We start from the raw sequence: 143082 nt of genomic DNA on the forward strand, positions 1-143082 counted from the left end.
GGACATGGATGTGTCATTTCGTTCAGCAATCGTCAATGGAGATACTCTCAAGATGTTTGTTGGGCAAAGAGTGCGCACAGTACTTAAGGTCCAACACACTCAAGGTGGAATTCTTGTTGGGCAGTCGACTGATGGACATCAGTTGACCATCAGAGGTGCTTCGGAAGGCCGTGAATCACATTATCTAGAGGTTGTTGGGATTGCTGACAACGACCAGTCCATCAGTGCTGAGAGTTGCAAAGATTTTGGTGACGACTTTGGTGAGATTTGATGCACCTATATTGGTTTTATTTGCCTCTTCAAGGTTGTATTATACTTGCTGCTGCGGGGTTCAACATTGAAGTTTGTTATGTTTTACATAATTCCATAGACATCAGAGGAGCTTTTCCTTTTTCTTAATTATTATTTTCCATTACCACCTTCAATCAGTAACGAGCAGCTGAACTTTTTCTTTTTCTTTTCAAATGTTGGCAGTGGTTAGTGCTATGAGATCCCCTCACGCACTTGTTAGCTTGTTCTTTGGCTTTGCCATTCTTGATTATATAAGCAAATATTTGTATTTCTCATCCATACTCACGTTATTGTAGAACATCAGCACAACACAGGTGATTGCTTGTGTTGGGATGCAAAATTCTAGAATTTGGAAATTATATTCTTTTGTTCTCTTAAGACTATTGTCCGATACTTATAAGAATCTAAAGCCAGAACTGACTTGGGTCGTTATGCAAAATGACTCGCATCTTTAGTTTCATCCTCTAAATGGGGTAATTCAGAAGTGCACCCCGGAACACTATTTTCTGAATGTAAAAAATAGTGTTTAAATTTTATTCAAGTACTCCCTCCGTTCTCAAATATAAGATGTCTTAGCTTTTTTCTGAATCAGATGCACGTTTTAGTGTGTGTGTTCACTCATTTCAATCCGTATGTAGTCCGTATTGAAATATCCAAAACGTCTTATATTTGTGAACGAAGGGAGTAAATGCTTCAGTCCTTTATATGCTTGTAAATTTTCATGCCATGTGTATTAGTGCTTTTAAAAATTGAATTCTTGGGAGTTCTTCGTCAATGTGCAAAGGTGAAATTTTTTTCCGTGAAAATTTACACGATGGTAATGGGCTCGAACATTTACTAATTGTGTATCTTTTCTGGATTTTTTGTCATATAAATAATTTTTCCAATTTAAGTGTTCATTATCTTACAATAGATCTCAGGTTAACATATTATTTATATTTTGGTAGGAAAATTTTAGGTTCTATAGCTCATAAGCTGCCCCACATAGCCCAACATTTCAGCATTCTTATCGCAGCTAATTGCAAATAAGTCTTCATTTTGGGGAATCTTTCTCGTGGCTTCAAGTTTTATGTATATCTTTGTTATGTTCTTACAGGCAAAACAGGAGTAATTATATTTTTTTACATTGTACCAGCTTTCCTTTAGGCCAGCACTGTTGTTCCCCCTTGTAACAACATTAAACCATGTTATCATGTTTATGTTGCAGATGCTGATGCGTTCAATGGGCTGTGCAAGCTTGTGGTGAACGTCAAGGTGAAGGAAGTTTTCCTGTAGAGGAAGTCATTTGGGAGATCAAGCTTACTATGAAGACAGTTTGTGTTGTGTGTGTCTCCCGGAGTCGATGAGCTTATTACTGCCTTCGCTTGTAGTAACTAGTACTAGTAAGCAATGCATAGCAAACCTTAGGTTTATATTATCGTTGCTTAGATTTAAATCCTGGAACTGGAAGGTTGCATTTTGCGTGATGCCTGAGCTCTTTCTCCCATTCACCTTGATGAGGAGCTGAGCTGATATTTGTGCTGGGCATTGCGAAGTACTCCAAAGTCCAAACTGATGGCAAACTGAATGTCCAGACCAGACATGGAGAGTGTGCCCCTTCCTAGTTTGATTGCTTGCACACTTAATTAGGGTCTCTTTGATTCAAAGGATTTTCATAGGATCTTTGAATCCTTAGGAATTTTTCCTAAGTTGGTCGTTTGATTCATAGGATCTGTTGGAACCGCCAGTCCCTCGCCGCGCTCCTCGCCCTCTCGCTCTGCTCACTCTCCCTCGCCGTCGCTCTGCTCTCTGGAGAAGAGGAAGAAGTTCAGAAAAGTTCAGAGAACACGGTGGACACAGGTGGTTTTCCGGCGCACGAACGCTCCCTCCCTTTTCTTCCTCGAGCACGAACTCGACTGTGTCACATTGTTACAATGCCATCAGGTGGCTTTATACCCCGAGCCGGCGCACCGGGCACGCACCCATGCCTCCACTCCCTGATCTTCCCCGCGCAGTGACCGCGCCCACGCTGCGCTCGACGCCCGCGTCACACGGCCAGCCCCAACGGCCCGCGCCTGACCAGGCCACCCTGGCTTGCCAACAAACGCACACACACACACCCTGGTGCATGGACACACCCGTGCACCCAACGCACGCACACACGCACGCCCTAGTCCTTGGACCCGACGCGCCCAGGCAGTCCAGCGCGCGCCCATACCCGCGCTCGACGCGCCCGGCTTCGTCGCCGTGGCTTATTCGCCCATCATTCACGCCCTAAGCCGCGGCTCAGAGCAGCCCGGCGTCTTCGACGCCGTCGTCCACCAGCAGCGCACGCCCGGCGACCGGTTCCTTCCGCAGCAGGGGGCACTCCCGCTTGAAGTGCCCTCTGACACCGCACTTGTAGCACTTGCCGCGGCGATTGTCCCCGCCGCCTGATGCTGAGCTCCCCGCGCCGTCGTCGTCGTCCTCTCCGCGTGCACCGCCCCGACGCCGCTCGCGCGCACGCCACTGCACCGCGCTGTACATGAGCTGCTCGCTGTCCACCCGCTCGCCGCCTGCCTGCCGGCGTCGCCGGAGCCGCTCGTCGAACGCCTTCAGGCGCCCCAGAGCGTCGTTGAACAGCAGCTCCTCCAGATTGCAGAACTGCTCCATGCCAGCGACCGCCGCGTACAGGCGATCGGGCACGCAGTCCAGCAGCTTCTTCACCATAGCTGCGTCCTCCAGTGTCGCTCCGAGCCCTGCAAAACGCGTCGCCATCCCGCCGATCTTCCCCGCGAACGCGTCCAGAGACTCGTCGCTCGCCATGCGCAGGAGCTCCCACTCCCCCCGGAGCGTGCCGAGCCGCGCCGCGCGCACACGGTCCGCGCCGATGAAGCGCGCCTTGAGACTGGCCCATATCTCCGTCGCCGTCTTCTTCGCAGCCACCTGCAGCAGGAGATCGTCGGCGAGCGCCCGGAGCAGGTAAGCCCTCGCCAGCTTATCCTTCTTTGCGATCACCGCCGACGCCGCGTCCTCCGGCGGCACCACCGCCTCCCACAGCCCGGCTGCGTCCAGGTCGGCCTCCACCTTGATGGCCCAGGTGGTGTAGTTCTCCCCCGTCAGCACCGGCGCTGGATGCGACACCGAAGTGCTCGCGCCGCCACCGTACGGAACGATCAACATCGCCGGCGAACTCCCTCCCCCACGTGGCTCTGATGCCGAATGTTGGAACCGCCAGTCCCTCGCCGCGCTCCTCCTCGCCCTCTCGCTCTGCTCACTCTCCCTCGCCGTCGCTCTGCTCTCTGGAGAAGAGGAAGAAGTTCAGAAAAGTTCAGAGAACATGGTGGACACAGGTGGTTTTCCGGCGCACGAACGCCCCCTTTTCTTCCTCGAGCACGAACTCGACTGTGTCACATTGTTACAATGCCATCAGGTGGCTTTATACCCCGAGCCGGCGCACCGGGCACGCACCCACGCCTCCACTCGCCCCTGATCTTCCCCGCGCACTGACCGCGCCCACGCTGCGCTCGACGCCCGCGTCACACGGCCAGCCCCAACGGCCCGCGCCTGACCAGGCCACCCTGGCTTGCCAACAAACGCACACACACACACACCCTGGTGCACGGACACGCCCGTGCACCCAACGCACGCACACACGCACGCCCTAATCCTCGGACCCGACGCGCCCAGGCAGTCCAGCGCGCGCCCATACCCGCGCTCGACGCGCCCGACTTCGTCGCCGTGGCTTATTCGCCCATCAGGATCGAATCCCGTATGATTTTTTCCTAAGGATTCATTTGTACTACATTTCACAGGAATTCTAACCTCCACTCCAACCTCTTGGAAAAAATCCTTTGTTTTTCCCGTGACACAATCAAACAAACTCAAATCCTATAGGGATCCAATGGACATGCCATCCCAGTCCTACGTGTAAGGAAAGAGAGAGAGAGGGTTTGCGCTGCACACTTTGTTCATTGACATTGCCACAATTTATACAAGTACAGTGAGAGGGATCAGCTAACAGAATGGCTAACAACCTGAGCTATACGAGGAGTAGTGGGTTAGTAGATAAGCTGATCCGTTGGATGCGCTAACAGAACGGCTGCCACGACAGAGATAATGCGTGCCGTGACAACGGTCAGAGGACTGTTTCAACACCCCCGCAGTCGAAGCTTCGCCGTCGGTGATGCAGAGGCTGGACCAGAACTCCGTGAAGACCGTGGTAGACAGCCCCTTCGTCATGATGTCGGCAAGTTGTTGCGTGGTGGGGACATGAAGAACTCGGACCTGTCCGAGCGCAACTTTCTCCCGTACAAAATGAATGTCAAGTTCTATGTGCTTTGTCCGCCGATGATGCACCGGATTGGCAGACAAATAGACTGCGACAATGCCAGAGTGGCACGATGAACGCTGCAGTGGAGCTCCTCGAGTAGCTGACGCAGCCACGCGCACTCGGCGACGGCGTTGGCCACAACGCGGTACTCGGCTTCCGCGCTGGAGCGGGAGACCGTCGGCTAGCGTTTGGAGGACCAGGAGACGAGCGAAGGGCCGAGGAAGACGCAGTAGCCGGACGTAGATCGTCGGGTGTCGGGGCAGCCCGCCCAGTCCGCGTCAGAGTAGGCGACGATGTCGAGCGAGGTCGAGCGATGCAGGGTGAGCCCGAGCGACGGTGTGCCACGGATGTACCGTAGAATCCGTTTCACAAGACTCCAGTGGACGTCGCGCGGCGCGTGCATATGCAGGCACACCTGTTGGACGGCGTATGTCAAGTCCGGGCGGGTAAGGGTCAGGTACTGGAGTGCGCCTACGATGCTCCAGTAGAAGGCGCCGTCAGGAGCCAAAACGTCGTCCGCCGCGGAGACCTTGGCCTTGGTGTCGACGGGGGTGGAGGCGACCTTGCAGTTCGCCATGCCCGCACGCTCCAGGATCTCCAGCGCGTACTTCTTCTGACACAAGAAGAAGCCATCAGGGCGCCGGGAGACCTCCACGCCCAGGAAGTAGCTCAGCGGCCCCAAGTCTTTGAGCGCGAACTCGGCGTGCAGACGACCAATGAGTCGGCGAAGAAGATCACCACTGGACGCCGTAAGGACGATATCGTCGATGTACAAGAGCAGGTACGCCATGTCGCTGGCATGCCTGTACACAAAAAGAGACGCGTCGGACCGCGTGGAGACGAAGCCGAGCTCGACGAGGTAGCCGGTGATCCGTTGATACCACGCACGCGGCGCCTGTTTGAGGCCGTAGAGCGAACATGACAGGAGACAGACGTCGTCGGGGCGGGCAGCGTCGACAAAACCCGCCGACTGTTGGCAGTACACGCGCTCGGCAAGATGCCCATGCAGGAACGCGTTGGAGACGTCAAGCTGGTGTACATCCCACTGGCGCGAGACGGTGAGCTGCAGGACGCATGGATCGTGCCGGGCTTGACGACGGGCGCGAACATGTCGGTGAAGTCGACGCCAGCGCGTTGGCGGAAGCCCCGGACGACCTATCTGACCTTGTACCGCTCGAGGGTGCCATCGGAGCGAAGCTTGCGGCGGAACACCCACCGGCCGCTGATCACGTTGGCGCTCGGGGGGCGGGGCACCAACTGCCAAGTATGGTTGCGCTGGAGTGCCTCGAATTCTTCATGCATGGCCGCGACCCAGAGTGGATCGCGAAGAGCCACATGAACTGACGACGGGAGAGCGGTCGAGGACGACGAGGTGGACGCCGCGCAGACGTACTGGTCCGACGGGTACCGGCTGCTGGGCCGATGGACTCCAGCACGGGCTCGAGTGACGACGGGTGACACGCCTGGAGCGGCAGCCGGGGCGCCCAGGCCAGCGGAGCCACCTGGAGGGGCGGCGGCCGCTGCAGCGGAGCTGGCCGTGGGCGACACCATAGCAGGTGCAGCAGCTGCCAGGCCCGTGGAAGAGGCAGCGGGAGATGCAGCAGAGCTGGCCGAGGCTGATGTAGAGCCAGCTTCAGCTGCTGCAGCAGTAGAAGCGCCCGACACAGGCGGGCCAGCAGGTGGGCGCGACGAAGCCGGAGAGCGCCGGGGAGCCGGCGGCTGGCGGTGAAGACGCGCCAAGCGGGGCCGGCGAGGCTCGTGAGTGTCCAGAGGGACCACGACACGGGCCGGCGACGAGACCGGCGGGGAAGACGGCGGAGCGGCAACCTGCTTAAACGGGAACACGAGCTCGTCAAAGTAAACATGCCGGGATATGATCACGCGGTTGGACTCCGGATCGTAACAGCGGTACCCTTTTGTGTTTGCCGGATATCCGAGGAAGATACATGGAAGAGACCGCGGGGCGAGCTTGTGAGGAGCGGTGGCCAGGACGTTGGGGTAGCAGCTACATCCGAAGACGCGGAGATCGGCAAAGGAGGGTGGATGGCCGAAAAGAAGATGGTAGGGGAAAAAATTACCACGGGGATGACAGGGCGCATGTTGAGAAGGCGCGTGGACGTGGCGAGGGCCTCGGCCCAGAACCGTGGAAGGGCGCCGGCATGGAGAAGCAGAGTGCGGACGCCGTCGTTGATTGTGCGGAGCACGCACTCGGCGCGCCCGTTCTGCTGCGACGTGTACGGGCAAGTGAGGCGTAGGATGGAGCCGTGCGCGGCGAGCAGCGTGTGGACGCCCTGGTTGTCAAATTCCCTGCTGTTATCTGTTTGAAGCCCGAGGATGGAGTGACGAAACTGAGTATGCACAAAGGCAAAAAACGAGGTGAGTACGGTGATCACGTCAGATTTACGGCGGAGAGGGAAAGTCCAGACGAAGTGAGAAAAATCATCAAGCAACACCAAGTAATACTCAAAACCAGAATTGCTCTTTATTGGAGATGTCCAGACGTCACAATGGAGTAGTTCAAAAGGGAAACTAGAAACTGAAAAAGATTCAGAGAACGGGAGGCGCGTGTGCTTGCCAAGCCTACAGGAGGAACATGAGTGTTTCTCTGTTTTATTACAACTGAAAGGGAAACTGGGAAGAAGCTGCTGCATAGCTGAAACGCCGGGGTGCCCAAGGCGTGCATGCCACAGGTCGAGACCGACGGAGAGCGCAACCGGAGTGGGGGCAGCAGGCGACGCCCGGAGCGGGTACAGGTCGTCCGGGCTATTACATCGGAGCAGCACCGTCTTGGTCTAGAGGTCCTTGACAGAGAAACCAAAGGCGTCAAATTCAACTGTAACCGGGTTCTGGCGAGTGAGAGCACGAACAGAAACTAAATTGGTAATGAGATGCGGTGAGACAAGAACATCATATAAGCGAACAGGAGCACCAGAGGAAGGGAGGGAGAGGCCACCGCGGTGGGTGATGGGGAGAGAAGAGCCGTCACCGAAGATGATGCGGGTGGAGGTGGGAAAGGGACGGGAGTGGGAGAGGATACTAGGGTGCGACGCCATATGAGAGGAGGCCCCGGTGTCCATGAACCAGTCGCCGTTCCCGGGGTAGGCGCTCGGCGGCGGGGCCTGCTGAAGTGCAGAAAGGAGGGCGGGGTCGTAGGTGGACGAAGAAGCACCCGTCCAGGAGGAGGCAGGCGCCGGCGGCCACGAAGAGGGCGGCGGAGGAGGGACCCCGTCGGGCTGGGGCGCGGCGAGCAGCGCCTGATGACCCGCGGGCCGCGGGCCGAGGATGCCGGGATGCGGCGCGCGCGTCGGGGGCATGGCCCAGGCATGCACCACGCCCGTCCAGGGGTTGACCCCGCCGAACCACGGCGCCGGTGCAGCCGGCGGAGCTGGTGGACGAGGCCCGGCCGAAGTCTGGCCGGAGGAGCGGGGACGCCCGTCGTTCCCGCGTTTCTTCTTGCGGGTGTTGCCGGGTGGAGAGGCGGCCGCCGGAGGGGCCGCGGGCGCGGGGACGGGGTTGGGCGCGGCCGGAGCGCGCGTGGTGCCGACGGCCAGGGCTGTCTGGGCGCGCTGCAGCGAAGCGTGCCGCATGCGCCGTTCCTCGAGGCGTAGGTAGTTGACGGCACGCGCGAACGTTGGCTCCGTCAGCAGGTTGAGGTTGGAGGCGGCGTTGGCGTAGTCGGGACCCAGCCCACGAATGAGATTCGTGAGCATGGTGGCGTCGGAGACGGCCGCACCCACATCACGCAGCTCGTCGGCGAGGACCTTGAGGCGCAAGCAGTAGTCGAACAGCCCCATCCCATCCTGCGTCAGGCTGTAGAACTCGGTGGTTAACAGTACCTGGCGCTGGAGACGATTGTCGAGGAAGAGCTGGCAGATGGAGGCCCAGGCGCCCAGCGCGGTGTCGTTGTCGCGGATGATGTGCGAGAGAATCTCGCGAGACACCGTGCGATAGAGCCACTTGACGATGGTGGCATCCACAGCTAGCCAGTGGACATCATGCTGCATGGCCATGGCATCCACCGATCCGTCGACGTGGTCGCGGATGCCGAACTCGCGGAACGTCAAAGAGAAATACGTACGCCAGGTGGAGAAGGAGGGAGTGTGTAGGTCGAGGGTGATGAGGATGTGGTCATGAATTGGGACATGGCGGAGGGCTGCGGCGGTGGATGGCTCAAGGACGGCGAACGGGTTGAGGTCGCCAGAAGCTGAGGACGCCAGGGAAGCCATGAGCAGGGAGAACGAGCGGAAGCGGGGACGATCAGTACTGAACGTCTGATACCATGTAAGGAACGAGAGAGAGAGGGTTTGCGCTGCACACTTTGTTCATTGACATTGCCACAATTTATACAAGTACAGTGAGAGGGATCAGCTAACAGAATGGCTAACAACCTGAGCTATACGAGGAGTAGTGGGTTAGTGGATAAGCTGATTCGTTGGATGCGCTAACAGAACGGCTGCCACGACAGAGATAATGCGTGCCGTGACAACGGTCAGAGGACTGTTTCAACACTACGTTTTCCTATTCTTGTGTTTTTGCAATCTTATGAATCAAAGAGGCCAATCTTGGAGAGGGTTGGAGCGAGTAGCTTCTGACCGATCTTGCTTGCGATCTAACCAAGTAGTTCATCCATCAATGTTACTGCGAATTTGCATTGGCATGTTTGTGTTTATTTCGGACGCATCTTTGTGTTTGTGCGCGCGCGCGCACGAATGAAGTGCCTTAAATTAATTAAGGAACAGGATGCTTACAATCATCTAAAATAAGCTAAAAAAAATAACAGGTGGTGCATCGAGCACGGAAATGAGACTGCTTATTCTCGTTTTCTCATCATTATCACTGGATCACAAATGATCCTATTATTTCACGAAAACTTGCAAATACGTTTGTGGAAATTGTAGAGAGCGGCTTCTCATATACTACCATATTCCAAAAGAAAAAGTTGGCTCTACTTGTGCAAAATTCAAAAAAAATAATCTAAAATGCTTAACGTCGTATTCAACGCCATCTGTTTGCTGCTCAGTCCGGCCCATGCCATTGCGAGCATTGGCCGAGCAGTCGTCTTCAGCATAGTTGTTTCAGCCAGATTTTGCTTGAGAAAAATTCACTATAGGTCATTAAACTTGAGCTGGTTGATAGTTTAGTATCACTACTTCAAAATACCTGAACTACGGTTCATGTATTTGCGCACGAGGTTCACTTTGGTCCATTTATACGATTTTGTCTACGTATTTGCTGACTTGTCCAGTCAGCGGCCGCCGGCTCGCTTTGACCGCCACCTTGTCATGTCTAGGGTGAATACTAGTCCATCCCCGGGGGTGTGTGTGTGTGTTTGTAAAAACGCCAGCGCGTCGGGTTCCTCCGCTCCCTCGGCCGCCTACCCGTTCGACCTCGGCTGCAGCGTCCGCAAGAACATGGTCCCCGTCCTCGACTACATCGGCAAGATCGGCGTCCGCCGCGGCCGGAGCACCTGGCGGCGCACGCGCGACTGGTCAAGTCGGCCGACGCGGACCCGTTCGTCGTCAGCGCCGTCATGAGCGCCTACCTCCGCGCCTCGCTCCCGCTGCAGGCCCTGCTCGTCCTCCGCGGGCTCCTCCCGCGCGCGCCCCGCCTCCTCGCCAACTCCTTCTCCCTCTCCCTCGCCCTCCGCCGCGCTCGCCTCGTCCTCCGCCGCGACCCGGCCTCTCGGCGCCTCGCTCCACGCGCGCGCGGTCAGGTCCGGCTTCGCCGCCGCCGACCTCTTCGTGCCCACCGCGCTCGTCGAGATGTACGCCAAGCCGGGCCGCGCGGAGCTCGCGCACGCCGCGTTCGACGAGGCACCCCGCCGGGACGTGTTCCTCTGCAACGTAATGCTCGCGTCCTACGTCGCGCGCGGCGAGGTGCCGGAGGCGAGGAGTGTGTTGGACGGAATGCGGGACAGGGACCTGGTGTCCTGGAACACGATGATCCACGGGTACGCCGTGAGAGGGGACGTCGGCATGGCGAGGGAGATATTCGACGCGACAAGCGACAGGGACGCCTGTTGGAATAATTATGCATCTATGAGATGCCATTAGCAGAATCTAATTGCACCTAGATCACCTCACAACATGAACAGAGAAGGGTTTAGGGTTTCTTTACATGTCACGGGAGTGGACATGATCGCCTGCTCGGTGCAGGCGTGATGCAGGGGTGATGTAGTCGAAGTAGATGTTCTCCTCGACGTCCTGATTCCTTCAGGACGCCACCGGCACTGCCCAGGGACAGCGGCGGCGGCTGGCTTAGGTCTTCCCGTCGCTGCAGCACTCCCCCTAATCGGATGGGGTGAGAGAATATCGGGAGAAGAGTAAACCTTACGTGAATTGTGATCTCGCAGGTGCCCAGCTCTCTCCCGTATCCCTTTTAATATGGCGCTGGCGACAGGGGACCCAAAACCTGAGTTGGTTTTTGGGCGCCCCCGATCAGGGCGCGTTAGTTCTGATCGAGGCTCACGTACGTTGGTACGTGGACCCCTTCACTTATCGTTATCCCTTCATCCTTTTTTCTTCTTCTTCTGTTAGACTAATAGATCTAACGGGTCTGTTTAAGCCGTCAGATCAAAACCAACATTCTCCCCCTTGATCGTTAGGCTTAACTTCATTCGCCCATTCTACATAGGAATGATGTACCAAAGTGAGGTGTTACTACAGCTCGAAACGCCATGGAACCTCAACACTTATAGCACACCCGCCTATTTCGAAATGGAAAAACATTTTGCTAATTGGGGAGTGGTTCATTTTAATGGTCCTCTTATTCCAGAATCATAAGGCTTCCAGTAGTCCCATGCCGGCAACATGCTCACGAAAAATACTAGGTGGTAAGCCTTTTGTTAGCGGATCCGCAAGCATATGCTTTGTTCTTATGTGTTTAACATCAACTGTTTGATCCTGGATTCTATCTTTCACAACACGATACTTTATGTCAATGTGTCTGGCAGCATCACTTGACCTGTTGTTACTCGTATAGAAAACTGTGGGTTCATTATCGCAGTATAATAAAATTGGTTTAGATATGCTGTCAACCACTTTAAGTCCGGGTATAAAATTCTTTAGCCATACAGCCTGCCCGGTGGCCTCATAACATGCTACAAATTCTGCTTGCATCGTAGATCCAGCAGTTAACGTTTGTTTGGAGCTTTTCCACGATATAGCTCCTCCCGCGAGTGTGAATATATAACCTGACGTGGATCTCATACTATCCACACACCCGGCAAAATCAGAGTCTGAATAACCAACAATTTCTAGGTTATCAGTTCTTTTATATGTAAGCATGAAATCCTTAGTTCCTTGCATATAACGCAAGACTTTCTTTGCGGCCTTCCAGTGGTCCGGTCCTGGATTTGATTGGTATCTGCCAAGCACCCCGGTTACAAAACATAAGTCTGGGCATGTACATACTTGAGCATACATGATGCTTCCAACAGCTGAAGCATAAGGAACCGACTTCATCTGATCAGTTTCACATTGGTTCCTCGGACATTGAAATGTCCCAAACTTATCGCCCTTAACTATAGGAGCAGGTGAGGGTGAGCACTTATGCATATTGAATTTTTTCAGTACTCTCTCAAAGTATGCCTTTTGAGATAGTCCTAACGTTCCTCTGGACCTATCTCGATGAATCTCGATGCCGAGGACATACGGGGCTTCACCAAGATCTTTCATATCAAAACTGGATGACAGAAAATTCTTGGTCTCATGCAGCATATCCTTATCGCTACATGCCAACAATATGTCATCAACGTATAGGACTAAAAATGTGAACCTACTGCCTTTAAACTTAACGTATATGCAGTTGTCCACAATATTTTCGGTGAAACCAAAAGTTTTGATAATTTTATCAAACTTGAGGTACCACTCTCTTGAAGCTTGCTTCAAGCCATAAATTAATTTCTTTAGACGACATGCTAAATGTTCCTTTCCTTCCACAACAAAGCCTTCTGGTTGAGCCATGTAGACATCTTCTTTTAAGTCACCATTTAGAAATGCCGTTTTAACATCCATTTGGTGTAGTTCCAGGTCGTAATGAGCTACTAATGCCATTATGATTCTGAAAGAATCCTTGGTTGACACAGGGGAGAAGGTTTGCTTATAATCAATGCCTTCTCTCTGTGTATACCCTTTTGCCACTAGCCTTGCCTTGAACCGTTCGACATTCCCTTTGGAATCATACTTGGTTTTGTAGACCCACTTGCAGCCTACTTTCTTAGCTCCATCGGAAACTTCTACTAAGTCCCATACATCGTTTGAGCCCATAGATTTCAACTCGTCTTCCATGGCAACCAACCATTTGGACGAATTTTCGCTTTTAATGGCTTCCTTATATGAGGTTGGATCCTCCACCTTTCCCATATCATTCATGTCCTCCATCAAAAAAGTGATATAATCATCTGATATGGCTTTCTTCCTCTCACGCCGTGGTCTACCCATGGGCGGAGGTGGTGGTGGAACATCATCATTTTCATTATTTTCTCGGAGATCCTCATTTGTGTTTGGATTCTCATTATTAGTTTCTGGATCACCATTCGACTGAGAGACTGAACCGTGAGATTCAGGATCATCATATGTCACATTTCTTCGTATTGGAAAAACAATCTCTTGGATAGTCGGGGATGGTACACAAACCCGCTTCTCCTCAAGATTGATCTCCCTTAAATTTGTGACCTCATTATCCTCAAAAAATACCGCTTGTCTAGTCTCCACAAACTTGGTGGTGTGTCTTGGACAATAAAAACGATATCCCTTTCCCCTATGAGGGTATCCAACGAAGAAACATCTAACTGTTTTTGGATCCAGTTTCTTAAGTTGTGGATTGAAAACTTTAGCTTCAGCAGGGCAACCCCACACCCGTAAGTAATTCAAGCTCGGTTTCTTTCCCGCCCACATCTCGTAAGGTGTGTTAGGTGCTGACTTAGTTGGAGCAAGGTTTAGTATGTGTGCAGCTGTCTTTAATGCCTCTATCCAAAGGCTTACTGGTAAACTCGAGTGACTAAGCATGCTTCACACCATATCCATAAGGGTGCGGTTGCGGCGCTCGGCCACACCATTTTGTTGTGGTTCACCAGGCATTGAGTACTGAGCAATGATTCCATTTTCAGATAAGAACTTGGCAAAAGGTCCAGGAATCTGCCCATAAGGAGCATGCCTACCATAATACTCTCCCCCGCGATCAGACCGTACAACTTTGATTTTTGCGTTCAGTTGATTTTCAACCTCCGCTTTATAGACTTTGAATTTCTCCAAAGCTTCCGATCGGTCACGTATGGGATAAATATACCCATAGCGGGAAAAGTCATCTGTGAATGTAATGAACGAATCAAAACCATCTACAGACTTAACATTAAGGGGTACACATATGTCGGTGTGAATTAATTCTAAAACCCTTGTGGCTCTAACTGCTCCTTTCTTAATTGTTTTTGCAAATTTTCCTTTAATGCAGTCGACACATTTGTCTGCATCTGAGAAGTCTAATGGGAGGAGTATTTCATTTTTAACTAAGCGTTCCATTCTCCCCCTCGAAATGTGGCCCAAACGACAATGCCACAATTTCGAAGAATTACTTACTCCTTTCCATTTCTTCTCAACATTAATTTCATCACTCACATGCATAAATGAATCATTGTGAAGAGATAACATGTATAGTTGGCCTCGTCTAACACCGATGCCTACATTCTTATTACATTTGATCAAAGCAAATTGTTTCTTGCCAAAATGGCACTCATACATATCATCATCTAAACGAGAAACTGAAATCAAATTCCTACTTAAGGTAGGCACATAAATAACATTATTCAATCTAAGAGTGTGGCCAGTGTGTAGCTCCAACGTGAGAGATCCCACAGCTTCAACATCGGCCTCAACTCCGTTCGCAACCTTAAGCTTTCTTGTTCCTCCTCTTATGGTTTGGATCGTATCGAATCCCTGCATAGAGTTAGCAACGTGAGTGGTTGCCCCTGAATCAATCCACCATGACTTTATTGAAAAATCAACATAAAGTGATTCATCTACAAAAGTAATTTCATCAATACCTCTTTTGTTCATCCATTTTAAAAAGCCTGGGCAGTCCCTTTGATAGTGTCCCTCTTCTTTGCAGAAGTTACAAGCATTTTCTCCAGCAGTGGAGCTGCTAGGAGCAGAAGAAGAACCACCGGCTTCTTTACCCTTGAATGCCTTAGGGTTGAATGGCTTAGTGCCTTCTTTCTTGACTTGCCTTTTCTGAGGCTTAGGGAAACCTTGTCCGTCATGCTTTCTCTTGTTAGAGCCAACATGAAAGACATGGTCTTTCTTCTGCCTCATGATCCTTTCTTCCTCCTGGACGATCCTTGCGGTCATCTCAGAGAGTGGCCATTTTTCCTTTAGAGAGTTATAGTTGACCTTAAATTGTTCAAACTCTTCAGGAAGAGACTCAAGAATAATTATGACAAGAAGGGCTTCACTTAAAGAACACTCCAAAGCCTTAAGCTTGGTGAAAGCATTTACCACCCTCAATATGTGCTGCCTAACATTTCCGTCAATAGTGTATTTCTGAAGAAGTTTAGCAAAAAGCTCATGAGCATACACTTTGTCGGAGCCTTTAAATTGCTCCTCCATTTCAGTGAGGAAATCTTTAGCAGTATCTTTCTTAGGGAGTGCTTCAGAAATGTCCGGCGATATTGTCGCTTTCATGATGAGAAGCGCAATATGGTTGGACTTATTCCACTTTTCCATCTTAACATCATACTCCTTCTTGAGTTCTGCATACCCTGTGACACCTGCCATAGGTGCCACAGGTTTTTCTTCCCTCAAGGCATAGTCAAATTCATTACAACCCAAACATAATTCGACTTGGGACTTCCAACGAGGGAAGTTACTCCCCGTAAGTGGTTCGATCGTGTCGGACCGGAATGGAGTGGAAGCTAAAATCATCATAAAAGTTCATAAATAAACTTGCATGATTATAAATTTACGTTGGTAAATAAACAAACATGCCAAGTATTTAATTTCAACTCCATGTCAAAACACCGTTGGGCAGAAAAAAACATGGAATTAAAATATCATAGGGGATGACTCATAATAATAAAACAACGTTGGTCCGAATTAAAATTAGAGTCATTTCATTCTCAATTTAAACATCAACATAAAAAAAATATTATCATTATTTGATGTCTAAAAAAAAAGTTCATCATCCAAAAACACATAATAAATCCTGAATAAAATATCTCGTTGGTTCAATTTTACCCAGAATAATAATGTGTTCATTATATTTTTATGCATTTTCTGTTTTAAACGGTGAAAAAACATAATAACTATTGACTTCAACGCACCGGAAAAACAGAAAATGGCGACACTGATTTTGGCCCAAGAACCCCACGGCTGTCCGAAATGCAGCTCAGTCCAGTAGCTTTTTTTTTTGCTGGACTGAAACAACCTGGGCTGAAGCCCGTGGCCGGATATGGCCCGTTAAAACCCCCGACGGCCCGGCTGGGAGCCGCGCGTCGCTTACAGCCATTCGATTGAATCGGACGGTTCGTATCGCTCCCGATCGGAACAAAACAGCCGCCCGATCCAGAACCCTAGCTCAGTTCCCCCGACCCCCCCGCATCTCAAGCTCGCGAAGAGAGCGGCGGCACTACGGCGGCTCGAGGCGCGCCGGCCATGGCGGCGCGGCGGCTGCGCTCGCCGGAGGAGCGTGCAGCAGGATGAATCCCGCGCGCTCCCCCGTCGAACGTTGCCCCGGCGTCCGTGCAGATGACACATCAAGGAGGGAGGAGGGACGCCGGCCACCGCGGCATGAGGAGCAACGGCGACTTGCTCAGCGTCGGCCAAGACAAGGGCGCGTCCATTCGGGCGGAGGCGGCGGCGGCTCAACTGCGTTCCGCGCGTTGTCCCGAGGACGGCGGCGTCGCGGCGTCTTCGCCCTCGCGCAACGGTGGGCGCTGCGCGGGCCCTGAAGGGAACAGGCGAGTACGCGGCACATTAGGTGAGGATTCTCCTCATTCTCCTCCAATTCATGTGCATTAGTACTTGATTTGGGGGGAAAGTAGTCCTAATTGCAGAATTAGGGTTCTTGCGAATTGGGGATAAATTCTAGGGTTCTTAAACATGAGGGGTTGCTACTGTTGACTTGGGTGTATCCCTCTGCCCAATATTTTGCTAATGCATATGGAAACAGTACTTAAGCATGATCAATTTTAATCAACTTAACATGAAGGTGAGCATAAGATCTTAACTTAGATTAATTAAAATTGATGAACATAGGTGGCAGTACTGATCCGTAGCAAATTAGTTTAAAACATGATGATCTACAGAGGGCAACAAGGCAGTAGCATGCATATTTGGGCTAACCAAGGGCTAAAACTTTCAATCTAGATCATGAACCCTAGACCTGACATTGATCTAAACATGATAGTGATCTACTGATCAACAATAAATGGATCTATTGCAATCAAGATTGGCGACTGATACCATTGTTGGAATAATTATGCATCTATGAAATGCCATTAGCAGAATCTAATTGCATCTAGATCACCTCACAACATGAACAGAGAAGGGTTTAGGGTTTCTTTACATGTCACGGGAGTGGACATGATCGCCTGCTCGATGCAGGCGTGATGCAGGGGTGATGTAGTCGAAGTAGATGTTCTCCTCGACGTCCTGATTCCTTCAGGACGCCACCGGCACTGCCCAGGGACAGCGGCGGCGGCTGGCTTAGGTCTTCCCGTCGCTGCAGCACTCCCCCTGATCGGATGGGGTGAGAGAATATCGGGAGGAGAGTAAACCTTACGTGAATTGTGATCTCGCAGGTGCCCAGCTCTCTCCCGTATCCCTTTTAATATGGCGCTGGCGACAGGGGACCCAAAACCTGAGTTGGTTTTTGGGCGCCCCCGATCAGGGCGCGTTAGTTCTGATCGAGACTCACGTACGTTGGTACGTGGACCCCTTCACTTATCGTTATCCCTTTATCCTTTTTTTTCTTCTTCTGTTAGACTAATAGATCTAACGGGTCTGTTTAAGCCGTCAGATCAAAACCAACAACGCCTTCTCGTGGATCTCGATGATCTCCGTGTATGCCAAGGGCCGTCGGTCCAAGGATGCGAGCGGCGCGCGTCGCTCCAGACTGCATCACCATGGTCAGCGTGCTCTCGACGTGCAGCGACATGGGGGCGCTGACCATTGGCGCAGAGGTACACCAGTTTGTCGAGAGCCACAGGGTTGAGGTAGACATGAAGCTCGGTACTGCTCTGGTCGACATGTATGCCAAGTGCGGTGACATTGAGAATTCTTTAAAGGTGTTCCGCGCTATGCCTGTGATGGACGTGCTTACTTGGAAATAGTAAAAGCCAGGGCGGCAACGTGGAACTCGCCAACCAACAAAACCAATCGGATGGAAGGAAAATTGCGCAAGGAACGCTCGAGAACAACTGAAAACTTCTCCACCAATCAATTGATTCATTAACTAATTAATCAAAGTTCAAAGTACATGGACGACGAAAATGCGCGGAGGAACAACACAACTGAATGGATACACTACACTGGAGAAGGGAAGGTGACAGGAGAGGAGGCTAATCATCAAGCACGGACAACAACACAGATGTACAACAGCATCAAAACACACGTAGGCAGCACCATGAACCGTGGCTCGCGTCTCAGACAAACGGCTTGTACTAGACACAGAACAAGTTCGCCATGGTTCACGTGGCACAAAGAAGAAGCAGAGCAAGCAGAGGTCAGTTCAGGATTTTCCTCGCAGTTTTCTGAACCAAAAAAAGATGGTTCCTCTGTTTTTGGAACAGAGATGGGAGTAACAAGAGGCTGCCAGGGCGCTTCTCTTTTGGTTTTGCAAAATTCTTTTGCTTGGAAGATGCATCATTTGTTGTGTGGTTCACACGACGGACTATATCTGTTTAGGTTTTTATACAGAAAAAATTGTCTTTGTAAATTCTGTAGAGGACTCTACAGAACAGAAAATACCCGGGAAACATAACAAGTTCCCCCGAGGTTAGGCATGCATACCTAGAGGCAGGCAGAGGTGAGGAGCCCCTCCGATGATGACCCAGACGGCGTAGACGATGTCGGGGAGGTAGCCGAAGAAGGTGAGCAGCAAGCAGATCCAGAACTCGATCTGCAAAACCACGTTCAGCAGCACGAGCAGTCAATTAGCCCAACTCTCGACGAAATTACGAGCCCACTGCGAAGTTAAACGTGCAGCTAGGGCGGGGCAGGGACAGAGCTGGGTCGGGCGCTCACCCCGCAGGCGAACTTGAAGAAGACGCCGAGCGGCGGCAGGATGACGGCGAGGATGATGTCGATGCAGTTGGCCGTCCCCTCGTCCGCCATCTTCCTTCTTCCTTCTCTCTCTCGAAGCGCCGAAGGGAAAGCCAAGGGAGATGGTGTGAACAAGGAGCGCGAGACATGTAAGTGGAGTAGAGTGATGTGGCGGTGGTGTGTGATGCCCAGACGAGCCCGGGATTATAAAGACGGCGAGGCAACGGGGAGAGGGCGACCGTTGGCGAGGTTACGTTACGTGCCCGGCTCGTGCGGCGGTGCGGGCGGGCGGCCGCGGGATGATGCTCCCATCCCATGAGCCGAGCCGGCAGGCGGGGTTGGATCATGTGGGAAGAATCGGATGCTACGGCGGTGCCCTCGTGCGGTCGTGCGCCCGCTTCGCTGTTGGTTCGGCTCCAACGGCCGGCGCCGACCCCCTTCACGACCAGAAATCGCTACCCAGATGACGCCGCCGATCTGCCGCCTGGCGACGCCGATGCCGACGAGGTAGGCGACGGAGGTGCTCATGGTGCCCTCGAGCACGCGCGGCACGTCGCCTGGCTTGACGTCCATCCCCTGGAGGTACTCGACGACACTCGACGACAGGCGCGAGGTCGACGACGATGCTGGCGTGGAGCACCTGCGGGTAGCGGCGGAGCAGGTGCGGGAGCTCGCCGCGGCGGACGCCGATCTTGCCGAGGTAGTCGAGGACGGGGACCATGTTCTTGCGAACGCTGCAGCCGAGGGTGAGCGGGTAGGCGGCGAGGTCGTCGGGGCCGGGGCCGAGGCCGAGGGAGCGGAGGAACCTGACGCGCTGGCGTTTTTACAAAAAAAAGCCCCGAATGGACTAGTATTCACCCTAGGCACGACCAGGTGGCGGTCAAAGCAAGCTGGCGGCCGCTGACTTGGACAAGTCAGCAAATACGTAGATGAAATCGTATAAATAGATTAAAGTGAACCCGTGCGCAAGTACATGGACTGTAGTTCGGGTATTTTGAAGTAGGGTACTAAACTGTCAACCAACTCAAGTTTAGTGAGCGAATTTTTCCCATTTTGCTTTGCTTCAGCTACGGGCGTTGAACGGTTGGATTTACACTCGCCACTCCACTCTCGGTTCCCCCGCCGCGGAGAAGACAGATAGCAGCGCCGCCGACCTCGCTCTCTTCCCCGCCCCGCCCCGCCGTTGGAGAAACTGGCTGGGGCAGCCACCTCTACCGGCTACCGCGGCACCTCCAGGGCTTTCGCTCGCTCCAATCTGGAGTGGAGAGGGCTGGAGGGGATACATTCAGCTTCAGCCTGTTCCTCATCTCTTCCCCTTGCATTATTGGTACGGAAAATGCCCTAACCCGCCTTGCTTGGATAATGGATAGCACCCAGATGCCAGCGGATTTGCTTGGGTTGTTCTCCTGTAGTAGAAGCCTGTTTCCCCCAAAAAGATTGGGGTTTAGCCGCCGCGCCACCATGTCCATTCCTTGCCCCCCCGCAGAGAGTAGTATCAGGGGAACTTATATGTTGCCTGCCCAAATCCCTTTGCCTTTGTTGCGACTCTACGTCTGGTTAAATATAATTCTAGTTACTGACATGCCATAAAAATATTGACAGTGCCTTGCCATACATCATTTTCTGACAGAGCAGTGCTGCTGTTGAGACCTGAATAAGCATGTTGATCAAACGGAGCATCTTCGCTTCCTGCCACCTTGACGCTTTTCGCCCGTTCATCATAGGTAATTTTCTTAGCCTTGTGCTTCTAGAAGCACTGACAAGTAAGTTACTCCCCTGGCCTCTGTGTGTTTTGATCATCAGAATACAATCTTTAGGACTTTATTGAGACAATTTCATAGTTATACTAGATAAGCGGCACTACTTTGATTTGGCGTAAAGTGTGAGGTCAGTTGGCGGCCAAACAAATATTGACGGATATTCACACCTTTTGTCATCTTGTGCATCTGGGAAAAAAAACCCCCAGTATTTCTTGAGTTAATACATTGCATCTGCTGTTCCGAGCAACTACTATGCAATGAAAAGCTTTCTTGGATCACTTGTCCACCCATTTAGTGATGAACAAACTTACCAAGTTGCACATTGCTATTATTTCTTATAGTAGGTTCTGTTACTTTATCATTTGTCAATTCTTATTTGATAATTTATAGCAGTGTATGTTAGTTTGATACTGTAATTGTTAACTGCCAGGATCCTCTCTGCTCTCTTCTTTCCACATTCATACTGCCACAAAAATATGGTTCTTAGTTATACTACACCCGTGTATTCAGTATCATAAATCAACACAGTTATGCTTTTAAATTCATTTTAATTTCCATACTAGGTATCCCCTATTAAGCATGTCCTTAAAATTTCCATTACTCTCTGCAGTGCTGTTGGCGGCTGCGTACATGTATGTGCCAGCTACTGCTATTGTTGCTGTTCCAAGTTCTCATTGTTATACCTTCGACAGTGATAGCCACCTTGTTGACTTCGTATCCTTATAATCCCACTACTCATTACGCCTACTTAGAAACCACAGCAGGTTCTTTCATATCATTATCTCCTCAACTGTTGCTAGACACACCTGGCTGGGAAGAATTTTGAATACAATGAGGAGGTATCATACGTTCATTACAAGTTATTCTGAAAAACCATATAGTCTACTTGCATGTATCCCGTTTCACCGGAAGTGTATCCAGTTACACTAACAATGCGTTGTCATTATCAGGGCTCAGTAACTTCTGACTTGGTTGTCCAGTTGTGCAAAGATGTGCAGAGAAGGTCTCAGGCGGTATGTATTATGTCATTTTTTGTATCAATGATCTATAGTGTTTCCTTCATCTTGTTTAAAGTTCGCCATGGTCAAATATTCCACTTTTTAATTAAAAGGTGATGGAGTAGCATGACATCCTGCTTCCATGCTCGTTTCATTGCACAACCTCTCTGTATCAACATACATTGCCATTAATGAAATTGAAAATATTCTGAGATGGAAAATATTCAAATGGGGTGGGGATGGGGAGTTCCCTACGAAACTGCCTTATTCATTTCAACGACTCCATCTAAACACACGATAAATCTGGCAATCACTTACTAGCACAAAATGCTACAAACTGCCCAGTGATGTTTCAGTGTGTCAGAAGTCTTCGCACTTACATAGGCAAGGTATAAAATCATTCCCACCATCGTTGTGATTCTATTAACATTGTTGTACCTATGTTCTAAGGTGCCAACAACATAGTATGCGTTTCTAGGGTGTAGAGAAGATACACTGCAGTATGTTGGCCATGTGAGCCATTGAAATTTCCGAATAGGTGCTTCATTTAGTACGTTTTAACAATTATTTATAGTGAACCACACTTTCATAGAGAAAGAAATTAGGTTCATATAATTGTATTTGTATATACCCACATGTATGCAAAAGTAGAGAAATATAATACAGGTAGAAGCATAAGCTTATGTAGGTGAGCAGCAGTTCAATACGTACCCTCTTATTTCCAACATCTTCATTTTCAGGTTCAACTATGTCAGTCATCATTTATCTGCTTATCTGTGCTTTCTCGTTTAGCATGCTTATTATATGTGAAAATTCTTGTTCAAATTCAATGTAGACAGTTTGATTTTTATATTTGATTATATTAACATATACCATGTTGCGATAAAGATAAATTTTATTAAATGAGGCAAATAGGCCAATATATATATCGACATACAGGTGGCAGATATGCAGGAAACCCCCTATGCAACGGGGTATTGCACAAATAGTATATACATATCTAACAATTATCTAATGCCTTTGTCTTGGTCAATCTCAATAATTCTTCTCTCCCAGGGTGGTTTCATTGACTTTGGCCGCTTTACCAATCATCGCTCTTTTGAGACCGGTTCAAAGCCGATTGACTACATCCAGGTAACACTTCCAGAATTATATTAACTTTGTATGCGATAAAACAGTGCCTTTGATGTGTCATTGCCACATAGTTCAAGACGGGGTTACATCTTCAAAGTTCTGTGATTTTCCTAGAGTGAGCAGGATTAGATGGGAGGTATTGGCCACTAGCCGGTGATGTCTAACTTCAAATGGTATCTCGTGTAACATATCTGCTGCATATCGTACTACAGATAATAAACTAATAACGTTCTAATATACTAATAGTTCATCCCACACGGTTAGAAGCCTCTTACGTAGGTTGCATTGTCCACTTCTCTATTGTCACGCTAACATATGGATAGAAGGAAAGGGTGCATGGAAGTTATGCATCAGAGTACACCTGCAAACTTAATAAGAACATTTAAGTAGTGTATTGAGTTAAGGGGAAGAAAGCACAAAAACAGTAATGTATTAAAACTATGTCTACTAGGCGGTGTAACAGTACTAGGTACTCTCCTAGGTTACTGGGAAAACCGAGTATAAGGTCGATTACATTGTATAATTACTATAATGCGAGCAAGGTACTGGTTACCTGGTTTCAGTATCTTGAATGGAACTTAAAAGGTCATAAAGAGTGATGATTTACAGTCTCAAGTTTTCCACCAGTTAGGTGTGTTCCTTTCTGTTAAGTGTATATGTGGATTGCCCAGCCCTTTCCATCAGTTCAGACTTTTGGTTGTGTTGGCTAGTGCATGAAGCTTAACATGGTATCAGGGTCTAAGGTCATGAGTTCAAGTCCTCGCTTTCGCAATCTTTATCCAAAAATTGTTGTTTCCCCCTGTGTGTCCACGTATAGGCCTCTCGTCACACATGAGAGGGGGTGTTGAAGTGTATATGTGGATTGCCTAGCCCTTTCCAACAGTTCGTACTTTTGGTTGTGTTGGCTAGTGCATGAAGCTTAACACTTTCTATATTGAAGGGAACAAATTTAAAGGTGTACACTAGAGTCTAGGCCAAAAATACCACTCCACATATAAGATTTGTCAATTCATTGTGAGGTTTATCAATGCAAACATTTCCAGCAGAGTACTTCCTGTTAGAGTTATAATATAAGTCATGTACCCCTATGTGTTTATCCCATTGTATAAGGGGTTTCCTGCATATGTTCCACACCTGTACATGTATATATATCGGCCTATGGCCTAATGGGAATACAAGTTGCTTATTCCTAACATGGTATTAGAGCTAGGTCAATTTTTTGCACGCTGCAACTCGTGCTATTGATCTGTCTCTCCTCTCCGATCGAAGGCGCCGGCCTCGATCTCCCGGAGTCTCCCGATCTGTTCGATCGAGTCCGGCTCGTCTTACTCTCTTCTGGAGTCTCGCGCAAGCCCCGATCTCCCGCTCGAAGCTGCTCCTGCTCTTCTGGAGTCCCGATCTGCTCCCGCTCGAAGCTGCTCCCGCTCGAAGCCAGCACCCGATCCGGTCCGGTCGCTCGTTTCGCCAGTGCCCGCCCGTTCCGGTCGCTCGATCCAGTCGAAGCTGCTCCCGCTCGAAGCCAGCGCCCGATCCGTTCCGGTCGCTCGTTCCGCCAGCGCCCGCCTGATCCAGTCGCCCGTTCCTGCCCTGAAGTCGCTACTCCCTGCTCGCGCCTGATTCCGCTGCTGGTAGTCTGCTGTCGCTGGTGCTCTCGTCGGATCTAAAAAAAAATGTCTGCTGCATCGGGCTATGTTGCTGTCCCTCGCTGCCCGGTGATCTTTGATGGTACTAACTACACCGAGTTCACTGGCTTCATGCGCATTCACATGCGTGGCATCCGTCTCTGGGGTGTTCTTTCTGGCGAGGTCTGCTGTCCGCCACGTCCGGTTCCTCCGGTGGCCCCCACTCCGTCGACTCCATCGGTTCTTCCTACGGATGCTAATCAGGCCGCCAAGGATGCGGCTAAGCTTGCTGATGAGGCTGCTGATCGTGCTTATGATGAGAGGGTTTTGGCTTATGAGGAGGCTCTTCAGACGTATCATGGTGCTCTGTCTGTTTACACCCAGTGGCTTGATGATGATGCTCGTGCTGCAGCTGTTCTCACTGCTAGTGTTCTGCCTCAGTTTGCTTTTGAGTTTCTGGGTCTTCCTACTGTCTTTGAGATGTGGACCCGTCTTCGTCAGCGCTATCAGCCCTTTGGTGATGCCTTGTACCTTTTTGTGGTCCGTCAGGAGCATGCTCTTCAGCAGGGTGACTCTACTGTTGATGACTTCTATGCACAGAGTTCTGCTGTCTGGCGCCAGCTTGATTCTCTCCGCAGTGCTGGTTGTCGTACTTGCCCCTGTTGCCAGGCTGTCCAGGCCAATTTGGAGTTTCATCGCGTCTACGAGTTCCTATCTCGGCTCCGTAAGGAGTTTGAGCCCCGGCGTGCTCAGTTGTTTGCTCGTGGCCGTATTTCTCTCATGGAGGCACTTTCTGAGATTCGTGCTGAGGAGACTCGCTTACGTGGTGCTGGTTTGCTGGAGGTTCCCTCTGTGCTCGCTACTCGGTCTTCTTCCACGCCACCTGCTGCACCGACCCCTTCTCGCTCGAGTGCTCCGCCGCTCTTGCCCACTCCTTCTGGAGGCTCCGGTCGCACCCGTCCACATTGCGATTACTGCAACAATGATGGTCATATTGAGTCCCAGTGCTACACGAAGAGGAAACACCTGCACAAGGCGCGATCATCATCTTCAGGGACTTCGTCATCTACCTCGACAGCTTCAGCCATTGCCTTGACTGAGCAGGATATTCTGAGACTTAAGCGTCTGCTCGCGGCTTCAGGTTCTTCCTCGACGGGTACTGCTGGTTCTGTGACTGATGCTTCCCGCACTGAGCAACCGCCCTCTACACAGTCAGGTACATCCCCATGGGTTCTGGACTCTGGAGCTTCTTTTCATATGTCTTCTCATTCTTCCACCTTGTCCTCTCTTCGATCGCTGGATTCTCCTGTTCATGTCTTCACTGCTGATGGTACTCCACTTTCTGTTGCTAGTAGAGGCAATCTTACCACTCCTTATTGTGTTCCTGATGTTGCTCATGTTCCTCGACTTACCATGAATCTGTTTTCTGCTGGTCAACTTACTGATTCTGGTTGTCGCGTCATCCTTGACGTTGACTCTTGTTCTGTCCAGGACCGTCGCACGCACACTCTGGTTGGGGCTGGCCCTCGCCGCCGTGATTCTCAGGGTCTTTGGGAGTTGGACTGGCTTCATGTTCCTTCCGCTGCCACCACCATCGCCAGTTCCTCCTCTTCAGTCGCCTCTGTTACTGGTTCCTTCAAGCAGTGGCATCATCGACTTGGTCATCTATGTGGTTCTCGGTTGTCGTCTTTAGTTCGTCGAGGTCTTCTGGGGTCTGTCTCAGGAGATGTCTCTTTAGAGTGTCAGGGTTGTCGTCTTGGCAAGCAGATTCAGTTACCATATTCACATAGTGAGTCAGTGTCTAAGCGTCCTTTCGATTTAGTCCATTCTGATGTATGGGGTTCGGCTCCTTTCGCTTCGAAAGGTGGTCATAAATACTATATTATTTTCATAGATGATTTCTCTCGTTACACATGGCTTTATTTCATGACTTCTCGTAGTGAGGTGTTGTCTATTTATAAGCGTTTTGCTGCCATGGTTCATACTCAGTTCTCTTCACCCATTCGTGTTTTTCGTGCTGACTCCGCTGGCGAGTATATCTCTAAGATGTTGCGTGGTGTTCTTGCTGAGCAAGGAACTCTCTCTCAATTCTCTTGTCCTGGTGCTCATGCTCAGAATGGTGTGGCTGAGCGAAAGCATCGACATCTTCTGGAGACGGCTCGTGCATTGATGATTGCTGCCTCTCTCCCGCCTCATTTTTGGGCTGAGGCTGTCTCCACCTCCACCTATCTTATCAATACACAGCCTTCCGCTGCTCTACAGGGTGGTGTTCCTTTCGAGCGTCTTTTTGATTGTTCTCCCGATTATTCCATGCTTCGCTTGTTTGGTTGTGTTTGCTATGTTCTTCTTGCCCCTCGCGAACGCACCAAACTGACCGCTTAGTCTGTTGAGTGTGTCTTCTTAGGCTACAGTGATGAGCATAAGGGCTATCGTTGTTGGGATCCTATCGGTCGTCGGATGCGTATCTCTCGAGACGTGACTTTTGATGAGTCTCGTCCCTTCTACCCACGCCCATCTTCCTCGATTTTTTCAGTGGAGGATATCTCTTTCCTCACTTTTCCTGACTCACCTATCACCCCCGTCGCGCCTGTGCCTATTCGTTCCACTCCCTCTGCTTCTCCACCTCTAGTTGATTTGCAGCCACCATCTTCTCCGGTCTCCTCGCCTAGCATGTCACCAGATTCTACACCTTCATCTCCGGTGACTTCTTCGTCGCCACCCCACGATTCTACCTTGGCGATTCCTCCTTCTATTGTTCCATCTTTTCTCAGCATTACACTCGTCGTTCACGACCTGTGGATGCCTCATTGGGTGAGTCATCATCTTCCTCTCAGCCTACTTATGGCTTGCGTTCTCGTCCTCTTCCGCCTGTTGATCGCTATGGATTTCCCACCGCTGGTGCTGCTGTCCTTGAGCCGACTTCTTATCGTCAGGCTGTTGTTCATCCTGAATGGCAGTTTGCGATGGCAGAGGAGATTGCTGCTCTTGAACGCACCGGTACCTGGGATCTTGTTTCTCTTCCTCCCGGAGTCCGTCCCATCACTTGTAAGTGGGTCTACAAGGTTAAGACTCGCTCCGATGGTTCTCTTGAGCGTCACAAAGCTCGTCTTGTGGCTCGTGGTTTTCAGCAGGAGCATGGTCGTGATTATGACGAGACTTTTGCTCCTGTGGCCCATATGACCACTGTTCGTACACTTCTTGCCGTTGCCTCTGCACGCCACTGGTCTATATCTCAGCTTGATGTTAAGAATGCTTTTCTTAATGGTGAGCTGCGTGAGGAGGTGTACATGCAGCCACCACCTGGGTATTTTGTTCCTGATGGCATGGTATGTCGTCTTCGTCGCTCTCTCTATGGCCTTAAGCAAGCCCCCCGCGCTTGATTTGAGCGTTTTGCCTCTGTGGTCACTACTGCTGGTTTTTCAGCAAGTGCTCATGATCCAGCATTGTTTATTCACCTTTCTCCTCGTGGTCGGACTCTTCTTCTTCTCTATGTTGATGACATGATCATCACTGGGGATGACCCCGAGTATATTGCCTTTGTAAAGGCCCGTCTTAGTGAGCAGTTTCTTATGTCTGATCTTGGACCTCTTCGCTACTTTCTTGGGATTGAAGTCTCTTCTACCTCTGATGGCTTTTTTATATCCCAGGAGAAGTATATCCAGGATCTTCTTGCTCGTGCTGCTCTTACTGACGAGCGCATTGTTGAGACTCCTATGGAGCTCAATGTTCACCTCCGTGCTACTGATAGTGATCCTCTCCCTGACCCGACGCGTTATCGTCATCTCGTTGGCAGTCTTGTTTATCTAGCTGTCACTCGTCCGGACATCTCTTATCCGGTTCATATTCTGAGTCAGTTTGTCTCTGCTCCCACATCGGTTCACTATAGTCATCTCCTTCGTGTTCTTCGATATCTTTGGGGCACGATCTCTCACCGTCTATTCTTTCCCAGCTCCAGTTCTTTACAGCTTCAGGCCTATTCGGATGCTACGTGGGCTAGTGATCCTTCCGGTCGCCGTTCACTTTCTGCTTACTGTGTTTTTCTTGGCGGTTCTCTCATTGCCTGGAAGACGAAGAAACAGATTGCAGTTTCCCGTTCGAGTGCTGAGGCTGAGTTGCGAGCCATGGCTCTTTTGACGGCAGAGGTGACTTGGTTACGGTGGTTACTTCAGGATTTTGGTGTTTCTGTCACTACACCGACTCTGCTCTTATCTGACAGTACAGGTGCTATTAGCATTGCGCACGATCCTGTAAAGCATGAGCTCACCAAGCATATTGGTGTTGGTGCTTTCTATGTGCGCGCTGGTGTGCAGGATCAGGTTATTGCTCTTCAGTATGTGCCTTCCGAGTTACAGTTGGCAGATTTCCTAACGAAGGCCCAGACTAGAGCACAACATGGCTTTTATCTCTCCAAACTCAGTGTTGTTCATCCACCATGAGTTTGAGGGGGGGTGTTAGAGTTATAATATAAGTCATGTACCCCTATGTGTTTATCCCATTGTATAAGGGGTTTCCTGCATATGTTCCACACCTGTACATGTATATATATCGGCCTATGGCTTCATGGGAATACAAGTTGCTTATTCCTAACACTTCCAAGCTTTCTTAATAAGCAATAACTAAAAAAAGGGCAGCCCGGTGCAAGTAGCTCCCGCTTGCGCAGGGTCCGGGGAAGGGTCTTAATGAGCAATCACTAAACAGAATATTGATTAAAGCATCTTCGTTCTTTGCATAATTGCTCTGACATCTTTTCTCATAGTAGGTTTTCAGCCTTCATCATTCCTTAACCTGTCACATTATTTCAGAGATTTCACAATGGTGATTTAGCGAAATGTGAAACTACGTTTGAAGAGATGGGCCGTACTGCACAGGTTTGCTCTAACTTCGATGAGATACTTTGCTGTTTTCACTAATATTTAGAATTTCCTATTTTCTTGTGTAGTTTCATTTTAGATATCTGGACTAACATCAATTGAGCATATTTGATATTTCAGGTCAACATTATGTGTGGACGATGCTCAAATAAAGTATGCAAAGGTCAGCTGTCTTTTCTGTTTACATTTTTTTGTTAATACTCTTCCACCAAATATGTTGCAACCTGACTAAAGTAAAATTAGCATTCGGTTTGTTGTTAAAGCTCCATGGTTACACATTTTTTTATCTGATTATATGTGCGCTTAGGGATGTCTTATGGCATAAATCACTATTCTTGGTCATGTTATGCTAACTGAATCTGAGTTTCCGCGAACTTGTGCCAAGTTGTGTTTAACACTTACCTCATTTACGGACACAAACATTTTATGTTTAGGAAACCTTGGTGGCGAATAGTCAGTCCCTTCCATCTCGACGGAAGCATTGCTTTAGACTTTGATTCAGTCTCCAATATGTAGTTATATGCAATCATAATAAAGTTATGGAGAACTGAGCACCGGACGAAACAACTTTTCCCTCCTCCCCCCGCGTCACCCCCGCGGGCGACCGGGGGCAATCCCTAGCGGCAGCCGCCTTCGTCCCCACTCCCGGCGTTCCTCCCCCGCCGCCGCTGCCACAAGGCGCCGTCGGACAAAGCCCCGCAGGCGTAGGCGGCGACGGGGCCTTGGCTCCTTTCTGCTACGTGTGCAGCCGACGCCGGACGGTGACACGGGCAGGGGCGGAGACTGACGCGGGGCCCTTCGGCGCGACGGCGGCGGGGCAGGGCGGCGGCGCTCTGTGGTTTGCCTGTAGCGCGGCGGCTGCGAGGAGCTCTCCTCGGGTGGGTGCGTGCGTGTGGCGTCCTGGTCAGATCCGGCCGGACCTGACTCCGGGCTGCTCCGGCGCGGCGCGGGAGGTCTGAACTGATTCCCAATCAAAGGTCTGAACTGGATGGTCTTGGGGTGAGAAGCACCTGACAAAGCTTGGACAGAAATTGTTGCACATTCCACTTGCTGTTCCTCTAACAGCGCATCCAAAAGTGCATCAGAAATGATATCATGCGGGTTCACACATTCAGCTACTTTCAGTTGTGCATTGGTACCACCTGCAGTGGAGCACACATGTCCTGGAGTGAACTTATCTCCACAACTGTAGCACAATCCATTTGCCCTCCTGTACTCTTTCAGCTGTCTTGCTTTCCAGAGTTCTCCTCGAGCCACTTTAACCAACGTTTTGTATATCATATAAAGTTACTAAAGTCGTTTTGATTATCAAAACTTTCATGTAACCAGTCTGATGCTCAATTTTTTTTTTATGTTAGCACATGTTTTTAGCCATTTTGCTTGTCTGTCTGACAATTACTACCTTGCTTAAATGTTTATTGCCAGAATCATCAACAATGATTGGTTGACCAATGTTTGGATTCTTTTTGGCTGCATCCCTTTTTGCGAAAGAAAAAATTAACATTGATAATTTTGCAGATGAACATGGATGCATTTGCAGCGTATCCTATGATGAAAGGATGTGCAGGTAACCATGACGACTTTTATTTGTGGTATTTTTTAAAAGAATTAGTTAATTGATTTCTTTCTATTGATGTCAAAAAGCGAAGAAGCTGCAACTTCTTTCCTAATTTCTGCGTGTTTGCTACAAAACAGAGCTGGTCACTTGTAGTTAAATGTTTTACTATGAAGTCTAGTTTTTCATCCATGTTAGTATGTAGATCAGCTGACCACAGTCAACATGCTCACGATAATTTCTTGCATCTTGTACAAATGGGAGGAATAAATTTGAGTTGAACATAGCAAATCATTTCAGGGGACAGATGAATGGGTATATTTTCTTAGTATGCACACTGGTAAATATTCTGAAAGTAAGAAGACAACAATTTTGGTGCAGAAAATATATAAAAATGCAGAACCCACCAGTTCATTACCTATTTTGAATGTAAAATGTTTTGGCTTTCAAATAGCCAATCACGGTCTTTTAAAATTATGGCGCCTCATAGTAACAGGTACTATCACTGTTGTTATGTAGCATCATAGCGAGGTTAGACATATACATTAACCTTCCTGCACGACGATGACTATCAGCACTTGACACGGAAATTTGCGGCACATGCAGCACCTTTTTTTTCTTTTTCGAGAAAATGCATAGGCTTTGCGTCTCAATGCATTTTTTCTGATCGAAAAACTGTGAGGGAGTCCCCGACAGTAAATATTACTCCCTCTGTTCACATATATAAGATGTTCTAACTTTTTTCTAAATCGGATGTATATAGACACGTTTTAGTGTGTTTCTTCACTCATTTCAGTCAGTATGTAGTCCATATTGAAATATCCAAAACATCTTATATTTGTGAACGAAGGGAGTATTAAGTAAGAAAACATATTTACAAGACGGAGGGACTATATAAAGAGAATGGGAGAGTATACATAGGGAGGACAGGGGAGAAAAGGGGACCGAGGGGCTGCCAGTTTTTCTATCCATGAAGTCCATACTCCCTTGTGTTGAACCTATCTTTGACCATGAGCCAGGCAAAGCCTTTTAACTCGAAGTACGATTGGACTTCCAAATACACTTGATAACCGCTGGACACTGCTCCTGCTCTAGCCCATAACCATGCCTCCGCCTCTCTCAACGTCAGGGCCGGCCCTGAGGGGGGGCAGGGGGGCGGCCGCCCCGGGCCCCCAGGTCCAGGGTGAAGCAGCATAAAGGTTGTGGAGGAGCAACTCCACCTTGCTGCTACAATGTGTACAGCACAAGTTTTGAAGGAACAGCTTCAACGTGCTGCGCTAGATATCGCTCTAGAGGCGAATGTAGGCTGATAGGGCAGCAAGAGTTCAATCCAGAACTCCTAGGGCACAAGATGTACTCCAAGATCTTAGATAAGAACAACAAGTTCTATTATAGGTAGGGGTACATAGTCTGGGTACAAAGTAGAGGTGAGGACCTCTATTTATAGGGCTTTGGGAAGCCTTCACATACTTCTACTTATAGCTGGAATACTCTAGAAACATTATTTAAGGTTCACCATTCTACTCATAGCTACTCACAAATAGAAGACTCTAGAAAACAGTAGGTAGGATAAAGAAAAGAAAAGAAATACTAGACCACAACAGAAGTATCTAGAAGTAGCCAAACAGATTTGACATATGATTATATTTTCATGTTCCTCGTCTACTGTTCCTCATCATTCTCCCCTGGTTGTTTGGAACTCGCCCTCGAGTTATCTTTATAGAGCGCTTCTTCTGGATGGTAGAGAGTCAAGTCCGCAACATTAAAAGTGTTGGAGATACCCATATCGCTTGGAAGATCTATCACATAAGCATTATCATTTATCTTCCTCACGATAGAGAAGGGCCCATACCTTCGCTGCCTAAGTTTCCCTTTAACACCTAAAGGCAGCCTCTCTTTTCGAAGGTAGACCATCACCTTATCACCGCCTTGGAATGATTTTAGCCTCCTTTTGCAATCAGCAAGTTGTTTATATTTCTGATTTTGTGCTTCTAAAGCACCGCGAATCTCTTCAAATAACTCAGTGTAATTATCAGCAAAGGACAATGCTGATTTTGAGTTTCCCCTTGATGGTAGCTTCACCAGGTCCACCACATGTGATGGAACTTTAGTGTAGACAATGGAAAAAGGGCTCCTTCCTGTGGATCTATGCTTGGAGTTATTGTAGGAGAATTCTGCAAGAGATAAAGCCAAATCCCATTGTCCCTTTCTTTCTCCACAAATGCAACGGATCAGATTACCCAAAAACTTGTTCACCACTTCCGTTTGTCCATCTGTTTGTGGATGAGCAGTGCTAGAAAATTTCAATTCAGTGTTGAGTTGCTTCCACAAAGTGAGCCAAAATGCAGCAAGAAACTTGCTATCACGGTCTGAGACGATGGACCTTGGTACTCCATAAAGTCTGACCACTTCTCGAAAGAATAGGTTTGCCACATGATGAGCATCCGTTGTTTTGCGGCATGGGATGAAATGAGCCATCTTAGAGAATCTATCCACGACCACAAATACAGCATCACTTCCTCGTCTTGTTCTTGGCAAGCCCAAGACGAAGTCCATAGAAATGTCCTCCCATGGAGCGACAGGAACAGGCAAAGGCATGTATAACCCTGTGTTCTGGACTTGGCCTTTGCAGGTCTGACATATGGGGCACCGTTGAACGAACTTTCCAGCATCTCTCTTTAGTTGTGGCCAAAAGTAGCGAGCTTCCAGGTTAGCGATAGTCTTGTCCCGTCCAACATGGCCACTAAGATCACTTGAATGGAGCTCTCTAACCAGCTTGTCACGTAGAGAACTTCTTGGAATGCACAAACAATCATTTTTGAAGAGATATCCATCTTGCATCAAATAGTCATCACCTAATGGTTGGCCCCTTGCGTGCTTTACCCAAACATGGCCAAAGTCTTCGTCAGCCTCATACAACTCCTTTATTTGATCCATGCCCGGAAGTTCAGCTTCAAAAGAAGTCAAGAGGCATGCACGACGACTCAAAGCATCGGCCACTCTGTTAGTTATTCCAGATTTATGCATGATGAGATAGTTAAATCTCTCCAGATATGCTGCCCATCTTGCTAGCATGCGGTCAACATGCCTTTGATTTCTAAAATGCTTCAAGGATTGATGGTCGCTATAAACAATGAACTCTTTAGGCAGCAAATAGACTTCCCAAGTTTTCAACGCTTTGAAAACGACGTATAATTCTTGCTGATAGGTACCCCATTTCTGTCTAGCTTCACTTAACTTCTCACTAAAGAAAGCAATGGGCTTCCTTTCTTGAGATAGGACAGCTCCAATGCCTACTCCACTTGCATCACACTCCAACTCAAAAGTCTTGTTGAAATCAGGTAGTACCAAGACAGGAGCTTGTGATAGCTTTTGTTTAATCTCATTGAAGCTAGCTTCAGCTGCTTCTGCCCATTGGAACTTTCCTTTCTTCAAACACTCGGTAATTGGTGCCATGATAGTGCTGAAATTCTTAACAAATCGCCTATAGAAAGTTGCAAGGCCATGAAAGCTTCTTACCTCAGAAATGGTCTTAGGAGTTGGCCATTCTCGGATTGCTTCAACCTTAGAATCATCAACACGAATGCCGTCACATGTTATGACGAATCCTAGGAAAAGAAGTTGTGTTTGCAGGAAAACACATTTCTTCAAGTTGACGTAGAGCTCATTTTTCCTTAGTACTTCTAGCACCTTCCGAATGTGATCAAGTGTTCATCCTCATCCTTGCTATAGATCAAGATGTCATCGAAATAGACCACAACAAAGTGGGATAAGAAGGGTCTAAGGACTTGATTCATTAAGTGCATAAAGGTACTTGGTGCATTTGAGAGTCCAAATGGCATGACTAGCCATTCAAACAACCCTTTGTCTTGAAGGCGGTCTTCCATTCATCCCCGGGTCTTATACGGATTTGATGATATCCACTTCTTAAATCTAGCTTTGTGAACACTCTTGCTCCACTAAGCTGATCCAACATATCATCCAGACGGGGAATAGGGAATCTATACCTTACGGTGATCTTGTTAACGGCTCTACTGTCCGTACACATGCGCCAAGATCCATCTTTCTTTGGCGCGAGTAAGGCTGGTACAACACATGGGCTAATACTTTCTCGAATGTGCCCCTTTTGCAACAATTCCTCCACTTTCTCCTTCAATATATCATGCTCCTTTGGGCTCATTCGATAGTGTGGAAGATTAGGAAGACTTGCTCCCGGAATTAAGTCAATTCTATGTTGAATTCCTCTCATCGGTGGCAAGCCATGTGGCTCCCCAAGTATGTTCTGAAATTCTGCCAATAAACCACGTACCTTTGCTGAAATTTCAACAGTCAGGTGCTCTTCTCCCTTTACAACAAGTGCAACACACAAATCTGCCTCCTTCAAGTCTTCCATAAACTCATGAGAGGTATGGGAGATAGTTAACATAGTTTTCCCCTCCTCCTTAGAGGTATTACCTTCGGTTTTGTTTGGTAAGATAATGATCCTTCTCTTGTTCCAAAGGAAAGAGTAAGAATTTTCCTTGCCCTTGTGTGTAGTATCCACATCAAATTGCCAAGGCCTCCCAAGAAGAACATGGCTGGCATCCATGTCAACCACATCACACAACACATTTGAGCGATAATGCTTACCCAAAGAAAGTGGCAGGTTGCATTGTTTGGTGATCCTCATATTCACTCCTTTCTTGATCCATCCAATAGTGTAGGGATTTGGATGATCATGGGTTTCAAGCTTTAAATGGTCCACCAACTTCTGGGAGATAAGATTCTCGCAGCTGCAACTATCAATCACTAGTTTGCATACCTTGCCATTCACCGTGCATTTGCTCTCAAATATTTTCTTCCGTTGTGTGTCATCGAGTTGTGGTGTGGAACATAGGACACGCTGGATCACACATACCACCTCTTCACTTTCTTCTTGACAAACCTCTTGTCCGTCTACATCTTCAGATTCGTATTCTTCCTCATCGCTTTCACCATCATGGATAGTCGTGTTAACAAATTTCCTTAGTGGGCAACCGCTGGATATGTGTCCCTCTTTACCACATTTATAGTACTTTGGGCCTTCATTTGCCTTACCCTTGCCTCTAGTTTGCTTCGGGATGGGCTGTTTTGTCTTTGGTGGAGTGGTCTTTTCTTCCACTCTATTAGGTTGGCTCCTAGATGAGCCTTCGGTATGAGGATATGGAGCCTTAGTTGTCTTTCTCATCCTCGCAAACCTCTCGGCCTTTAAGGCTAGAGCTTGTGCTTGATCAACGGACCAGATTTGTTGCATCATCAATCGATCTTGAATAGCATCATTGAGACCATTGATGTACCTTGCAACTTGTTGCTCTTCAGTTTCAGCAAGGTTGCACCTCACTTGTAGCCTTAGAAACTCCTCTGTGTAATCTGAAACAGTCCTATTTCCTTGAGCACAATTTTGAAATTGGATAAACAGGATCTGGTCATAATCAGTGGGCAAAATCTCCCTTTCAAGAGGCCTTTCATTTGTCGCCAAGTTCTAACACGAGGTTCTCCTCCCAGCCTGCGCTCCTCTTGAACGCGATGCCACCATGCACCGGCTCCTCCTTTCAGCTTGTATGCGACCAAAGGAACTCTACGATCTTCCGGAACCTCCATGACCTCAAAGAAAGTCTCCACTTCATATAACCAATCCAGGCACCCTTCAATGTCAACATTTCCATTAAAACTTGGGATCTCAGCTTTCACCTTGTATGTATCTCTTGCATATGTAGGGTTGGGTGCTCTCCGATATGCGTAGAGATTTGGTTCTTCAAGGGCATCATCATATTCTTCACCTTCAGAAGCCTCAACATAAATTGGCCTTCTTGAAGCACGTTGAACAACATGTTGTCGTGACGGTCTTGCTCCAAGATTACCTCTCCTTCTTCCTTGATGAACATCTTCCTCTTCTTTAGATGAATCTCCTTCATTGGTAGCAGGGGGGACACCCTTTCTTATCATCTCAACCAGCTGGTCAAATCTCCTATTTAGATCTTCACGCAGCTCTTTGATTTGTTGTTCAGCAGCATCCACCCTCTTCTCCAATTGCTCCATTGCTTGCTGCAACTTGCTCTCGAAGAGGACAGCAAGAACGATTATGGGTCAATGAGGCTCTGATACCACCTGAAGCAGCACAAAGGTTGTGGAGGAGCAACTCCACCTTGCTGCTACAATGTGTACAGCACAAGTGTTGAAGGAACAGCTTCAACGTGCTGCGCTAGATATCGCTCTAGAGGCGAATGTAGGCTGATAGGGCAGCAAGAGTTCAATCCAGAACTCCTAGGGCACAAGATCTACTCCAAGATCTTAGATAAGAACAACAAGTTCTATTATAGGTAGGGGTACATAGTCTGGGTACAAAGTAGAGGTGAGGACCTCTATTTATAGGGCTTTGGAAGCCTTCACATACTTCTACTTATAGCTGGAGTACTCTAGAAACATTATTTAAGGTTCACCATTCTACTCATAGCTACTCACAACTAGAAGACTCTAGAAAACAGTAGGTAGGATAAAGAAAAGAAAAGAAATACTAGACCACAACAGAAGTATCTAGAAGTAGCCAAACAGATTTGACATATGATCATATTTTCATGTTCCTCATCACAGGGGGCCCCCACGTCGCACATAGCCCATGGGCCTGTGAAACTGGGACGCTAAACACTCGTATTAGACCCGATCGAGATAGTACGCAGCCGCAAAGGGCATAGCAGCCAGATGCAGCAAGTCCACGATGATGGCGAGAAATTTGCTGTAATTGCCAGTTTCCTTACGAGGCTGAGCCGTAACGATCCCGATCCGATCCAGGCTCCAGGTCGCGAGACTAGTTGCTGGCGCAGGATGAGCCGCCACTAGGGTTCAGTAGTCCAGCGAATTCCGCTCCGCTCAATGGTTTCTAGGCGCTGGACAAGCACGCATGTTGCCGATCGCCTCCGGCCGAAGCTAGAAGCGAATTCAGATCGTGTTAGCATTGAGACGAGAACTTACCGATCCAAGGTACTCCTATATTATATCTTTAATTTATCACTTCCTATGTTCTATCCGCATACATGCATATAGCTTGGATAGTTCTAGTTTTGAGGCAATTTTTTTAGGGCTTTGTGTTATCATGACGATTAAAAAGTATACGTGGAGATTCCGGCAGTGAAACACTATTTGTAATTTTTCTCTCCCTCTTAATATAGAGATTGCTCAGCTGCCATTCCCTAAAAAAGTGTATTGAAAAGAAGTTTTACCATAAATTAGACCAGCCAAATGTGTATTCTATGTAATAAAAAACAAACCGTTGTATTCATATTGAGAAGAAGTTTTTGATGATAAAAAATTTCAGTGATAAAAGTTCATTGCAATGGAGGGAGTATATTTGAAAGGGTCCTGAGATAAAAAAAATTCATTGCTAAAAATTCATTGAAATGGAGGGAGTATATGAAAGGGCCCTGAGTTTTAGGTTCGCCCCGGGCCCCCAAAATCTCAGGACCGGCCCTGCTCAGCGTTGGGCTGCTTCTATATCCACCACGCTGGAGCATTATCAATGAGGATAAGCCTGTCCTGAGTGACGGCAGGGGTGGAATCCATGCAGCACTCTTCCATTCATGCTGCCTCATCCCCGTTTCAAGTTTCGTCCATGGGAGCTTTACATATGCTACAGTTCTCATTGCCTGAATCACCTTCAAATTTATGCGTGGCCGTCTAGGCCACCGCTCAGGCCGTCACCTGTTTGGTTTTTAATTTCTGTTTTTACTACTTATTTTAATAAATCTCAAAAACAAATACTACTTACTGTAATTTTTGAAATGGGAAAAGGTATTTTTCCTAAATTTTAAAAATATTCATGTGTTTCAAAAAAATTGTCACATTTTTAAAATAAATAAATAAAAGTAAATAAATATTCACGTAATTTTTTTTGCATCATTCAGAAACATGTTCATCCATTTCAAAAATATGTTTGTCACATTTTTTTTATAGAATGTAAAAAAAGTCCGTGTAACTTTAAAAATGTTTCTTACCGTTCAAAAATGTTCAATGTGTATTTAGAAATATTTAACATGTATTCTAAAAATGTTCAAACATGTATTTGAGAATTGTTTATCGCATATTTGAAAAGTATTCAACGTGTAATATTATTTTTCCACGTGTACACAAAAAATGTACAAGGCGTGTTAAAAAAAGTCGTCATGTATTTGATAAAAAGAAAAAAAGGAAAGGAAAATATATAACCCCCAAAAAACCATGAAAACGCGTAGAAAAAAAACCCGCACAGAAGCTTTTAAAACCGATATAAACACCGATATAAACGGGTCCATAGAAGCTTCCTAGAGCTGCTTCTGAAAGCTATCATCTCGCTGCAGTCAAGATATAGCTCCCATGTCTAAAATTGCCAACTGAGTACTCCTGTAGGCAGGCGTGGCGGAGCGCGCCATGCCCATCTAGTTCTCTTTATGTTTGGTACAAGGAAAAGAGAAATGAAAATGTTTGATCGATAAAAATATGGCTCTAAATTCTCTAAAACCGAAAGAACTGCAGTAGCCAGAACTTTGAGCATCATATACTTTTAAATGTACCTGTACTGCTTATTTTCGCTGATCTGTTGCCTGCTTTCGTGTGCTTACGGCATTATTTTTCTTGTGTACGTTGCAGCTAAATATGTTCCCTTTTTGTCCAGGACGGTTGTTGAGCTAGCCATTCCTTGTCCTAAAAGAGGTCCAAGAGTTTTTAAGGGTTTCACTGTGGGCTTCCACCCCCGGTCAGCAGAAGTGGTAAAGCTAGTTCTTTCTTTGGGTATTAATCAGTGATTAAGTTGATGTTACATCTTAGCTTGGTTCCTCTAGGTTTACAATGGATTGACTCAACTGGGATTCGAACAACTTCATCATGGGTTTAGGTAAGAGATCATATCAAAATATCCTTCCAATTTAATGAGATTATGGGATTTTTCGGGCCTAGTTGAAGTTTCAGTTTATCCAAGCCTTATTAAATGCCAACTAGGAAGTTTAACTGCTTTCATGTGAACACATAAGTCATGCTAATTGTATACAAGGTTCAGTTGGCTAGGTTCACTTGGTTCTACCGGGTTTATGTAATATGTACTTTCTTAAAGACTATATTTGTACAGAATAGGTTATCCTCAAACAAACTTCGAATTCTTGCTTGGAAACCGGTATCCGTCTACTGCCTGATGGAAGAACCACAAGGTTCAAACAGATCCTAAGTCAGTTAAGCGCTACTGAATTGCAGTATGCCACATGTTATTTATACATAGCTCACCTTTCAAGAATCCTTTGTGTCTTTTTTTTGTTGATCTCTTTGGTTACTTTTATCATAGTGAATAAGGATTCTGAAGCCACACTTGTACTGTCAACTTGAGTACATACGGTAAGACATGTCACCACATGTCAACTGCCTAAAGCCGAAATATTTACTAGACGTGGTCAAGACTTGATGGTGTATGAATAGCACTGAAGCCTGAAATATATTAAATATGGATTGAGTAGCGTCTAGCAATCAGAGCTATCTCTGATCCACATTATCTAAGAATTCTAAGAATTTTGATATGGTCTGATTCAAAAGCTTTCTGTGCAGTTCTGATCCACATTATCTAAGAACTTTTGCATGGATACATATAAATCATTGCAGTTCTGTTTTCTGTGCAGCTTTCCAAGTGAGCAGATTCACGTGTCTTTATATCTTAGCGCCATGTCTTCTCTCGCAGACCTAGTTGGAAAACCTACCTTCAGGGTAAGGAAAAAGACTTGGGACTGTAAAAACTACACATTCTATGCCCTTATGGTTTTCTTTATGTTACCTCATTTTATTTTGGTTTTGCACATATAGTTAGTTTTTCTTTGGGCTAAGTGGTGTCCCTTAACTTTGTTATCGGTGTTGGTCAATGGATGTACAATTGTTGTTAAAACCAGATGATGAGAATATCAGATAACACCAGTAAACTACCCCGCAGTCATTAGTGCTAACCAAACAAATGAGTGCACTGTTGTTGAAACCAGTAGCTATACCAGGCGAGTCTTTTGAGGGACTGCTGCCACCGTTGGTGCTAACCATATGCCTGTTGCATACCTTATGTTTTTTTTTCGAGAAAACGCAAAGGACCTTTGCGCTTCATTGCATTGGAAAGATAGGGTACAGGTACTCCTAGGAGGTGAGGTTTAAAAAGCTAACAGTATGATCAGTGTACATCCCGTGATGGTGGCAGAACGACCCTGAGCCCTTGAGCCCCGACCTTTGCCCAGCATCTGGCCTCGTCCTTGATCTTGTCTACAATGTGTTGAACTCTGCATATAATTTTCTTTTGTTTTTCCTCCACTACACAGGTTAATCCGATGAAAGGGCTTGATGTTATGCTTACAGGATCAGGGGCCAATGGTGCCGTGCCTACTGCCCTGTCTCCAACAGTTCTGAATGTGAATTGGATATGTTAGTGATTTTTTGTCTCCACATACTGATGCCATTTTGTACCTACTATTAACAAATGAGTTCGTACATTTTGTAGGCGAAATCATTCGAAGCAATCCATATGTGGTGAATGTTTCAATCCCAGTGGTGGGCTATGATCCAATTGAATTCACGCTTACCAAAGAATGTGGTTGGTTCTATTCAGAAGATCAGCAGCTGTGCATATAGATTTTCCTGTATTGGAAATTGTTACATGAGCTTCACTAGATCTTGATTGATGTTCTAGAAATATTGCAGAAGATGGGTCTTATGCAAATCTCAGTTGAGATTGTCAAGGAGTATTAGTATTGGCCTATATTTCCTTCCTTGCACCCCAAGTCTTGCGTAATATATGCCCCCTGGGCTATGCCGTAGAGATAAAGTGCATCCATAATAGAGATAACTTCACACTTTCAAAGATTCAATAGGTTTAATTTTAGATACTGTGGGAAATAATTCAAAAGATATATATCATAAGCATTTTCTAAAGATTTAACTTGTGGAATAGATAAACATGTTGCAATCTCGACTCAGAGGTTGAAAAGTGTTGTATGTCTAATGTATTTTGTTTGTGACAAAAAGTTGCTGTGTTTTCGTTAATTTACCTGTAAAATGGCAACATTGTAAATTGGGATTATAATAGAACAGAACGACATGTTAATGATACGTGTGGTAATTTGCATTATTGGGAACATATGAATAGCTACTGCAAGTAGTCTTATATAAGGAAAAATATTCATATGTCACAGCAGTTTTACTGTTTTAATAATTTATTATTCTTCTGCTTTTGTACATGTGATGTATAATATTTTAGGTTAGTTTTTGTGATCCTGTAAATTTCAGACTAAGTTTTTTTTGTAATATCCATTGTCTGTGTAGGTTACACACAAGAAAGAGAGAGTGATTCTATGAGAGGGTGGGCAACATTTGGAATTATTTCTTGCATGTACGTGTTTCTTAAACTTTAGAAGTTTATTTATGGTAACGTCAACTCTATCATGATTTTCTCTTATATTATTGCCATCATTGCTGTGTTGTTGCTACTTGTCCATGTGTTGCTCCTCATTGTGTGTTTACAGTTCTGACTTGTGTGCTCTTTGTGTGCAGATTCATTGTCTTTTCGAGCCTACTTTGTTGTGGGGGATTCATCTACAAAAGCCGTGTGGAGCATCAGGTTTTATTTTCGAACTTCATTAAACTTTTTGTTTGGCTATTGACATTGCCATATTGGAAGCTCGCTTGAAAACATGGCACATCTGAACCAATTTCAGGATGGCTTACATGCACTGCCTGGGATGACTACCGTGTCTGCCTTTCTTGATGTTGTAAGTACTTCAATTTGAATTCTGAGCCATGTTATTTCCTGACCAAATCATTGACGATCGTGCTAGTTTATGCTTAACTACTACTCCCTCCGTTCACAAATATAAGATGTTTCGGATATTTCAATGTGGACTACATACAGACTGAAAATGAGTGAACTAACACACTAATACGTGTCTATATACATCCGATTCACAGAAAAGTTAGACCATCTTATATATTTGTGAACAAAGGGAGTACTTCATAACCTAATAATCATTCATCAGGTTGGAAGACCAAGAGGCTACTTGAGAGCAGGTGATCCTAGTGGAAATCATTCAAGCCAAGCATCGTGGGAGAACACTTCTGTTACCACACCAGCAGCACAGAGAACAAATGATGGAAGATATGGGACAATATGAGCCATACTTAGTCTTGTGGAATTTGTCTTGTAGGTTTGCACTTTGTACTCATTCTACTTGGTCTTTATTTAATATCTTTTTCTCGTATATACGTAACTGCATCTGAAATCAGCTCTCTGAGTTTTCTTCTTTGCATCTTCCATTGAAAGAAACCAAATGTTTCAGAGCAAAAGAAGATGAGATATCTTTCATTGAAAGGAATAAAATTACATTTCTGAATGAAAAATCAATCTGAGGCCACATTTCAAACTATGTCAGTCACCGAACATTAGCAGGATGACATTTAAATGACAAACCGTGGAAATCACAAGCAAATGAACCCATCGAACTTATTGACTAGCGGACATGATTGACCCTGCGGCAGTTCATACGGATTTCTCCGTCAGAACCCAAGAGGGGATTTGTGTTCCCCATCTTGATTATCGAGTTCACGTAGTGTTCAAAGAACAAGGACTCATTTTCTGCGTAACTTTTGACCAGGTGTGCTATTTCTGGGTCCTTTCCGGTCCACAAAACCTGATCTGAATTAAGAAGACCTCTTCCCTCCACTATCAACTTGTAATAGCTGTTGTCAAATTTCGGAGGGCTGGCAAAGTCTAGTGGGCTGATGTTGTTATCACCTCCAGTGCGTGGGCAGATTGATGCCAGTTTGTGATAGAACCTTTTCTCCAATGTCATGTCCGGTTTGTTATCTCGATGCTGATTGTAGAGCCGTTGTTTGAAACTAACACATCTGGCCATTCCGATGGTGTGGCTACCTGTGGGAATGCAAGTAAGGTAGAATGTGTAATTGATAGGAGAATATGCTGACCCAGTACTTGGCCAGTGGTAACAACTACATTCGTGGTATTAAATATGAAATTGCGCTGCTGGTTTCAAGGCCTATAACGATGATCTAACTGGAACACGTAATATGATTATGATCTAAAACCTTTTATTACTGTTATGTTGTTCCAGTCATCTCTTTCCAGCAGATACATTACTTACAACTTCATGCACTTTTGTTTATCCACTACATGTTTTTTTCTTCTTACTGTTATTTCAAGCTTAAGTTTATGACAGGACGTCAGTGTACAACCGTGCCATTTCTAGGCTATTTGACTCCCCTAACAAACCTTTTTGTTTTACGACTTTACGTCAAATGTGTACTTCGAACATTGAAAAGGTGATATACCTGATAGTGCTACAAGGTCCGTTTTATCCAGTCCTTGCCTTCCGAAGAATTTTACAAGACGATGCAGTGTTGCATTGGGTGGAGGCAGGTTCTTATTTGCTAGCTTCATATATGCTGTCTTTGAATCCCTCCTTCCCAGCGGGAGTTCCCAGTATGGCCCACCACTCTGTCATATCAAATATGTGTAACAACATCACAACCACATATTTAATCGAGGACATCAGTAGTTTTCAGTCTTCTATTCCTCTTAAATACGATAACCTAAAGTAGTTCCTTTGAGAAATTCTCTGTTCCCCCCCACTATACATCATTAGTTTTCGGTCTTCTGTTCCTCTTAAATACGATAACATAAAGTAGTTCCTTTGAGAAATTCTCTATTTCCCCTCACTACAGAAGCAATCTAGCAAAGGTTTATATTATTTCTTTAGAAAATGAGCACAGGTTTATATAATATGGAAAAAGCAGATACTTACCAATACTGTTGAACCTCTGGCAGCTAGGGCAATAGTGTCAGCACAAGAGACTGTGTGTGGGCATGCTTCTTCCAGTGCAGCTTTAATCTCATCTATGACTTCAAATCCTCTAATAGACTTCTTGTTGGGAAGAGCGTTCTTCTCGCTTGCAACTGCCTTGCTGTCATCCAGCAGAACGGACGCATCGCACCCCTGAAATTCGACGAAAATGTTTTCTTCTTATCTATAGTAGTTGAACCAGTTATGACTGGTTGTAGTAGCTGAAATCATGGTGTTCCGGGTTATTAAGGAAATGCACAATTCAAACTTATGGTGAATTTTGTGGTTGTAGGATTGTTGTTTACTAGTTGATGTGCATTTGAGCTGAGCTTAATAATAATAATAATAATAATAATAATAATAATAATCACCTGAACAAAGCAGTCATGGAAAAGGAGCCTGAGAAGGGACGCGGCGATGCGCGGTTCCTTGGCAATCGCCTTCTTCAGGACGGAGACCACAATCTCATCAGCTTGCGGGCATGTGGATCTGTAGAAATGTGGAGAAAGACCCGGCTTTGGACCGTGCTCAACTGGATGGGCACTCTCACCCTCATGGTGAGCAGGGAAGAAGGCAAGGGAGGTTGAGAAGTAGAAAGATGCAACGAGGATCGCGCCGAGGCATCTCTTGGATGATGAACCCATGAGCTTTGATGCAATGCTTCTGTGATTTGGTTCTTGCACACTGCTTCCATTTTATAGAACTAGCTAGTACGTAGTAATGTGATTCAAGTTGGACCGCATGCATCGTTCCATCCACTCCACTACCTGCATGTGGTAAGATTAGGAACCATGTATGTGCTTCAGGTGTACCTGATCTAGAGATAGCTTTTGTTTTAGTTCCTTGATCATTTTCCACTATCTCATGCTCTAAACCATTGCCTACTTTCTCCTATGATTGGTCTGGTTCCAAATGGAGACCGACGGCAATTGTTTCGTTAGTATTATATGGATATGGTTTGTGCATGGGCAGCATAATGGTGTTGTAAAGCCCTGTTAGTGTACTCTCTTTAAGGGTGAGGTTTTGCTTAGTTGGGAACACAAAGTGTTAACGCATCTGCTCCACCTAGTCTAGCCAATTTAATCATGCCAGTTGATAATATAAGTGCAAAATGATGGTATCGGCTGCACCTACTCCAAAGCCCAAATGATCCTTGCAGCACTGTCGACGGGACAAGTGGAAGGAAAAGCGCATCAAGTAATTTTGAGGAGACATTGAATTGCATGGCAATATATGCCAAAGGAGCACGTAGTAGTAGTAAATTGTTAATGTTATCATGTGCGTGCATGTCACCTCAGCCAGGACGAGGCTAGGAATTGAGGTTAGGTCGGGCCTGGACTTTGCATTGACGCGATGCTACGACGACATGGGTGGGGTAGAAGAAACAAGCCGTGTCCGACATTAAAGGGCGCGCCGGAAATTCTAGTTATACTGGCTGCCTGCCTGCTTCCGACGGCGCGGCTTCTTGGGAGAGTTAAGAGCAAGAATTCGCAAGGGTAATGGGCCAACATATCACTCTTGCAAAGATACTTTTTTGGCCGAGCTCATCTCTCACAAGCCTCCCAACGGGATTGCTTGGTTGGCCCTTGGGGATTTCAACCAAATTGACCGCGCACGAGACAAAAACAAGAGAAATTTTAACCGGAGCAGGATCACTAGCTTCCGAGCTGCACTACAAGCCTGTGAGCTCAAGGAAATTCACCTACAGCATAGGCGCTTCACTTGGAGTAATGAGCGGGACAACCCAACTCTTTGCAAGCTCGACTCCTCCTTCTGTAATGCAGAGTGGGATATGGCCTTCAATACCCATGTGCTTCATACTTTGTCATCTTCCCTCTCCGATCATTGCCCCCTCCTGCTTGCGGATGACAAAAGGCCTAGAAGGCCAAGATCTTTCAAGTTCGAAAACTTCTGGGCTTCTTTGCCTGGCTTCTCTGAGGTGGTGCAAAAGGCATGGGATGAGCATGTCGGGCACTCAGAGCTGTACCAAGTCCTATACCACAAGCTCAAAAAAACCGCGACCCGGCTTACTGAGTGGAGCAAGAAACTGTTCTCCAAGGTGAAGGTCCAACTCCATGCGGCCCTACCTGTGATTCTTCACCTCGACATTGTGCAGGAGGCGAGGGTCCTCTCTCCGGAGGAACGTGACATACGCTCGAGGCTCAAGCAGAGGGTGATCAGTTTGGCGGTGCTTGAGAGGACTAGGAAGAGCCAATGTGCTCAGTTGGCAAACTTGAGGCATGGGGATGCAAACACAAAATTCTTCCACCGCTGCATCAATGCCAGAAGAAGGAAGAATCACATTCACCGGATTAAACACACGCATGGGTGGGTGACTGAGCACAAGGAAAAAGAGAAGATCATCCATGACCATTTCTCCGAGGTTATGAGTAGGGGGGGTAGTAGCAACAAAGGCTTCAACTGGCATGAGCTTGGGGTGGAGACCCACGACTTGCGCGACCTGGGTAACACCATCACGGAGGATGAGGTTTGGGCGTCCATAAAAGAGATGCCTAGTGATAAGGCGCCCGGTCCAGATGGCTTCACGGGTATCTTCTTCAAGAAGTGTTGGGGAATCATCAAGCATACGGTCATGAGGGTCATCCAGCGTTTCGACTCCCTTCAAACCTCCAACCTTCATTGGGTGAATTCCGCCAATGTTGTTCTATTGCCCAAAAAGGAGGGTGCGGAAGGCATCTCTGATTATAGACCTATCAGTCTCATTCATGCCCTAGCCAAAATTATTACCAAGGTCTTGTCGCTTCGGCTTGCTCCTCTCATGGATGACCTTGTCTCCAACGCACAGAGTGCCTTCATCAAGAGGCGTAGTATCCATGATAACTTCATGTGCGTTTGGAATTTTGCTAGGCGGTTACACAAGTGCAAGACCCCTGCTTTGCTCTTCAAGCTGGACATAACAAAGGCCTTTGACTCTATTAAGTGGGAATACATCTTGGATCTCCTCCAGCGTATGGGATTCCCGGACAAGTTCCGGGCTTGGATTGTCGCACTGCTTTCCTCGTCTTCGTCTCGCATTCTCTTGAATGGGATCCCCGGCCGCCCCATTATTCATGGTAGTGGTTTCCGGCAGGGTGACCCCATTTCCCCCTCCTTTTTGTCATCGCGATTGATCCGCTCCATAAGATTCTTGATTTGGCAACCCGGAAAGGCCTTCTTCACAAGATTCGTGGGCGAGGCCCCATGGTGAGAACCTCCCTATATGCGGATGCTGCTGCTGTTTTTTGTGCTCCTATCAAAACAGATATCGACAACCTTGCGTCCATCTTGAGAGGTTTTGGGGACGTGACTGGCCTTAACACCAACTTTCAGAAAAGCTCCATCGTGCCAATTCGATGCAATCATCTCATTCTTCAGAGCATGCCGGCATCTTGTGCTACTTTCCCGATGAAGTATCTAGGTCTGCCACTCTCAGTGTGGCAACTTAGGAAGGTGGACTTCCAATACCTTGAGGACAAGGCGGCTGGCAAGTTGGTCACATGGGACGGCCAAAACATCACTACTATCGTTCGCACGACACTTGTCAAGTCGGTCATTTCCTCCCAAGCAATCTACTCAATCATGCCTCTCATCGTGCCGCCAAGCACGCTTAACAGCCTCAATAAATTGGAGAGGGTGTTCCTATGGTCCGGCACGGACAAGTCAACAGGAGCCAAATGCAAAGTGAATTGGAAAATGGTTTGCAGACCCAAGGAGTATGGGGGTCTTGGGGTACTCAACACCGACAAGTTTGTGCGTGCCTTACGACTCTGGTGGCTGTGGTACGAATGGAAGGTGCCCCACAAGCTTTGGGTGGGTTTTGGTAACCCTTGCACTGACGACGACCTGGAGTTTTTCTACGCCTCTACAACTATCACTGTTGGTGATGGCGCTAAGACGCCGTTCTGGGACTCTCCTTGGCTGCTTGGGCGGAAGCCCAAGGATATTGCACCGTTAATCTTCGAGGCCTCAAGGAGAAAAAATTGGAAGGTGCGGGAGGCTCTTAAAGGAAATGCTTGGATTCTCAAAATCAATCCCAGCACCGTTGTCACCGTTGGTCACATTCGCGAATTCTTCACTCTTTGGATGCTTGTTCATGATTTCCACCTTGATGGGCAAGCCGAAGATGATATCATTTGGAAGCACGCGAATGATGGGATCTACTCGGTGGCCACCGCGTATAAGGCTCAGTTCCTTGGTTTGACTCTGTCGCCCATGGGCTGCATGGTTTGGAAGGCTTGGGCCCCCCCAAAGGTTAAGTTCTTCGCTTGGTTAGCTCTACAAGACCGTATTTGGACCGCCGATCGGTTGGAGAGGCGCGGTTGGGCTAACTGTGGCATTTGCCAACTATGCAAGAGAGAACAAGAAACGGGGCCTCACCTCTTCTTCAAGTGTCGGTACACGCTTAGGCTATGGAGATCTATCATCGAGAAACTTGGGCTAGCTCACATCAACACCTCTGGGTGGCATATTGATGAATCCGTCAACGAGTGGTGGGGCAAACGAACCAATAACAGACAGCCAAACTGGCATGCCATGACCTCCCTCACCATGCTCATCTCGTGGACCGTTTGGAACGAGCGGAATGCTAGCGTGTTTCATCAAAAATTTGCTCCACCACCTATTCTTCTTAGATCCATTCTTGAAGAAGCAAAGTTGGGTTTCTGCCGGCGCAAAGAAACTTGGGACTGTAATTTTGAGCGAGTAATTTTCATGCCGCTTGTGTGTAGGGGGTTATGTAAAACTCTAAACTCTATTCTCTCCTTATTTAATAGATGAGGCAAATCTTTTGCCTCAAAAGAAGTAGCTAACTTTGTTATCGTCACCGGACAAACTGGCCAGGCTACCTCTCTGCTCTCTAGGTCAATGATCACTCTACAGTAGGAAGAGAAATAACTTTTTTTTGACATGATAGAGAGGAGTCTCTGCTTCCCTGGCCACGACCACTGCACCATGAACACCCAAAGGGTATATCATAGTAGCAATTATCAATAACACGCACTCACTGTGATGCAAACATCTTTTTTTTAGATAAAAGGCGATAGCCCGACTTTATAAATAAAGCCACCAGGCAGAGTCACAACCAACCAAGGAACACAGGAGTTTAATAGAACCGAATAAGAAGTGCAGGTACAAGGCATCCGGCCTAACATGGCACGCAGGCCTCCAAACCAACAACCAAACCACTAAGGAAGAGTCTTCCTAGAATGCCGCAGCAGGGTAGAAGCCGTAGATTTCATTTTGGATAGCATATCGTCGAAAGCCTCTAGATCCCCATCCTTAATCAATGATCTCCACTGCTGCAAAAAGACATTGGTTTTAAATAAGCAACTGACTGGGTTAGTTGGGAAAATGTGTTCAATAGTGAACTTGTTCCTAGTAGTCCAGAGCGCCCAACAAATCGCAGCCCAACCCACCAAGAAAACCCTCTTAGAACGACCTACTAGGGAATTGATGCACTGCCTCAAATCTCCAAAGGAGGAGGGGTTCCAATTAACCCCAAGCCAAAGTCTAATGCAACTCCAAATAAATTTAGCCAAAGAGCACTGGAAAAAGATATGCTCAGTATTCTCAAGGGTACCGCAGAGCTGGCAGGAGTCTGAGCCCGTACCATTCCTCTTCTTAATTTGGTCAGCCGCTGGAAGTTTGCGACGGTGAGCTTGCCAGAGGAAGATCTTGATCTTGGGAGGGATGCGGGCAGACCAAATGTACTTAAACTTTTCCGTGCGGGTACCAGCGATAAGTTTCGAATACGCCGACTTAACCGAAAAACGCCCCGAAGAGGAGTGGGGCCAAACCACGGAGTCCTCTTCCTCCGAGAGCAGGGGGAAGCAGGCAATAAGTCGATGCCAATCTTCCAACTCTACTGGGGAAAGAGAGCGTCGGAAATCTAGAACCCAGCCCTGAGCCGAGAGCTCAAAGATAGAGATCTCGGGATCAGCACAAAACGAGAACAGAGTCGGGTGGGCCACCGCCAACGTGGTGTCCCCAACCCACCAGTCTAACCAAAAACGCGTGGACTTACCGTTACGGACAACGAACTTCACAAGGGACTGGAAAGCCGGCCTGATGCTAACCAGCTGGCGCCAAAATTGAGAGCCACCACAGGCGGTAGCAAACATAGGGCTGGAGGAAGGGAAATATTTCGCTTTTAGGAGATTAAGCCAAGCGGGACGGTCGTCGAGGGACATAATCTTCCACCACCATTTTAGCAAAAGGCATTTATTCATGATTCTGGTGTTTATGATACCAAGACCCCCCATGCTCTTGGGGCTACAAATGATATCCCACTTTACCATCCTATATTTGCGTTTATTATCGGAGGAATTCCAGAAGAAGGCACCCCTGTGCTTATCGAAGCCCGAATGCGTCCCTTCGGACAGCAGATAGAATCCCATAAGAAACATTGGGAGTGAGGAAAGGCAGGAATTGGTGAGGGCAACCTTGCCCGCCTGGGAATTGTACCGACCTCGCCATGGCAGAACTCTATTGCCAACTTTAGTCACAGCCGGGGCAAAATCCTTAGCCAACAGTTTAAGAGGGAAAATGGGAAGGCCCAAATATTTAAGAGGGAAAGACCCGAGAGAGCAATTCAGAAGGTGGGCCACCCGCTGCGCCTCCACAGCAGATACCCCAGTCACAATAGCCTCGCTCTTAGAGAAGTTGATTTTAAGGCCCGACAAAGCTTCAAAGCATAGAAGAAGAAATTTCAGATTTGTGATGGAATAATCATTAAGCTCAACCAAAATGATGGTGTCGTCCGCATATTGTAAGTGAGAGATGCCATTAGGAATGAGATGAGAACTAACAGGCGAGATGTGTCCAGCAGCCGCAGCACGAGACAGAATGTGGGAGAGAGCATCAGCCACAAAGTTGAAAAGCAGGGGGGATGCCGGATCCCCTTGTCTCAAACCCCTACCATTCGCGAAGAAATTACTGGTCTGACCGTTGACAGCCACCGCTGTATGACCCCCAGTGATAAGTTGCATCAGGCGGTGGACCACCGCGCCATCAAAACCCTTGGCCAACAAAACTTGGCGAAGAAAGCTCCAGCTCACCGAATCATAAGCCTTTTCAAAATCGAGCTTGAGAACCAGAGCCTTGGTGTTCTTGCTGCGAAGGTCATGGATAATTTCGTGGAGGCAAAGCACCCCGTCCAGGATGTATCTCCCCTTAATGAACGCAGATTGGAAAGGGCTAATGACCCGATGAGCGATCGGGGACACTTTAACAGCCATACCCTTGGCAGGGATCTTAGCAAAGTTGTTAATGAGAGCAATATGCCTAAATTGGGAGATTAAGTCAGCGCCTTTGACTTTAGGGATGAGGGTAAGCACTGCATAGTTAAGTCTCGAGATGTCTACAGTCCCCAGCCAAAAACCTTGAGTAATAGCCAAGATTAGGCCTTTTAGTTGAGGCCAAAATTGCCGGAAAAAAGGAATGGAGAAGCCGTCAGTCCTGACGCTGCATAATAATTGGCAGAACGAATCGTCTCGAAAATTTCCTCCTCCGAAGGGGGAATTAGAAGGCTTTCATTATCAGCGCTCGAAAGTTGATCACGCGGGGACCAGAAGGACGCAACCAACTTAAAGCCTAGCTCAGGTTTAGCCGCTAGAAGGTTCGAGAAGAAAGAGACCACATGCTGCATAATCACCGGGGGGTCAGAAGTCCTGACACCGTCAATAATAAGGCTATCCATAAAGCACCTCCGCCGTCTACCATTAGCAATAGCAAAGAAATACGCCGTGGGCAAGTCCCCCTTGAGGGTCCAGTTGATAGTACCGCGTTGTTTCCAGTAAATTTCCTCCTGCCTATGAATGGCTAACAACGCCTCTTTTAAACCATATCGGGATTGCCATTCATCCGAGGACAACCCAGCTAAATCCGCACGTTCGTCCAGAACGCCAATCTGAGCCACCAGCCTTGCTTTGTCACGCCTTGACTCAGCAAAATGATTTTTGGACCAACCTCTAAGGAATCTACGCAGAAAATAAGAGCATTGATGCCAGTCGTCCATCGGGCCAAAAGACCGACGAGTCAAAGAAAGGAAGGACAAAATTTTTTGAGCCACCAAGTCATTGAAGCCCCCGACTTGAAGCCAGGAAGCATCAAACTGAAACCTCGGGACACCCATAGGGCGTGATCCATCATCTAGAATCAGGGGTGTGTGATCGGAGCCAACACAGGCAAGGGCCTTAATACTAGCATGAGGGAATAGAGGGTCCCATCTAGGGCAAACAAAAACTCTGTCAAGGACTGAGCGGATGGGGGGGGGGGTTTGATGGTTAGATCACGTGTACCGGCCAAGGACTAGCATCAAACTGAAGTCCCTAGGTATCTCACGAATAGCCATATCCCTAATGAAGGCATTGAACGCATCAGCCAAGGGCCACGAGAAGTTAGGAGAACTCTTGTCGGAGGAAAATCGAAGCAAATTAAAATCACCCCCGATCAACAGAGGGAGCTGGCAAGATTCAATCTTAATACTAAGCTCATCCAAAAAAGCATAAGACATCGCATGGTCAGCCGGACCATAAACCACCAAGATTTCCACCAGGGAGTTGAGAGAACGAATAGAGACCACCGTGCTAGCCGAAAAATTGCCATGGTCAAAAGCCACGAAATCAAAAGTATCTTTTTTGGAACCAAGTAAAAATCCGCCCGAGTGACCAGTCGAGGCCACAAAATTCTAATGGAATCTATCTATCCCAGCAATAGCCGATAATTCGCTAGCAGAAAAGGAAGATTTGAAGGTCTCGACAAGGCCAATAAAATCAACATTCTCAGATCGAACTAGGTCCTTAAGTTGGTCTCTGCGCCCCCTAGCACAGAAACCTCTAATGTTCCAGAAAAATGCCTTCATTTATACGACAAGTTTTTGATACGGAGACTCGACCTGCTCGGGGTGACGCAGGGTTTTGAGCGTTTCCCTACCCCGCGTTTAGAGGCCATAGAGGGAGCATGACTCCTGTCATCTCCCCCTCGTCCCCACCGGCCACCACCAGTGGGGCACCCAAGCCCACCCTAGCCTCCTTGGCTTTCGCAATATCCGCCTGGGCGATTTCATTCGCCCTAATGATACCAAGAATAGACGAAGGAGATCCCAAACTAGAATCTAAACAAATACCCACGTCGTTTAAAATATTTAGCAAGTGATCATCAGATTGAGAAGGGAGAACTAAACGAATAGGAGAGGAAATCGGGGGGGGGGGGAGGGAGGAGAGGACGAACCTGCAGGGGGCAGATCCCGAGCCGCAGCACACCGAGCAGCCCGATCGACCACCCGCTCTCCACTGTTGGAGACACGGCCACTTTTGCGAGCCGTGAACTCAGGCGAACGCACAGGAACAGGGCGTGCAGGCGAACGCACAGGAACAGGGCACGCACGACTGGGAGAAGCCGCAGCAGAGGACGGACCCGAGGCCATACCCAAGTCAGCCTCCAGCCGGCGGCAGAGCCCAGCCGTGGACTGCCTAGAATCACCAGACGCACGACTCTTGGCGGAGTACTTCTTGACTGAGGATTTCTTCTTCTTTTTGAGCGCCGCAGGGCCCGCCGGGGGAAGATCTTCAATGCCAGACAGGGAGGGAGAAGCGGGACGAGCAGGGAGGTTGGAGCACACCGCCGAGAAAGGCGTGCCCTTGGCCCCACCAGCAGCCGCCTCCCCCCCCCACCCAGATCAGGCGCCGAGCCCTGGACCCCCTTGCCAGCCGGCGCGTTCTCCTTGCAAACATCTTTTTGCTATTTTTTGAGGGATTTTTTTGTTGCTATTTGCAATTTCTCCCATGCCGAGCAATATTGATTTTTTCTAGGCCATTGGATTTGACTTATATATTGTTTAAAACTGAAGAAAAATAAATATAAGACGCACATGCTGTCGAATAAGGGTTCACAACCATCTCTACTAACCACCATCCACATCAATGCTGTGCATCTTGAAGAGCTTGTGTGTTGCTATTTGGACCGTTAATGGGGAGCTATAATATTATTCTCATTGTTTATCACTAGGAAAAGTGCCCGTGCGTTGCAACGGGAGAAATCCTTGAACGCTCCTAGCTACCCATTTAATGATGCTCATACTGTCCATCTATTCACGACGAACCTGATCAATCCCACGACGATGTGCTTTTCATCATAAGCACAACGCAGGTGCGTCGCTACAGAGTAAACGGTGAAGAGTGAGTCATCTTCCTCGTGTGTTGGTGACGGGTGCGAGCGGTTTTAGCGCGGCGGGTTTGCGTCATGCGGCATGTGGTGGAAATCGTGAGGTCTTCCTTGTTGATTTGGAGTATATAGTAAAAAGACGGTCATATTGAGCTTGCCATGATCATACTGGGCACTATCAAACTGTAGTCACATTGGCATTAGAAACATATAGATGACTGGATGCAAAGGTAACAGAAAATACACCGATCAAAATAGCTACTTTTTTTATGTTAATGAGTTGCTGCAGTTCAATGATAGCGTAGCAGATCTTGTTAATATGAGAATTTTACTTGACTAACCGCTTCCTTGCCCTGCTGCTTTAGTAAAGCATGTTGATGGATCGCACCTCAGAGCCCTTGACGACCGACCATGTTCCTACATCCTGTGCAATTTTGACCAGTCGAAAAGTGGAAAAAAGACATAGTAGTCTAATAGATTGGTCCACCGTCATCTTAATCTGCATGCATGTAAGGTCAACCAATTAATGCAAGGATGTTGTTCATGTACATTTTACATGAGTCCATGGTATATAAGAATCTTGCCGACATCGGGCTCCTTCTAGACGAAGACGGAGTCGGGCAGCGCTACAACGACAGACGGACATTAGACTGACTCGGACTCGGTGGCAGGAGATGCCATGGCTGCCTCTTGAGGCCTGAGACGCGTATGGAGGAGTTGCTGGCTGCCCTGACCTGTGAAGGCGGTGGTCCGGAGACGATCGGTGCGCCGACTCAATTGGGACAATGGCCTACAAAAGATGAACCCCGACCGCATCAAATAGGACGGGCGATAGGCGACTACAGCCTCAATGGGCGATAAGGATTGGATGGATGTGTTGTAGCCCATGAAATAGCCGGCCAATACACGGAGTAGATAAAAACAGAGGAAGTATAAGATAATGTTACACGTTCATTTTCGTGCAGTACATAGAAACTATTTTTTAATTGGCCTCATGGCTACCGCGCTTAGAGCAAGAGAAGTGTAGATTCGACACCAGCAAGCTGTTTCCTTTAATTAGCTCCTCACCAAATATTTTTTTGAACACAATATAGACGAAAGCGCTCATATATACGCGCATACACTTTTCTATGAACGCACACACGCACATCCTATCCTATGAGCACCAAATATTGAGACATATAATTAGCATCCATTCTCTCTCTTTCCTTTGTCCTTCCTTCTCTGTTTTTCATGCAATTAGCATCTATTTCCTTTCTCCTTGTTGCCTTCTTTGTTTTTCATGCAATCTTTCCCTCGCATGGGAAGGGTGGCGACCAAGGAACAAACCGGGACTCTTTGGCATCGCCCTCGCGTAGCCTCTGAGTACCCGGGGCTGTGCTCGTCGTCGACGCTGGCGGACAGCGACGGAGGTGGTTCCATGTGAAAGATGACCATGGCACCGACAACGACGGGGCGAGCTCCGCCGTGGGATAAGCATAGACGTTGAGCAAAGCCGACATGTGCAAGCGGGGCAGCGGGTGTCGCGCTGGCGGGGTGCGGGGAGGGGTCGAAGACTATGATGGAGGACCAGCGGCCGGGAGGCGGCGAGCCTGTTGGTGTTGCAGGAATGCGGAATCGCTAGAGAATGGGAGAAGGTATTGCGTGGTGTGGTAGTAGACATGGAGGATGGAAGGCGCTGTAAAGTCTGGCGGGGAATGCGTGCGACGGTCCTTTTATGATGTCGCATCGTGTGCAATCAAATCAGACCACGTCCTAATTTGATTAAAAAAAGAGAGATCACGTCCTATTTGTCTAGCATATTTTCCATACAAAAACACAGTAAGTTGAATGGCGATTTTCTGGGATGGATAGGAACAAACTCAAATCATCAGCACGGACTCTCCTTTAATAGTAACGATTTAATTGTTAAGAAAGTACGGATCATTGTGTTAGGAAAGTTGAGATTTGGAACTAATTAGCAGAAAACTGGATTTTATTGTTTGGTAATGTGCCATTGGTTCCTTCCGGTTTGTAACGTGGCTAGTTAGGAAAGTTGAAAAGATTATGAAAGTTTTTATTGGAAGGGTACAAAACCAATATGAAGGGGCGGTGGCGGAGGTGGGTCGAAAAAAATAGGACGAGATAAAAGCGGACAAAACAATAGTGGACGCAATCCTACCAACTGATAAAACAACATTAAGCAATAAATTAATCCATTAGGAGTAGATTTTCAATATTTCATTCACTCTTAATTATTACATTTGATAATGTAAAAATAACATCAAGTAATAAAATAATCGGTGTTCATCCGAATTTTTTTAATCAACGCTAGGACGCATATAGCCATCCAACAGCACTCGGTGCAATTTTTCTAGTGTTTGGTTTGTGCGACGCTGGATCGTGACGGCGCTCTCGACTCGCACACGCGTCAACTGGCTGCCACGTGCTTTCGTGGGACCCGCCCACCGCCCCCGGCGCATCCGCTTTTCCTTGCCGGTCGAGTCGTTCGACCCCATTTTCCTCATCGCAGCTGGTCCTCCTCATTTTCCCCATTTTCCTCATCGCAGCTGGTCCTCCTCCTCTCCTCTCCCCCATCCACCTCACATCACCACGCAGCTCTGCTCTTCCTATCCATCCAGCAAACGCACACAAATGGCTTGGCGTTGCCCCCCGCCACCCCCCAACCTGGAGTGCGCGCGGCCGTCAAGACCAGAGGACGCCATGGGCGCCTGCCTTGGAGCTCCCCTGCCATGGACCTGATCTGGCCGTCAACTCGCCACCCCATGCGTGCTCCGGATCCGGCCGATCCCGCGCCGCTCATGCCCTGGTGGCCCTGCCGACATCGTCGCCTAGGTGAGCAGCAGCTGCACTGCGACGTTGCCCGCCTCCTGTCTCCCTCTCTATCTCTCCCCTATCTCTCTCTGAACCCTCTCTATTTTCTTCAACAGGAAGACCACCATGCCCGCTGCAGGAGCTTCGAGCCGGATCTGGCCCCTCTCCGACCTCCCTCGCCGTCCTTCATCCGTTCCCGATATCCTCCCGGCGCCAGGAGCTCAGGCGAGCGCCGCCACAAGACCCTGCCTCCTCTGCCCCGTAGCCCGCCATGGAGGTCGCCGCCTCTCCCGTCTCGATCCGTCTGCGGCCGGATCCACGGCGGAGCAGCCGAGATCCGCCGCCCGTTCCGCGACGCCTCGGCCCGCCAAGGCCAGCGCCGAGGCCGACAAGGCGCGCAGGAAGGCCAAGGCCCTCACCAAGCAGCGGGAGGACTTGCGGGCTAGGCTTGCCTACCGCAAGCACGCCCGCGAGCTCACCTCCATGCCGGCCAAGGCCACCGCTGCGACGCCAGTTTTTTTTTTTTTACGAATAGTTTCCCAGATCCACTTAATAGGGACTGCGGGTTGATTTCGCGGAAACAGAGGGACTTTTTTGTAAAATAGGCGACGACGTACGACCAGAAACCCTACATGCTTTATTATTAGGTAGAGATAGAGAGGTAGAGAGGTAGAGATTTCTTATCCAACAATGTTCAAAGCAAGCTTTTTTTTCCTAGGGAAATGTTCAAAGCAAGTTTGTTACGAGGAGTCGAGGATTACCTTCCGCAGTTTTGAGTATCTTACACGCAGCTTGTAACGAAGAAAATGATATGTGTGGACCCACATTAGAAAGTAAATTATTTTGCCGAAGTTTCTAGTATACAGCAGAAAAGAAGCTAGCATGTAAACTTTTACAAATTTGTTTTGATTCTAGCTAGATGTTTGTGTATACCAACCGCTACCATCGATAGATCTTTTGATGAATTGTTTGGTAAAAGAAAGTCAAAATAAACGAAATGTGGTCATACTTGAATGATTGTTGGCAGGTTACATTTCCTCAGTGATAATTTTTGTATCTCACTTCCAAAGCCCTTGAGAATCATAAGGTTATGCTGTAACTTTTGTGGATTATTATGTACTAGCCTATATACATTCTTAAATATTATACCCCCTCCGTCCCAAAATAAGTGTCTCAACTTTATACTAGCTCTAGTACAAATTTGTACTAAGCTCAAGGCACTTATTTTAGGACGGAGGGAGTAGTAGGATTTATTTTTCGAAAAGGATCAAATACTTTAAGATGTTGTTAGAAAACCATTTGTTCTTTCATCATTGCTACCACATACTTTTCTCTTTCTCTTGCATATCATCCCTTACAGAAATCTTTAGTTCGTCACAAAACACGATCTGGGGATTCCAGATTACAACCACGGACCTGCTTATTAAACCAGAACATGACACCAACTCCACTCCACGTACAATTAAACATCCAAATACTCAGTGGAAGTTGTTGAGCCTCCTGCAGTTCTTCCTGATCTCCCCCTTGGACCCTGTGAGCGGCGAGATGTTGCCCATGTTCACCATGGACTGCGCGAAGTGCTGGAAGAAGAGATGCACGTCGTTGGCGTACGCCTTGACGAGCGCAGCCGTCTCGGCGCTCTTGGTGAGCAGCACCTCGTCGGAGCTGAGGAGGCCCCTGCCGGCGAGGATGTTCTTGAAGTAGAAGTTGTCAAACTTGGTAGAGCTGACGGCGTCGAGCGGGAAGAGGTTGTTGTCGCCGCCGGAGCGGGGGCAGCCCTGCCTCAGCTGCGCCGCGAAGGACACGTCCAGCGTGCTGTCGGCGAGGCCATTGCCCGACTGGTTGTACAGCCTCTGCCGGAAGCTGGTGCAGCGGGAGAGGCCGATGGTGTGGCCGCCTGAGAGCGCGACGACGTCCACGACGTTGAGGCCGAGGCGCTTGAACTTGGTGATGATGGTGGGGAGGGTGTTGTTGGGTGCCGGGATGTCGTTGTTGGAGCCCTGGATGCTCGCGCCCAGAGAGTCCCTCCGCCCCAGGGGCACCTCCCAGTACGGGCCACCGACCTGCATGTTAATTAGGGTCACACGTGCTGGCTTGATTGATCGGCTTGCGAGAGGAGAGGAAAGGTGGTGAACATACGAGGATGGTGGAGTCGCGGGCGGCGAGGGCGAGGATGTCGGCGCAGGAGACGGTGCCGGGGCAGGCGGTCTCGAGGGCCACCTTGATCTCGTCGACGACCTCGAAGCCCCTGATGGAGTTTCTGTTGGGGTTGGACCCCTTCTCGCTGACGATGTTGGTGCTGTTGTCCAGCAGCACGGACGCGTCGCACCCCTAGAAAACGGGAAAATATTGTCGGAAGAGACATATTTGTCACAAGAACATTCCACAGAGGCAGCATTATTGTACTTGCATTGGATTAATCAATCACTCTCCCAGTGGAAAGAAGAACGGAGCAATCATTGTATCGATGATTATTGCTACGTTGGTAGGATATAGCTTAATCACCGTTTAACAGTTAGCCTAAAACCTAGAGTACAGATTCTTCCATGCAGCTGTGCTGAGGATAGCTTTTCCAATTCTAACAGGTGGAAATTTGCACGTTGAGCTATGTGTTGGAATAGCTAATTAAAGTTAGCAAATAAAATGCGCATCTTATTCTTATGGTGCTCAAAGTATGGAGATACCTTGACAAAGCAGTCATGGAAATGCAGCCTGACGAGGGAGGCGGCCATCCTGGTCTCCCTGGCCACGGCCTGCGCCACCATGGAGTGCACGATCTCCTTGGCCTTGGGGCACGAGTGGTCGTAGAACTGCGGGAACAGGCCCCCGTAACCCGGGTTGCCGACCACGGCGCCGGCGAGGAGCAGCGGGGACACGAGGCAGAGCGCAACCAGGCAAACCATGGAGGTCGCCATTGATGGATGGATGTGAGGAAACTACGTTGCTTTGCACTAGGTTGAGAAGAGACCTGCTAGGTGCTAGCTGCTGCTTCTCTTGTTGTGGGTGGGTGGTGAGATGAAGTGAAGATGGAGTGGGTTTATATAGCAGGCAGGAGGATGGAAGGAAGGGAAGAGAGGAGTGGTTTGCAGCAGAGGAGACGCCGACACGGTGAGGTGCAGGTGCAGCAGCCAGCAGGGTTGTTAGGCATATCGAGTAGAGTAGCTGAGCTTAGCTAGGCACCGTTGTCAACTGCTTCAGCAATAATTCTGCCATCAAGCAACTCCCAAGTCTTTAAAACTCGCTCCCAAGCCAAGGCTTAAGACTGCATGCTGTTAGTCTTACTTTTAGCGTCTCCAAGATGAACCTTCCGTAAGCTTAGGTTGGAGCATGCAATAGACCAGGGGAGTCGTCAGAGGTCTCACTTTAACTCCAACCATATTTAACTAGCAACGAGCAGAACGTGGGAATACAAGGTAATTAATCATCATATGTGAAATCATTGCCAACAAAGTAGGCGCGTATAGGCAAAAGTAAAGGTTTTTGCTTCCAAACTAATGCTGCTACTTTTTTGTTATAAGCAAATATGGTTACTTACTGGTTGGACGCGCGGTCCGCAATATTGATTAGTGCAGCTCCGTGTAGTGCATGCATGACTGTGTTGGCATGGCGGGTTTTCTTATTTTTTGCTTGGGCGATCGGTCGATCATTCAACCTACACTACTTGTCTGGACTCGCGTACCGAATCCGGTCGGTCAAAGTGGATGACGTACCAACTCTGGATGACACGGGACACGTACGCTTGGCCTACGTACATGTCGCCAGGAGCAGGTTAATTCCAGGAAGGACTTGTGTTCCAACTCTTCTTCAAGGAAACAGCGTGCATGCCTACATGCTGTTACCTGCTACTGTAAGCCCATCGTATCTGGTGGGACAATATTTTTCTTTTCGAAACGGAGGCAAAAGATTTGCCTCATTCATTAAATAAGAGAGAAGTGTTTTAGAGTGTTACAAATGACCCATATGCCCAGCATGGCAACTACTCGCGCACAAGAATACACCCGAGTTTTTTAGCTCCCGCGGGAACCCAAAGCTTGACGTCGTTGATGATAGCACGGAGAAGGACCGGAGGCGGTGCGCTCTTGTGTCGGAAGACCCGAGCATTACGCTCGTTCCAGATCGTCCAAGAGACTAGCATTGTAAGTGAGGCCAAGGCTCGTCGGTTTGGGTTTTGCAAGCAGGTTCGCTTTTCCCACCATTCCAAAACGGATCCATCCAAATGCCAAGAGGAGGTGTCCATGTGCGCTAGACCAAATTCAAGGATGACCGAGTTCCATAGCCTTATGGTGTAGCGGCATTTGTAGAAGAGGTGTGCACCCGTCTCGCCAACACGTTTGCAAAGCGGGCAAAGTCCACAGTTTTGCCAACCGCGCCGCTCCAATCTGTCGGCTGTCCAAATCCGGTCTTGGATAGCCAACCAAGCAAAAAACTTGATCTTAGGAGGGGCCCAAGCCTTCCAGATCATAAAGTCCATGGGCGAAAGTGTCAGTCCAAGAAACTGAGCCTTGTAGGCGGTGGCCGCGGAGTAGGACCCGTCGTTGGCGTGTTTCCAAATAATGTCATCGTCAGTATGTTGATCCAAGTGTAGGTCATGCACAAGCATCCATAACGTGAAGAATTGGAGGATGTGGGCACCGGAGACGATGGTGTTGCGACCGATCTTAAGAATCCAAGCATCTCCATGGAGGGCCTCACGCACCTTCCAGTTCTTGCGCGTGGAGGCCTCATAAATCAAAGGGGCAATGTCCTTCGGTTTCCGCCCAAGAAGCCATGGGGAATCCCAAAAAGGTGTTTTGGCACCGTTGCCCAAAATGATGGTCGTTGAGGCATAGAAGAAGTCCATGTCCTCCTCCGTGCAAGGGTTCCCAAGCCCCACCCAAAGCTTGTTTGGCTCCTTCCATTCATACCATAGCCACCTAAGACGTAAGGCCCGAGCAAACTTGTCAGTGTCTAGAACCCCAAGGCCTCCATACTCCTTGGGGCGGCAAACCACCTTCCAATTCACTTTACATTTGACACCGGTTGTCTTATCCGATCCAGACCAAAGGAAAGCCCTCTCCAATTTGTTGATGTTGTGAAGAGAGCGTGGTGGCACGATGAGAGGTGTGATGGCATACACTGCTTGGGAGGCAATAACCGATCTGACAAGTGTCGTGCGCCCGATGGTGGTGATGTTTTGGCCGTCCCAGGAGGCAAGCTTGCTGGCCGCCTTGCCAGGGGACAATATTTTTGATATTTTGCAAAAGAGACCCCAAGATTTTTGCAATTGGGTCGCTGCCCTCCTCTTGACCGCCACTTCTAAGGATGTTTGTCAATGAAATTTCCGGTGCCCGGATCAAACATGGGAGGGGGCTGCGGCAAGGTGACCCGCTTCCTCTTCTCTTTGTCATAGTCCTTAGAGCATCTCTAGCAGACTACTTATTTCGCGGGCCTTTAAAACCTTGATTAGGGTCGTAAAAACATGTTTTAAGGGTAGATTTTACCTCCCGCAGAACAGATCCTGCAAACGGCACTGTAAAAATGAATATTCCTCTCAGAGATGCTCACCGCCGTCCTCCTCTGCCTCCCCTCCCCATTCCCCGCCGTCCCCCGAACGCCCCCAACGGCAGCCGATCACATCCTCGAGGTGGCGCTCATCCCGGCCGCCTCGCCCCGCCCTTCTCCGGCCCCAAATCGAACCGGCGGCGGCCAATTCCGGTGAGGTATGCGGTGGAATTGCGGCGGCGCGTCCTTTAAGAGAAAGGCTTCAGGAAAGAGTCCAATGCTGGGGCAAACAGCACAAGCATGCCAAAAAAACAAAAGAGAAAGAAGAGAGAAAATAAAGTTAATAGCATCGAATCGACGAAAACGACGATAACCCAAAACCGTTGCGCCCGATACAACAAAGAGTCCAATGCTAGGGCAAACAACACAAGCATGCCAAAAAAACAAAAGAGAAAGAAGAGAGAAAATAAAGTTAATAGCATCGGATCGACAAAAACGACGATAACCCAAAACCGTTGCGCCCACCGGAGATGTACCACCTCGCTCCAGACACCTCGAACCTCCGCATACCAAGCAACACCTTCAGGAAGGAACACGACAACGACGACGCTGCTGCCCGGACAGGTCCTAGGGTTTCCCCCGGTACACGGAGGGGCGTGGGGAAGGGGAAGATCCGACGCCCTTCAGGAAGGAACAATGGCGCCCACGGGCGTCACCGCGTCGGTGCCGGCAAGCCGGCCCGGATTTCTCCCATCCGCCAAACACCCACAACCCCGAACGGTCCGACGCGCTCCACCAGACAAGCCACCCACGAACGTGTGCCACCACGATCTTGCCATCATCACCGCCGCCTCACCGTGGTCATCGAAGCGAGACCGACGAGAACGAGAGGGAGCAGCCGGGAACAAGGAACGATAGCGAGAGCAACCACGCCGGAGGAGAGAACCTCCACTGCCATCGGCGGTCACCGACCGGACGCGGCAAGGGGAGCGTACCAGGACGCGGCGGCGCGTCCTTCCCGACGAGGTTTGACCGGTATAAGGGCCACCCTCAGTTTGGCCTTCGAGCCTTCAAATATATGGATCTCGGGTGTGGGTTCTCGGTGCCCTTTAAAATATTTAGGGGTCGGACCACTTTTACTGGATCTGTTATATGGACACTTTTTTCGATCAAAACCTTAAAACCTGAAATTTTTAAGGGTTTGACAGCTTTTAAGGAGTCTGCTAGAGATGCCCTTACACAAACTCCAAAGAGCATACATAACATGACGACCTTGCTTAATTTTTTCTCCTTTGCAAATCAAGGCTGGCGATGTTCAGGTTCCACCATTCCTCGTGGGAGGAGAAATTCGGAGCAAAATTGTGAGTAATAAATAGCCAAACGACAATGATGCCCTAAACTCCGTAATAGATATGCAAACAAATATAAATTAGACTTTCAGTTCAAAAGATATAATGAAATTCAAACTTGTCATTCTTTATGCTCAAACAATGACATGTTCGAACCATTGTCTGTAGCATCCTGGATTAGACCAAACATCATTTTTGGAAATCTTGGGTCGGTCACTTACAAGGGGTACGAAAGATTTTCAGCAAGAGCTCACAAGGCAGCATCTAAGGCTCCCTTGCTTATTAAAAATAAATGCACAAACTCCACATACAGTTCAACACAGAAATCAAGCATCATTCTTTTAGCAACTCATTGGAAATTGTTGAGCCTCCTGCAGTTCTTCCTGATCTCCCCTTGTGACCCAGTGAGTGGCGAGATGTTGCCCATGTTCACCATTGACTGGGCAAAGTGCTGGAAGAAGAGATGCACATCATTTGCATATGCCTTCACAAGCGCCGCCGTCTCGGCACTCTTGGTGAGCAGGACCTCGTCGGAGCTGAGAAGACCCCTGCCGGCCAGGATGTTCTTGAAGTAGAAGTTGTCGAACTTGGTCGAGGTGACCACGTCCAGCGGGAAGAGGTTGTCATCGCCACCAGAGCGCGGGCACCCCTGCCTCAGCTGAGCCGCGTAGGACACATCCAGCGTGTTGTCGGCCATGCCGTTACCTGACTGGTTGTACAACCTCTGCCTGAAGCTGGTGCAGCGGGACAAGCCGATGGTGTGGCCGCCTGAGAGGGCGACAACGTCGACGATGTTGAGGCCGAGGCGCTTGAACTTAGTGATGATGGTGGGAAGGGTGTTGTTTGGTGCAGGGATGTCATTGTTGGAGCCCTGGATGCTTGCGCCTAGAGAGTCCCTCCGCCCGAGTGGCACTTCCCAGTAAGGGCCACCGACCTGCAGTTTTGTTTGGACCCAAAAGAGTCACGCACATGGTTTTTTGTTGTTGTTCGTTTTCACTCGGGATCCTTTGTTGTTTCATGTTTCTAAGCAGAATCACTAGTAGTGTTACTTACGAGGATGGTGGAGTCGCGTGCGGCGAGGGCGAGGATGTCGGCGCAGGAGACGGTGCCGGGGCAGGCGGTCTCAAGGGCGACCTTGATCTCATCGACGACCTCGAATCCCCTGATGGAGTTCTTGTTGGGGTTGGACCCCTTCTCACTCACGATGTTTGTGCTGTTGTCCAGCAGTACAGAAGCGTCGCAACCCTACACCCAAAGCAAAGAAAAATATTGTCGGAAGATGTTCTTTTAATGAGGCAAAAGGCTCATTATTTTCATTGGTTAGCGAGAAGCTTTTAGAACATAAAACTCGTGTAAAGCCACCGGATGACGAGAGATATATATTGTGGGAAAATGTTGGTGAAATAAGATAAAGTCCAAATATAGCAAGGAAAATTGTAGGTTAAAGCTCTTCATGTTGAGCAATGAGTTGGAACAATTAAATGCAGTAACAACTAGAAATAAATAAGATAAGATGCTTTAACCTACAAATCGTCGTAGCTTTGTTGAAGCATGAAGTGTAAAGAACACTGCTACACATGTAAAAAAAATGAACACTGCTACTACAGCCTAGAGGAATTGAGTAGAGCAGATATTATACCTTGACAAAGCAGTCATGGAAATGCAGCCTGACGAGGGACGCCGCCATCCTGGTCTCCCTGGCGACGGCCTGCGCCACAATGGAATGCACGATCTCCTTTGCCTTGGGGCACGAGTGATCGTAGAAGTGTGGGAACAAACCGCCGTAGCCCGGATTGCCGAGGACAGCGCCGGCGAGGAGCAACGGTGACATGAGGCAGAGCACAGCCAGGCAAACCATGGAGGTCGCCATGGATTATGGATGCAGGCAAAACTAATTTGCCCTGCACTATACTACGTTGCAAGTGACGAGATAAGAGAGCTGCTAGCTTGCTGGCTTCTGCTTCTCTTGTTGTGGGTGGTGAGATGAGGCGGGCATGGCCTTGTTTATATAGTCGTGGGATATGGAAAGGAAAGTGGTGTGGACTGTGGAGTGGTTCGGGACGGTGTGCGCCAGCTGAGTTGTTCAAAAATAATCGACCGTAGCTAGTCACTGGCCTATGGCCGTATGCATCATTCTGATGCAGAGGCCGGGGAATTCCCTCTTTTCGAAAAAAAAGCTACTCACTGGCCTTGGCAATAATTCCTTCATCCAAAAGGCTTCAAGCTTGGTCCGCCCCAAGCCAACGCCTAGTGTTAACGTCTTTGTTTGATTTCGGAAACCAGCATCAGCTCTATATACCTACACACTACGTGCAACGTAATTTCTTGCAAACACCTCTATTTACACAACATGCGGACTACTTAAAAGAGCAACACTATCTAATTGGCCACGGTGATGAAAACAGAAATCCACAAAACTAACCAAGATATGGCAGTTGACATAATAAATTCCATGCTGACAGCCCAAAGCGATGTTTTTTTGAACCCAACACCGTAGAACTGTATTAAAATGGTACAAACCCGAGAGGGGCCAAAGTTTGGCTTAAGGCTCAGCCAATGCCTGCTCTAGGAAAAGAAATCATGCTATTCCAAGTTATTGTTTAACCACAGAATGGAGCTTGATTCAAACTTATTCTTGATTCTATGTCGAAGGAGTCTCAAATCCTGTTTAAGATGAAATCTCCACGATTGAATGGTGTGAGGGAGAGACCTGAATATTTTCCCATTTCTTTGAATCCAGATGTTCCAACATCCCAAAATAACTATTTCAGCAGCAAAAGGTTTTGGTAAGCATCTCATTGCAAGAATGATGTCCTCATATACTGATGTTCCTCTCTGTCTGTCAGGGATTAGAGAATTCCAGCATTCCTGGGAAAAATTGCAGTCCCAAAGCAGATGCATGGTTGTCTCCTCTGCCTGTTGGTTGCAATTTGGGCAAAAAGGGTCATCTAGGTGCATTACTTTTCTACCAAGAAGTGCTCTAGTGTTGATTCTACAATGTGCCACCAGCCAGAAGAAAATTTTGTGCTTTAGCCTGCTAGAATTGCTCCAGATGATATGAAAAATTGGGTGCTCTTCTTTATGCTCCAGCATTTGGTTGTAGATATGAATAGCAGAAGTTTTTCCAACAGATCCCTTGATGGTCCAACTATCATTTCTATGGAGATGCAACTGTGGAACCAGTTCTGCCAGTTGATTAAATTGATCAAAAGCTTCTACTGACAAAAGGAGGTGGAAATGATCTGTCCAATCTTGGTTTTCCAAAAAGTGATGAACAGTTTGATCCTCATTGATAGCAAAGGAAGATAGATGTGGTAGAGCTTGTTGCAAAGTTGGATCTTGCCATTTTTCTTTCCAGAACGGAACAGAATGCCCTGATCCAATGGTGCAGCTGCTCAAAAGCTTAAATCTCTCCATGAGTGAGATGTGAGTATTCCACCAGAAGGAGCCCTCTGCCTTACCCCTTGGTGCCTCTGATTGATAATATTTCTCCCAAATGAGATTCACACAAGGGATATCTTCCTTGTTGAAGAACTTGAGAAGATTTTTCATGAGCAAAGCTTTATTGTGAAGAGCAATATCCAAAATGCCCAAGCCTCCATGTTTTTTTTGGCTGGCAGACTTTGGACCAGGCAATCAGGGGTGTATCTTGTTTGGGGGTTCCATTTTTCAAACATATAAGTTAATGCAAGGTGTATGTTGATTCGTTAAGACAATATGAAAATATCGGGTTCTTTTTAGAAGGGAGTGTACCCCCCATTCGACCTCTGCATCAACTATTCCACACAATCATTTCAACAAAAATATTGGTAAAATGTGATATAAAATTATTGAAATGGTTGTATGCATTAAAAGATGAATTATTATTTTTGGAAAAAGAAAATGAAACTCCATGGGCACTAGCACCCACGGTTTATTGATATAGAAGAAGCATCCCTCATGAGAATTCCAGAAATTCGTCCCCGACGTGGATCGAACTCTGGTCGTTGGGTTTACAATCATGCGCCCCCAACCACTGGGCTATGCCCACGTCCTCTATTTTTGGAAAAAGGGAGTAATAAAGAAAAAGAAGTACTATTTCTATTGTCTAAAAGGTTGAAATTCTTCGGTACATTTACACAGGCAGATTGACCAGCCATAAATCTCTCACTTTTGTTGTTGTGGAAAGTAGTATACCTCACTGTAAACCACTGGCCGAGCTACCTTAGGGCAAAACCAGGCCATGGCCCGCCCAAGTTAGGAGCATTTCTTCCTACTGTTCACCTAGATCAGGATGTGAAACACCAGCCGAGAGACAATTTGCTTCAGCTTAGCCTGCCCAGCCCGCCCTGCTTTTTGTTTCAAGCTCCGCCACTGCTGTAAACCCAACCATATTTAAGGAATTTAGCACCCCCAACACGTGCCCATATTTGAAACCAAGGTGACAAAAGTTATTTAAATCAATAAGTAAATAAAGCGCTCGTTGCCAAAAGGAAAGGCCCATTTGCTTTCGAACTAATCATTACTTTGGTTACACACGCAACACATGGTTACCGGCGGGACGCGGTAATGATTAATGCAAATGCAGGACCGTGTGGGCATTGTGGGGTTTTGTTATGTTGATTTGGTGATCATGCAACACTGCTGGGATTCAGGCATATATAATATCCTATTACAATCATAACAAATCTAGGCTACGTGATGTACCAACTCTGTGGGACACGGCCGGGATGCGCGATGATCCATGTCGACAGCTGCAGGTTCGCGGAAGGACTTGCTTTAATTATCGTATTACTCACTATTATGTCTTGTGGCATAGTTGCAAGCTGATGTGTCAAAACCCGCAAGCTTTTCACTCATACCAATAAAATGATAAACCCTTTGGTATTGAAAACTCATATTGTATTTCTTAAGAGCAAAGAAGAACATATATTGTATTTCTTACATTAAGAAATACAATATATGTTCTTCTTTGCTATTAAACTAGGAGTAAAGAAGAATAGCTCAATCATCTCGATCTATTAAGCAACTAGCCACCTTATATATTCACTTCATCTACTTTCTCGACTAATACTGAGAAGTCGAGAAAGAGAAAAGGTCAGTCGTCCTGTCATTGCTAGTATAAAGTAGGCAACTTCCGGATCACGATTGCACATAATTGAAAAAGATCCTCAAGAAGGCAAAACACTCCAGTTTAATCATGTAATACAAAAAAAAACATGCCACCACAGAAAAAAGAGAAAAAAAAACCCTACTACGACTCTACGAGTGCACCACAACGTTGAAGAAAATACAGCTAACCAGGAAAAGAAGGATTAATGTTTTTTTAGGGAAAAAAGGATTAGTGGTGAACGAATTAGAGATTAGAGAGGACCCACCCAACTCTGTCGAAGCCGTTGTATTTGTCTGCTTCTTCCAGCCAGGCCTTTTCACCTGCCCACGCCGGCCCGCCGGCAACTGCTCATGGAATCTGGAGAACGGCTTGACTTTGCGATTCAAATATCTTCATGATGTTCATCTAGTGTACGCTTTCCTAAAGAATTTGTTTAAATTCTCTATATATTTCTTTAGGTCAAGACCCATAATCTTCGACAACATATATTGTATTTCTTCTCATTTGACAACTGTGGTGTCGTCGCTTGCGTTAAGAGATGATTTAGTCACTGACCATCTCCTATTTTTAGGAGCATTATTGACCCCCCCCCCCCCCCCCCCTTTTTTTTTTAGAAAAAAGGAGCATTATTGACCTAGTACGGTGGAGCAGCTTAGCTACATTTGTGCTACTACGAAGATAACGAATGGACAGCAATTAATGCTCTCTAGCAAACCCTTTTGGTTTGACAGCGATATATTATATGCATGGTCAATTGTTCGTTTCCATGATTCACCGAAAACACACTCCTGAGTGCTTTACTACCTAGATCAGCTATACCAAAATATGGCGTGTGGGTAGGTATTTCACAGGGTGTATCCGCACGCTATAATTAAAAACAGAAATATTTATAGAGGTGTTGAAGCAGTACTAACTATGGTGACCTGTGAACCAACAACTTCTATGCCAAATATTTCTATTTAATTTTGGGTTCTTAAGAAAGAGAGGCTCACATTTAGTGTACTTTAGTTTATGTACTCAGGTGATCATGCACGAATTATGGTGATTTGGGGAACACAGATTTTTGGCTCTTGGTGCCCATGAACCCTATATGAATAATAAAATTTAAAAATTACCAGGAAAATAAATCAAAATATTCTGAAAATTTAGGGTATCAAATCTGGTCGATCATTCTACTCATGTTTGAAGTTTCGTGGAGAAATGTCATCCATGGTATTCTCAGCGGATAAGTCAAAAATTCGATTGTATAGAAAAAAAATGTGTGAATGCATCGTGGGTTGGATTGTATTTTTTTCGCTAAGAATATCACGGTTGTCATTTCTTCACGAAACTTTACACATGATTAGCATGATCAGCCATGTCTGATACCCCAAAATTTCAGCTTTTCTATTTTCCTGATTAATTTTTTGATTTTACTAATCTGATGAGATAGGGTAGTACGTTCTACCTCCATCCCTATTATTTGGGCCCCCTCATATTTTGGGTTAGACTTTTACCGTCTATATATGACTATTAAAATATAAAGTATATGCTACAAAAAATACATTGTTGAATTTGTATTCGAAAGAGTTTTTAATGGTAATTTTTATGAGATATAGTTTATATTTTATTAGTTCAATTTATAGGCCACGGAAATACCCATTGGTTCCTGGTTGTAGATATACCCTATATGGGTAAAAATTAATAATTATAAAAAAGTCTAATAAGTTTATAATTCTTTTGGAATAAACGTGACTTGCTTTTGCACTAGTATATAAATTTTTACGAATAAAAACCTAGCGTTGACTTCAGGGCAAAATTATAGGCACTATTCACACTATTTTTGCTGAATTTTTCGTCCTTTTGAAGAAGTCAACGGGGTTTTATTTTTGTGGATATTTTATACAAGTACAATGGAAGATTAATTTTATTTCATAAATATGTTTAGAATGTTTTGACTTTTTATTTAAATACTATTTTTCCATATAGGATGTATATATACATTCATAGACCAAACATCCGCGTCCGGGCCTGCCAAACCTACTGCTACCTAAAATAGGCGTGTCGCCATTATAGACGTTAATTAGCCTTAGGAACAGTTGAACACCACGCCGGCGCGGGGCTGCTTAGATTGATCGGCCACGAATAGAGCTACCACTCAGTGCAAGGTAGCAACTTCACCTGTAGGGACGAAATCACTATTCTGACCCTTTGAACGAGCTTTGTCACAAAATGAACTCGACGTGAAAGTATTTCACGATCTGATCCTTTTAGCAACGCCATAGCCCGCGGCGTTTCTGCTCAAAGAAGAAACACCGAGGTAGCTAGCGTTTCTGATCAAAGAAGAAACGCCGAGGTAGCTAGCGTTGCGGACCAGGTAAGAAACACCGAAGGCGCTGGCGTTTCTGGCCATCATAGAAACGCCAAGGAACCATGGCGTTGCTGCCCTCTTTGATCATAATTAATTAGTCTTATTAATTAGTTTATTCATCCACGTTCCACATGCACATGAAAAAGGGCAGCAACGCCATGGTCATTGGCGTTTCTATGATGGGCTGCAACGCCAGCGCCTTCGGCGTTTCTTATCTGGTCCGCAACGCTAGCTACCTCGGCGTTTCTTCTTTGGTTAGAAACGCTAGCTACCTCGGCGTTTCTATGTTGGACAGAAACGCCGCGGGCTGTGGCGTTGCTAAAAGGGTCAAATCGTGAAATACTTTCACATTGAGTTCATTTTGTGACAAAGTTCGTTCAAAGGGTCAGAATAGTGATTTCGTCCCACCTGTAGTGGACCAGTTGACGCGACAGCACACAACAGTGTCAAAGTCGGTGTAGCAACAGTCGCGTCCGGCATTAAGGCCCAGTTCTTTTGCAGGATTCTCCCAGAATCTGCCCCTCCCTAGCTTCTCTCAGAATCTTTAACCCTCATTTGTTTTATAATCCTAACTAATTAGACCTTAACTAGATAGGATTGTAAAACAAATGGGGCTCAAAGATTCTGGGAGAAGCTGGGTAGGGGTCAGATTCTGGGAGAATCTGGCAAAAGAACTGGGCCTAAGGCCGCCGGGAAATCTAGGTGACCGGCCGGCTGCACCGGTCGGCTCCTTTTTGAGGACTCGTTTGTTAGAGCACCTCTAGCAGACCATGTAAAAGGCAACGACACGCAAAATAACTGTTGAAATACAGGTCGGCGCGGAAAATTATGTCCGAGTAAACCATGCAAATGCGTCCGACTCGTAAATTTTTTTGCGGGGCGCGGTAAAAGCTCGCCCTTAACCTTTAGATTCACGGGGTGGGAGGCTGACCCGAGCTCGCCCCCTATCCGCAGTGAGATTTGGCGCGAGGAAAATTTCCGTGCGACCGTTCCCGCTCCACCCCCTCCTCGACAGCCATTGCCCCGCCACTGCGCGCTCTGGTCCATCTTCCCCGCCATTCTTCGCCGCCATGAAAGCCTCCCAGCCGTCCCCCGTCACAGTGGAGGTCGCGCACGCGCAATCCCCTCCGGCGAATCTCGTCGCCGGCGGAGAAGGTGAGCAAAGTTTCGGGCGTGAAGCAGAAGAAGGTTCCTACGAAAAGGTCGGCGCCTTCGTCCACTCCCTCCGCCCCGGCGAGATGTTCCCCGACGATGCTGTTCAACGACGGTGCTTCCACCGCAAGCGAGGTGTTCGATGAAATGGCCGCAAGGTATGCATCTTCTTGTTCTTGCTTCGCTTTTCGGCATTGTGATTGTTCTTGACTTGATGTCGCTCAATGTAGCGGTGGTTCGAACAATGCCACTGCCGAGTTCGTGAACTTGTTGGACGCCAACGCCGTCGACATCGATAGGGCCCCGTTTGCTGATTTCGATTACAATGAAATGGAGGGTGGCGTGGATGATCACGACGGTGAAGATGAAGTGAAGGAGGTAGATGAGGGGGCGTATGAGGAAGCGCAAGCAAAAAAAAGGATGAGATCGAAGAACTACACGATCTTGGAAGATCAAATCTTGATCAAGGCTTGGAGTGTGGTGTCTCTTGATGCTTGCATGGGTACATCTCGCCGATGCATTCAGTGCGCCCGCCGGTGATTTCGGTGCCGGAGTGGGAACAAGTACCGGCAATGGATTCGAGGGCGGCGATGACCTCGATGGAGGTGGTGAGGAGTGAAGAGCGACTAAGATGATGAAGGACGTGGTCGTCGTTTTTGCAATTCCTTTTGCGTTTGTCCTACAAAACTATGCTTTTATTTGCGCGCGAACTATGTTTGAGCGTTTGAATTTGAACTCATTTGTGAAAATCGCTGTCAAAATCACTTATTGGGGTTTTCGGTTTGCGTGTCGACGCGTCGGTGCCTGAGCAGACCCGGGGTAGCCGACCCGTAAAAAAACATCTTCTGTGAATACCCTTTTATACGGGTCCGTTTGCGAGGTCTAAATCTGCGACTGCCCGCACCGGCCCGCAAAGATGTGTTTTCGCGAATTGCAAACGCATTTTGCAGATCGGTGTTATACGGGATATGCTATGCTAGGGATGCTCTTAATTATGCAGGCATCTGGCTGGCTATTTCCATCTCTCCTAGCTAGGTCAGTGAGAGTGAACGGATCGACCATGCAACATGCATGCATGTATCACGTACGTAGCACATCGACTTGTCGCTGTCAAATGCATCCAGCGGCTAAATTTTGTGTTTTGACATTTTTTCGAGAGTTAATTGAAATCTGACCCCTACTACTGTTAGGGTTCATGGCGGTAGGGTGCAACAACCTACCGCAAGGAACCTTTGCGGTAGGAGACAACCCTACCGTCAAGGTGCACGGTGGTAGGTGCGCGCATGCATTGTGTTTCATACTTAGAAAATTTTTCCGGTAGGGTGTGCAACCCTACCATCAAGAACCTTGACGGTAGGCTGTTATACCCTACCGCCATGGACCCCGACGGTAAGAAAAGGGTTAGATCCCAAAATTTTTGCAAGGCAGGGTCAGATCTCGATCAAGTTTCAGAAAAGGGTCAAAACACAAAATTTAGCCGCATCCAGCTGCTGGAGTATGCTAGTTTGTTGTTGTCGTCATCACGGAAAGTTTGCCAGGCCAGCTCTCTGTTTTTCAGTGTCGGTCTAAGAATCTATGCAGGTCAATGTTGTTCAGCCATGTAGGACAAAGATACCCGAAAAAGATACGAGAAAAGATATGGATAAACATTGGGTCTTTGATTGTCAAATTATTTGCAGAAATTCAAATCTTCGACGCAGAGGTGGGTAAAACCTAGCTACTACTCCCTCCGTTCCCAAATAATTATCTTTCTAGCCATCTCAAATGGACTACAACATACGGATGTATGTAGACATGTTTTAGAGTGTAGATTCACTCATTTTGCTCCGTATGTAGTCACTTGTTGAAATCTTTAGAAAGACAATTATTTAGGAACGGAGGGAGTACATCGAGATATGTGCATGTTGCGATTGGCATGTTTCCAACTTCTCCAAACACTTGCATAATTTGCGCTGTACATTCTCTCTCTCTTTTTCTTCTTCTTTTTTGAGGATCGCGCTGTACATTCTCTAAAAAAAAGCTATAGTCGTGTTACGGCCCATGCACCGAAGCGATGCCAAGCAAACAGAAAATGAGCAACGTGCGTGCTTGTTAGGCGACCTACGTTCACTACGCAGGCCCGCTTAAAGACCAAGAATTCAAATGTGAAGCACATACTCCCTCCGTAAACTAATATAAGAGCGTTTAGAATACTACTTTAGTATTCTAAACGCTCTTATATTAGTTTACGGAGGGAGTACTAGTCTGTTACGTACTACTCCTAGATTAGATATGAACCAACAGCTAGCTGCAGGCGAAAACGGACGGACGAGGGATTATGAGCTTTGACCTAAAAAAGGGGAAGCAGAACAGGAACCGACCAACATATAAGTTGAGAAGAACACATCAAACTCAAAGTCAAGACTCGGTCGCTCAAGTACGTTATCTTGTTAGTACCAAGATTCCATTCTCGGTGCAGTTTAGTTGCCAGTCGGCCGGGGCAGGTACGTGAAAAAAGCCCAAGGTGGAAGCAGACAAGTCCATCGGGGTTGGTTGAGGCTGGGTGGGGCGGGGCCCGGGCCGTGTAGTTGGCGCACTAGCTATAATGTTGTTACCTCAAAAAAAAAAAAAACCTATAATGTTGTTTCTCCCTTGTACACTACTACTCCGCTCCGATTTAAATCGCCTACTTGTATCGCTAGATTGCTAGTTTAACCATTATACTGAAAATTGCATATATCAGAAGAAAACAATATCATTACAAACTTGATATAACTTGTGTTATAACTCTCCTTACGTTGGTTAAAGCATTGATCTAAAGATATTGTGTGGGCCTTCTAAACTGGAAAGAAGGGAGTAGTATACCGGAAATCCAATTCGGCTCCCTGGAGCACATGCTCCTACCTGTGGAAAACGAATTGTGAAATCTCAAAAAAAAATCCCAACAAATTTTTTGTGTGTCCTTTGTCACATCCAAATGCTTCTTGAAATTTTTTAGGCAAAAAGGTTAAGCATTTTGGCCTGCAAAAAAAATTGAACATCAATTGTTACCCCAAAATGTCACACCTAAATTTGTTTTTTCACCGACGAAACACTACTGTTATGCTTCGCATGAAGATTGTCAAGCATGCTTGCGACGCTAACACGAACATCTAAAAAAATTCAGATTTTTTTACAATTTTTACTATTTTACTATTCATCCGGGTGCAAATGCACCTGGGAGCCAAAACGTCTCCCCCGTCTGTGTAGTTCTAGTGCCAATTACAATATACCAAAAGAAGTGAGTAGTGTACAAGTAGTACTAGCTTTAATGGCTTGCTTGAGTATGTATATATGTAGGATCGAAAGTAGGTCTAGAGGGGAGGGTGATTAGATTACTCGACCAAATAAAAATCTAGCCTTTTCTCAATTTTAAGTTTTGGCAGATTTTAGCAACTTAGCACAAGTCAACCAATCAACCTACACATGCAATTCTAAGGGTGTAGCAGCGGAAAGTAAAACATTGCATATGAAGGTAAAGGGAGAGTTTGGAGAAGGCAAAGGCAATGTAGACACGGAGATTTTTGACGTGGTTCCAATAGGTGGTGCTATCGTACGTCCATGTTGATGGAGACTTCAACCCACGAAGGGTAACGGTTGCGCGAGTCCACGGAGGGCTCCAACCACGAAGGGTCCACGAAGAACCAACCTTGTCTATCCCATCATGGCCATCGCCCACGAAGGACTTGCCTCATTCGGGTAGATCTTCGCGAAGTAGGCGATCTCCTTGCGCTTACAAACTCCTTGGTTCAACTCCACAATCTTGTCGGAGGCTCCCAAGTGACACCTAACCAATCTAGGAGACACCACTCTTCAAAAGGTAATAGATGGTGTGTTGATGATGAACTCCTTGCTCTTGTGCTTCAAACGATAGTCTCCCCACCACTCAACCATCTCTCACAGATTTGGCTATGGTGAAAAGATGATTTGAGTGGAAAGCAACTTGGGGAAGGCTGGAGATCAAGATTCTTGTGGTTGGATTGGAATGTCTTGGTCTCAACACATGAGTAGGTGGTTCTCTATCATAAAATGAGTAGTGGAAGTGTAGGCACGTTCTGATGGATCTCTGTTGAATAGAGAAGGGGGGGGGTGGGGTATTTATAGCCTCCACACAAAATCCAACTGTTACACATATTTGACCCAACTTGGTCAGACTGAATAGGAGAATCGGTGAGACAGATTCAGTTCAAAATGTGAACGTTAGGAATCTCGGTGGGACCGACATGTTCAACTCGATGGGACCGATGTGCCAGGGTTAGGGCAAAACCTCATCTCAGTGTGACCGATTGCATGAACTCGGTGAGACCGATCGCTCCTTTTGGTAAGACCGAAACGTTACGAAGGGAAACAGAAAGTTTGCAACGCCATCTCGGTGAGACTAAGATACCTATCGGTGAGACCGAATTGTCTAGGGTTTCTGGCTGTGGCTATGTCAAAAGAACTCGGTGGCGCCAGATAGATCAAATCGGTGGGGCCGAGTTTGACTTTAGGTTTTGGACATATTTGGAAGTGAGAAAGTGGTTGAGGGTTTTGGAGCATATCACTAATCATTTTGAGCAAGTAGACCATTAAGCAACACCTCATCCCCTTTTAATAGTATTGGCTTTTCCTATGGACTCAATGTGATCTTGGATCACTAAAATAAAAATGAAGAGTCTTGAGCTTTTGCCAATCTTTGTCCTTAGCATTTTGAGGGGTCCACATCTCTAGTCCATGCCATGCCAATCATTGAACTGTCTGAAACATTTAACTTGAATGGATATTAGTTCAATGAGCTATATGTTGTTATGAATTACCAAAACCACCCGGGGATTAGTTGCACTTTCAGTCTCCCCCTTTTTGGTAATTGATGTTAACATATAGATCAAAGCTTCGACAAATGATTATATGAATGAAATACATCGTCGCTTTGAGAAGTATGTGATAAGCAAGAGCTCCCCCTAAATTTGTGCATTACTTAAAATTTTCTTTTGAATGCAAATGCACAATCGATTAGGATCATGGGTCACTCTTCCATGTCACATACATCTTGGTGGAGCGCTCAAAATGATAAGATGTAAATAGCATGCACTCATCACCAAGGAAAACATGATTAATCATACACGGATAATGGAGATAATCATTCAAGCACACATTAAATATTGTAGCATAAATAGTATCTCACACGCAAGCACAAATGTTGTAGCATAGGAATCAAACAAGCAAACAAACAAGGTAGCAAGTAGCAAGAGAGGCCACAAAAGGCAAAACACTCTCCCTCTCGAAGCCTAATGATCTATACACTTTCCCCCCTTTGGCAACAAGTTACCAAAAAGATCAAAAATGCATAGTGCTATGCGACACTCTAGGCACGATCTCCAGTGTGCGTAGATGGCGTGGAGAGGAGTCCGTCTGCAAAAGCTTCCGATGATGTCTCAGGAGCTGGAGTAGTTGCAACTAGAGGTGCATCAGTGGCAGAGGTGCTGAAAGTGTAGTCCTCGTGTCACTGACTACTGGCACTGCTAAAGACCTTTGTGCCCTTGGCACACGCTGAAAAGTGTTGGTGGTAGGTCTGTCTGCCCTGTCTTCAATCTCTTCCTGTAACTTCTCAACAATGGCTGGATCTCGGTAACTTTCACATCTAGATCATGAAGTTTAGTCTCAGAGATCCTCTCAAGACTCTCTTGATTTTGATTCAGGGTGGCTAGTCAGTTCTCAATTCTCACTCTGGCCTCAAGCAGATAACTAAGTTGATCTTGCTTGGTCTTGAGATTGACAACTGAAGCATCTGGAATGCTAGCTCCCCTTGCTGCTTTAGCAGCCTCTGCTCTCTCTCTCTCTCTCTCTTCCCCTGGGCTTCTACTGAAGTAGGATGTGATGCATCCATGACAACCTCGTTGTCCTCAAATTCTGGCCTCAGGGGAAGATGCTCTTTGTCAAGAAGATATGTCCCTGTCCCCATCTTGGAGTTGATTAGCATCTGAATGTGAGGGGCATATCCACATGATCTTTTCTGATCAGCTGCAGTTCTCTTCACAGTTTCAACAATCAAACTCATCACCTTGAACTTCTCTGACACATCAAACATATGAAGCAGGTTGATTGAGTAACCACAGATCATCCTATGATCTCCTGACTTGGGCAACAAAGTGTGCCTCAATATAGTGTTCATCGTGGTTAGACCTGACAGCAGATAATAGATGGATCCAAGCTTGTGAGTTTCCAAAGCATCATCAGGAATTTGCTTGTACATGTGTGCCATAGAGTTGTGATCCTTCCTGGGCTTGGCATACACATCTGTGTCATCTTCAGCTTCTTCAGGGGCATTGATCAACTTGGCCCATTCAGTAATTGACGATTGATACCTTGTGCCTTCAGTCATCCAGACTATCCAGCCATCTGGATAGAAATGAGCAGTCGAATAGAATTGCATAATCATTTCATCGTTCCATTTTGTCAACTTTTGACCAACAAAAGTGTCAACACCGTTCATTCTGAAACTCTCATGAACTCCTTGGAAGTAATTCTCATTGTCATCAATGTATGTCCAATCAACCCATCTCATGTCACTGACAATGGGCTTCTTCCCCAACAGGACTGTCTCATAGAAGTCTTGTTGTTCCTTGGTGTGAAAGTGATAATCAATAGCAGTTCTTCTCCTTATGGCATATGGATCAATCTGTCTCCACAATCTGAGACTTGCATCTTTTCTCAACTTCATATTTTCAGCAAGTGGATGATTGTCATCATGATCTGGAATCTTGGGTTTCAATTTTTTGAGCACTTGCTGCTCCTCATCTTCTTGAGCTTCAGGCACTGGGGCCTTGTTCTTCTCAACAGCAGGGATGTTCCTGGTGGATCTCTTGGGTGAGTAGACTTGGAGGCATGAGCTTGAGTTCGAGGCTTGGAAGCTGTCTTGGGATTAGATGGAGCAGCCTCAGACTTGATAGCATCCCCCATGAGCTTCTGTGACTTTGGAGGTGGTGCAGCTGGCTCTTCCTCCTCCACTTCTTCATCATCACTTCTCCTCATAGATGGTGTTCCAAGCACCTTTGCAGTGGTAGTTCTTGCTCTCCTTTTCTTTTTGCCATCCTTTGCAGCCTCATCATCATCTGATTGCTCTATAGTGAACTGCATAGTTTCTTTGGTAGGAACTTTCCTGGGTTTTGACATTAGAGCTCTCCTAGGTGGAGCTTTCTTAGAAGCAGGTTTAGTGGCAGCAGCAGCCGCATGTTCTTTCTTTAGAACTTTCCTCTTTGACGTTACTTCTTCAGCAACAAAGTCCTCATCTTCAGATTTTGAGGTTTTCTTCTTCCTTTGCCTAGTAGCAGCCTTAGGCAAATTGCTTGGTGTGCTTCTGCTTCCATCATCATAGCTGCTTGAGGGACTAGTGCCCTCACCGAGATTCACCTACTCCTCTGACCTGTTCTGACTGTCACTTCCTTCTGACATCTCTAAAACTCTCCCTGTGACAATGAGAATTACTTCCAAGGAGTTCATGAGAGTTTCAGAATGAACGGTGGATGAGCATCACAAAGCACAACTGTTTTTGCAAAAGTTGAGTCAAAAACTTAATTTTAGTTTTCTACAGAAAGCATTTTGGAGCTATCGATATGACAAACTCGGTGACACTGAAGCACAATCAAAGTCTAAACATGCAGTTTTGGTCAGAACGAAATGTAGTTCGATGACTCCGAGATGCTAGGGTTTCACAAAGAAAGTGAACTCCGTCACACCGATTTGTACACTTCGGTCAGACCGAGTAGTACATGTGCAATGGCCTGAGCCAAATCGGTGAGACCGAAATCTTCAGATCGGTCGGTCTGAGATGAGTTCGGCAGAAACCTAACCCTATGTTTTTGCATAAAACCTATTCTAGAGGAAGTTTTCGGTGGATATATTGATCTCAATCGTGGCAAGAAACTAGGCATTGGTCTTTGTGCAAGAATTGGAGTTAAAGAAAGCATAAAGAGATCAAGTCCGTACCCTAACTCGGCAACGAACTTGCTACGGCAACAACAGTGGCGGAGATTCCCATTGACGGTGGTGGAGACCAGCGGCAGGAGGACGCTGGCGACGACGGAGACGGTCCGAAGACCAGGAGGGGGCAGAGCTAGGTAGGTGCGGTTGGATGTTTCAAGAAATTTCCAAATTTCAACCCGCGGAGTATATATACCCAGTCACTATCAGTGTGACCGAGTGGAACGACTCGGTGGCACCGAGATGCAGAATCGCTAGCGGTTTCTGCAACTCGGTGAGACCAAACTGTTCTAATCAGTTGCACCGAGGGGAAAACCTAGATCAACTCAATAATTTTGGTGGGATCGAAGGGAAAGAATCGGTCAGACCGAAAGCCATTAAGAGGTTTTGGAAGTTTAAGCCCTTGACAGATCGGTGACTCCGAGTGCTCCTCACCCGGAGGGTCCGAATTCGACTTTTTCAAACTTTGTGATGTAGCATGAATAGAGTTTGAGACAAGAAAAGCATAGATAGCTAGAGGGAGTTCTTAGGCATTCTTGTCCATCTATTTGGCAAAAAGAAAGACAAAACAATCAAAGCAACAAATGGATGTCCTCGAATGGAGAAAATTATGCAACTAACATGCTCACACAATAAGATAGCAAATGAAATATGGGGCAAAACATGCACAAACACTCTAGCATCTGTCAAGCAATTGGCGATGACTAGGTCATCTATATATCAGTATATTGACTGAGGAGTCAAATGAGAACATTTGATCGCCGGTCATACTCATCGTTTAGGCACAAGTAGGGTTACCACTTTTACATAAAGCATTGTTGTGTTCACACCATTAGAGTTGCTTTAGCTCAATTCTTAGAGCAAAGCTCCCCTGATGTGATATCCCCCCTAAGAGGGATGAACTAACCTTGGGTATTGTTGATGATGACTTCATGTAGATGTTGAAGATGTGGATGCTCAATGTTGATGTAGATCATGTAGATGACTGCATAGTTTCTTTGGTAGGAACTTTCCTGGGTTTTGACATTGGAGCTCTACTAGGTGGAGCTTTCTTAGAACCAGGTTTAGTGGTAGCAACAGCCGCATATTCTTTCTTCAGAACTTTCCTCTTTGACGTTACTTCTTCAGCAACAAAGTCCTCATCTTCAGATTCTGAGGTTTTCTTCTTCCTTTGCCTAGTAGCAACCTTAGGCAAATTGCTTGGTGTGCTTATGCTTCCATCATCATAGTTGCTTGAGGGACTAGTGCCCTCACCAGTAGTCACCTGCTCCTCTGACCTATTCTGACTGTCACTTCCTTCTGATATCTATGAAACTGTCCCTGTGAATAGATAGGTATAGGTGGAGTGGATGAGCATCACAAAGCACAACTATTTTTTTTGCAAAAGTTGAGTCAAAAACTTAATTTTAGTTTTCTACGGAGCTATCGATGTGACAAACTTGGTGACACTGAAGCACAATCAGAGTCTAAACATGTAGTTTCGGTGACACCTCATCCCCTTTTAATAGTGTTGGCTTTTCCTAAGGACTCAGTGTGACCTTGGATCACTAAAATAGAAATGAAGAGTCTTGAGCTTTTCCCAATCTTTGTCCTTCGCATTTTGAGGGGTCCACATCTCTAGTCCATGCCATGCCAATCATTGAACTGTCTGAAACATTTAACTTGAATGTATATTAGTTCAATGAGCTATATGTTGTTATGAATTACCAAAACCACCCTGGATTAGTTGCACTTTCAATATATATATATATATATATATATATATATATATATGGTTATGGGTTAACTTATTTATTATAATTATATAAATTGATTAGATAGATAGTATCTAGATATGTTGTTACTTAATTAGTTGATACTAGATGATCCACACAGCCGCACGTGCTTCCATGTTGTGTATTTAATAAATAAACATAAAAGATAGCAAACAAATATCGTATAAATATATGTCTTATGTCATATCTAATATTTAAAATATTTATGCACTACATTATGGAGCGAGTGAGTACTTAGGAGGTATGAGGGGGCATCAAACAGAAAAATAAATAAGTGAGTTCTCCAAAAGGATCAACAGAACCTGTCCATTCAGTAATCTTGATAGTAACACCTTCAACAGGAAAATAAATAAGATCATCCACTTTTTTCCAAGGAGGGAATCTCATAAGAAAGGACTTGTTGTTTAGCTCTCTGGTCTACCATGGCCACTATCTTTGTTTGAAAAAAATATTGTTCTGTTGCACTAAAAGGTGAGAAGCAGAAACCTCCCCTTTGACCACATTCAGGATAGCGGAGTTCTTGAAGTTCATCCAATTAGATTTTGTTTGCATAGGTATATAAATATGGTAGAATCCTAGTCCAGCTGCTGCACTACCAAAATAAGTGGTTGTGGGGTGCAGACACGACCAAGCAGCACAATTGTTAACGTTGTTATTCCCAGAACAGATGAAGCACTTCTTCGGTTCAATATAGTTGCCCACATAGTGACCCGACACACCATAGTTAAAGAAGATCATATCTTTATACTGAGGATCTAGAACTTGTTCAACTGGAGTAGGAGGGACAAAGTGAGTCGGAGGAGTAGGAGCTGGAGCGGGCGCCCCAGTGGGAACGGGGGGCTCAGGCGCAGCCGCAGGAGGTGGATCTGCTAGAAATATGGCCTAGAGGCAATAATAAAGTGGTTATTATTATATTTCCTTAATCATGATAAATTTTTATTATTCATGCTATAATTGTATTCATCGAAAACTTAAATACATGTGTGGATACGTAAAAAAATACAAAGTCCCTAGTAAGCCTCTACTAGACTAGCTCGTTGATCAAAAGATGGTTAAGGTTTCCTGACCATAGACATGAGTTGTCATTTGATAACGGGATCACGTCATTAGGAGAATGATGTGATGGACAAGACCCATCCGTTAGCATAGCATATGATCCTTCAGTTTATTGCTAATGCTTTCTTAATGTCCAATACATGTTCCTTCGACCATGAGATCATGCAACTCCCGGATACCAGAGGAATACCTTGTGTGCTATCTAACATCACTTCGTAACCGGGTGACCATAAAGGTTCCCTACAGGTATCTCCGAAGATGTCTATTGAGTTGGTGTGAATCGAGATTGGGATTTTTCACTACGTATGACGGAAAGGTATCAATGGGCCCTCTCGGTAATACAGCATCACAAGAAGCTTGCAAGCAAGGTGACTAAGGAGTTAGTTACAAGATAATATATTATGGAATGAGTAAAGAGACTTGCCGAGAACGAGATTGAACTAGGTATGGAGATACCGACGATTGAATCCCGGGCAAGTGACATACCGACAGACAAAGGGAACTACGTATGTTGTCATAAAGGTTTGGTCAATAAAGATCTTCATAGAATATATAGGAACCAATATGGGCATCCAGGTCCCGCTATTGGTTATTGACCGGAAAAGCATCTCGGTCATGTCTACATCATTCTCGAACCCATAGGGTCCGCATGCTTAATGTTCATTGACGATATAGTATTATATGAGTTATGTATGTTGGTGACCGAATGTTGTTCGGAGTCCCGGATAAGATCAGGACATGACAAGGATCTCCAGAATGGTCTGGAGGTAAAGATTGATATATAGGATGATATGATTGATCCAAGGGGTAAAACCCACGAGGTTTTAGGTCGGTGCACAAAGGAGTTGTATGTAAGGCAAGGGCTAGACGACAGGGTGAAGGAAATATGCCCTAGAGGCAATAATAAAGTTATTATTTATTTCCTTATATCATGATAAATGTTTATTATTCATGCTAGAATTGTATTAACTGCAAACAAAATACATGTGTGAATACATAGACAAACATAGTGTCACTAGTATGCCTCTACTTGACTAGCTCGTTGAATCAAAAGATGGTTAAGTTTCCTAGCCATAGACATGAGTTGTCATTTGATTAACGGGATCACATCATTAGGAGAATGATGTGATTGACTTGACCCATTCCGTTAGCTTAGCACTTGATCGTTTAGTATGTTGCTATTGCTTTCTTCATGACTTATACATGTTCCTATGACTATGAGATTATGCAACTCCCGTTTACCGGAGGAACACTTTGTGTGCTACCAAACGTCACAACGTAACTGAGTGATTATAAAGGAGCTCTACAGGTGTCTTCAAAGGTACATGTTGGGTTGGCGTATTTCGAGATTAGGATTTGTCACTCTGATTGTCGGAGAGGTATCTCTAGGCCCTCTCGGTAATGCACATCACTATAAGCCTCGCAAGCAATGTAGCTAATGAGTTAGTTACGAAATGATGCATTACGTAACGAGTAAAGAGACTTGCCGGTAACGAGATTGAACTAGGTATTGGATACCGACGATCGAATCTCGGGTAAGTAACATACCGATGACAAAGGGAACAACGTATGTTGTTATGCGGTTTGACCGATAAAGATCTTTGTAGAATATGTGGGAGCCAATATGGGCATCCAGGTCCCGCTATTGGTTATTGACCGGAAACATGTCTCGGTCATGTCTACATAGTTCTCGAACCCGTAGGGTCCGCACGCTTAACGTTTCGTTGATGATATAGTATTATATGAGTTATGCATGTTGGTAACCGAATGTTGTTCGGAGTCCCGGATGAGATCATGGACATGACGAGGAACTCCGGAATGGTCCGGAGATAAAGTTTGATATATGGGATAATAGTGTTTGATCTCCGGAAGGGTTCCGGAATTCACCGGAAGGGGTTCCGGATGTTTCCCGAAATGTTTGGGTACGAGAACACGTTATTTGGGCCAAAGGGGAAAGCCCACAAGGTTTTTGGAAAGCGCAAAAGGAAGTTTTGCGGAGTCCAGGGGCCAGACGCCAGGGTCCCTGGCGTCTGGGTCCAGACGCCGGGAACCCTGGCGTCTGGCCCTGGAGTCCAAGAAGGACTCTTGCCTTTCGGGTGAAACCGACTTTGTGGAGGCTTTTACTCCAAGTTTCGACCCCAAGGCTCAACATATAAATAGAGGGGCAGGGCTAGCACCAAAGACACATCAAGAAACACCAAGCCGTGTGCCGGCAACCCCGTCCCCTCTAGTTTATCCTCCGTCATAGTTTCCGTCGTGCTTAGGCGAAGCCCTGCGGAGATTGTTCTTCACCAACACCGTCACCACATTGTCGTGTTGCCAGAACTCATCTACTACTTCGCCCGTCTTGCTGGATCGAGAAGGCGAGGACAACATCGAGCTGAACGTGTGCAGAACTCGGAGGTGCCGTGCGTTCGGTACTTGGATCGGTAGGATCGTGAAGACGTACGACTACATCAACTGCGTTGATAAACGCTTCCGCTTAGCGATCTTCAAGGGTATGAAGATACACTCCCCTTCTCGTTGCTATACATCACCATGATCTTGCGTGTGCGTAGGAATTTTTTTGAAATTACTACGTTCCCCATTAGTGGCATCAGAGCCAGGTTTTATGCGTAGATGTCATATGCACGAGTAGAACACAAGTGAGTTGTGGGCGATACAAGTCATACTGCTTACCAGCATGTCATACTTTGGTTCAGCGGTATTGTGAGATGAAGCGGCTCGGACCGACATTACGCGTACGCTTACGCGAGACTGGTTTCACCGTTACGAGCACTCATGCTTAAAGGTGACTGGCGGGTGTCTCTCTCTCTCACTTTAGTTGAACCGAGTATGGCTACGCCCGGTCCTTGCGAAGGTTAAAACAGCACTAACTTGACGAACTATCGTTGTGGTTTTGATGCGTAGGTAAGAACGGTTCTTGCTCAGCCCGTAGCAGCCACATAAAATTTGCAACAACAAAGTAGAGGACGTCTAACTTGTTTTTGCAGGGCATGTTGTGATCTGATATGGTCAAGACGTGATGCTATATTTTATTGTATGATATGATCATGTTTTGTAACCGAGTTATCGGCAACTGGCAGGAGCCATATGGTTGTCGCTTTATTGTATGCAATGCAATCGCCCTGTAATTTCTTTACTTTATCACTAAGCGGTAGTGATAGTCGTAGAAGCAATAGTTGGCAAGACGACAACGATGCTACGATGGAGATCAAGGTGTCGCGCCAGTGACGATGGTGATCATGACGGTGCTTCGATGATGGTGATCACAAGCACAAGATGATGATGGCCATATCATATCACTTATATTGATTGCATGTGATGTTTATCCTTTATGCATCTTATCTTGCTTTGATTGACGGTAGCATTTTAAGATGATCTCTCACTAAAATTATCAAGAAGTGTTCTCCCTGGGTATGCACTGTTGCGAAAGTTCTTTGTGCTGAGACACCACGTGATGATCGGGTGTGATAGGCTCTATGTTCAAATACAACGGGTGCAAAACGGTTGCACACGCGGAATACTCAGGTTAAACTTGACGAGCCTAGCATATAACATATATGGCCTCAGAACACGGAGACCGAAAGGTCGAGCGTGAATCATATAGTAGATATGATCAACATAGTGATGTTCACCATTGAAAACTACTCCATCTCACGTGATGATCGGACATGGTTTAGTTGATTTGGATCACGTGATCACTTAGATGACTAGAGAGATGTCTGTCTAAGTGGGAGTTCTTAAGTAATATGATTAATTGAACTTTAAATTTATCATGAACTTAGTCCTGGTAGTATTTTGCAAATTATGTTATAGATCAATAGCTCGCGTTGTTGCTTTCATATGTTTATTTTGATATGTTCCTAGAGAAAACTATGTTGAAAAATGTTAGTAGCAATGATGCGGATTGGATCCGTGATCTGAGGTTTATCCTCATTGCTGCACAGAAGAATTATGTCCTTGATGCACCGCTAGGTGACAAACCTATTGCAGGAGCAGATGCAGACGTTATGAACGTTTGGCTAGCTCAATATGATGACTACTTGATAGTTTAGTGCACCATGCTTAACGGCTTAGAATCGGGACTTCAAAGATGTTTTGAACGTCATGGACCATATGAGATGTTCCAGGAGTTGAAGTTAATATTTCAAGCAAATACCCGAGTTGAGAGATATGAAGTCTCCAACAAGTTCTATAGCTAAAAGATGGAGGAGAATCGCTCAACTAGTGAGCATGTGCTCAGATTGTCTGGGTACTTCAATCTCTTGAATCAAGTGGGAGTTAATCTTCCAGATAAGATAGTGATTGACAGAATTCTCTAGTCACCATCACTAAGTTACTAGAACTTCGTGATGAACTATAGTATGCAAGGGATGACGAAAATGATTCCCGAGCTCTTCGTGATGTTGAAATCGACGAAGGTAGAAATCAAGAAAGAGCATCAAGTGTTGATGATTGACAAGACCACTAGTTTCAAGAAAAGGGCAAATGGAAAGAAAGGGAAACTTCAAGTAGAATGGCAAACAAGTTGTCACTCCCGTGAAGAAGACCAAAGCTGGACCAAAGCCTGAAACTGAGTGCTTACACTGCAAAGGAAATGGTCACTGGAAGCGGAAATGCCCTAAATATTTGGTGGATAAGAAGGATGGCAAAGTGAACAAGGTATATTTGATATACAAGTGTTTGATGTGTGCCTTACTAGTGTTTATAGTAGCCCCTGAGTATTTGATACTTGTTCGGTTGCTAAGATTAGTAACTTGAAACAGGAGTTACATAATAAATAGAGACTAGTTGAGGGGAAGTGATGATGAGTGTTGGAAATAGTTCCAAGATTGATATGATCATCATCACGCACTCCCTATATTTTCGAGATTAGTGTTAAACCTAAATAAATGTTATTTAGCGTTTGCGTTGAGCATGAATATGATTTGATCATGTTTATTGCAATACGGTTATTCATTTAAAGTCAGAGAATAATTGTTGCTCTATTTACATGAATAAAACCTTCAATGGTCAAACACCCAATGAAAATAGTTTGTTGGATCTCGATCGTAGTGGTACACATATTCATAATATTGATGCCAAAAGATGCAAAGTTAATAATGATAGTGCAACTTATTTGTGGCACTACCGTTTGGGTCATATCGGTGTAAAGCGCATGAAGAAACTCCATAAAGATGGATTTTCGGAATCACTTGGTTATGAATCATTTGATGCTTGAGAACCGTGCCTTTTGGGCAAGATGACTAAAACTCCGTTCTCCGAAACAATGGAACGAACTACTGACTTATTGGAAATAATACATACCGATGTATGCGATCCAATGAGTGTTGATGCTCGTGGCAAGTATCGTTATTTTCTGACCTTCACAAGATGATTTGAGCAGATATGGGTAGATCTACTTGATGAAACATAAGTCTGAAATGGTTGAAAGGTTCAAAGAATTTCAGAGTGAAGTGGAGAATCATCGTAATAAGAAAATAAAGTTTCTATGATTTGATCGTGGAGGTGAATATTTGAGTTACGAGTTTGGCCTTCATTTTAAACAATGTGGAATAGTTTCATAGTTCACGCCACATGGAACACCACAGTGTAATGGTGTGTCCGAACGTCGTAACCGCATTTTATTGAATATGGTGCGATCTATAATGTATCTTACCGATTTACCACTATCGTTTTGGGGTTATGCATTAAAGACAGCTGCATTCAGTTTAAATAGCCATCTAAATCCGTTGAGACGACACCGTATGAACTATGGTTTAGCAGTAAACCTAAGCTGTCATTTCTTAAAGTTTGGAGTTGCGATGCTTATGTGAAAAAGGTTTCAACCTGATAAGCTCGAACCCAAATCGGAGAAGTGCGTCTTCATAGAATACCCAAAGGAAACTGTTGGGTACACCTTCTATCACAGATTCGAAGGCAAAACATTCGTTGCTAAGAATGGATCCTTTCTAGAGAAGAAGCTTCTCTCAAAAGAAGTGAGTGGGAGGAAAGTAGAGCTTGATAAGGTAATTTGTACCTTCTCCCGAATTGGAAACTAGTTCATCACTGAAATCAGTTCCAGTGATGCCTACACCAATTAGTGAGGAAGCTAATGATGATGATCATGAAACTTCAGATCAAGTTACTACAAAACCTCGTAGGTCTTCCAAAGTACAGTCCGCACCAGAGTGGTACGGTAATCCTGTTCTGGAAGTCATGTTACTAGACCATGATGAAACCTACGAACTATGAGGAAGCGATGATGAGCCCAGATTCCGCGAAATGGCTGGAGTCCATGAAATCTAAGATAGGATCCATGTATGAGAACAAAGTGTGGACTTTGGTGGAGTTGCCCGATGATCGGCAAGCCATATTGTATAAATCGATCTTCAAGAGGAAGACAGATGCTGATAGTAGTGTCACTATCTACAAAGCTCGACTTGTCGCAAAAAGGTTTTCGACAAGTTCAAGGTGTTGACTACAGTGAGATTTTCTCATCTGTAGCGATGCTTAAGTCTGTCCGAATGATGTTAGCAATTGCCACATTTTATGAAATATGGCAAATGGATGTCAAAACTGCATTCCTTAATGGTTTTCTTAAAGAAGAGTTGTATATGATGCAACCAGAAGGTTTTGTCAATCCTAAAGGTGCTGACAAAATGTGCAAGCTCCAGCAATCCATCTATGGACTGGTGCAAGCATCTCGGAGTTGGAATATACGCTTTGATAAGTTGATCAAAGCATATAGTTTTTATACAGACTTGCGGTGAAGCCTGTATTTACAAGAAAGTGAGTGGGAGCACTACAGCATTTCTGATAAGTATATGTGAATGACATATTGTTGATCAGAAATAATGTAGAATTATTCTGCAAAGCATAAAGGAGTGTTCGAAAGGAGTTTTTGTAAAAAGAAAGAGCTCAGTAAAGCTACTTGCATATTGAGCATCAAGATCTATTGAGATAGATCAAGATGCTTGATAAGTTTTTCAATAAGTACATACCTTGTCAAGATTTTGAAATAGTTCAAAATGGAACAGTCAAAGAAAAAGTTCTTGCCTGTGTTGCAAAGGTGTGAAATTGAGTAAGACTCAAATCCCAACCACGGCAGACAATAGAAAAGAGAATGAAAGTCATTTCCTATGCCTCATTCATAGGTTCTATAAAATATGCTATCCTGTGTACTAGACCTATTGTATACCTTGCTCTGAATTTGACAAGGGAGTACAATAGTGATCTAGGAGTAGATCACCGGACATTGGTCAAGAATATCCTTAGTGAGGGCTAAGGAAATATTTCTCGATTATGGAGGTGATAAAAAGAGCCCATCGTAACGAGTTACATCGGTGCAAGCTTTTACACCGATCCAGATGGCTCTAAGTCTCAATTTGGATACATATTGAAAGTGGGAGCAATTAGCTAGAGTAGCTCCGTGCAGAACATTGTCGACATAGAATATTTGCAAAATACAGACGGCTCTGAATATGAAAGACCCGTTGACTAAGCTTCTCTCACGAGCAAAACATGATCACACCTTGGTACTCTTTGGGTGTTAATCACATAGCGATGTGAACTAGATTATTGACTCTAGTAAACCCTTTGGGTGTTGGTCACATGACGATGTGAACTATGGGTGTTAATCATATACAGATATGAATATTGGTGTTAAATCACATGGCGATGTGAACTAGATTATTGACTCTAGTGCAAGTGGGATACTGAAGGAAATATGCCCTAGAGGCAATAATAAAGTTATTATTTATTTCTTTATATCATGATAAATGTTTATTATTCATGCTAGAATTGTATTAACCGGAAACAAAATACATGTGTGAATACATAGACAAACATAGTGTCACTAGTATGCCTCTACTTGACTAGCTCGTTGAATCAAAAGATGGTTAAGTTTCCTAGCCATAGACATGAGTTGTCATTTGATTAACGGGATCACATCATTAGGAGAATGATGTGATTGACTTGACCCATTCCGTTAGCTTAGCACTTGATCGTTTAGTATGTTGCTATTGCTTTCTTCATGACTTATACATGTTCCTATGACTATGAGATTATGCAACTCCCGTTTACCGGAGGAACACTTTGTGTGCTACCAAACGTCACAACGTAACTGGGTGATTATAAAGGAGCTATACAGGTGTCTCCAAAGGTACATGTTGGGTTGGCGTATTTCGAGATTAGGATTTGTCACTCCGATTGTCGGAGAGGTATCTCTGGGCCCTCTCGGTAATGCACATCACTATAAGCCTTGCAAGCAATGTAGCTAATGAGTTAGTTATGGAATGATGCATTACGTCACAACTAAAGAGACTTGCCGGTAACGAGATTGAACTAGGTATTGGATACCGACGATCGAATCTCGGGTAAGTAACATACCGATGACAAAGGGAACAACGTATGTTGTTATGCGGTTTGACCGATAAAGATCTTCGTAGAATATGTGGGAGCCAATATGGGCATCCAGGTCCCGCTATTGGTTATTGACCGTAAACGTGTCTCGGTCATGTCTACATAGTTCTCGAACCCGTAGGGTCCGCACGCTTAACGTTTCGTTGATGATATAGTATTATATGAGTTATGCATGTTGGTAACCGAATGTTGTTCGGAGTGCCGGATGAGATCATGGACATGACGAGGAACTCCGGAATGGTCCGGAGGTAAAGTTTGATATATGGGATAATAGTGTTTGATCTCCGGAAGGGTTCCAAAATTCACCGGAAGGGGTTCCGGATGTTTCCCGAAATGTTTGGGTACGAGAACACGTTATTTGGGCCAAAGGGGAAAGCCCACAAGGTTTTTGGAAAGCGCAAAAGGAAGTTTTGCGGAGTCCAAGGGCCAGACGCCAGGGTCCCTGGCGTCTGGGTCCAGACGCCGGGAACCCTGGCATCTGGCCCTGGAGTCCGAGAAGGACTCTTGCCTTTCGGGTGAAACCGACTTTGTGGAGGCTTTTACTCCAAGTTTTGACCCCAAGGTTCAATATATAAATAGAGGGGCAGGGCTAGCACCAAAGACACATCAAGGAACACCAAGCCGTGTGCCGGCAACCCCGTCCCCTCTAGTTTATCCTCCGTCATAGTTTCCGTAGTGCTTAGGCGAAGCCCTGCGGAGATTGTTCTTCACCAACACCGTCACCACGCCGTCGTGCTGCCGGAACTCATCTACTACTTCGCCCGTCTTGCTGGATCGAGAAGGCGAGGACGTCATCGAGCTGAACATGTGCAGAACTCGGAGGTGCCGTGCGTTCGGTACTTGGATCAGTCGGATCGTGAAGACGCATGACTACATCAACCGCGTTGATAAACACTTCCGCTTAGCGATCTTCAAGGGTATGAAGATACACTCCCCTTCTCTTTGCTATACATCACCATGATCTTGCGTGTGCGTAGGAATTTTTTTTGAAATTACTACGTTCCCCATCACAGGGTTCATGGCGTCTACCCCTGGGATAGACGCCGGAGTCCGTGGCATCTACGTAAACGCCGGGAACCGTGGTGTTTAGCCCTCAAGTCCGAGACGGACTCATCTTTGCGTTCCAAACCGACTTTGTGGAGTGAAAACCCACAAGTGTAGGGGATCGCAACAGCTTTCGAGGGTAAAGTATTCAACCCAGATTTATTGATTCGACACAAGGGGAGCCAAAGAATATTATTGAGTATTAGCCGTTGAGTTGTCAATTCAACCACACCCGGATGACTTAGTATCCGCAGCAAAGTATTTAGTAGCAAAGTAGTATGATAATAAAGATAACGGTAGCAAAAGTAATATTTTTGGGTTTTGTAGTGATTGTAACAATAGCAACGAAAAAGTAAATAAGCGAAACACAAGATGTGAAAAGCTCGTAGGCATTGGATCAGTGATGGATAATTATGTCAGATGCAATTCCTCATGTAGTAGCTATAACATAGGGTGACACAGAACTAGCTCCAATTCATCAATGTAATGTAGGCATGAATTCCGTATACAGTCATACGTGCTTATGGAAAAGAACTTGCATGACATCTTTTGTCCTACCCTCCCGTGGCAGCGGGGTCCTAGCAGAAACTAAGGGATATTAAGGCCTCCTTTTAATAGAGAACCGGAACAAAGCATTAGCACATAGTGAATACATGAACTCCTCAAACTACGGTCATCACCGAGAAGTATCCCGATTATTGTCACTTCGGGGTTGTCGGATCATAACACATAATAGGTGACTATAGACTTGCAAGATAGGATCAAGAACACACATATATTCATGAAAACATAATAGGTTCAGATCTGAAATCATGGCACTCGGGCCCTAGTGACAAGCATTAAGCATAGCAAAGTCATAGCAACATCAATCTCAAAACATAGTGGATACTAGGGATCAAACCCTAACAAAACTAACTTGATTACATGGTAAATCTCATCCAACCCATCACCGTCCAGCAAGCCTACGATGGAATTACTCACGCACGGTGGTGAACATCATGAAATTGGTGATGGAGGATGGTTGATGATGACGACGGTGACGAATCCCCCTCTCCGGAGCCCCGAACAGACTCCAGATCAGCTCTCCAGAGAGAGATTAGGGCTTGGCGGCGGCTCCGTATCATAAAACGCGATGAAACTTTCTCTCTGATTTTTTTCCTCCGCGAAATTGAATATATGGAGTTGGAGTTGAGGTCGGTGGAGCCTCAGGGGGCCCACGAGACAGGGGGTGCGCCCAGGGGGGTGGGCGCGCCCCCACCCTCGTGGACAGGGTGTGGGCCCCCTAGTCTTGATTATTCGCCAGTATATTTTATATTTTCCAAAAAGTGCCTCCGTGGATTTTCAAGACATTCCGAGAACTTCTGTTTTCTACACATAAAACAACATCATGGCAGTTCTGCTAAAAACAGCGTCAATCCGGGTTAGTTTCATTCAAATCATGCAAGTTAGAGTCCAAAACAAGGGCAAAAGTGTTTGGAAAAGCAGATACGTTGGAGACGTATCAACTCCCCCAAGCTTAAACATTTGCTTGTCCTCAAGCAATTCAGTTGATAAACTGAAAGTGATAAAGAAAAACTTTTACAAGCTCTGTTTGCTCTTGTTGTTGTAAACATGCAAAGCCAGCATTTAGGTTTCAACAAATATTATGAACTAACCATACTCACAGTAACACCTAGGTCTCACAATTACTCATATCAATAACATAATCAGCTAGCGAGCCATAATAATAAAACTCGGATGACAACACTTTCTCAAAACAATCATAACATGATATAACAAAATGGTATCTCGCTAGCACTTTCTGAGACCGCAAAACATAAATGCAAAGCACCTTTAAAGATCAAGGACTGACTAAACATTGTAATTCATGGTAAAAGAGATCCAGTCAAGTCATACCCAATATAAATCAACAATAATGAATGCAAATGACAGTGTGCTCTCCAGCGGGTGTTTTTTAATAAGAAGGTGATGACTCAACATAAAAGTAAATAGATAGGCCCTTCGCAGAGGGAAGCAGGGATTTGTAGAGGTGCCAGAGCTCGGTTTTAAAATAGAGATTGAATAACATTTTGAGTGGCATACTTTTGCTGTCAATGCAACAACTATGAGATGGCTGTATCTTCCATACTACATGCATTATAGGAAGTTCCCAAACAAAATGGTAAAGGTTTATACTCCCCCAATCACCAACAAGCATCAATCCATGGCTTGCTCGAAACAACGAATGCCTCCAACTAACAACAGCCCTGGGGGAGTTTTGTTTAATTATTTTGATTTGCTTTGATCTTTTTGGATCATGGGACTGGGCATCCCGGTTACCGGCCCTTTCTCGTGAATGAGGAGCGGAGTCCGCTCGTCTTGAGAATAACCCACCTAGCATGGAAGATATAGGTAGCCCTAGTTGAAACATGAGCTGCTCGAGCATACAAAACAGAATTTCATTTGAAGGTTTAGAGTTTGGCACATACAAATTTACTTGGAACGGCAGGTAAATACCGCATATAGGAAGGTATGGTGGACTCATATGGAACAACTTTGGGGTTTAAGGAGTTTGGATGCACAAGCAGTATTCCCGCTTAGTACAGGTGAAAGCTAACAAAAGATTGGGAAGCGACCAACTGAGAGAGCGACAACAGTCATAAACATGCACTAAAATTAATTCACACCGAGTACAAGCATGAGTACGATATAATCCACCATGAACATAAATATCATGAAGGCTATGTTGATTTGTTTCAACTATATGCGTGAACATGTGCCAAGTCGAGTCACTCAATTCATTCAAACGAGGATACCATCCCATCATACCACATCATAATCATTCTAATAGCATGTTGGCGCGCAAGGTAAACCATTATAACTCATAGCTAATCAAGCATGGCACAAGCAACTATAATCTCTAAATGTCATTTCAAATATGTTTACTTCACAATAAGCTGAATCAGGAACGATGAACTCATCATATTTACAAAAACAAGAGAGGTCGAGTTCATACCATCTTCTCTCATCTCAATCAGTCCATCATATATCGTCATTATTGCCTTTCACTTGCACGACAGAACGATGTGTATAATAATAATAGTGCACGTGCATTGGACTAAGCTGGAATCTACAAGCATTCAACTCAAGAGAGAAGACAAAGTAATATGGGCTCTAAGTTAAATAAACAATCATGCATATGAGGGCCACTAAACATTTTCAATATGGTCTTCTACTCTCGACCCCCAAGAAAGAAAAGAAAAGGAAAGAAAAGAAAGAAAGAAAGAAACTATTTACATGGGAAAGCTCCCAACAAGTAAGAAGAAGAACGAGAAATCTTTTTGGGTTTTCATTTTAATTTCTACTACAAGCATGGAAATTAAACTAACTAATTTTTTTGATTTTTTTTCTTAAGGTTTATCAAACACACAAGAAGAAAGCTAGAAAAAGAAAATTAAACTAGCATGGATAATACAATGAAAGAGTATGAGCACCGACGACTAGAATAGTGTGTGAACATGAATGTAAAGTCGGTGAGAAATATGTACTCCCCCAAGCTTAGGCTTTTGGCCTAAGTTGGTCTAATGCCAAGGATAGCCTGGCTGATATCCGTAGTTGTAACTGGGGTCGTACTGAGATGCATCAACAAATGCCTCCCGAGCTGCGACATGTTGGCGAGCAGCCTCCGCTCTCCCCTCGTGTTCAGCTGCTTCCTCCCTGGTAACAACATATCTTCCTTTTGCCTGGTAATCAAAAAGGAGAGGAGCAGGAAGAGTAATATGGACAACGTTGCGTGTGTCATAGATTAGTCGATACTGGAGGAGTTGTTCATTCCTCTTCGGAAAATGATGCTGGACCATAGCGTCATAATCTAAATAAGCAGGAGGTAACATCATATCCCCCTCTCGTGGGGCTATTCCAAGATAATTAGCCACACGGGTTGCATAAATTCCTCCAAATAAATCTCCAGCTCTACCATTATTATGCAACCTACGTGCAACTATTTCCCCCAAGTTATAATCTTTATAACCTAACACAGCACTCTTGAGGGCACAAAGATCAGGGACACACATATGACATGCTTCATCTTTACCGTTAATGCATCTACCAATGAAGAGAGCAAAATAATGTATAGCAGGAAAATGAATGCTCCATATGGTAGCTTGTGCAATATCCCTAGATTCTCCCACAGTAATACTAGCAAGGAAATCTCTAAATTCAGATTTGTGGGGATCATTAATATTACCCCACTGTGGAAGTTTGCAGGCAGTTGTAAAATCCTCTAAGTCCATGATATAAGATGTATCTTAGATATCGAATAGGACACTAGGAGAATTACGTGTACAATTATATTTAAACCTTCGCACAAATGAATCAGTCAATTGATAGTACAGAGGACACTTATCTTGTAAGAAGTTCTCCAGATCAGCTTTGCGCACATACGCATCAAATTCCTCCTTAAAGCTTGCTTCGACCATAAAATCGCCGGATGGCCACTCACAAGCTCGTACATCTGCGTCCCTCGGTAATTCAACATCTTGCTCATGTATAGAAATCCTGGGTCCTTTCTTTACCGAGGAACCACCTTGGTACATTCTCCTAGACATAATTCTTTTTCAAGCAACAATCTCCCAAAGTAGTTTTGTGAATGGAGCTTTGAGCAAGGAGATCGAAAATCGCAGCAAAATGAGCTAGAACTCGTGCTTGAGCTGGATGGGGATTTTTTTGGGGAATAAGATGGAGTGTGTGGGTGCTGGCATAAGTGGAGGGGGGCCACCAGGGGCCCACGAGATAGGGGGGCGCGCCCAGGGGGGTGGGCGCGCCCTCCACTCTCGTGGCCTGGTGCTTGCCCCTCCTGCAGTGATTTCAGTGCCTAAAATACTCAAATATTCCATAAAAATCATACAAAATTTGCAGGGCATTTGGAGCACTTTTATTCTCGGAATATTTTTTATTGCACGGATAATTCAGAAAATAGACGGATAATACTGTTTTTTGCTTTATTTATTCTAAATAACAGAAAGTAAAAAGAGGGTACAGAAGGTTGTGCCTTCTAGTTTCATCCATCTCATGTTCATCAAAACTAATCCACTAACAAGGTTGATCAAGTCTTGTTAACAAACTCATTCCGCAAAACACGGAACTAGAGAAATTTCGAATAACACTAAGTTACCTCAACGGGGATATGAACATTCCCAACGATAAGAATATCATACTTTTTCTTGACAGTAGGGAGAGGAAATTCAAAACCTCCAATAATAATATTTGGAACTTTTCCAATAGAATTGATGCTATGAACTTGAGATTGTTTCCTCGGAAAGTGTACCGTATGCTCATTATCATTAACATGAAAAGTGACATTGCCTTTGTTGCAATCAATAACAGCCCCTGTAGTATTCAAAAAGGGTCTACCAAGGATAATCGACATACTATCGTCCTCGGGAATATCAAGAATAACAAAGTCCGTTAAGATAGTGACATTTGCAACCACAACAGGCACATCCTCACAAATACCGACAGGTATAGCAGTTGATTTATCAGCCATTTGCAAGGATATTTCAGTAGGTGTCAACTTATTCAATTCAATTCTACGATATAAAGAGAGAGGCATAACACTAACATCGGCTCCAAGATCACATAAAGCAATTCTAACATAATTTCTTTTAATGGAGCATGGTATAGTTGGTACCCCCGGATCTCCAAGTTTCTTGGGTATTCCACCCTTAAAAGTGTAATTAGCAAGCATGGTGGAAATTTCAGCTTCCGGTATCTTTCTTTTGTTTGTAATGATATACTTCATATACTTAGCATAAGGATTTACTTTAAGCATATCAGTTAAGTGCACACGTAAGAAGATAGGTCTAATCATTTTAGCAAAGCGCTCAAAATCCTCATCGTCCTTTGTCTTGGATGGTTTAGGAGGAAAGGGCATGGGTTTCTGAACCCATGGTTCTCTTTCTCTACCGTGCTTCCTAGCAACAAAATCTCTCTTATCATAACGTTGATTCTTTGATTGTGGGTTATCAAGATCAACAGCAGGTTCAGTCTCTACTTCATTGTTTTTGCTAGGTTGAGCATCAACATGAACATTATCATTAACATTATCACTAGGTTCATGTTCATCACCTGATTGTGTTTCAGCATCAGAGATAGAAATATCATTGGGATTCTCAGGTGTGTCTATAGTAGGTTCACTAGAAGCATGCAAAGTCCTATCGTTTTTCTTTTTCTTCTTTTTAGAAGAACTAGGTGCCTCTAAATTGTTTCTCTGAGAATCTTGCTCGATTCTCTTATGGTGGACTTTAGGATACAAAGGTTCCTGAGTCATTCTACCAGTTCTAGTAGCCACTCTAATAGAAAAGTCATTTTTATTATTTAATTAGTCAAGCAAATCATTTTGAGCTTTAAGTACTTGCTCAGCTTGAGTAGCAACCATAGAAGCATATTTGCTAACGAGTTTAAGTTCACCTTTAACTCTAGCCATATAATCGCTCACGCGTCCTATCTCGAAAGCATTATTCTTTAACTCTCTACCAACATAAGCATTAAAACTTTCTTGTCTATCCATAAAGTCATCAAATTCATCTGAGCATAGGCTATGAAATTTAGTAGAGGGGATTTCACCTTTATCATATCTATAGAGAGAATTTACCTTTACTACCTGTGTTGGGTTATCAAGACAATGTGGTTCTTAAACAGGAGGTATATTAAGACCATGTATTTCTTCAATAGGTGGTAAATTCTTAACATCTTCAGCTTTTATACCTTTTTCTTTCATTGATTTCTTTGCCTCTTGCATATCTTCAGGACTGAGAAATTAAGCACCTCTCTTCTTCGGAGTGGGTGTAGGAATAAGCTCAGGAGTTGGCTCAATTGCTTCAGGAATTGGCTGAGGGAGAGTCCATTTATTTTCATTATTCAACATATTATTCAATAGTAATTCAGCTTCGTCGACTATTCTTTCCCTGAAAACACAACCAGCACAACTATCCAAGTAATCCTTGGAAGCATCGGTTAGTCCATTATAAAAGATATCAAGTATTTCATTTTTCTTAAGAGGATGGTCAGGCAAAGCATTAAGTAACCGGAGAAGCCTCCCCCAAGCTTGTGGGAGACTCTCTTCTTCAATTTGCACAAAATTATATATTTCCCGCAAGGTAGCTTGTTTCTTATGAGCAGGGAAATATTTAGCAGAGAAGTAATAAATCATATCCTGGGGACTACGCACACAACCAGGAGCAAGAGAGTTAAACCAAGTCTTAGCATCACCTTTAATGAGAACGGAAATATCTTAAGGATATAATAATAGCGAGACTTCTCATCATTAGTAAACAGGGTGGCAATATCATTTAACTTGGTGAGATGTGCCACAACAGTTTCAGATTCAAGGCCATAAAAAGGATCAGATTCAACTAAAGTAATGATTTCAGGATCAACAGATAATTCATAATCCCTATCAGTAACACACATAGGTGAAGTAGCAAAAGCAGGGTCAGGTTTCATTCTAGCATTAAGAGATTGCTGCTTCCATTTAGCTAATAATTTCTTAAGATCATATCTATCTTTACAAGCAAAGATAGCTCTAGCAGCTTCCTCTTCCATAACATAACCCTCAGGAACAACAGGTAATTCATAATTAGGGGGAGAACTTTCATCATCACTATCATCAATAATAGTATCTTCAATAATTTCATTCTCTCTAGCCCTAGCAAGTTGTTCATCAAGAAATTCACCTAATGGCAAAGTAGTATCACGCATAGAAGTAGTTTCATCATAAGTATCATGCATAGCAGAAGTGGCATCATCAATAACATGCGACATATAAGAATTCATAGCAGTAGCAGGTTTAGTGTCGCAAGCTTACTAATAACAGAAGGAGAATCTAGTGCAAAGCTAGATGGCAGTTCCTTACCTCCCCTCGTAGTTGAGGGAAAAATCTTGGTTCTTTCGTCTTTCAAGTTCCTGATAGTGATCAACAGATATAAATCCCAAGTGACTCAAAGAATAGAGCTATGCTCCTCGGCAACGGCGCCAGAAATTAGTCTTGATAACCCACCAGTGTAGGGGATCGCAACAACTTTCGAGGGTAAATTATTCTACCCAAATTTATTGATTCGACACAAGGGGAGCCAAAGAATATTGTTGAGTATTAGCAGTTGAGTTGTCAATTCAACCGCACCTGGATAACTTAGTATTTGCAGCAAGTATTTAGTAGCAAAGTAGTATGATAATAAAGATAACGGTAGCAAAAGTAATATTTTTGGGTTTTGTAGTGATTGTAACAATAGCAACGGAAAAGTAAATAAGCGAAACACAAGATGTGAAAAAGCTCGTAGGCATTGGATCAGTGATGGATAATTATGTCAGATGCGATTCCTCATGTAATAGCTATAACATAGGGTGACACAGAACTAGCTCCAATTCATCAATGTAATGTAGGCATGTATTCCGAATATAGTCATACGTGCTTATGGAAAAGAACTTGCATGACATCTTTTGTCCTACCCTCCTGTGGCAGCGGGGTCCTAGCGGAAACTAAGGTATATTAAGGCCTCCTTTTAATAGAGAACAGGAACAAAGCATTAGCGCATAGTGAATACATGAACTCCTCAAACTACGGTCATCACCGAGAAGTATCCCGATTATTGTCACTTCGGGGTTGTCGGATCATAACACATAATAGGTGACTATAGACTTGCAAGATAGGATCAAGAACACACATATATTCATGAAAACATAATAGGTTCAGATCTGAAATCATGGCACTCGGGCCCTAGTGACAAGCATTAAGCATAGCAAAGTCATAGCAACATCAATCTCAAAACATAGTGGATACTAGGGATCAAACCCTAACAAAACTAACTTGATTACATGGTAAATCTCATCCAACCCATCACCGTCCAGCAAGCCTACGATGGAATTACTCATGCACGGCGGTGAGCATCATGAAATTGGTGATGGAGGATGGCTGATGATGACGACATCGACGAATCCCCCTCTCCGGAGCCCCGAACGGACTCCAGATCAGCCCTCCTGAGAGAGATTAGGGCTTGGCGGCGGCTCCGTATTGTAAAACGCGATGAAACTTTCTCTCTGATTTTTTCTCCGTGAAACGAAATATATGGAGTTGGAGTTGAGGTCGGTGGAGCCTCAGGGGCCCACGAGACAGGGGGCGCACCCAGGGGGGTGGGCGCGCCCCCACCCTCATGGACAGGGTGTGGGCCCCCTGGTCTTGATTCTTTCGCCAGTATTTTTTATATTTTCCAAAAAGTGCCTCCGTGGATTTTCAGGACATTCCGGGAACTTTTGTTTTCTGCACATAAAACAACATCATCGCAGTTCTGCTGAAAACAACGTCAGTCCGGGTTAGTTTCATTCAAATCATGCAAGTTAGAGTCCAAAACAAGGGCAAAAGTGTTTGGAAAAGTAGATACGTTGGAGACGTATCAGGGAGGCCTCCTCTCTAAGGTACGACCCCAGGGCTCAACATATAACTAGACGAGCAGGGCTAGCCCCTAGAACACAAGTTTTTGAGCCTCCTCTAGTTGGTCCTAGTTGAGTAATTAGAGCTAGCCCTAGCTACCTCTAATCCTCACAGAAGCCAAGTGTGGTTCTAATCTCCTCCCTCTAGTTCACCACCACCATCACCACGTCGTCGTGTTGCTGGAACTCATTTACTACTTTGCCCCTCTTGCTGGATCAAGAAGGTGAGGACGTCATCGAGCTGAACGTGTGCTGAACACAGAGGCCGTATGTTCGGTGCTTGATCGGAACGGGTTGTGAAGGAGTACGACTACATCAACCGCATTGATAAATGCTTCCGCTTAGCGATCTACAAGGGTATGTAGATGCTCCCCCCCTCTCGTAGATATGCATCTCTATGGATAGATCTTGCGTGTGCGTAGAATTTTTTTTATTTTCCATGCAATGTTTACCAATAGTGGCATCATGAGCCAGGTCTGTGCGTAGATGATATGCACGAGTAGAACACAAAGGATTTGTGGGCGATGATATTCGTATTGCTTACCACCTATATCTTATTGTGACTCGGCAGTATTGTGGGATGAAGCGGCTCGGACTAACCATACATGTCCACGTACATGAGAGTGGTTCCACCGATTAACATGCAACTTTTTTTGCATAAAGGTGGCTGGCGGGTATCTGTTCCTCCCACTTTAGTTGAATCTAATTTGACTACGACGGTCCTTGCAGAATGTTAAATAGCAACTTGACAATCTCCACTGTGGTTTTACGCAGGTAAGAACGGTTCTTGCTAGTTGCCCGTAGCAGCCACGTAAAACTTGCAACAACAAAGTAGAAGACGTCTAACTTGTTTTTGCAGGGCATGTTATGATGTGATATGGTCAAGACGTGATATGATATATGTTGATGTATGAGATGATCATGTTTTGTAATAAGTTCATGACTTGCATGTCGATGAGTACGACAACCATTAGGAGCCTTAGGGTTGTCTTTAATTATTGTATCACCTGCGTGTCAATCACTAAGCGCCATGTAATTGCTTTACTTTATCGCTATGCATAAGCAATAGTTGGCAAGATGACCCCGACGGAACGATGGAGATCGAGGTGTTGCGCCAGTGACGATGGAGATCATGTTGTTGCTTTGGAGATGGAGATAAAAAAGCATAAGATTGTGATGGCCATATCATGTCACATATTTTGATTGCATGTGATGTTTATCCTTTATGCATCTTATTTTTCTTAGAACGACGGTAGCATTATAAGATGATACCTTCACTTAATTTCAAATTAAAAAGTGTTCTCCCTGAGTATGCATCGTTGCTAAAGTTCGTCGTTTTGAAGCACCTCGTGATGATCGGGTGTGATAGATTCTACGTTCACATACAACGGGTGTAAGCCAGTTTTGCACATGCAGAATACTTGGGTTAAACTTGACGAGCCTAGCATGTACAGACATGGTCTCGGAACACTGGAGACCGAAAGGTTGAACGTGAGTCATATAGTAGATATGATCAACATGGGGATGCTCACCATTGAAGACTACCCCATCTCACGTGATGATCGGACATGGGTTAGTTCATTTGGGTCATGTATCACTTAAACAACTTGAGGGATGTTGATTTAAGTGGGAGTTCATTAGTAATTTGATTATTTGGACTAAAATTTATCATCAACTTAGTTCTAATAGTCTTTGCAAATCTATGTTATAGATCAATGGCCCGTGCTACCGTTCCCTTAAATTTGAATGCGTTCCTAGAGAAAGCTAAGTTGAAAGATGATGTTAGCAACTACACGCATTGGGTCCGTAACTTGAGGATTATCATCATTGCTGCACAGAGAATTATGTCCTTGATACACCGCTAGGTGACAGACCTGCTGCAGGAGCAAATGCAGATGTTATGAATGTCTGGCAGGCTCGATCTGATGACTACTCAATAGTTCAATGTGCCATGCTTTATGGCTTAGAACCGGGACTTCAAACATGTTTTGAACGTCATGGAGCATATGAGATGTTCCAAGAGTTGAAGTTAATATTTCAAGCAAATGTCCGGGTTGAGAGATATGAAGTCTCCAACAAGTTCTATAGCTGCAAGCTAGAGGAGAATAGTTCTGTCAGTGAACACATACTCAGAATGTTTGGGTACCACAATCACTTGACTCAGTTGGGAATTGATCTTCCAGCTAAGAGTGTTATTGATAGAGTTCTTCAGTCACTGCCACCAAGCTACAAAGGCTTTGTGATGAACTATAACATGCAAGGGATGATGATAACGATTCCTGAGCTCTTCGTGATGCTGAAATCAGCGAAGGTAGAAATCAAGAAAGAGCATCAATTTTTGATGGTTAACAAGACCACCAGTTTTAAGAAAAAGGCCAAGGGAAAGAAATGAAACATCAATAAGACTGGCAAGCAAGTTGCCGCTCCAGTGAAGAAGCCCAAAGCTGGACCCAAGCCTAAAACTGAGTGCTTCTACTGCAAGGGAAATGGTCATTGGAAGCGGAACTTCCCCAAGTACTTGGCAGACAAGAAGGATGGCAAAGTGAATAAAGGTAGATTTAATATACATGTTATTTATGTGGTCCTTACTAATTCTCATAGTAGCGCCTGCGTATTTGATACTGGTTCGGTTGCTCATATTTGTAACACGAAACAAGAGCTGCGGAATAAACAAACATTGGCTAAGGACGAGGTGACGATGCGCGTCAGAAATGGTTCCAAGGTTGATGTGATCACCGTCGGCCACACTACCTCTACATCTACCTTCGGAATTAGTTTTAGACCTCAATAATTGTTATTTCGTGTCAGAGTTGAGCATGAACATTATATCTGGATCTTGTTTATTGCAAGACGGTTACTCATTTAAGTCAGATAATAATGGTTGTTCTATTTATATATGTAACATCTTTTATGGTCATGCACCCTTAGTGAATGGTCTATTCTTGTTGAATATCGATCGTAGTGATACACATATTCATAACATTGATGCCAAAAGATGTAAAGTTGATAATGATAGTGCAACATCCTTGTGGCACTGCCGTTTAAGTCATATTGGTGTAAAGCGCATGAAGAAACTCCATGCAGATGGACTTTTGTCATCACTTGATTGAGAATCATTTGATACTTGCGAACCATGCCTCATGGGTAAGATGACTAAAACTCTATTCTACGGAAAAATGGAGCGACCTAATGACTTATTGGAAATAATACATACCGATGTATACGGTCCAGTGAGTGTTGAAGCACGCGACAGATGTTGTTATTTTCTGACCTTCACAAATGAGTTGAGTAGGTATGGGTATATCGACTTGATGAAACACAAGTCTAAAACATTTGAAAAGTTCAAAGAATTTCAGAGTGAAGTGGAGAATCATCGTAACAAGAAAATAAAGTTTCTATGATCTAATCGCGGAGGTGAATATTTGAGTTACGAGTTTGGCCTTCATTTAAGACAACATGGAATTGTTTCACAACTCACGCCACCTAGAACACCATAGCGTAATGGTGTGTCCGAACGTCGTAACCGTACTTTATTAGATATGGTGCGTTCTATGATGTCTCTTACCGATTTGCCTTTATCATTTTAGGGTTTTTCATTAGATATAGCCGCATTCACATTAAATAGGGCACCGTCTAAGTCCGTTGAGACGACACCATATGAACTATGGTTTGGCAAGAAACCTAAGCTGTCATTTCTTAAAGTTTGGGGATGCGACGCTTATGTCAAAAGGCTTTAACCTGATAAGCTCGAACCCAAAGCGGATAAGTGCGTCTTCATAGGATGCCCTAAATAAACTATTGGGTATACCTTCTACCATAGATCCAAAGGCAAGATCTTTGTTGCTAAGAATGGGTCATTTCTAGAGAAGGAGTTTCTCTCGAAAGAAGTGAGTGGGAGGAAAGTAGAACTTGATGAGGTAGTTGTACCTTCTCTCAAATTGGAAAGTAGCACATCAGAGAAAACCATTCCCGTGATGCCTACACGAACCAAAGAGGAAGCAAATGACGATCATGAAACTTTAGATCAAGTTACTACTAAACCTCATAGGTCGACCAGAACATGTACCGCACCAGAGCGGTATGGTAATCCTATCCTGGAAGTCATGTTGTTAGACAACGGCGAACCTACGAACTATGAAGAAGCTATGATGAGCCCAGATTCCGACCAATGGCTTAAAGCCATGAAATCTGAGATAGGATCTATGTATGAGAATAAAGTGTGGACTTTGGTGGACTTGCCCGATGATTGGCAGGCCATTGAAAATAAATGGAATCTTCTAGAGGAAGACAAACGTTGATGGTAATATCATTGTCTACAAAGCTCGACTTGTCGCAGAAGGTTTTCGACAAGTTCTAGGGGTTGACTACGATGAGACTTTCTCACCCGTAGCGATGCTTAAGTCTGTCAGAATCATGTTAGCAATTGTCGCATTTTATGATTATGAGATCTGGCTAATGGACGTCAAAACTGCATTCCTTAACGGGTTTCTTAAAGAAGAGTTGTATATGATGCAACCAGAAGGTTTTGTCGATCCTAAGTATGCTAACAAAATATGCAAGCTCCAGCGATCCATCTATGGACTGGTGCAAGCATCTCAGAGTTGGAATATACACTTTGATGAGGTGATCAAAACATTTACTTTTATATAGACTTACGGTGAAGCCTGTATTTACAAGAAAGTGAGTGGGAGCTCTGTAGCATTTCTGATATTATATGTGGATGACATATTGCTGATTGGAAATGATATAGAATTTCTAGATAGGATAAAAGGATATTTTTTTCAATGAAAGACCTCGGTGAAGCTACTTACATATTGGGCATCAAGGTCTATAGGGATAGGTCGAGATGCTTAATAGGACTTTCACAAAGCACATACCTTGAGAAAGTTCTGAAGAAGTTCAAAATGGATTAGTCAAAGAAAGGGTTCTTACCTGTGTTGCAAGGTGTGAAATTGAGTAAGAGTCAAAGTCCGACCATGGCAGAAGATAGAGAGAGAATGAAAGTCATTCCCTATGCCTCATCCATAGGTTCTATAATGTATGCCATGTTGTGTACTAGACCTGATGTGTGCCTTGCCATAAGTTTGGCAGGGAGGTACCAAAGTAATCCAGGAGTGGATCACTGGATAGCGGTCAAGAATATACTGAAGTACCTTAAAAGAACCAAGGATATATTTCTTGTTTGTGGAGGTGACGAAGAGCTCATCGTAAAGGGCTACGTCGATGCTAGCTTCAACACAAATCCGGATGACTGTAAGTCACAAACCGGATACGTGTTTATTTGAATGGTGGAGCTGTCAATTGGTGCAGTTCTTAGTAGAGCATCGTGGCGGGATCTACATGTGAAGCGGAATACATAGCTACTTCAGAAGAAGCACATGAAGGAGTATGGATGAAGGAGTTCATATCCGATCTGGGTTTAAAACCCAGTGCATCGGGTCCAATGACAATCTTTTGTGACGACACTGGAGAAATTGCCATAGCCAAGGTGCCTAGGTTTCACAAGAGAACCAAACACGTCAAGCGACGCTTGAACTCCATTCATGATTATGTCAAGGATGGAGACATAGAAATTTGCAAAGTACATACGGATCTGAATGTGGCGGACCTGTTGACTAAACCTCTTCCACGGGAAAAACATGATCAACACCAAGACTCCGTGGGTGTTAGATTCAATACCATGCAATCTAGAATATTGACTCTAGTGCAAGTGGGAGACTGTTGGAAATATTCCCTAGAGGAAATAGTAAAGTGGTTCTTATTATCTTTGCTTAATCATGATAAAGGTTTATTATTCATGCTATAATTGTATTGATCGGAAACTTAAATACATGTGTGGATACATAAACAAATACCAAGTCCCTAGTAAGCCTCTACTAGACTAGCTCGTTGATCAAAAGATGGTTAAGGTTTCCTGATCATAGACATGAATTGTCATTTGATAACGGGATCACATCATTAGGAGAATGATGTGATGGAAAAGACCCATTCGTTAGCATAGCATATGATCGTTCAGTTTATTGCTACTGCTTTCTTAATGTCAAATACATGTTCCTTCGACCATGAGACCATGCAACTCCCGGATACCAGAGGAATACCTTGTGTTCTATCACACATCACTTTTTAACTGGGTGATCATAAAGGTGCTCTATAGGTATCTCCGAAGGTGTCTGTTGAGTTGGCGTGAATCAAGATTGGGATTTGTCACTCCATATGACGGAAAGGTATCTCTGGGCCCCCTCGGTAATACAACATCACAAGAAGCTTGCAAGCAAAGTGACTAAGGAGTTAGTTTCTAGATAATGTATTACAGAACGAGTAAAGAGACTTGCTGATAACGAGATTGAACTAGGTATGGAGATACCGACGATTGAATCTCGAGAAAGTAACATACCGACGGACAAAGGGAACTACGTATGTTGTCATAAAGGTTTGACCGATAAAGATCTTTGTAGAATATGTAGGAACCAATATGGGCATCCAGGTCCCGCTATTTGTTATTAACCGAAGAAGCGTCTCGGTCATGTCTACATCATTCTCGAACCCGTAGGGTCCGCACGCTTAACGTTCGTTGATGATATAGTATTATATTAGTTATGTATGTTGGTGACCGAATGTTGTTCGGAGTCCTGGATGAGATTACGGACATGACGAGGATCTCCGGAATGGTCTGGAGGTAAAGATTGATATATAGGATGATATGTTTGAGCAAAGGGGTAAAGCCCACGAGGCTTTAGGTCGGTGCACAAACGAGTTGTATGCAAGGCAGGGGCTAGACGCCAGGCTTCATGGCGTCTACCCCTGGGATAGACGAAGGGTTCCATGGCATCTAGGTAAACGCCGGGAACCGTGGCTTTTAGCCCCGGAGTCCGATAACTCATCTTTGTGTTCCAAGCCGACTTTGGGGAAGCCTCCTCTCCAACTTAGGACCCGAGGGCTCAACATATAAATAGAGGAGCAGGCTAGCCCCTAGAACACAAGTTTTTCAGCCTCCTCTAGTTGGTCCTAGTTGACTAATTAGAGCTAGCCCTAGCTACCTCTAATCCTCATAATTAGAAGCCCATTGTGGTTCTAATCTCCTCCCTCTATTTCACCACCATCGTCACCACGCCGTCGTGTTGCCAGAACTCATCTACTATTTCGCCCCTCTTGCTGGATCAAGAAGGTGAGGACGTCATCGAGCTGAACGTGTGCTGAACACGGAGGTGTCGTACGTTCAGTTCTTGATCGAAACGGATCGTGAAGGAGTACGACTACATCAACCGCGTTGTTAAACAGTTCCGCTTAGCGATCTACAATGGTATGTAGATGCACTCCCCCCCTCGTATCTATGTGATATGTCTCCAACATATCTATAATTTTTGATAGTTCCTTGCTATTATATTATCTATTTTGGATGTTTTATATGCATTAATATGCTATTTTATATTATTTTTGGGACTAATCTATTAACCTCCCAGTGCTAGTTTTTGTTTTTCCTTGTTTTTGAGTTTTACAGAAAAGGAATATCAAATGGAGCCCAAACAGAATAAAACTTTATGATGATTTTTCTTGTACCAGAAGACATCCACGGAGCTTGGAGAGGGGGTCAGAAGAGTCCCGAGGGCCCCGCAACCCCTCAGGGCGCGCCCTAGGGGGGTCATGGCTTGTGGACACCTCGGGAGTCCCCCAACCCTAATTCTTGCTCTATAAATTCCCAAATATTCCCAAACCAACAGAAGCGTCCACCAAAATACTTTTCCGCCACCGTAAGCCTCTGTTCCCGTGAGATCCCATCTTGGGACATTTTCCGGCACCCTGCCAGAGGGGGGTTCGATCATAAAGAGCATCTACATCAACCTTGGCGCCCTTCTGATGAAGCGTGAGTAGTTTACCACAGACCTATGGGTCCATAGCTAGTAGCTAGATGGCTTCTTCTCTCTATTTGATCTTCAATACAATATTCTCCTCGATGTTCTTGGAGTTCTATCCGATGTAATATTCTTTTGCGGTGTGTTTGTCGAGATCTGATGAATTGTGGATTTATGATCAGATTATCTATGAATATTATTTGCGTCTTCTCTGAACTCTATTATGCATGATTAAATATCTTTGTATTTCTCTTCGAAATATCTGTTTGGTTTGGCCAACTAGATTGGTTCTTCTTGCAATGCAGTGGTACACGTCGGTGCTATACAAACGGTTTTTAAGCCCTTTCCGCGACGGCATTTGGGACCGTCGCCAAGTGAGTGTGTGCGATAGGGTGTCCTTCCCGCATGACTTAGAAACCATCGGGGATATGGAGCAGTGATCCAGAGGCCTTCCAAAATGTAATTGTGTGCGATGCAGCACACACTAAATTCTTTCGCACATGTGGTATCGGTGATTAAATGTTTCTAATGACGCAGTGAAACCATACGGTCTATCGTAATGAACCATTTGGGAAACAGTATGTAAGGCACACGGGCCAACATACGAACTGTGTGCGATTTGTGCCCCATCGCACACGAGTTTTCTGCGTAACCCGTCTGCCATGCAAGATTCCATCGCACACGTTTGCCATCAATTACTGTCTGCGATAATGTTCTATCACAAACGGTTCAGGAGCCCCTTCGCACACATACAAGTGCTTCAGACCGTTTGTGATTTGTTGGGTATCACCGACGGTTGCCGCAAGAGTGACGTGTGCTTTTCGTTTGGGATCCCACACGTTTTCTGAAAGAATTACAACTGGGATTGTATTTAACATTGGGTACGGTTTACTCCCAGTTCTCGTGTGCGATAACGCGATATCACAAATGGTTCCGGAGACCCTACACACACGTAGTAGCACTGCAAATCATTTGCGATCTGCTGTGTATCACCGACGGTTCCGCTGCGATTGACGTATGCTTTCCGATGTGGATCGCACACACTCATTTAGTTGAACTGTGTATAGAGAAATTGCCAGGTTAAAACAAAAATATCCCATTTTGAATCGGCATGCAAAAAAGCAAATTCACCACAATATTCAATCAAACAAATAAACAAAAATACCATATTTTGAATTGGCACGCAAAAAGCAAATTCGCCACAATATTCAATTGAACAAATAAAAAAGTATCCCATTTTGAATTGGCACGCAAAAAGCAAATTCGCCACAATATTCAATTGAACAAATAGTGTCCACAGGAAGAACATTCATCAAATTTCGCAACAATTGCAATTGAACATACGGTAGCTAAATTCCAATGATTTGTCCACACATATATGCATTACATAAGTAATCATAGTGTATGAAATACGAAGACCTCATCAGATGGAAAACAATGGATCCATGTGTTATATGTTTAGCGGCTAACTCTTACTCAATGTTTCAGGAGAAGGCATGCTGAAATCTTCATCATCACCAGTGGGATTGATGTAGTGATCCAGGTAGAAGTCGCTGATAAATCTCCAAACCATCAGCAATTCACCAGCCAGGAGCGGTTCAGGGGTCCTCGGTTTTAAGATGAGCTGCAGTATTTTTAAGATCAGAATGTGCCATATGAGTGGAGTAGAAGATATTAATTAAGATAGACTTACTGGTACTAATTCGTGAGGATCGTCACAACTATCAGCAGATTTGCAGATGGAGATCATGTGTCTACAAACATAGTATCGACAAAGGTTGGTCCATGCTTCTTGCTGAGGACACTGAAATTTTTTGTACAGAATTAGTCATGTATTTGTCCTGTTAGGAACAACCTAACTGGTGTTAGATGTATTATTTTTTCTTTGGACAAAATAGAAAGAGGTTTATTTAGAAGCTTGAACATTTGACTAGCGTAAGGAAAGGTATTTGCAGACTGTTGGATAAATTTTCCGAAAATAACAGATTTCGGTGTGTTACCGGAGAAACGATCTCGTGCTGCAGAGGTAGTTCCCTCTTGAACAGGTTCCCTGGTTTAGTTTTCCACAATGCGAGCACACTGCAAATGATGATGAATTTTGACAACATCAATTATTGAACCAGATATGAATGCAAATTAATTTCAACATCATAGAATTCAATACCTATCCATGAATTGCTGAAGATGTGTTAGATCCTGAGTGTTTGTTGACTCTCTGAGAGAATCGATGTAGTAAACAGTGTTCTTGTTCGGAACAATGAATACCAATATCTAGTGATAGCTACATATTAAGAAAGCCATGAACTTACGAATTATGTCAAAATCTGAAAGACAATAAGTGTATGCGTGGTTGTTTACTTGACTTACCCTTCATGATATGGCCAGAGACACGATTCTGCATGGGACGTGTTTTCGAAGAGACGAACGACCGTGTTAACGGCCCAGTCCCGTCGGTCCTTACCATGTATTGTTGTGCCATTTGCTAATTCAGGATCTATGAAATACACACTCTCCCTTTTTGTTCTCTGCGCGTTCAATCCCCTGAGAGGTATAAAATGCAGTTAGCTGTTTATCATTTATAGCCTTGTATGGAGAGGTTGATCAGAGTTTGTTAAGTACTTACAAAATCAGGCATCTAACAAGAGTGGCATCGAGCATGTTGAAGTTGAAGAAGAGATGTAAGTCCTCGAAACTCACATTGATGGAACCAGCATTGTGTCAGAAATGATCTCTGCTGTAGTGGACTAGCAAACCATGATGACCTGCTGACATTAGATCCATGCAATATTCATGTAACTCACGGCAACTGGAGCTGCACTCATCAAAGTATTTGCCAATAAGAAATGGCTGGCCATGGACGTAATAGCATGCTTGAAGTACGTCTGCTTTACTTTTAGCAAGCAACAAACATACTTCTTCATCATCCATGGCGTCAGAAATAATATTACTCCCCGATTTGAACAAGATGTTGTTAATTTGGTTCTGGGCGATGAGTGCTTTAAGTAAGAGGCAATCATTCTCTTTCCTCTTTACTTTCCCGCCGCACTTCCTCGTGGTCGTGGGTGTAGCCTTTTTAGCCACTTCCTTCTTGGTACTTGAAGCATTTCTGGCAGAACGTTTGGTTGCCTGCAAGGTAGACTGCCGAGGAGACAGTGAAGCTTGGACAGACTGCTTAGCAGATGGTTTATCTATGCCAGATAGCTGAGGTGGCGGTGCTACTGTGATGGATTGCTGGGCTGTAGGAGAAGAGGCATCGAACTGCAGACCATGCGTTGAAGCTATGTCGGGTTTCTGTGCAGGTGGTGCCAACTTGTCGGTGTGCTGAGGAGGCCGTGCCAATGCATTGGTTTGCTGAGCAGGAAGTGCTGACACATTGGTATGTTGATCACGCACTGTAGACCGACGGACTGATGAGCAGTCAGTTCTGGACCTATAGACTACTTAGCAGGCAGTTCTGAAGCATCAGACTGCTTAATAGTCTGTTCCACCAGGTTGGTCTGCTGAGCATGTGCTGCAGCTGGGTCTCCCCCGCTGCTTCAGCGGCCGGCATCTGAACCGGTGGTGCATCTTCAACAGTTGTAGGCCTTGCACTGGCTGCTTTGGGCGGAGGATGACATGGCATTGTACGCCACAAAGTTGGGCCGGCTTATCACAGGTTGATGCATCAGCCTGCGAGAGCTACTGTGGCAAGGAGAGCATCACCGGTTGAGGGGCGACAGTGGTTGCTCTTGGCGGGGCTTCAGGGATATCATCAATGAACTCTATTTCCTTTCGTGGCCACTGGATGTGATGTAACAGTGTTTCTCCCAAGGTCCTTTGCTCATTGAAGTCTCCTAGGACATTCTTTAGGGCAAATTCATTGAATCCAGGCTTTACTTCACTCACGTAGCACTTCACACAGCCCGGCTTCAATGGCACATTCTCCAAGAAGAGGCCATCTTCCAAGAAGGGTGGGCAAACCCAGGCTGTTGCACATTTTAATGTACCTTCATAATGTGTAAGCACGCCTTTCAGTCTATCTTTCATTCCAGATAGATCAGATATAGCATCATCACGAGCAGCTGCAGTCTCAGTGTCGCTGGGGTCAGCTGATGCACAACTACTCTTGTGCAGTGTTATCGCGCAATAAGCAACATCCTCCATGCCCGCCTCCCCTCCCATCTGCTGGCTATCTGTTAGTGTTAGAGTCTTCTGCATCATCATTGACTCCTCAACATCCTTTCAAATAGCCAGATAAATCTCCTTCCTCAACCTTTCAAACAATGCATTCTGCTTCATTTCACTCCTCGCTTTTTTCATGCCGAGCCTCTCTTCTTTGCTGAGTATGAAAGCCCTCTTGTGCGGGACATTAACACCTATACCCCTTGCACGGCCAAGGGGCTCTTTTGTTTCGAGAGCAATGGATAGAATGTCACATGGCCCTGAGTTCCTGTAGAACCTTCCAATGATCTTGGAAGCCTCTAACATCACTTCATACAGTTTGGCATCACGTGAGTTTTCAAAGTAATAAGTTCCGTCATCACGCCTCTTTGCACATGCCCGCAAGTAGTCTCTGGCGCATTCGCCCCTGATTTCACTAAAGATCGGATTCCCACCCGCCGCTACTGCTTCTTTGTCCTCCTGTTCCCATACCAGTTTCATGCCGTAGTATCCTGCCACACCCATACGGTGGGGGTGTATGTTCTTCTTCTAAAGTTCTGATTACTTGAAACTCTTCTCAGCAAACTCTTTAGTGGCCCCGACCCTTTTGAATCTGCCCGGTCTGCCTTTGTAATTTGGGGGTATGCGGGGATTGGGTCCTTGCCTTCACTCAAGTACTTCTTGTACAACACGTGTTTCCAGTTTCTCCAAGCATCCCTAGCCTTCTTCAGTGCAGCGTGTTCCACCCGCATTCTCCATTGCTTTGGAACATTGAAGTGATCCATGATCTCCCGGACTATCCTTTGCCGTGTTTCTGTGTCAGCCTTCCGACCCCCGGCAGATTAATGTTGAGCCTTGCCCTGCCAACAAATCCACACACACTCCTGAGCCTCATGCGTGCTTTATCTGGTTTAGTTGGAGCCCAAGACTTTAAATCAATCTCGGTTACTTTATATACACCTTTAGACTGGTGTGTGGGCTTCCTTGGAGTGTTCCTCTATGTCCTGACTGGAAGGGTAATTGCTACAGCTCTATCCCGTTCAAGATTACTTGATCCCTCACAATCTGCGAAAGACCTTGGGTTGTCTGAATCAGATGAAGATACATGGCCTGAAGCATGAGTGCTGTCGCTGCTACTCGGCATCTACAGAGAACACATGCAAAACTCAGGAAAGGAGGATAAGCATAAAACTAACAACTTGGTATCAAGCTTTCTAAACATGCCATGCAACAATTTAGAAAATGTACAGCTAATTTGTTAAGTTTGTGTGACTCGGGCGCCCACGATCTGTAAATACGCAGTAACTTATTGGAACAAATACAGCTTATATGTAGTAAGGAAGGTATATAATGAACATATATACGCTCTCTGTTATTTTATAGCCAATTCGGGAACATACGGAATGAAATTGGAAGAGGGATTGCGAGGAAATATGCCTCGATGGAGAGTAGTAACTAACAGACTTCTTAATGCAAACCTGGACGGACCATAGGAGAGGCGAGGGTTACTACATCAATATGCTCGAGGGTGGCTGGCGAGCAAACAAAGACGGCGAGGCGCGGGCCGCCGCGTGTTGGGAACGCAGTGGAGGTAGGCTTGACGCCGAAGAGCGGGCACACGGCCGGGGTGAGCACGGCGGCGCGGGAGAGGGTTCTGCTGTGGATCTGGGGGAGGGGGGAGCTGGCAAAGGAGATTGGGTTGACTAGTTGAGTGAAACACGGGCGGACGGTGGGGGTGTTGGGGACTCCGGGTGTTGGTGGCCTAGGTGAAAAGGGTGAAAAATATCCCCGGTCACCGCGCGCACAGAAAGGCCTATGCAAACGATTGCCTCTAAGCGCTCGTGTGCACAAACAGATTAATTTCGTTTGAAATGAAGACATACTAGTTTTGAAATGAAGACGTGAGTTCATCGTTTCGCCTCTAAATTTCTCCCACGTAAAGCAATCACAATTATACCACAGGTTTGATTTGCTGGCGCATTTCAGGTCCCGTGTGCTATATGTAAGACATTTTTTGGCATTTACCGTGCATTTTGGCATATAAAACAATTCCTAGTCGGACTGCATTTCCTGTCGAAAGGGATCAGGATTGCCGTTCGATCTGGGAGCATCCCATGGGGTTTGGGTTCTGGCCAATCAGAACGCATGACTGAGATCTCGCGCGCAGCAAAGGGGGCGCATCAGCCACGGTTTGGTAGGCACACGGCTTTCATGTGTGAACCGTGTGCTATTTGAAAACATTTTTTTGGGAGGGGCTATTTGAAAACATTTACATGTGCTGTCGAAAGGGATGAGGATTGCCGTTCGATCAAGGAGAATCCAACGGTGCAGACGTACGATCCGTGGGGTTTGGATTCTGGCCAATCAGAACACACGACTCAGATCGCGCGCGTGGCAGAGGGGGGGGGCATCGACCACGGTTTATGTGGGGACCCCGACTCATAAGTCGTGATCACTGAATGCATGTGTACAGTGATCCCAGAGATCAATGCTCACTGAACACACAGAAGCTGAATAACAAGAGTCTTACATCCATATGTACCGTCTTACACAAATTATAACCATTATGGTCAAGTCTTACATAGATAAAGCCACAAGGGCTGAATACCAAATAAACTTAAGCAGCGGAAATCTTCATTGATAAGTAGAACCCATGCCATCTGCCTTAACCCTACAGGCATTCTGACTGGGAAGCGTCCTAGTTCACGTGTTCGTCACCAAAGAACTCTTCCTCGAACCCCTGCTCTTCCATGCCTGGTCAATTAAATAACCAGTGGCAAGCCAATGAGTACTTTGAATGTACTCGCAAGCAACCCATGATTTGGTTCAAAGTAACAATGCAACTGTACAACAAGTAAGCAACCTAGCTTCAAGCTAGTTGAGATGTCCTATCAACTTGTGAGATATGCATCAATGAACATGGGTAACCTTGAGAACAGGTTACAATATCAACATAAATAGAATTTAAATCAATGCCATGTCTTTCAACATGTCAAGTCACCACCTTGACACAAATAGTTCTCTTCCACACACACATGCACCGAGGTTGTAAAATTTCTAGACATAGTTTAAGTAGCACCTCCCAACTATCCATGACTGTGGACATGGCTATTCGAATAGTTTGACACTCTGCAGAGGTTGCGCACTTTACCCACAAGATCCGGGAAGCACCCGATCATTACCTTTCCCTAGACGACACTAACATAGGGTCCACTCATTGATACACGGCCCTCATGTATAAGCAAAAGATCGTGGGACTCTGCCCTTTTCACATTATTACGCATACACGAAGGGACCAACGGTGTGTTCGGTGCCCTGTGAAAACAGTCATGGCCGCCTATCCAAGCACGACCCCGTCCCGAGAGTGACCTCAAGTCACCCCCGTCACTAGTAATGTGGGCACCATGCTAGTATCAGCCTAAGTAATCAATAATGCCCCGTCCCATAAAGGGGTAGAGTGGTTGCACATGTTTGGTTGGGACGGTAATCACACATAAATCTAATCCATCATTTTACACTCACACGCCAAAAGCTCTTTCCGGTACACCACTTCTTCCTCAAGTGGTGACCTTAGTTCAACATCTCCCAAGGGCATTAGGGGCACCCGATGGGGTTTTCAAAAGAATGTAACCATGAAGAGTTCATGGTACACATGCATCATTATGCATCAACTAGTCTCTTGACAATGCAATCATGAACAAGGTAAGGTCATGAGTAGGGTATGCATCATGGGGTGGTTCACAACAAGTTTACCACCGTCATATTTCATCATCATGCAATCGGAAAAAGGGTACCGATGAACAAGAGGGGTGACATGGTCAAAGGGCTGCTTGCCTTGATTGGCTTGTTCTTTGAGGTCTTCAAATCCTTCTCCTCCTTCTTTAGCAACTTCGTCAAATACGGGATCTAAACATCGCAAGAAAATAATGGAAAAATAAGACTAATAAAAACAAAAAAGTCAAAGTGCTCAGAAAAAATGTCAACTTATTTTTGTAAAATACTAGGGTGAAAACTAAGAAGGGAAAAATTCATAGTTTTGGATTTGGAGTGGCATAACAGGAGAAATGGATTTACAAAGGTATATTTAAATGCTTAAAATCACATTTAAATATTAAAGTGAAGAAAAGGTTGTTGGATTTGAATAAAAGTTGCACCATTAAATAGGTGGGATTTTTACAAGAATTTAGGAACTGGAATTATTTCATTTGGATTAATATTTAGTCCAGAGGAATTTTTGTAAGTTTGACAGAAAGGAAAAATGGCACTGTGCCACTGGGCCAGAAAGGCCACGGTGCAGCAGGCCCAGGGGGGAAATCGGCCCGCGTGAAGCCGCCACGTCGAAGGCGTAAAGGCGAAGTACGCCTTCAGCCGACGGTCGACCGGTGCGCGCGCGTGCGTTTTTAAACCTGATGGGTGGGTCCCACCCGTCAGGGCGTGAGGCTGACGGACAGGGCCCACGGCCCTCGTTGTCTACCTCCGTCCAGAGGCGACGGTGAGCTCGCCGGCGGTGATTTAGGGCACGGGGGGATGCGTGGGTGGTACCGTTGGACTCGGGGGGATGTCACCGTTCGGGTGGTGGTGGAGATGGTCGCCTGAGCAGCTTGGTTCGCCGGCGACGAGGTCACACGGTGGAGGTGCTTCGGGCGTCGATGGTTTCGGCCCTTCCCGGCTGCAAAAAGAGTGGGGAAGCGAGGGGAAAGGGTCAGCGATGTCGCGCGGTTCCAGATCGAGAGAAAACGGGGGCGGAGGAGGCCTGTACCGCGCGAACGCCGACGAGCCGAGGTGGCGGAGCTCGAGCTTGATCTCGAGCTCGGGCGGCTCTGGAGATGAATGGGGGGGTGCGGGAGGTTGATTAGGAGTGTGGGGGAGCGATAGGGAGTGAGAGAGGGGCTCGGGGTCGCCTTATATAGGCTGGCCAAGGTCCACCGTAGGCGTGGCCTACGGGTGACAGCGGGATCGGCTCGGGTGGCCATTGGAGAGGGAATGGGGGCTCGGGGGCGTTCGTGGGAGTGGTTTAGGGTGCCAGGGAGAGAGAGGAGGAGAGGGACGAGCTGCGGGAGGGCCACAGGAGCGGCACGAGCATTGGCCGAGCGAGGCGGCACTCTGGCGCGAGCTGCAGGAGATAGAGGAGGGCGCAGGAGCAAGTGGGCAGCCTGCTGGCGTGGAGCGGACGTCGAGGGGCATCGACTGGCGCGCGCGGGAGACTCAAGGTGGTCGGGGGGCGCGGCGTCAACGGTCGAGTGCCCAGCTAGGCGCTCCAGAGCGTGACTTTGGCCGGCATCCGCGGTTTTCCCGCGTCCCCGCGCGTCCACTTGTGTCTGGCAGCTGGAGGGGGCATGGGCAAAAGCTGGAGAGAGGCTTGGATGCTCTAGAAAGCTGAGGGGAGAGAAGGAGGCTGAGAGAGAGGGAGGAATCCATTGTCCAGATAAGAAAAATGGGGTTCCCCCTCCCTTCATCATTGCTTCCTCGGGCAGAAAAGCATCCAGGTGATAGGGGGAACTAGGAGGGGTTGTGGTAAAAAGTTGAGCTCAAGGAGAATAGTGTTAGTGGTCAAAATGGTGATTCTTGAAAAGTGGCAGAAGGTGTTTGATAATGGTTTGGGCCAGCAGATGATTTCCAACTGCCATGAGACTCCACAGGATGAAATGAGACATGTAATTAGGACCTTCCACCAATTTGGAGCTTATTTGGGCACCAATTCAACTTTTGTAAACCCTAGAAATTAGCAGAAATGAACTTGTGTAGATCTAGCTGAGCAAATCACTTCACCTTGATGCACCACTTGGTGTAGTGGCCTCATTTGGTCATGTGAACATGCTCACAAAAGTTGGGGTCAAGGAGAGAAAGTTGGTAGTACAAAGTTGTTCAAATTAGATTCTGGTCAGAGAGGGTTTTGGGGCATTTTGGTGAACCAAAATGACCTTGATTGACATGAGGCTTTGCAAGGTGATCACAATATGCATTTGTGATTTGCTGGATTTTCCTTGGATTTTTATGAAAATATTTCCTGTACAAATATTTCAAATCCTTGAAATGGGCAGAAATGGTTTTGGGAGGTTTTGTCCAATATTTTGAACATGACCATGTGTTGAAACTCTTATATATGGGAAATATATGTCCACTGAGTTTCCCTGATTTTTGTCAAATATTTTTGAAACATTAAAATAATTTTACCTATTAAAGACCATTTCTGGCCTAAGAAAAAGCTTTTAAATAAAATAGGAAAATACTTTTAAAATTATATTTTTGTGGTTTATGGGAGTCCTATATCTAATAGGTTTCAAATATACTCTTTGAAATATTTTTCATACCCCAAATCAAGTACTTGTAGTGCAAACCTCAATTCAGGGGTTTTGGAAAACTAATTTTTGAAAATACTATGTGGCCAAATTATTTTTGTAAGAAAATACTATATTGCACTATACACATGGCATGATCATTGGGCAGAAGTTTGGGGCAAGTAGATGAAATATATAAGGTGGAGTTGTGTTGACTTTAAAGAGCACTTAAAAATCACAGAGAGAAAACCAACTCCAAATAAAAGCCAAATAATGCAAAAGTTTTTGTTGGTCCAAATTTTCATGCTTTATTAATGCAAATGACATGTTACAAAATGCAGGGTGTGACAGACCTAACCCCCTTACAAGAATCTTGTCCCCGAGATTCCTAAACTAGGTTTTAAAAGAGCTCGGGAAATTTGGATCTAAGGTGGTCTTCACGTTGCCAGGTGGCTTCTGCTTCAGTGTGGTTGCTCCACTGGACCTTGAAGTACTTGATGGTGTGGCTTCGTGTACGCCGTTTTGCTTCATCCAAAATCCGGATGGGCCTCTCATGATAGGTCAAATCAGGCTGAAGGTCAGTGGCTTGGTGATCGACATCCTTGTAGAGATCAGGCTTGCCTGGAACTTGGAGGCACTTCCGGAGTTGTGACACGTGGAATACGTTGTGCACCTCGTATAGTTCATGTGGTAGTTCCAACTGATAAGCCACTTCTCCTCGTCGTGCGGTGATCTTGAAGGGGCCAATAAATCTCAGTGCGAGCTTCCCTTTAACGTGGAAATGCTTGGTTCCCTTAAGGGGGTTTACCCATAGGTACACATGGTCTCCGACTAGGAAGTTCACCTGTCGGCGACGAGTGTCAGCATAGCTCTTCTGTCTTGACTTGGCGGTCTTCAGGCGCTCCCTGACTAGCTGCACTTGCTCTTCTTCTTCGCGGAGAATATCTGATCCAAAGACTAGCCTTCTCCGGTCTCTGACCAATTGAGGGGTGTGCGACACTTGCGTCCATATAACACTTCAAATGGTGCCATCTGGAAACTTGATTGATAACTATTGTTATAGGAGAACTTGGCGAACGGAAGACAATCTTTCCACTTAGCCCCATATGCTAGGACACATGCTCGGAGCATGTCTTCGAGAATCTGATTCACTCGTTCAGTCTGGCCTCCGGTCTGTGGGTGGAAAGCAGTGTTGAAAGACAACTTGATTCCCAAGGCCTCTTGGAACTTCTTCCAAAATCTCGAGGTAATCTGGGTTCCTCGATCTGACACAATTTCCTTAGGAACACCATGAAGACTTACGATTCTGTCGATGTATAGAGTCGCCAGCTGGTTGCCATCATAGGTAGTCTTGACAGGAATGAAATGGGCCACTTTGGTCAAATGGTCAACTATAACCCAGATCGAGTCATGACCCTTATTTGACCTGGGTAACCCAGTGATGAAATCCATTCCGACTTTATCCCATTTCCACTCGGGAACCTTGAGTGGTTGGAGCAATCCAGCAGGTCGCTGATGTTCAGCCTTGACCCTTTGGCACACATCACACTTTGCAACATAGGTGGCAATCTCCCTTTTCATCCCGTGCCACCAGAACCTTTCCTTCAGGTCTTGATACATCTTGGTTCCTCCAGGATGGATGGAATACGGGGTGTCATGAGCTTCTCGCAAGATCAGATTCTTGAGCTCAATCTTGTTGGGCACGCAAATGCGATTCCCGAACCACACAACTCCTTTCTCATCCTCTGAGAAACTTGGGGCTTTGCCCGCCTTGATCTTCCTCTTGATGCCCTCAATACTCTCGTATCCCTTCTGAGCTTCCTTAACATCATCCATCAGGGTAGGCTTGACTTCAAGGTTGGCTAAGAATCCTGGTGCAACCAGTTCCAATCCGAAGCCTTCAAGTTCTTCATATAAGGCGGGTAGCCTTTCCTTAAGCATAGCATTCAAGGAACAAGCCTTTCTGCTTAAGGCATCTGCTACCACATTAGCCTTTCCAGGGTGGTATTGGACATTGAGGTCATAGTCCTTGATCAACTCTAGCCACCTTCTTTGCCTCATGTTCAATTCCTTTTGAGTGAAGATATACTTCAAACTCTTGTGGTCGGTGTATATCTCACATCGCTTCCCTAGAAGGTAATGTCGCCAGGTCTTTAAGGCGTGAACTACAGCTGCCAACTCAAGATCATGAGTAGCATAGTTCCCTTCATGAGGACGTAGCTGTCTGGATAGGTATGCTACAACTCTGCCTTCTTGCATCAGGACACCACCGAGTCCGGTTCTTGATGCATCACAATAGATCACAAATTCCTTGTGAATATCAGGTGTGGCCAGAACTGGGGCGGTGGTTAATCTCTTCTTCAGCTCCTGGAAGCTCTCTTCACACTTTGGTGTCCACTCAAACTTCTTATCCTTCTTCAGGAGCTGGGTCATGGGTCGGGCAATGCTTGAGAATCCTTCAACGAACTTGCGGTAATATCCCGCGAGTCCGAGGAAGCTTCTGACTTCTTTCACATTGCTCGGGGTTTGCCATTCAGTCACGGCCTGGATCTTGGTGGGATCCACTGACAACCCTTCGGCATTCAGTACATGACCCAAGAATCCAACCTCATGCAGCCAAAATTTGCACTTGCTGAACTTGGCGTACAGTTGGTGCTCTCGAAGCTTGTCTAGGACCATCCTCAAGTGTTGCTCATGCTCTTCTTCCGTCTTTGAGAAGACAAGAATGTCATCAATGAAGACGACAACAAACTTGTCCAAATATTCCATGAAGACCTTATTCATGAGATACATGAAGTAAGCTGGGGCATTGGTCAATCCAAAGGACATGACCGTGCACTCATACAGGCCATATCTGGTTACAAATGCCGTCTTCGGAATATCTTGGGGTCTGATTTTCAGCTGGTAGTACCCAGATCTGAGGTCGATCTTGGAGAACACCTTGGCCCCATTGAGTTGATCAAACAGATCTTCAATCTTGGGAAGTGGATACTTAATCTTGATTGTAACTTCATTGAGGGAGCGATAGTCAATGCACAAGCGGATGGTACCGTCCTTCTTTGCCACAAACAGAACAGGTGATCCCCAAGGGGAGGCACTAGGGCAGATAAATCCCTTCCTCAACCGCTCTTCCAGTTGCTTCTTCAACTCTGCTAACTCTTCCGATCCCATTCTATAAGGCTTCTTATAGATGGGTCCTGCTCCGGGCATGAGCTCGATGATGAACTCAATGTCTCGGTCAGGAGGCATTCCCGGTAGCTCATCAGGAAAGACATCGGGGTATTCGCATACTACCGGCACTTGCTCCAATCCAACTTCAGTCAGACAGTTGACTTGGGTGGCTTGAGGAGAGGAGGGGTTGGAGGCAAATTTAACTTTGACTCCTTGGTCATTGGTCACAGTGACAGTTCGGTTGGCACAATCTAACAAGCCTTGGTGCTTGCTGAGCCAATCCATTCCCAAGATCACGTCCAAGCCTTGTGATCTTAGGATGATAAGGTCTGCTAGGAAATCTACCCCATTAATGACAATCCCGACTCCTTTACATCCTATCTTGGCTCTCATCTCTGCTCCGGGGTTTTGTACCACCATGGGGTTATTCAGGGGTGTAGGGGTCATGCCACTTTTTAATGCAAACCTTTGGGTGACAAATGAATGCATGGCTCCAGAATCAAACAAGACAGTTGCAGGTGCTGAGTTGACAAGGAACGTACCCAGCACGACGTCCGGGTCTTCCTGAGCCTCTTCTGCAGTGACGTGGTTCACACGCCCCTTGCCATTGTTGGGCGGGTTGCAGGGAGCTTGGTTCCTTGGGGGCATTCCACGACCTTGTCCTGGGTGCTGCGCATTGGGGCACGGAGCATCGGGCTTATTGTTGGGGGCACACCCTTGAGATGTGTCCTGACTGACCACATCCAAAGCAAGTGACTTGGTTTGGGTTGTTGGTCTTGTTGCCACCGATGTTATTGGGGTTGTTGTAAGCTGGCCTGGGGTTGGAGTACTGCTGGGGTGGATAGTTGGTGCGGGGTGCAGGAGCTCTTGGCTGTTGATAGGTTGGCCTGACTGGGGCTGGCTGCCATTGGGGAGGCTTCTGGTTGCTGGAGCTACCCTTGCTGATCAACTTGCGCTTACGGGTATCATCCAAAGCATGTCGCTTGTCTTCAAGCATGAGTGCCTTGTTCACCAGATCAGGAAAGGTTGGGCAGTCACACACAACAAGCGAGTACTGTAGAGTCTCGTTAAGGCCTTCCATGAAGCGCTCTCTTTTGGCAGCATCACTGCTGACATCCTCAGGGGCATACCTTGAGAGAACACTGAACTTCTGCATGTACTCCTTGACAGTGCTGCCTCCTTGCTTCAGGGCTCGGAATTCACGCTTCTTGATGGCCATGATTCCGGAAGGAATGTGGGCCTTGAAGTCATTCCAAGTGATGTCTTGACCAGCATGCATGACCTTGAATCCATCCCACCAAGCTCTAGCAGTTCCCCCGAGACAGTGGGTAGCATATGCCACCCTCTCACGGTCTTCAGTGCAGCCGACTAGTTCCAACAGGTCCTCAATGGAGCGGACCCAGTCGTCTGCATCCAGGGGTTCAACAGTCTCGATGAAGGTGGGTGGTGCATGCTTATTGAACTCCGCCAACGTGGAACGTCCATTGCCGTTCCCCGCCGACTGGCGGTTGACAGCCTGAGCATTCATCTGGAGGGCTGCAGTGTTCGCTTGGCGTTCCTCCCGGAAGGCTTGGAGAAGCTGAGCCATGTCCATGTTTGGGGGTGGTGGCGGTGGTGGAGTCTGTCCTCGGGCTTGGTCCTGGTTGTCTCCTGCTTCAGCAGAACCTCCAGCTTCTTGCTGCTAGGTAGAGGTACCAGTACGTGTTACAACAGGCATCCTGTTGGAGCGGTCAAGGTCTCATGATTGGGAAAAAATGAGGGAAAGCAATATAGATGGGATGCATAGTAAGGGGTGGGTGTGATACAATTTTAAGTTAAGCCAAGGCCGGGAGGGCCAAACTCATGCATTAAAACCAAATGGGTGATGTAGTTGTTTACAATTTCCCGAAAGGGAAAGTACAACTTCCATCAAAACAAGTCGAAAGCAAACACAACACAACATGGTTTCATTTGAACCATTACATGGACTCTATTTCGCATAAGGGGTACATGACCTATCCTACCTTAAGGGTTACGGACTGACCTATCCTCGTCCTGAACGGTGTCTAAGTGGTGGAATGCTCGGTCGGGTATTCCGGCTCCTCTGGGTCTTCCTCCTCATCTTCATATGTCTTAGTCTCTTTGTCACTTGAGGGAGTGGGGGAGTGGAGGAGTTGAACACGGCGCTGCTTCACCGGGGGCACCGTGAAGAGGTTGCGGTAGTCGTTCGCCGTCATACAGCGTGGCTGAGATGACCCCTTGGCATTCGTAATCTGTGGGGGTCGCCCGCCCCGATAGGCAACAACGGGCTGTCCAGGGGGTGCACCATCCTTCTTGATCCTGTCCGCCTTTGTCTGAGCTAGGCGGAGGAGTTCCTTGGTCTCGTGGAGTTCCTTCCGAAGCTCCATCAACTCCGAGGCCAGGTGCTATGCCAGGCTGTCGGCACACAAGCTGAAGTAGGTCTGGAAACGGAGGGAAAGTCCTTCGTCCATGGGTGGAGCTGGTGCGCTACTCTCGTCATCACCCTCCTTACAATAAGGCAGGTAACGAGTGGCTGGATCACTTTCCATCTCTAGCAGAAGATCTCGAAGGCGAGTCAACGCCTTGAGAGCAGCAGTCTCAACGGCGAGAAGCAGGGTCGCCATCTGGGGTCCCTCAAAGAACCAGCTCATCGGGGGGTCGTTCGCCCTCATGACTACCTCCACATGATGCTCCTTCTTAGTGCTGTTGATCCAGTGCTCGTGGTAGGAGAAGGTGGGGGCTCGAGTGAACTGGCACTTCCTGAGGCTATCCTCAAGAAGCACAGGAAATCTGGTGGTCAGGAAGTCCTCCGGTACGACGGCCATCTACAAAAGTGGAAGGGGAAGGGTCAATAGAGGAAATGTGACCTATGTTTGGGATATTTTCAGAAAACATAGGTATATAGGTAATTTCGTAGATAGTCTCACTCTAACTAACGTCCATGCTAACTAAGGCTTCCTACAGTCAGGATGGCTCTGATACCAGCTCTGTGGGGACCCCGACTCATAAGTCGTGATCGCCGAATGCACGTGTACAGTGATCCCAGAGATCAATGCTCACTGAACATACAGAAGCTGAATAACAAGAGTCTTACATCCATACGTACCGTCTTACACAAATTATGACCATTATGGTCAAGTCTTACATAGGTAAAGCCACAAGGGCTGAATACCAAATAAACTTAAGCAGCGGAAATCTTCGTTGATAAGTAGAACCCATGCCATCTGCCTTAACCCTACAGGCATTCTGACTGGGAAGCATCCTAGTTCGCGTGTTCGTCACCAAAGAACTCTTCCTCGAACCCCTGCTATTCCATGCCTGGTCAATTAAATAACCAGTGGCAAGCCAATGAGTACTTTGAATGTACTCGCAAGAAACTCATGATTTGGTTCAAAGTAACAATGCAACTGTACAACAAGTAAGCAACCTAGCTTCAAGCTAGTTGAGATGTCCTATCAACTTGTGAGATATGCATCAATGAACATGGGTAACCTTGAGAACAGGTTACAATATCAACATAAATAGAATTTGAATCAATGCCATGTCTTTCAACATGTCAAGTCACCACCTTGACACAAATAGTTCTCTTCCACACACATATGCACCGAGGTTGTATAATTTCTAGACATAGTTTAAGTAGCACCTCCCAACTGTCCATGACCGTGGACACGACTATTCGAATATTTTGACACTCTGCAGAGGTTGCGCACTTTACCCACAACATCCGGGAAGCTTTCGTGTCATCCACGATCCCGCAGTACCTCAAGTACTCGGGGGAAGCACCCAATCATCACCTTTCCCTAGACGACATTAACATAGGGTCCACTCGTTGATACACGGCCCTCATGTATAAGCAAAAGATCGTGGGACTCTGCCCTTTTTCACATTATTACGCATACACGAAGGGACCAATGGTGTGTCCGGTGCCCTGTGAAAACAGTCATGGCCGCCTATCCAAGCACGACCCCGTCCCGAGAGTGACCTCAAGTCACCCCCGTCACTAGTAATGTGGGCACCATGCTAGTATCAGCCTAAGTAATCAATAATGCCCCGTCCCATAAAGGGGTAGAGTGGTTGCACATGTTTGGTTGGGACGGTAATCACACATAAATCTAATCCATCATTTTACACACACACACCAAAAGCTCTCTTCGGTACACCACTTCTTCCTCAAGTGGTGACCTTAGTTCAACATCTCCCAAGGGCATTAGGGGCACCCGATGGGGTTTTCGAAAGAATGTAACCATGAAGAGTTCATGGTACACATGCATCATTATGCATCAACTAGTCTCTTGACAATGCAATCATGAACAAGGTAAGGTCATGAGTAGGGGTATGCATCATGGGGTGGTTCACAACAAGTTTACCACCGTCATATTTCATCATCATGCAATCGGAAAAAGGGTACCGATGAACAAGAGGGGTGTCATGGTCAAAGGGCTGCTTGCCTTGATTAGCTTGTTCTTTGAGGTCTTCAAATCCTTCTCCTCCTTCTTCTTCAGCAACTTCGTCAAATACGGGATCTAAACGTCGCAAGAAAATAACGGAAAAATAAGACAATAATAAAAACAGAAAAGTCAAAGTGCTCAGAAAAAAATGTCAACTTATTTTTGTAAAATACTAGGGTGAAAACTAAGATGGGAAAAATTCTTAGTTTTGGATTTAGAGTGGCATAGCAGGAGAAATGGATTTACAAAGGTATATTTAAATGCTTAAAATCATATTTAAATATTTACAGTGAAGAAAAGGTTGTTGGATTTGAATGAAAGTTGCACCACTAAATAGGTGGGATTTTTACAAGAATTTAGGAACTGGAATTATTTCATTTGGATTAATATTTAGTCCAGAGGAATTTTTGTAAGTTTGATAGAAAAGAAAAAGGAAACATGGCAATCTGCCACTGGGCCAGAAAGGCCACAGTGCAGCAGGCCCAGGGGGGAAATCGGCCCGTGCGAGGCCGCCACGTCGAAGGCGTAAAGGTGAAGTACGCCTTCAGCCGACGGGCGAACCGGTGCGCACGCGTGCGTTATTAAACCTGACGGGTGGGTCCCACCCGTCAGGGCGTGAGGCTGACGGACAGGGCCCACGGCCATCGTCGTCTACCTCCGTCCAGAGGTGACGGCGAGCTCGTCGGCGATGATATAGGGCATGGGGGGATGCGTGGGTGGTACCGTTGGACTCGGGGGGATGTCGCCGTTCGGGTGGTGGTGGAGATGGTTGCCAGAGCAGCCTGGTTCGCCGGCGACGAGGTCACACGGCGGAGGTGCTTCGGGCGTCGATGGTTCCGGCTGTTCCCGGCTACAAAAAGAGTGGGGAAAGGGACAGCGATGCCGCGCGGTTCCAGATCGAGATTAAACGGGGGCGGAGGAGGCCTGTACCGCGCGAACGCCGACGAGCCGAGGCGGCGGAGCTCGAGCTCGATCTCGAGCTCGGGCGGCTCTGTAGATGAATGGGGTGTGTGGGAGGTTGATTAGGAGTGTGGGGGAGTGACAGGGAGTGAGAGAGGGGCTCAGGGTCGCCTTATATAGGCTGGCCGAGGTCCACCGTAGGCGTGGCCTACGGGTGCCCGCGGGATCGGCTCGGGTGGCCGTTGGAGAGGGAATGGGGGCTCGGGGGCGTTCATGGGAGTGATTTAAGGTGCCAGGAAGAGAGAGGAGGAGAGGGACGAGCTGCGGGCGGGCCACAGGAGCGGCGCGAGCATTGGCCGAGCAGGACGGCGCTCTGGCGCGAGCTGCAGGAGAGAGAGGAGGGCGCGGGAGCAAGTGGGCAGCCTGCTGGCATGGAGCGGACATCGAGGGGCATCGACTGGCGTGCGGGGAGACTCGAGGTGGTCGGCGGCGCGGCATCAACGGTCGGGTGCCCAGCCAGGCGCTCCAGAGCGCAACTTTGGCCGGCATCCGCGGTTTTCCCGCATCCCCGCGCGTCCACTTCTGTCTGGCGGCTGGAGGGGGCATGGGCAAAAGCTGGAGAGAGCCTTGGATGCTCTGGAAAGCTGAGGGGAGAGAAGGAGGCTGAGAGAGAGGGAGGAATCCGTTGTCCAGAGAAGAAAAATGGGGTTCCCCCTCCCTTCATCATTGCTTCCTCATGCAGAAAAGCATCCAGGTGATAGGGGGAACTAGGAGGGGTTGTGGTAAAAAGTTGAGCTCAAGGAGAATAGTGTTAGTGGTCAAAATGGTGATTTTTGAAAAGTGGAAGAAGGTGTTTGATAATGGTTTGGGCCAGCAGATGATTTCCAACTGCCATGAGACTCCACAGGGTGAAATGACACATATAATTAGGACCTTCCACCAATTTGGAGCTTATTTGGGCAAAGTTGCCAATGCAACTTTTGTAAACCCTAGGAATTAGCAGAAATGAACTTGTGTAGATCTAGCTGAGAAAATCACTTCTCCTTGATGCACCACTTGGTGTAGTGGCCTCATTTGGTCATGTGAACATGCTCACAAAAGTTGGGTTCAAGTAGAGAAAGTTGGTAGTACAAAGTTGTTCAAATTAGATTCTTGTCAGAGAGGGTTTTGGGGCATTTTGGTGAACCAAAATGACCTTGATTGACATGAGGCTTTGCAAGGTGATCACAATATGCATTTGTGACTTGCTGGATTTTCCTTGGATTTTTATGAAAATATTTCCTGTACAAATATTTCAAATCCTTGAAATGGGCAGAAATGGTTTTGGGAGGTTTTGTCCAATATTTTGAACATGACCATGTGTTGAAACTCTTATATATGGAAATATATGTCCACTGAGTTTCCCTGATTTTTTCAAATATTTTTAAACAATAAAATAATTTTACCTATTAAAGACCATTTCTGGCCTTAAGAAAAAGCTTTTAAATAAAATAGGAAAATAATTTATAAAATTATATTTTTGTGGTTTATGGGAATCCTATATCTAATAGGTTTCAAATATACTCTTTGAAATATATTTTTCATACCCCAAATCAAGTACTTGTAGTGCAAACCTCAATTTAGGGGTTTTGGAATACTAATTTTTGAAAATACTCTTTGGCCAAATTATTTTTGTAAGAAAATACTATATTGCACTATACACATGGCATGATCATTGGGCAGAAGTTTGGGGCAAGGAGATGAAGTATATAAGGTGGAGTTGTGTTGACTTTAAAGAGCACTTAAAAATCATAGAGAGAAAACCAACTCCAAATAAAAGCCAAATAATGCAAAAGTTTTTGTTGGTCCAAATTTTCATGCTTTATTAATGCAAATGACATGTTACAAAATGCAGGGTGTGACAGTTTAGTGGGCACATGGCTTTCGTGAGTGAACCGTGTGCTCTTTGAAAGCATTTACATTACCTAACATCATATTTTTGTTCAAATGAAAACATGAGTTCATCGTTTCGCCTCCAAGTTTTTTTCCACGGTAAGAAATCACGAGTATAGTGGAGAGTATATATGATACTAGTGTATGATACTACATTTAATTAATTATAGCGCATAGTATAATACATAGAGTAGATCATATTTATTGCCATGCATGACACAAATTAGCATCACATTTAACATGATACGGTATCTACATATATGTTACTCTAACCCTCTCTCTATATATATTTAATTCTTTGCCACATCAGAATACTTGCTATTTTTTAGTGCATGACATCGTCGGCTATGACACCACCACTATGGCCAGCCTTATATAGTGGGGAGTATCATATACTATATATAGTATCATGCACATGATACTATGTACGTACCTTCACAATGCATATATAGTATCATAGAGTACTCCGTCCATTTTTGTATACAAGGCCACTATCAAAATTACATTTTGCAGCTATATAAGGCCACTAACACTAATCGAGGCAAAATTGATGGGGTTTGCCTCGTACTAGCACCCAAGGACATTAATATCCCTTGCATGCATGCGGGAGTGAGAAGGTAGGTTTGCATGCGAATGCATTATTCAACCAATGAGGAGTGAGAGGGTTGGCTTGTTGTGAGTTGGAGAGAAAAAATACACATTAATAGACACATCAAACGAGGAGGAAATCTAACTTTCAACATTGCTTAAACCCGACATTTATATCTACCTTGGTACCTGTAATATGGGTTTGTGGCCTTGTATACACAAATGGAGGGAGTAGTATATATCATAGATGACCGTATTTATGGCCCTGCATGACACAAAGTAGTATAGCATTTATTATATATATATATATATATATATATATATATATATATATAGGACAACACTATTCTGATCCTGGGATCGGAATAGTTATTCTGATCACAGCGGCGCTATATAGGCGCGGCGCGGTGTTGCCGGACTGCCCAAACTGCAAAAAAGCCTGCCGGCCCACTGTCGTGGTTCTAAGTCTGACAGTAGAGTGGGGGTAGGTATGGAGAGGCAAGGTCCTAGCTATGGAGAGGTTGTAAACACAAGAGATGTACGAGTTCAGGCCCTTCTCGGAGGAAGTAAAAGCCCTACGTCTCGGAGCCCGGAGGCGGTCGAGTGGATTATGTGTATATGAGTTACAGGATGCCGAACCCTTCTGCCAGTGGAGGGGGGTGGCTTATATAGAGTGCGCCAGGACCCCAGCCAGCCCACGTAATGAAGGGTTTAAGGTGTATTTAGTCCGGGGCGTTACTGGTAACGTCCCACATAAAGTGTCTTAACTATCATAAAGTCTACTTAACTACAGGCCGTTGCAGTGCAGAGTGCCTTTTGACCTCCTGGTAGTCGAGTGAGTCTTCGTGGTCGAGTCCTTCAAGTCAGTCGAGTGAGTCCCTCGTTGGTTGACTGGAAGGTGACCTCTTCTAAGGGTGTCCTTAGGCAGGGTACTTAGATCAGGTCTGTGACCCTACCCTAGGTACATGACCCCATCATTAGCCCCCGAATGGATTGAGGCTTTGAGTGACGGAGGAGTTGATGCTGTTTCCGATTAACCTTTGCACACTGGTCGTGCGTTGTTCTGAACCAGAGAATCTCTTCGTTGATAGTGAGCAACTTGTCTTCAGTCGACTCGATCCATTCTTTTCTTTCGTCGAGTGATCTTTCGGGCTTCGTCGATTTCCGAGCGACGGATCGCAGGAAATCCCGCGCCTGACAGACCGATCTGCCGTTCGCGGATTCCGCGGGATGCGAGATTTGGGGAAACGCGCGAAGCGGAGCGGACCGCGGCGTTCGGATGGGACGGGACATAGACGCCTCGATCCCCGCGCCGCTTTCTTCGCCACGTATCCCGCCCGCGTAACAGTTCCAGGATATGATTAGATCGACCGGGCCCACCTGTCATCCACTCGGAAGGGATCTTATAAATGCGCCCGGCGAGGGTTTTTTGAACAGTGCCTCAGCATTCTCTCTCTACCCCCTTCGTCTCCGCCCAACGTGCTCGCTCTCGGCTCCGCACCACTTCTCCTCACGCGCCCCGCCGGTAGCCATGGTCAAGGAGAAGACGGCAGCGCTGGAGCGCGCAAAGAAGGCGTCGGCGACGGAGAAAGCGAAGGGGAGATCCACCAGCCGCGGTGGGTCTTCGTCTAGATCTCGCCTGCCGAAAGGCTAGGTCCAAGGAGATTGGATCCAGTCGACCATCACGGAGAAGGATCTCCTCGACATGGCCAACGAGGGCCTGATCCCTCATGGAGCTGCGAGGCTTCCGGGGAAAGAGTGGCAGCCCCAGCCGGAAGAGGGTGAGTGCGTGCTTCTGGCTACCCATGTTGACCGCGGATTCTCTTTGCCGCCGAGCATTTTCTTCCGTGGTTTCTTGAACTTTTTTGGAGCGCAACTCCACCACTTCACCCCGAATTCTATCGCCTATCTTGCCGCGTTTGTGTCCATGTGTGAGAGTTTTCTGGGCTGTCGACCGCATTGGGGCTTGTTCAAGCACATATTCACATGTCGCTCTCAAACCGTGAAGAAGGCGAGTCCAGGCGACGAAAGAACCCGAGTGGTCCAAATGTGTGGAGGTCTGGGGATCCAGGTGAGGAACAAGAGCACCTTCCCAGCCATGACATTTCCCGAGTCAGTCAGAGGCTGGCAGTCGACCTGGTTCTACTGCCAGGACGAGTCGACGCCGGGGCAGTCGAGTGGACTCCCTCAATTTACCATGGACCGAGTGAACAAGCCCTCCTCTCTGAAGTTGATTCCGGAGGAGAAAGCTGACGTGAAGATGCTGATGGAGCGCGTAGTTCAGTTGGTTCGGGAGGGAGTGACGGGCATGGATCTCCTGGAAGTTTTCCTTAGGCGCCGAATCCAGCCTCTTCAGTTCCGGAGCCATTGCATGTGGTTGTACTGTGGGACTGAGGATGTGACTCGGGTCAATCCAGAAACAGTCGACGATGCCACTCTGGAAAGGTGGATGGCCGCTGTTACTGGGAACAAGGACAACCCTCGCGGGGCCAGAAGGATTCCTCCACTCGACTGCCACAGTGACCCAAACAAGGTATGTCTGCTCCACTTCCCATTGTATTCTCGTCATATTTATTTCTGTTCTCTCTGCCGATCGGTCGACTGATCTTTGTCTTGTTGTCCTTCAGGCCCTCACTGAACTGTACTCGATGCCCAACGGAGCGCAGGCTCCGACTGAGGAGGGAGAAGCGAGCGGGGGCGAGAGCCAGGAGGAGGAGTGGGACTCGGACGCCGCTGAGGCCGATGATGATGACGATGACGATGATGATGATGACGATGAGGACGAGGAAGAGGAGGAGGAGGAGGAGGTCGCACCACCGCGCTCGGAAAGGCGGTCGAAACTTGTCCATGATCCTGCGACCGAACGCGGCGAGGGGGTTGCGACTGCTACACAGTCGACCAAGCGCCCTCGGACCACCTCTCCGGCGCCGACTGAAAAGGCGTCGAAGCAGCCCAGGGCGGCCCCGTCGAAGCCGACCAAGCACCTGCCGAAGATGAAGGTGTCCATCCCCACCATATCAGGGTAATCATGTTGCTTAAGTCTTCTTGTTTTGTGTGAACTTTGTCTCTGGTTGGCGCTGGAGTTAGTCGACTGATTCTTTGGAGTTGCAGTGCTGCTACTTCTGAGACCTCAGCCCGGGCTGATGACCATGAGATGGAGGACGCAGCAACCTCAAAACCTGGTACTATACTCTTAACACTGTCTTTAGTCGACTGACTCATGATCTAATCCTGATTCTTTTCTGTAGCTCCATCCAATGTTGTAATCACTCTCCCTGATGATGATGAAGATGAGGAACCGCTGAAGTACAGAAGGAGTAGGAAAGCGTCTGCCAGCAGGGTGACCCAGGATGTGACGGTGCCTGAGGCTCTGGTCGCGGAGGAGGAGAACACCACTCGACACACCGTGTCCTTCGCAGATCCACTGACGAGTGCTCCGCAGCCCTCCCTCTTCACGACGCACCACGTCCCAGAGGACCAAGCTGGCGCAGCGAAGGAGGCAATACGCCAGGCAGGGATCATGATGGAGCAGTTGAAGACCATCCGGGATGCGAGCCAGGCAGCTTACGACGCCAGTTCCGCCCTCCAACGCAATGTTCAGGTCAGTCGACCACCATTTGTTCTGTTAGGATATGCTACCAAAAACTTTTCCTTTCCAGAATTTATAGTAGTCACCCAGTGGGTGTGTCGATTAAACTCCGTGTTAGCGGGGGCACGCTGAGTGCACCCGCTGGGTGTAGTCCCCAAGGCTAAGGTCGACTGCTGGCAGTCGGCCTTAGGCTTTATAATTTCAGTCTTTCCGTCATTCGACTATGGCGACTGGATTTCGCAAACTGGTCGACTGGTCGACTCTGTCTTCAATAGGATTAGTGGGGGCACGCTGAGTGCACCCACTGGGTGTAGTCCCCAAGGCTAAGGTCGACTGCTGGCAGTCGGCCTTAGACTTTATAATTTCAGTCTTTCCGTCATTCGACTATGCCGAATGAATTTCGCAAACCGGTGGGGGCACGCTGAGTGCACCCACTGGGTGTAGTCCCCGAGACTGTGATCGACTGCTTGCAGTCGATTACAGTCTTAAAGAATATATCTCTCTTTTTTTTAGGTCGACTGGTCGACTCTATCTTCAATAGGATTAGTGGGGGCACGCTGAGTGCACCCACTGGGTGTAGTCCCCGAGACTACGGTCGAATGCTTGTATTCGGCTGTAGTCTTAGAAACGCGTGATTTTTCCTTTTCACTCGGAAGTGAATTATATTTGACATTTAGTCGATTGGTTCTTCGCAGAACTCCTGTGATCTTGTGGCTCGCTACTCTGAGCTGGAAAACAAGCACGTTCAGCTCGAGCTGAATTTGAAGCTGGTTCAGGAGAAACTGACGAAGGCAAAGGAGGAGACCGAAGGTATGTTTGGTGAGACCTTGACGACTGCTTTTTCCCTTCATTTGTTTCAAAATCTGATCTTGCTGTAACTTGCAGGTAAGGTGAGGGAGGCCCAACGGAAGAAGGACCTTGAACTAGCTGAGAAGATCAAGCTTGTTGACGAGAAGTTAGCTTCAGTCGCCAAGCTTGAGCAAGAAAATGCCAATCTGAAAGCTGCTCTTGGGAAGAAAAAAGATCTGGAGGCCTTCCTGAATGGTCTTGCCAAGAAGTTGTTTCTTATGCTTGAAGGTAAATCTCTATGCTCGGCGATCATTTCCAACCGTGGTTTTTCCATTCGACCATCGCCTTGACTCGGTGATCGTCCTTGCAGAATTTTGTCAAAACTTTGAAGAAGAAACTAGTCGGCTGGAACCAAACCTTGACCCCGTCAATTCTCCGATGGACGGCGAAGTTGCCATGAATGTTTTCCGACTGGAGTCCCGTGTTGCAGCTGTCGTGGACTATCTTGCAAGGCTGAAGGTCGCCACATCTCGCATCGACTCGACGCTCTGGCCCGGGGAGACACTTCAGAACGACCTCGAGTCGCTGATGGCTCGCTTGAACACGATCCCTGGTCGAGTGCAGGAGTGGAAAAAGTCCTCGGCTCGGTGCGGTGCAGATGTTGCTCTGTGTCTGGCCCGAGTCCACTGCAAAGATGCGCGAGAAGACAAGCTGGCGGCCCTCCGGGTGGCCAACACCAAGAAACACCACTTCAGGTCCTTTATGGAAACTTTCCTTGCGGCTGCCACTCGGATCGCAGATGGAATTGATCTTGATGAGTTTGTTGCACCTTCCAGCCCTCCACAGGAGGGGTAAAAAACTTCTTCTAAGCTCGACGCTTTAAATTTGCCTCGGTATGCCGAGTGGAGTTGTAACCGATAAACCTTAACGGGCTTAGCGCCTGAGCACTTTCGGTTCCTTTAGGTATCGATCCGAACTTGAATTTGGTGTTTGAATATGATGCTTTTGGCTCGAAATGTCTTTTGCAGGTTCAAAGCAGGGCGCTTACTGCAATCGACTTATTCCTTAGTCCACTTAGGTGAGTGCTGGGCTGCAGCTAAGCCTCCCGAGTGAGAAGTTTGCTTTTCACTCGGTAGGATTTCTATATCTTAGGCGAGCACTGGGCTGCAGCTAAGCCCCCGAGTGAGAGGTTTGCTCTTCACTCGGTAGGATTTCTATATCTTAGGCGAGCACTGGGCTGCAGCTAAGCCCCTGAGTGAGAGGTTTGCTCTTCACTCGGTAGGATTTCTGATAACTTAGGCGAGCACTGGGCTACAGCTAAGCCCCCGAGTGAGAGGTTTGCTCTTCACTCGGTAGGATTTTTGATAACTTAGGCGAGTACTTGGACTGCAGCTAAGCCCCCGAGTGAGAGGTTTGCCTCTTCACTCGGTAGGATTTTGATAACTTAGGCGAGCGCTGGGTTGCAGCTAAGCCCCCGAGTGAGAGGTTCGCTCTTCACTCGGTAGGATTTTGATATCTTAGGCGAGCACTGGGCTGCAGCTAAGCCCCCGAGTGAGAGGTTTGCTCTTCACTCGGTAGGATTTTTATATCTTAGGCGAGCACTTGGACTGCAGCTAAGCCTCCGAGTGGAAGTCTGGCTTACCACTCGGTAGGATTTTGATAACTTAGGCGAGCGCTGGGCTGCAGCTAAGCCTCCGAGTGGAAGTCTGGCTTACCACTCGGTAGGATTTTGATAACTTAGGCGAGCGCTAGGCTGCAGCTAAGCCCCCGAGTGAGAGGTTTGCTCGTCACTCGGTAGGATTTTTGATAACTTAGGCGAGTACTTGGACTGCAGCTAAGCCCCCGAGTGAGAGGTTTGCTCTTCACTCGGTAGGATTTCTGATAACTTAGGCGAGTACTTGGACTGCAGCTAAGCCCCCGAGTGAGAGGTTTGCTCTTCACTCGGTAGGATTTCTGATAACTTAGGCGAGTACTTGGACTGCAGCTAAGCCCCCGAGTGGAAGTCTGGCTTACCACTTGGTAGGATTTCTGATAACTTAGGCGAGTACTTGGACTGCAGCTAAGCCCCCGAGTGGAAGTCTGGCTTACCACTCGGTAGGATTTTATTTAATCTTAGGTGAAACGGATTCGCAGCTAAGCCTCCGAGTGGGAGTCTGGCTCACCACTCGGTAGGATTTTATTTAATCTTAGGCGAAGCGGATTCGCAACTAAGCCTCCGAGTAGGAGCCTGGCTCACCACCCGGAGGATTTTTACAAACTTAGGCGAAACGGATTCGCGGCTAAGTCACCCACTGAGGGGAAATTTTATTGGACAAAATAAAAAGTGACAAAAATTATGGAGGAACTATGACACTATTATTTTGAGGTCCATGAACTACAGAAGTACTTTATTGCAACTCATCCGAGTGATAAAGCTTAAGTGTAAAATGGGCGGAGTAGTTCCGCGTTCCAAGCTCGAGGCTCGTCGATATTATGTTCGATGTTGTAAAGATGGTACGCCCCGTTGTGGAGAACTTTGGTGACGATGAAGGGTCCTTCCCAAGAAGGAGCAAGCTTGTGTTCTTTCTTCTGATCCACTCGGAGAACTAAATCTCCTTCCTGGAAGGCTCGACCCCTCACATTTCTGGCGTGGAAACGACGCAAATCTTGTTGGTAGATGGTCGACCGGATCAGAGCCATCTCCCTTTCTTCCTCTAAAAGGTCGACTGCGTCCTGTCGCGCTTGTTCAGCTTCTGCTTCGTTGTAGATTTCAACTCGAGGAGCATTGTGGAGAAGATCACTCGGCAAGACTGCTTCAGCTCCATAGACCAAGAAGAATGGAGTTCTTCCGGTCGACCGATTAGGTGTGGTCCGCAGTCCCCAAAGCACCGAGGGAAGTTCGTCGACCCAAGCTCCAGCTGCATGCTTGAGATCACGCATCAGTCGGGGTTTCAATCCCTTGAGAATCAGGCCATTGGCTCGCTCTACTTGTCCATTCGACTGCGGATGAGCGACTGAAGCGTAGTCGACTCGCGTGCCTTGAGAGTTACAGAAATCTCTGAATTCCTCCGAGTCAAAGTTCGACCCATTATCCGTAATGATGCTGTGCGGGACTCCATATCTGAATATTAGTTCCCTGATGAAGCTAACAGCAGCACCGGCGTCAAGGTTCTTGATTGGTTTAGCCTCAATCCACTTGGTGAACTTGTCGACTGCCACCAGTACATGCGTGAAGCCACTTCGCCTGTTCTCAAAGGACCGACCATGTCCAACCCCCATACTGCGAAAGGCCAGACGAGTGGAATGGTCTTCAGGGCTGATGCAGGCTTGTGCGACATATTCGAGTAGAACTGACATCCCTCGCACTTATCCACTATTTCCTTTGCCATCTCATTCGCCTTTGGCCAGTAAAATCCGGCTCGGTATGCTTTGGCCACGATGGTCCGAGAGGACGCATGATGACCACAGGTCCCCGAGTGGATATCATTAAGGATGATTCGACCTTCTTCTGGTGTTATGCACTTCTGACCAACTCCAGTCGCGCTTTCTCTGTATAACTGTCCTTTGATTACGGTAAAGGCTTTAGATCGACGGACGATCTGTCGAGCCTCTTCCTCATCCTCCGGGAGCTCTTTTCTCAGGATATACGCGATATATGGAACTGTCCAGTCGGGAATGACCACCAAGATCTCCATGACCAAGTCGACCACTGCTGGGACTTCAACCTCAGTCGGATCTGTGGCACTCTTGGGCTGTGGAGCTTCTTCGGTGAAAGGATCTTCTTTGACTGACGGAGTGTGTATATGCTCCAAGAACACACCACTCGGAATGGCTTCTCTCTTGGAACCTATCTTTGCTAGATCATCAGCTGCTTGATTTTTCAGTCGGGGTATATGATGGAGCTCCAACCCCTCGAACTTCTTTTCCAGCTTCCTCACTGCACTGCAGTATCCAGTCATGGCTGGGCTTCTCACGTCCCACTCCTTCATCACTTGGTTGACCACTAAATCCGAGTCGCCATAGACCATCAGGCGACGGACGCCGAGTGAAATGGCCATGCGCAATCCGTATAAGAGGGCCTCATATTCTGCCTCATTGTTGGAGGAATCAAAGTGAATCTGGAGCACATATCTGAGCTTATCTCCTCTGGGGGAAACCAGGACAACCCCAGCACCGGAACCATTCAACATCTTAGAGCCATCAAAGAACATGGTCCAATGCTCCGAGTGAACTTCAGTCGGCTGCTGCTGTTCAATCCACTCGGCGAGGAAATCTGCTATTGCCTGGGACTTAATGGCTTTCTTTGCCTCAAACTTGATATCAAGGGGAAGAAGTTCAATCGCCCATTTAGCCACTCGACCAGTTGCATCTCTGTTGTGCAAAATCTCTGATAGTGGAGCGTCGCTGACGACTGTGATGGAATGATCAGAGAAATAATGAGCAACCTTCTTTGTGGTCATGTATATTCCATACACAAGCTTCTGATAATGAGGATATCTCTGCTTGGATGGAGTCAAGACTTCAGACAAATAATACACTGGGCGCTGAACTTTGAGAGCTTTTCCTTCTTCTTCCCGCTCGACCGTAAGCACAGTACTGACGACTTGTCCTGTGGCTGCGATATAAAGCAACAGAGGCTCTTTGCTGATTTGAGCGGCAAGCACCGGCTGGGTGGAGAGCAAAGCTTTTAGCTCGGCAAACGCTGCATCAGCTTCTGGAGTCCACTCGAACTTGTCTGCCTTCTTCATCAGTCGGTAAAGAGGCAATGCCTTTTCACCGAGTCGTGAGATGAATCGACTTAATGCGGCTAAGCATCCAGTAAGCTTCTGGACATCGTGCACTCGCACAGGGCGTTTCATTCGAAGAATAGTGCCGATCTTCTCTGGATTAGCGTCGATTCCTCGCTCGGAAACGAGAAAACCGAGTAACTTGCCACCAGGAACTCCAAATGTGCACTTTGATGGATTGAGCTTGATATCATACCTTCTGAGGTTGGCAAATGTTTCGGCGAGGTCAGCGAGCAGGTCCGACCCTTTTCGTGACTTGACGACGATATCATCCATATACGCTTCCACATTCCGACTGATTTGAGTGAGTAGACACTTCTGAATCATTCGCATAAGTGTGGCTCCGGCATTCTTGAGGCCGAGTGGCATGGTGATATAGCAGAAGCACCCGAATGGAGTGATGAAAGCTGTTTTTACCTCGTCGGGTCCGTACAGACGGATCTGGTGGTACCCGGAGTAGGCGTCTAGAAAAGACAGTCTCTCGCATCCCGCGGTCGAGTCAACAATTTGATCTATGCGAGGGAGAGGAAAATGATCTTTCGGGCAGGCCCGGTTGATGTGCTTGAAATCAATGCACATTCGGAGCGATTTGTCCTTCTTAGGAACCATGACGACATTAGTGAGCCACTCGGAGTGGTATATCTCTCGGATAAATCCTGCCGCCAACAGTCGAGCCACTTCCTCACCAATGGCTTTTCTCTTCTGGACGGCGGACCGCCGAAGATGCTCTTTGACTGGTTTTGCAGATGAGTCGACTCTTAGGCGATGCTCAGCCAGTCCCGTGGGAACACCTGGCATGTCAGCGGGCTTCCATGCAAAAATATCCCAGTTCTCACGGAGGAACTGGATGAGCGCTTCTTCCTATTTCGGGTCGAGTGTTGTGGAGATGTGAACAGGCTTTGTCTCACCGGACGACTGAAATGCAGATTCTGTGGCGGGTTTCTTGGATCGCAGCAAATCACTCGGATCTGCGTTTTGCTTGTATTCTTCGAACTCGACCGCTGTCACCTGGGAATCGGCAATCTTTGAGCCCTTCTGAAAGCACTCTTCTGCCTTTTTCCGATCACCGGTGACAGTGATCACTCCTTTGGGGCCGGGCATCTTCAATTTGAGGTACACGTAACATGGTCGAGCCATGAACCGTGCATAAGCTGGTCTCCCCAAAATGGCATGATATGCACTCTGAAAATCCATGACCTCAAACGTCAACTTCTCTTTGCGAAAATGTTTCGAATCACCAAACACCACGTCCAGAGCTATTTGGCCGAGTGACTCGGCTTTCTTCCCTGGTATAACTCCATGAAAGCTCATGTTACTGGTGCTCAGTCGGGACATCGGAATGCCCATTCCTTTCAGCGTGTCTGCATACAACAAATTCAGCCCACTACCACCGTCCATCAGCACTTTTGTCAGTCGAGTGCCTTCGACAACTGGATCGACCACCAAAGCTTGCCTCCCAGGGGTGGCAATATGAGTCGGGTGATCAGATTGGTCGAATGTGATGGGTGTTTGGGACCATCTCAGATAATTTGCTTTTGCTGGGGCGACCATGTTCACCTCTCGGTTAATGACTTTCAATCGACTCTTGCTTTCCACATCTGCAAAGATCATCAGAGTGGAGTTGATATGCGGATATCCTTCCTCACTGTCCTCCTTGTCTGCGGCCTTGTCCGACTCCTTCTCCTTGTCCTTAGACTGTTTTCCCTGAAACTGCTGGATCAGGAGTCGACATTGGCGAGTGGTATGCTACGGGTAGATGATATTCCCCTCTTCGTCTTTCTTCGTGTGGATGTGACACGGCATATCCATCACGTCGTTCCCTTCTTTATCCTTTACCTTCTTAGGGTTCCAGGATCCTTTTGGTTTCCCTTTAAACTTT

The 143082-nt window shown here is 46.3% G+C and overlaps 7 protein-coding genes across 11 annotated transcripts in view; 3 read left to right on the plus strand and 4 right to left on the minus strand.

The window, feature by feature from the left end:
* The window catches only part of LOC123069607 (replication protein A 14 kDa subunit), a 2917-nt gene extending 1006 nt beyond the window's left edge, over positions 1-1911 (plus strand). Inside the window, exons 2-3 of the mRNA XM_044492492.1 lie at positions 1-260; positions 1499-1911. The exon at positions 1-260 is cut by the window's left edge and continues 4 nt beyond it. Coding sequence (XP_044348427.1) covers positions 1-260; positions 1499-1566 — 328 coding nt within the window. The 3' untranslated portion in view covers positions 1567-1911. The remainder of the gene's footprint in view (positions 261-1498) is intronic.
* Positions 1912-14264: 12353 nt separating this feature from the next.
* LOC123069610 (hydrophobic protein LTI6A) lies at positions 14265-19577 on the minus strand. Of its 2 annotated transcripts, XM_044492501.1 has the most exons (3): positions 18820-19577; positions 14622-18694; positions 14265-14514 (listed from the first exon to the last, which is right to left on the minus strand). In XM_044492501.1, the coding sequence occupies exons 1-2, from the start codon at positions 18907-18909 to the stop codon at positions 18572-18574; spliced, it is 213 nt and encodes a 70-aa protein (XP_044348436.1). In that variant the 5' UTR covers positions 18910-19577; the 3' UTR covers positions 14265-14514; positions 14622-18571. The 2 variants fall into 2 exon arrangements, with proteins under 2 accessions (XP_044348436.1, XP_044348434.1); XM_044492499.1 differs by lacking the exon at positions 18820-19577 and having other exon boundaries at positions 14622-18545.
* Positions 19578-19920: 343 nt separating this feature from the next.
* LOC123069608 (uncharacterized) lies at positions 19921-43888 on the plus strand. 4 transcript variants are annotated; one of them, XM_044492496.1, is made up of 19 exons: positions 19921-20164; positions 20468-20561; positions 21208-21311; positions 21398-21436; positions 21548-21610; positions 22652-22729; positions 29154-29219; positions 29343-29385; positions 30741-30789; positions 39440-39533; positions 39606-39658; positions 40428-40512; positions 41103-41205; positions 41282-41374; positions 42103-42169; positions 42331-42397; positions 42495-42548; positions 42813-42976; positions 43428-43888. In XM_044492496.1, exons 2-18 carry the CDS (start codon positions 20498-20500, stop codon positions 42945-42947), a joined length of 1257 nt encoding a protein of 418 aa, XP_044348431.1. In that variant the 5' UTR covers positions 19921-20164; positions 20468-20497; the 3' UTR covers positions 42948-42976; positions 43428-43888. The 4 variants fall into 4 exon arrangements, with proteins under 4 accessions (XP_044348431.1, XP_044348429.1, XP_044348428.1 ...); XM_044492494.1 differs by having other exon boundaries at positions 20473-20561; positions 42813-42980; XM_044492493.1 differs by having other exon boundaries at positions 19922-20164; positions 42813-42980.
* On the plus strand, positions 25067-26192 carry LOC123069611 (uncharacterized). The gene is made up of 2 exons (XM_044492502.1): positions 25067-25567; positions 25843-26192. Exons 1-2 carry the CDS (start codon positions 25132-25134, stop codon positions 25887-25889), a joined length of 483 nt encoding a protein of 160 aa, XP_044348437.1. The 5' UTR covers positions 25067-25131; the 3' UTR covers positions 25890-26192.
* Positions 43107-45310, minus strand: LOC123069609 (peroxidase 9). Its single transcript, XM_044492498.1, has 4 exons — positions 45005-45310; positions 44595-44786; positions 44122-44287; positions 43107-43705 (listed from the first exon to the last, which is right to left on the minus strand). The coding sequence occupies exons 1-4, from the start codon at positions 45275-45277 to the stop codon at positions 43284-43286; spliced, it is 1053 nt and encodes a 350-aa protein (XP_044348433.1). The 5' UTR covers positions 45278-45310; the 3' UTR covers positions 43107-43283.
* Positions 45311-58890: 13580 nt separating this feature from the next.
* On the minus strand, positions 58891-60631 carry LOC123069612 (peroxidase 72). The gene is made up of 3 exons (XM_044492503.1): positions 60293-60631; positions 59748-59939; positions 58891-59671 (listed from the first exon to the last, which is right to left on the minus strand). Exons 1-3 carry the CDS (start codon positions 60521-60523, stop codon positions 59087-59089), a joined length of 1008 nt encoding a protein of 335 aa, XP_044348438.1. The 5' UTR covers positions 60524-60631; the 3' UTR covers positions 58891-59086.
* A 3910-nt stretch (positions 60632-64541) lies between these two features.
* LOC123069613 (peroxidase 72) lies at positions 64542-66400 on the minus strand. The gene is made up of 3 exons (XM_044492504.1): positions 66078-66400; positions 65492-65683; positions 64542-65372 (listed from the first exon to the last, which is right to left on the minus strand). Exons 1-3 carry the CDS (start codon positions 66306-66308, stop codon positions 64788-64790), a joined length of 1008 nt encoding a protein of 335 aa, XP_044348439.1. The 5' UTR covers positions 66309-66400; the 3' UTR covers positions 64542-64787.
* Positions 66401-143082: the final 76682 nt, after the last annotated feature.

Source organism: Triticum aestivum, chromosome 3B (genome assembly GCF_018294505.1).
Source record: "Triticum aestivum cultivar Chinese Spring chromosome 3B, IWGSC CS RefSeq v2.1, whole genome shotgun sequence".
Classification (NCBI taxonomy): domain Eukaryota; kingdom Viridiplantae; phylum Streptophyta; class Magnoliopsida; order Poales; family Poaceae; genus Triticum; species Triticum aestivum.

Coding starts and splice junctions, on each gene's coding strand:
- LOC123069610 (XM_044492499.1), bottom strand. CDS start 15,501: ATGATGATTTTAGCTTCCACTCCATTCCGGTCCGACACGATCGAACCA. Junction 14,515..14,621: donor AAAATGGATGAACAAAAGAG/GTATTGATGAAA, acceptor AACTCTATGCAG/GGATTCGATACGATCCAAAC.
- LOC123069612 (XM_044492503.1), bottom strand. CDS start 60,523: ATGGCGACCTCCATGGTTTGCCTGGTTGCGCTCTGCCTCGTGTCCCCG. Junction 59,940..60,292: donor TCCATGACTGCTTTGTCAAG/GTATCTCCATAC, acceptor CCCGTTTTCTAG/GGGTGCGACGCGTCCGTGCT. Junction 59,672..59,747: donor CCCGCGACTCCACCATCCTC/GTATGTTCACCA, acceptor ATTAACATGCAG/GTCGGTGGCCCGTACTGGGA.
- LOC123069611 (XM_044492502.1), top strand. CDS start 25,132: ATGGAGGCACTTTCTGAGATTCGTGCTGAGGAGACTCGCTTACGTGGT. Junction 25,568..25,842: donor ACCGCCCTCTACACAGTCAG/GTACATCCCCAT, acceptor TGTTCTGTCCAG/GACCGTCGCACGCACACTCT.
- LOC123069613 (XM_044492504.1), bottom strand. CDS start 66,308: ATGGCGACCTCCATGGTTTGCCTGGCTGTGCTCTGCCTCATGTCACCG. Junction 65,684..66,077: donor TCCATGACTGCTTTGTCAAG/GTATAATATCTG, acceptor CTTTGGGTGTAG/GGTTGCGACGCTTCTGTACT. Junction 65,373..65,491: donor CACGCGACTCCACCATCCTC/GTAAGTAACACT, acceptor ACAAAACTGCAG/GTCGGTGGCCCTTACTGGGA.
- LOC123069609 (XM_044492498.1), bottom strand. CDS start 45,277: ATGGGTTCATCATCCAAGAGATGCCTCGGCGCGATCCTCGTTGCATCT. Junction 44,787..45,004: donor TCCATGACTGCTTTGTTCAG/GTGATTATTATT, acceptor GTCGAATTTCAG/GGGTGCGATGCGTCCGTTCT. Junction 44,288..44,594: donor CCAGAGGTTCAACAGTATTG/GTAAGTATCTGC, acceptor TTGATATGACAG/AGTGGTGGGCCATACTGGGA.
- LOC123069608 (XM_044492496.1), top strand. CDS start 20,498: ATGTTGATCAAACGGAGCATCTTCGCTTCCTGCCACCTTGACGCTTTT. Junction 29,386..30,740: donor CTCAAATAAAGTATGCAAAG/GTCAGCTGTCTT, acceptor ATAATTTTGCAG/ATGAACATGGATGCATTTGC. Junction 42,398..42,494: donor AAAGCCGTGTGGAGCATCAG/GTTTTATTTTCG, acceptor AACCAATTTCAG/GATGGCTTACATGCACTGCC.